Source organism: Daucus carota, chromosome 8 (genome assembly GCF_001625215.2).
Source record: "Daucus carota subsp. sativus chromosome 8, DH1 v3.0, whole genome shotgun sequence".
NCBI lineage: Eukaryota > Viridiplantae > Streptophyta > Magnoliopsida > Apiales > Apiaceae > Daucus > Daucus carota.
In genome coordinates, this window is record NC_030388.2 from 758,051 (window position 1) to 891,011 (window position 132,961).

At 33.2% G+C, this 132,961-nt stretch overlaps 13 protein-coding genes and 2 long non-coding RNA genes across 28 annotated transcripts; 10 read left to right on the forward strand and 5 right to left on the reverse strand.

Moving 5' to 3' along the window:
* The first annotated feature begins 903 nt into the window (after positions 1 to 903).
* Positions 904 to 4,123, forward strand: LOC108197440 (ammonium transporter 2). Its single transcript, XM_017365062.2, has 4 exons — positions 904 to 1,644; positions 1,797 to 2,082; positions 2,855 to 2,958; positions 3,452 to 4,123. Exons 1-4 carry the CDS (start codon positions 1,003 to 1,005, stop codon positions 3,899 to 3,901), a joined length of 1,482 nt encoding a protein of 493 aa, XP_017220551.1. The 5' UTR covers positions 904 to 1,002; the 3' UTR covers positions 3,902 to 4,123.
* On the reverse strand, positions 3,988 to 8,423 carry LOC108197899 (BAG family molecular chaperone regulator 4). The gene is made up of 4 exons (XM_017365638.2): positions 8,225 to 8,423; positions 4,982 to 5,259; positions 4,752 to 4,898; positions 3,988 to 4,306 (listed from the first exon to the last, which is right to left on the reverse strand). Exons 1-4 carry the CDS (start codon positions 8,310 to 8,312, stop codon positions 4,172 to 4,174), a joined length of 648 nt encoding a protein of 215 aa, XP_017221127.2. The 5' UTR covers positions 8,313 to 8,423; the 3' UTR covers positions 3,988 to 4,171.
* A 6,149-nt stretch (positions 8,424 to 14,572) lies between these two features.
* Positions 14,573 to 15,790, forward strand: LOC135148318 (F-box/kelch-repeat protein At1g57790-like). The gene has a single exon (XM_064082963.1). It carries the CDS (start codon positions 14,573 to 14,575, stop codon positions 15,788 to 15,790), a length of 1,218 nt encoding a protein of 405 aa, XP_063939033.1.
* Positions 15,791 to 23,422: 7,632 nt separating this feature from the next.
* LOC135148321 (F-box/kelch-repeat protein At1g57790-like) lies at positions 23,423 to 25,041 on the forward strand. The gene is made up of 2 exons (XM_064082970.1): positions 23,423 to 24,375; positions 25,014 to 25,041. The coding sequence occupies exons 1-2, from the start codon at positions 23,423 to 23,425 to the stop codon at positions 25,039 to 25,041; spliced, it is 981 nt and encodes a 326-aa protein (XP_063939040.1).
* Positions 25,042 to 33,182: 8,141 nt separating this feature from the next.
* On the forward strand, positions 33,183 to 34,400 carry LOC108197900 (F-box/kelch-repeat protein At1g57790-like). The gene has a single exon (XM_017365640.2). It carries the CDS (start codon positions 33,183 to 33,185, stop codon positions 34,398 to 34,400), a length of 1,218 nt encoding a protein of 405 aa, XP_017221129.2.
* An 8,306-nt stretch (positions 34,401 to 42,706) lies between these two features.
* On the forward strand, positions 42,707 to 43,924 carry LOC108197901 (F-box/kelch-repeat protein At1g57790-like). Its single transcript, XM_017365641.1, has one exon. The coding sequence runs from the start codon at positions 42,707 to 42,709 to the stop codon at positions 43,922 to 43,924; it is 1,218 nt and encodes a 405-aa protein (XP_017221130.1).
* A 1,869-nt stretch (positions 43,925 to 45,793) lies between these two features.
* LOC135148412 (probable cleavage and polyadenylation specificity factor subunit 1) lies at positions 45,794 to 47,947 on the forward strand. Its single transcript, XM_064083587.1, has 2 exons — positions 45,794 to 47,224; positions 47,581 to 47,947. Exons 1-2 carry the CDS (start codon positions 46,788 to 46,790, stop codon positions 47,708 to 47,710), a joined length of 567 nt encoding a protein of 188 aa, XP_063939657.1. The 5' UTR covers positions 45,794 to 46,787; the 3' UTR covers positions 47,711 to 47,947.
* Positions 47,948 to 53,462: 5,515 nt separating this feature from the next.
* On the reverse strand, positions 53,463 to 66,314 carry LOC108199596 (protein argonaute 4-like). Of its 14 annotated transcripts, XM_064083135.1 has the most exons (14): positions 65,739 to 66,313; positions 64,766 to 65,176; positions 63,754 to 64,053; positions 63,398 to 63,596; positions 63,029 to 63,258; positions 61,015 to 61,569; positions 60,470 to 60,718; positions 59,655 to 59,878; positions 57,483 to 57,818; positions 57,301 to 57,382; positions 56,807 to 56,954; positions 55,925 to 56,230; positions 54,462 to 54,596; positions 53,463 to 53,740 (listed from the first exon to the last, which is right to left on the reverse strand). In XM_064083135.1, exons 2-5 carry the CDS (start codon positions 65,037 to 65,039, stop codon positions 63,189 to 63,191), a joined length of 843 nt encoding a protein of 280 aa, XP_063939205.1. In that variant the 5' UTR covers positions 65,040 to 65,176; positions 65,739 to 66,313; the 3' UTR covers positions 53,463 to 53,740; positions 54,462 to 54,596; positions 55,925 to 56,230; positions 56,807 to 56,954; positions 57,301 to 57,382; positions 57,483 to 57,818; positions 59,655 to 59,878; positions 60,470 to 60,718; positions 61,015 to 61,569; positions 63,029 to 63,188. The 14 variants fall into 14 exon arrangements, 13 of the variants coding, with proteins under 13 accessions (XP_063939205.1, XP_063939209.1, XP_063939211.1 ...); XR_001802453.2 differs by having other exon boundaries at positions 57,301 to 57,818; positions 63,754 to 63,974; XM_064083139.1 differs by having other exon boundaries at positions 57,301 to 57,818; positions 63,029 to 63,255; positions 65,739 to 66,314.
* Positions 66,315 to 66,343: 29 nt separating this feature from the next.
* Positions 66,344 to 69,713, forward strand: LOC108197902 (uncharacterized). Its single transcript, XM_017365642.2, has 4 exons — positions 66,344 to 66,904; positions 69,018 to 69,137; positions 69,232 to 69,456; positions 69,552 to 69,713. The coding sequence occupies exons 1-4, from the start codon at positions 66,770 to 66,772 to the stop codon at positions 69,636 to 69,638; spliced, it is 567 nt and encodes a 188-aa protein (XP_017221131.2). The 5' UTR covers positions 66,344 to 66,769; the 3' UTR covers positions 69,639 to 69,713.
* Positions 69,714 to 71,416: 1,703 nt separating this feature from the next.
* On the forward strand, positions 71,417 to 72,337 carry LOC135148548 (uncharacterized). Its single transcript, XR_010286617.1, has 3 exons — positions 71,417 to 71,697; positions 71,786 to 71,854; positions 72,065 to 72,337. It is a non-coding gene; the product is annotated as an uncharacterized LOC135148548 (long non-coding RNA).
* Positions 72,338 to 72,417: 80 nt separating this feature from the next.
* Positions 72,418 to 75,551, forward strand: LOC135148271 (uncharacterized). The gene is made up of 3 exons (XR_010286252.1): positions 72,418 to 73,153; positions 73,240 to 73,294; positions 75,148 to 75,551. It is a non-coding gene; the product is annotated as an uncharacterized LOC135148271 (long non-coding RNA).
* Positions 75,552 to 90,564: 15,013 nt separating this feature from the next.
* Positions 90,565 to 91,632, reverse strand: LOC108198833 (uncharacterized). Its single transcript, XM_017366611.2, has 2 exons — positions 91,145 to 91,632; positions 90,565 to 91,029 (listed from the first exon to the last, which is right to left on the reverse strand). The coding sequence occupies exons 1-2, from the start codon at positions 91,574 to 91,576 to the stop codon at positions 90,955 to 90,957; spliced, it is 507 nt and encodes a 168-aa protein (XP_017222100.1). The 5' UTR covers positions 91,577 to 91,632; the 3' UTR covers positions 90,565 to 90,954.
* Positions 91,633 to 92,633: 1,001 nt separating this feature from the next.
* LOC108199919 (ERBB-3 BINDING PROTEIN 1) lies at positions 92,634 to 97,600 on the reverse strand. Its single transcript, XM_017367942.2, has 10 exons — positions 97,375 to 97,600; positions 97,107 to 97,220; positions 96,305 to 96,389; positions 96,081 to 96,230; positions 95,828 to 95,981; positions 93,697 to 93,912; positions 93,480 to 93,616; positions 93,306 to 93,397; positions 93,034 to 93,213; positions 92,634 to 92,931 (listed from the first exon to the last, which is right to left on the reverse strand). Exons 2-10 carry the CDS (start codon positions 97,195 to 97,197, stop codon positions 92,861 to 92,863), a joined length of 1,176 nt encoding a protein of 391 aa, XP_017223431.1. The 5' UTR covers positions 97,198 to 97,220; positions 97,375 to 97,600; the 3' UTR covers positions 92,634 to 92,860.
* A 2,185-nt stretch (positions 97,601 to 99,785) lies between these two features.
* Positions 99,786 to 109,821, reverse strand: LOC108197566 (mitochondrial succinate-fumarate transporter 1). Its single transcript, XM_017365218.2, has 3 exons — positions 109,266 to 109,821; positions 101,023 to 101,698; positions 99,786 to 100,099 (listed from the first exon to the last, which is right to left on the reverse strand). Exons 1-2 carry the CDS (start codon positions 109,662 to 109,664, stop codon positions 101,162 to 101,164), a joined length of 936 nt encoding a protein of 311 aa, XP_017220707.1. The 5' UTR covers positions 109,665 to 109,821; the 3' UTR covers positions 99,786 to 100,099; positions 101,023 to 101,161.
* A 3,326-nt stretch (positions 109,822 to 113,147) lies between these two features.
* LOC108199414 (protein TIC110, chloroplastic) lies at positions 113,148 to 125,217 on the forward strand. Its single transcript, XM_017367217.2, has 15 exons — positions 113,148 to 113,814; positions 115,554 to 115,613; positions 115,808 to 115,931; positions 116,022 to 116,090; positions 116,172 to 116,270; positions 116,492 to 116,558; positions 117,149 to 117,213; positions 117,288 to 117,382; positions 117,631 to 117,755; positions 117,852 to 117,952; positions 118,712 to 118,928; positions 120,870 to 121,024; positions 123,229 to 123,354; positions 123,724 to 124,695; positions 124,805 to 125,217. Exons 1-15 carry the CDS (start codon positions 113,252 to 113,254, stop codon positions 125,048 to 125,050), a joined length of 3,084 nt encoding a protein of 1,027 aa, XP_017222706.1. The 5' UTR covers positions 113,148 to 113,251; the 3' UTR covers positions 125,051 to 125,217.
* Positions 125,218 to 132,961: the final 7,744 nt, after the last annotated feature.

Here is a 132,961-nt window from a genome sequence, read left to right on the forward strand (position 1 = left end):
AGTCATTGTCATCACTTGGGAATAACTTTATAAACAGGAAATTGCTGAAGTCATTGTCACCAAGCGCAGCAAGATATACAGTTATCATGATATATCATTGATTTATAATGAAGAAGACAAATGTGTACACAAGGCATTCCCTATAGACAAAAGACATAGAGAAACAAGTGGTGAACAAGTTGTGGCCAACTTCTCGTAGTAATTTCTCGAGTTTTTAGTTTGCAAACACATAGAGAGTTTCAGAATTGGGCCAGGTTAACTATTTCCAACTAAAAATCATGGTTCTCGAGCCCAGTAAGCAACTGAGCCCAATCTATGTCTCAACAGTACCAAGTCTTGGAAAAAATATCAGATACTCGATGATAAACAAGATAATTTCTGGCAGCCTTCCAGTTCAGAAAATAAATTGTTGCAGAAGTAACGAGGCAAATTATCAAGACAATAGTTTATTCTAATTTTCATATATGAGTGAGTCAAACAGATGAACTCAATTTTAGATTCATTAATCATGCCAAATAAAAATATTTAATAATTATTAAATGAATAAGTCTGTATATTTCTTCAGTCAACTGATAACAACCATCTGCATCAAAATCTTGAATATCTTTGAAATGCTGCTTTTTCTAGTCTGGGATACTAATGGTATGGAAAATGGAAATTCAGTCATAATTTCATTCAGCATATCTATCTTTTTATTCATTTATCACCTAAAGATACGTTCCTATTTATTTAATTCTCATTTTATATTATCCGTATAGTTCTCTGAAATTTGAACACTCGACTTCGGGAAAATTACCGGTCAATAGCTGCATATTCATTATTGTTCTCCACGTACCCCTCCCTGACTTTCGTCTACTTCGAAGAACCATTTTCCTCCCTTAAACCCCACCACTCCACCAGGCCAACCCATTATAATTCTCCTTTACTCCTACTTTATAATGAAAAAAGTTTACCAATTCAAAGCCAAAAACACAACTACTTTGCTAGCAAAAGGACTCAAAAATGGCAACTCCAGGAGCATACCAAGCACATCTACCAGCAGTACCTTCATGGCTAAACAAAGGTGACAATGCATGGCAATTAACCGCAGCAACGCTCGTCGGACTTCAAAGCATGCCTGGCTTAGTCATCCTTTACGCGAGCATTGTCAAGAAAAAATGGGCTGTGAACTCTGCTTTCATGGCCCTCTACGCCTTTGCTGCGGTCCTCCTCTGTTGGGTCCTGCTCTGCTACAGAATGGCATTCGGTGACAAACTTTTGCCTTTCTGGGGCAAAGGGGCGCCTGCTTTAGGCCAAAAGTACCTTCTTGGCCAAGCTAAAGTCCCCGAAAGCACTCAGTATTATAAGAATGGCACGGTGGAGACCCCGACCATCGAGCCATTCTATCCTATGGCCTCTCTGGTTTATTTCCAGTTTCAGTTTGCTGCAATCACTATGATTTTGTTAGCGGGATCAGTACTTGCCCGTATGAACATCCGTGCCTGGATGGCTTTTGTACCGCTTTGGCTCATTTTTTCCTACACGGTTGGTGCATTTAGTCTATGGGGAGGTGGCTTTCTTTTTCATTGGGGAGTCATTGACTACTCTGGTGGCTATGTCATTCATCTTTCTTCAGGAATCGCAGGCTTAGTAGCCGCTTATTGGGTACATTCCTCTAGCCTTTTTGGTATAAGATCCTGTTAGGGTCTTCCTCTGATACCTTAATGTTTTAGATGAACTGTTCACTTAACAGTGAACGGCTCACTTAACAGAGTCAAGTAATTGGTCTAATACGAATGAATTATCAATTTTTGTAGGTCGGGCCGAGGAGCAAGAGTGACAGGGAAAGATTTCCACCGAACAATGTGTTACTAATGCTCTGCGGAGCAGGGTTACTATGGATGGGTTGGTCAGGTTTCAACGGAGGAGCGCCTTATGCTGCTAACAATGCCTCATCTATGGCTGTACTAAACACCAACATCTGTGCTGCAACGAGCCTTCTTGTGTGGACATGCCTCGATGTCTTCTACTTCGGAAAACCATCGGTTGTTGGAGCTGTCCAAGGCATGATGACCGGCCTCGTCTGCATCACTCCCGCAGCAGGTACACATTCTATAACGTCGTAAAATTTACTGCTTAACGTCATAAAATTTACTGCTTCTAAGTTTTCATCGTAGTTTGTCAAATAGGTTGGATTAGTCATCATCCATTATCGATCTTCTGGTTCAAGAGACTGTTCAAGAGACTGACGACTATTCAAATTATTCATGCCTTGAATCATTTGAACAAGTCTTCGTAGGGTCAAGTTAGGTTGAGTGTTATTACACTATAGGTAGTTGTGTGCCATGAATAGAGCCGTATTTAGATTCGAGCTTAAACATTTCTCTACGGTATTTGAGCTTACATAACGAGTCGAGTCGAGTCCAACTTGCTAAACACACAAATTCTGATACTGAGTTCAGAGTTTAAACTCGAATCTTTAACAAAAAAAATTGAGCAGGAATAGGTTGATTTCATCGAATTATCACTTGCAACTTCAACAATTAAACAACGATTTATATTCAAGCTTGAACAATAACAAAGTCAAATCGAATATCAACCTAAATTCTAATTTATTGAGTCGAGTTCGAGTCATTTTCGAACCGAAGCCCTGCAAATCAGGTTTCCTGAAGTTAAACAGAGGGCAATAAGTATTTCTCATTAATACCACTTGTCTGTGTTCTAGGTGATGGCAATACAAGTTGCCGTACGTGTACAACACTGTGATGCATTTAAATTTTGTCCTAACAATTTTGGAAAATTTATAACAATTTTTGGATTCAATTTAATAAAAGATATATAACTAATGAATGTCCTAATTATTTGATTAAAACAGGGTTGGTTCAGGCTTGGGCGGCAATAGTGATGGGGATACTTTCTGGTAGTGTTCCATGGTACACAATGATGATTCTTCATAAGAAGTCAATTTTGCTACAAAAGGTGATTATCTGCTCTAATTATTGATTAACAAAGCTAACCACTATTTGCCTACTTGATTAAGAGTCTCGATCCTTTCGATTAGTCCAAATACACATGTGAATTTGTTCTTTCTACCCCAAGTTGTTGGCTCCTGTTTGTGAATTCTTCTGTCTGCCATTAGTTGCAGATTCATGTTTGCCTCTTGGTGCTTTTCACACCAGAGGCCTAGTCGCTGTCGCTTGTTTTCAAGATCTTAGAAACAAATCTATTTTCCGCAATTCAAAAAGCATCTAACAACTACGCAACTTCAATTCATGCTGAAGAAAAAATCTCTAGGCTAAACATCGTAATCTAGTTGATAAAAGGAACATATTTCACAATCACAGAAAGACGCTTGATTTCAAAAAAAACAGAAACAGATTTGGACATTAAGCAAAGAGTTATCAACATAACTGGTTTCATACACTATGCATGTCACAACTTAACTAATGGGATTTGTGTATCGTGTTATTAGGTGGATGACACACTAGGAGTGTTTCATACACACGCGGTTGCTGGCCTGCTGGGGGGACTTCTAACTGGTTTACTAGCTGAGCCAGATCTTTGCAGGCTCACATTACCTGTCACAGACTCGAGGGGTGCATTTTATGGTGGAAAGGGGGGAGTACAGTTTCTAAAACAATTAGTAGCAGCATTGTTTGTGATTGGTTGGAACATCATATCGACAACCATAATTCTTTTGGTCATAAAGGTGTTCATACCTTTAAGAATGCCTGATGAGGAACTCAATATCGGCGATGATGCAGCTCACGGGGAAGAAGCATATGCTCTCTGGGGTGATGGAGAAAGGTATGACCCCGGAAAACATGGAAACTGGAATGGATCATTATTTACAGAACAAACCACACCTACAGCATATGGTAATGGTATAGCTGCTGCTAGAGGAATAACTATTGACTTGTAACCTATGAGTTTGTCCTATTTAGGTTTACGCATTTAGGGAGCTCTAGATGTGTGTGTTATTCATTTTTGTATGTAACATCTCAAACAGACAACAATTGTTTTAGCTCAAAATTCTTGAGTTACTTTACTCAACAAAAAGACGTATAGGTGCATGTAAGTTCGACCTATTTGATATACATATATATATGCAACAAAATTATGAGTTCTCAAAAAATTACTTATAGTTGAACTGTATGAGTATCTCCAGAAAAGTTTTTATCACCATATTCTGCTATCTGAACTTCGGCCAAAACATTGGCATGCACTTTGTTGTGTCTGCTACAGATTCAGTGCTCCTGGCAATAAGAACCGAGTTCCTCCTCTTGAGATCATCAGCTGTTTCCAAGAGACCTTGGACACGGCGCACCTGGAATCAAAATTATATAGTGAAGTTGAATCATGTAGTATTATCGATATGCAATCGAGATGTTAATCATGAAATGTAATAATAGCGGACCATTGTGACATTATTCGCAACCCTCCAAGGCACCTCTTTTAGGAAATAAATGGTTAAATGAGAACTTCAAGATATAATTTAAGTAAGAGATTATCGCGATTGGCACCCCACTGGTTTTGGCCAAAATCACTTTATTACCTATACTTTCTATAATTGCACTATGCATCCCTTTACTATAGTAAAGGGATGCATAGTGCAATTATAGAAAGTATAGGTAATAAAGTAATTTTGGCCAAAACCAGTAGTGTGCAAATCGCAATAAACTCTTTTAAGTAATTGAAAAGTAGAATGCAGTTTCTAGAATATAAATAATCTATAAAACACAAACAGAAAAGGAAAAGTTTATTATAGTCACCTCCATCTTCCTCTGAAGTTTCCCTTCTCCTTCGGCCTTGATGCCATCTAATTTCAGCAACTGTCTTTCGAGCATCTCCACCAAAATGTTAAGATCTTTATGAAAAACCTTGTGCCCTTCACATATTACCTTTCTTAGTGCACCAACCTGCACAAAACAAAATGAAATAAGCCTCACTAGACATCAAAAGTTCATGATAATATTTTGGAAAACAAAACATATATATACACCTGGGCTGCTAGCTTATCATTATCTACTTTGACTTCAGCAACAAGCTCAGAACCTTTGGATTTTTGTGTCACCTTCACCACTTCAATCTCATCATCGCTAGCTGGAACCTCCTCAACCCTATCATTTCTAGCTGATTTCCTGAGTAACAGCTTTGAATTGTTCTTCAATCCTGCTATTTCCAAACATTCTTGATCTCTTTCCTCAATACCTTTAAAGAACAGCCTTTGGACATTAGGTGCCATCCCAATTTGTTCGGCAATAATCGCTTTCAAATCCCCTGTAGTCAAAAAGGCCAATTTGGTAACATCAACTGTGGAATATATGAGTTAAAACTAGGCGAGAAAAAAAAGGACTCCTCTATAGTATCAGTATGAATATCTCAGTAGTCACTACATACTCAGAAAATACAGAAAGTGGAACATCAATATCTGGTGTTGAGTTATGCTTCAATATTTATGGAGGCTGATTTGGTGGCAAGAACCGGTACAAGAATAAATGTTAGTAATTGTTATTTACTAATTATGTTAGGACAATTATGTTTGCATTTATCTCTATATTTCAGTTTTTATATTGTAAGGCTATATAAAGGCCATGATCCTTAAAGAATAGAGGTATCAAACCCCATCAAGCATCTACAAAATATATCACATCTTCTTGCTTGTCTTGTTGTGCTATACCTCTCCTTTTACTTATCTATAAACCAAAAAAACCAACAGGAAGTAACAACGAGAAAACAAAGCAAGCACTCCCCAGACAGAAAAAGAGCAATAGTTATTCTAAAGGAGAAATACGAATTACCTGTCAGAAAATAGTGAAACTAAAACACAAAAAATGTTAGACGGTGGTCACTAACAAACAGTAAGAAGTAACCTGGAATGTTGCATCTGTAGTCCGGATCAATAATTATTTTTGCCACTACAGTTACTAGCATAATCCAACATGATGTAGAAACGTCATATACCTTTACTAAAATCAGTAAAGGCCAACTCTAAACAGCAAACTTAAATCACTGAAACCATTTACACATTATCACTGCGCACGACATATAGATTATGTGCTTTAAGACAAGGACAGCTTAGTGCATGTACATAGAAGAAAAGGTCAAAAGATGAACTATCATGATTATCATCTTATGTACATGAGTAAATAGAAAAGGAAAAGATAATTCATTATTATTAACAAGATAGTTCATTATTATTATCACTTCATGCCTATATATACATACTGCATAAGAATCAAGAGCACTTAAAATAACAACATACAGATTGTCCACTATTTTACAACTCAGCCATATTAAAATTTTAAGAAGGTAAGAACGCAGGCATGGTTTAAAAAAAAATCTAAATAGAAAAAATAAAAGCTCATGGTTTTGAATTCTGTTAATCATTTAGAAATGCATTGCAAATATCATACAGCACTGAACCTTTGGAAGGTCTTGGGCCTAACTTTTAACAAAGCCAAATTAAAATATTGTTGATAAAGAAAACGGGGGAGGGAAAATGACAACGGACAAAATAGCCTATTGCTATATATTCACTATTCATTATTAATTATTCCTAAAAGTGGAAAAACTCGCAACGTATTCCCCCAACAAAAAATGTTAATTGACCCTACAGAAACTGAGAACTCTATACCAGTTAAATTGTGCTACTAAACATGAAGAAATTTTACTGACAACAAGGTTCTGAAGTATATGTCTCTTGATTAAGAAAATATCACAATATTCTAGCATGAGTACAGTAACTTTTAGCAGTAACTTCAAGATATTATTCTTTTCTCTTATTTGAAAGTATATTCTTTTGCAAGGCAAAGATCAAATGAACGCTATTGCTGCTATTATACAGTCCTGGGGATTGCATTGAGTGACTCTAATATTTGAGAACCTCCCAACAGTGTCCTCCCCAAAGTTACTAGTTTCTCAACTCTCTTAAGCAACTCAACAATCTGGGGCAAACTGTCCCACGTCCTTACTCTCTTTTATTTTTCTCTCAATTCATTACAGAAAGTCAAAAAGACTTCAATCAGCTAAAGAAACAGAAAAACAGGGTCTTTGTTATTCATGGAAACTCTTGAATTAGGTTATCGGCTGTACCAAATTGCAAAGAAACTGAACATCACAGAAGATGTTTATGCATGGACAGCAACAAAAAGCATCACAGATCTGTTTCATTCCATTGGACCAAACAATGCAGGGAAGTATTACAACTAAAACAAACTTTTCGCAAAACTTGAAGAAATTTTCAGATTTTCAGGTTTGAAAAAATTATTACCAGTCAAACTTTTGGGATATCCTTCGTAATGAAGAATATGACCAGCCTGGCATATATGCTTTACAGGCCATCATAGATTTACAATACAAATTAGATATTACAAATGAGTACCAAAATTTTCAGCTGCAGATTTTATTGCAGAAAATCATTTGTCAAGAATTAGCTCCCCACTTGAGTGGCATAAATTGTTGTGTCAGAATGGGTATTAGATAAAGGGACATGGATTTTAAGGAACTATAGATAGCAAGATTTTTACAGCAGTTCTATAGATATTTTGAAAGGCGTCTTCTGGGCTGCGTCAGGGCCTAATAGGGTGGCTGGGTGGGTGTGCCAGACAAGTCTCTTTCCAGACCATTTGTAAAGGTCGAGACTGATTCCAAAACAATGTCCATGAAGAGTTCGCCGATATCAATTCTCAGTTTTAAAGATATTTAACCATAAAAAATATTCCTTCAGGAAAACCTTTGAAATTAAAATAGAACTGGCTATTAGTCAACAAGGTAAAGTGTTCATAGATATAATGATGTTGATTAAAATTGATGCTACACGCCACACTGCCGCATCCCCCAAAGTCCCATAACAATAACCTCTATTGATTTCAATTTAGCAGAACAACATTACAAATTTCAAGTCTTAACCTCTACAATTACTAATTAAACTCAAATCGAAACAAGAATGCAGGTTATACCTATGATATCACAAACAAAACATAAAAGTTTTGATTAAAAAATACGAAAGCTCTAACAAATAAAGAAAACGTTAGCCATATTGATCACACTTCACATAAGCTGCATAGCCTCATATCATGATACAAACCAACTACACCAAGAAAAAAACAACTTATATACTATCACCACACATATATAGGATTAAATTCTACTGCTACGCAAATTTATAAAATTAAAAAACTCGTAAAACAAACTGTTCTCGCTTGAGCAGAGCGTACGTAGAGTAGAGAGAAAGAATGAGTACCAAAAGTGGTGTTAGGAGGGACAGAGAAGTCCAACCAATTAATCCCATGAAGCACCTTAATCTTCATTATGCTATCTCTGGAACTCATGTCTGTAATAAGATTATGTGATCTTCGCAATAACCAGAACCTTATGGCACAAGGGTTTTGGTAAAGTTATTACTCGTTATGGAGAATATGGAATACTACTACTGTGCTTTTGAATTTAGCTAATTTTTATTTTAAGATTTTATAAGCGTGGGCTTGTTTGGAACTCGTACATGGGCCTGTTTCGCGTTATGATAATTGATAGTCATACACTCATACTACTATACTTACTATACTTACTAGTAATAATCTATTAAATCGAAAAAGCGCTTATGAGGTGCAAAGTGTAAATTACTCGTGAAACAAACACGCGTTAAGGCCCCATTTGATAACAGGTGAATGAGAGAGTTACTGTTCTCGTACGTTTGGTAGTTTTCCATTACTAGACGACAGATGCTAACTTTTTCCTCTCAATCGTCCAGATGAACTAACGGACGAACTAACTTGTTCATCATTCAATAATAGTAATATATCTGATCTCTTTAAATTATTTTTTATATTTATATATAATTGTTTTATAAATTGGAAATATTGAAGATTTTGACATTTAAGAATACTTATTTTTAAATATATGTTTGAGCCCAATTATCAAAAATATTTAATATTTATAATTTAAAATTAAATATTTAAAAATGTATTACATTATTGAAAAATATTAAATATTAAAATAAATAAATCTACCAGGCACAAGTATATGGGTGACAAAAAATAGTTTATTTTTAAATATTATCCGGCTAAAATTAATTTAATAATATGAATTTTAAAATTAAAAATACATTAAAAATTCCAACAATCATATTATATTATATTTTAAAATTATTTAAAAAATATAAAATACATAATAGTAACAATTATTTAATAAAATAATATATTTAATAATAATTTATGCTATAAACTAGTCATCCAGATTATAAATTAGAAAAAAAAAAAAGACAAACAAGAGCTTTCATTCTCATCCAGATTAATCAATCATTCAGAAATTCAACTCATCCAGATATTACGGTTCAGATTTAACAAATGACCCCTAAATAAGTTAAAAATAACTAATTCAAGAAGGTTTACACATACATATACATATGAGAAAACTTTTATAATCAAGTTGGATGTTTATATTGAAGAGTTTTGAGTGTTGAGCGACTTCAATCTTGTAATGTATTCATGGATTTATCGTTTTATCCTTTTTAACAGGTTTTCATGTTAATTATTTGTGTTTTTTACTTTTTTAGTTCTTGTTATGTTTGATTAATGTCAAAGTATAATGGATGTGATTCTAAATAATTCATTTATGAGTAATACTACACCCAAGTATTTCAAAATTTTATTAAATGATGTCATGCGTTAAATCTTAATTTTGAATGTTCTAATATTTTCCTTTACTTGTTAGCGGTATTGTTATGAAGAAAACAATTGTTATGAAAATATGATATTGTTAACTTGTCAAAATTTAAAGTGAAGATCGTTAAAATAAAGTACACGTAATTTTTATTACAATTTATATACTTGAAATTATGATCAATTTTATGTGTCATGTGTAATACTGGATAAATGGAATGTTACAAGTAGTTTTTGATCGCAATGGTATTTTTCACATTAAAATTTAATGTATTTTACTTATTTGTAAAATGGCTTGAGGTTTTTCTTTTGTCGAAAAATGTGAAATTCATTAAATCAATCATTTCTTGATACATGGTGGAATTCACGGTAAACACAATTCCCATTACACAAACAATCAGCCACTGAACTATTGTGTCTCGCTAAAAAAATGAGCTATACTTTGTTCGCTAAACATTTGACAAAATTCAACGTCACAAGACGATTTTTAAGATCGCTAAGTAAAGCCTTATAATCTTCTACTACTCTCCCGAAGTATGATAGTTGCACAATTTAACATCTGATCGCCTAAATCACATGTAATCAATCTGTTTCAACTATAACTGAAGACGTACTCTTGTTTTTTATCCAAATCAATGTTTACGTGATTCTCAATGCTTCAACTAGTTCTGGAGCCATTCGACCGTACCTGCAGCTTGTACAAGCAGTTATCAATACGCCTTCATGATTTCGAGCTACCATAACTAGACAATATAACTTAAAAGACTCAAAAATTGTTGCATCAACATTGATCTTAACCATTCCTTATTGCGGATGTTCTCAACACTCTTTGTCATTTTCCGGATTCATAAAATCAAGAAAATTATTAAACGACTTATTCTGAACAAATTATCAAATGACTTGGGTTTAATTTCAGAAAGATCAGAACAATGGAGAAGTAAAAAGATCAGAACAATGGAGAAGTAAAATATTCCTTACATCCAGAATATATATATTCTTCTCTCATAAATAAAGAATTTTTGAGTTTTTTTAAAAAAAAGAATGTGATTTCAAAATAGTTAGATCATGTTTTAGTCCATAGACTAACTAGTAACTCGCAATCGGTCGTCTAACTTAAAAAAAATCAATCAATTCACTTCACTGTTAAAAGCATTCGACCATTCAATCGAAGTATATATCAAACATGATTTTATAAGAAAGTATGTCATTAGTGACAAATAAGCTTTCACGCCAGCATTTTAACAATCCACTTGATTAATATCCCTGACTCACTTTCAACCCGCCTACTTTAACTTGATTTTTTTTATTCTGTAACGCTACGACCAGGTCATTCACCTATTTTAACACTCATGAACTCTAACCCTTTCGTACCCGGACACTAACCTCCAACTGACGATGGTTATACGCGATCTCACGTTGAGACTTGTTTAACTTCAAACTAAGAAAATTTCCGATCATTAAAGATGCAATATATATTGAATTTGTTTATCTAGATATATCGTGTTTTTAAATAATCTCGTAATTTTTGTTATTAATTCAAATTAATGACTAATTACTTCACTACAAGTATTATCATCACTCTGAAACGAGGAAAGAATCAATTATCATTGAAAATATCTCCCAATGATATCTTGTAATTTCAATTTTATCATTTTGTGAAATCCAAAAAAATTCATCAGCTTTTGAATACCATCAGATTTTATTGGATTTTAAACAATCACAATTGAATACCATCAGATTTTAAAGTATGATTTAAAATCTTAATTGAATACCGCCAGATTTTGTAGTATAATTTAAAATACCAATTGAATACCTCTAAATTTTGATGGATTTCAAACAATCTCAATTGAATACCCTCGGATTTCATGGATGCAAAAATGTCTTTTAAAATCGCAATTCAATATACCCCGTAAGTTTTTTAAAATCCCACCAAAATTCATGAAATTTTGAAACATTATGCTAAAATCCTAAAGAATTTATATCAACTCTGCCACATTTTATCATAAATCTGTTGTAAATCAAAATTACTTACTATCTAATAATATACGTAGATAAAAACAATTAATTAAAATCTTAATTGAATCCCTGAAATATAGTTAGAGTAGGAATCATATAGATACAATTAGAGTAAATCACACTGTGCACCTGTAACTTTGGGGCGTTTTGCGATTTGGTCTCATTGTTTAAAATTTTGCAGGTTGCCCTCATAAGTTTTTAATTTGTAACGCTTTGCATCCACTTAACACTTTCCATCCAAACCATCGTTAATTCTAACAGAAGGGAGGGGTTAGGGCTGTCAAGAAAATTCGAAAAATCCGATATCCGTCCGAAAAATCCGCATTCGTATCCGAGATAAAGCGTATATGATCCGTATCCGAGACAAAGCGGATATTATCCGCATCTCACTCCGACAATTCCGGATACGGATACGGATATAGGCATATTTGTGTTCGATAATATCCGAATCCGAAATTAAATATATATGATATTAAATATTATATATATTATTATTATTATTCAATAACTATATAATGTGCGTATATATATGTATACATAAAATAATATATTTGTATAAATTTTGTATAATTTTAAAATATTATAGACATATATCATAATTTTATTTGAGTTTAATATTTTAAAGATAACAAATTTATATTGAAAGATAAATAAGAATTAATTTTTGAATTAATATAAATCTTATTTAATGATTTTAATTTTTTTACACAGTTTTTAAAAATTAATTTTTAATTTTTACTATTTTTTATGATTTTTTAGAAATTTTAATATAAAAATAAAAATTCTGATTAAAAATCAGATTCGGATCTGGATATTATCCGAATCCGGATAGTATCCGTCGGATCCAGATTCAGATATCATCCTTTAAAAAATTTCGGATCTGGATACGAATATGGATTTTCGGATCCAGATCCGGATACATGCAGATCTGTATCCGAATTATCCGTTTGACACCCCTACGAGGGGTAGTTTGGGAGAAATCTGCATGGGTTTAATTAAAAGCAGGTTTAACGAAAAAATAATCTGATTTAACGAAAAATAAAATAAATATTAAAACATATTTTATAAAATAACAAATAAATATTATAAATCAATGCAAAGGATTTTAAGAATTTTATAAAATATATTTTAATATTTATTTTATTTTGAATATAGAGATATGTAAGAATAATATGTGTTTTTTCATTAAAATAGACTTTGAACATGTAATAAATTTGTTTGGTTTTATATATTATTGTTAAATATATGTATTTAATATATTTTAAATATAGGCATATTTAAGAATAAAATAAATATTAAAATATATTTTATAAAATTCTTATAATCCTTTGCAGTAATTTAGATATGTAAGAATAATATGTGTTTTTTTCGTTAAAATAGACTTTGAACATTTAATAAATTTGTTTGGTTTTATATATTATTGTTAAATATATGTATTTAATATATTTAAATATAGAGATATGTAAGAATAAAATAAATATTAAAATATATTTTATAAAATTGTTAAAATTCTTTGCAGTGATTTATAATATTTAAAATTCTTTTCGTTAAAATCCTTTGTTGGAGCACCTATTTCCTCCCCAGTTGCAGTAACTCACAACGAGCTTTTTTAGCTGCCAAACTCCTCTCCGCGGCATATGATCCATCCAATAAAAACCACAGTTCCGATTCAGCTCAGGCACATATTAACATACGCAAAAAACAACAAAAACACTTACCACATCAGGTAGACAAGTAGTCTAAAACTAATTTAATCAAACAATACATAATAATAACAAAAACGACAATGATACTAAAACACTAAAACACGCAATTAATTCGTGAACCATTTCATGACAAAAACACAATACATCGACCCAATACACTTGAACACCTATTTTTTGATACATTACCTAAATGTGTGTCTATAAGAAGGTCGCAATTATTTCTTGTATAGTTTTATAATGCGTGGTTCGACATCTTCACCTTTATTACATGTTCAAAATCTATTTTAACGAAAAAAATACATATTATTTTTACATATCTGTATATTCAAAATAAAATAAATATTAAAATATATTTTATAAAATTCTTATGATCCTTTGCAGTGATTTATAATATTTATCTGTTATTTTATAAAATATATTTTAATATTTATTTTATTTTTCGTTAAAATAGATTATTTTTTTCATTAAACCTGCTTTTAATTAAACCCCATGCAGATTTTTCCCAAACTACCCCTCCCTTCTGTTAGACTTAACGGTTGTTTGGATGGAAAGTGTTAAGTGGGTGCAAAGCGTTACAGATTAAAAAATTATGAGTGCAACCTGCAAAGTTTTAAACAATGAGACCAAGTCGCAAAATGCCCTAAAGTTAGAGGTGCAAAGTGTGATTTAGAGCCCGTTTGGGTGAGCTTATGACTTATGACTTAACCTGATTTATTTGATAAGCTGGGAGTTTAAAATGTCTGTTTGGGTAATTTTTGAATTGTAGATTACTTTTTTTTTTTTTTTTGAAAACTGAATTGTAGATTACTTATGAGTTATTATATACTCCTATATAATAAATAATAATAATAATAAAATTAATTTATGAGTAAATTATAACTTATAAATAGTTTTTATCAAAAAAAAAGTTTAAAAAAATAAGTCATTGAAAAGAGTACCTAAAACTAACTTCTCGTTTTAAATCAGTTTCTGACTTATTCCTTACTTTAAGCTGAGTTCTGACTTATTACACAGAAATACATTTTTTAACTTTTAGGTTTGAAACACCTTAAAGTCCAAGCTTGGCTCTTACTCATACAGTTAATTAAAATCCTAATCTAATACGGTGATAGAGTTGGACTAGGAATACCTCAGTTCGACCAAAAGACCCTTGCAACAACAGTATATAAGATACAAACGGGGGACGTCAACAAACACCAAACAGAAAAGATGAAAAGGTGCAACCAAGATGAAGAGAAGCAGAAGATTGTATGTAAAAAGCAGTGTTCAACAAAATCATGGGCAGATCTTGATTTGGATTTGTTGGGTGAAGTAAAGAAGAAGCTTTATTGGGGGGATCATGCTCGATTCAGCGTTGTGTGCAAGACTTGGCTGGCGGCAGAGCATGAAAAAAGGGCCGGTGATGTATTGCCCTGGTGGTTGATGATGTATCATGAGGATTCTGAGGATTGGATGATCACATACCACCTGTATCAACCCCTGAATCTGGACCAACCAGAAATTACTCGAAGTATTAATTTGAATGACTTTTTTGACTCATCCACTGTTCATGAGGCTACGCCACTGGTTTATTTTGATGGATGTTTGTGTTTGTCTATGTATCACATTGATTTTACTCGCACCCATTTTTTGATTGTCTCGATTCTAGATAATTCATCCTTTACACTCCCTCAGTTTCACCATCCTAATGTCCGTCCGGATTGGAATATGAATCGCTTGATAGCTGTCTCCACCTGCCCTGCTTCTTCAGATTGTGTCTTTTTAGCTATTTTTGTTGTTAATTCTAGCCAGTGGACCGTGGGTATTTTTCGTCATGGTGATGCACACTGGACGACGACTCAATTTGATTTTCAACAACCTTTGTTCTGTCCTCGTGGCAGAGATGTTGTGTTCATTCGAGGACTTTTCTATTTTCTCTGTCACGGCCGACGACTTGCATCCTATGACATTGCTTCCGGGGATTTAAATTTAAACTCCTATTCAATGCCAGCTAATTGTGAGGGAGGAGAGCACAATATGAGATTCTTTGCGTTAGATGGGGAGCTCATGCTTATGTATTATGACCCAAAAGTTCGCAGAAATGTTCTTACAACCTATGATTCATCTAGTAAACTTTGGGTTCCTTTAAAATGTTTAGGGGACCGTTCTTTGTTCATCAGCAGGTATTCTGTTTATGTAGATTATATGAATTATTATAGAGCATCTCCCAACAAGATATATTACCAACAACATGGGACCTGCTACGTTTATAACGTTGAGAATGGTCTCTTGGAATCTACTTCATCCGGACTTAAAAACTGGGATGGTCTAGATTATGGTGCATCATTTTCCATGTGGGTTGAACCTCCTGCTCTTTTGTCGAAAAAAATAAAAGTCAACATAACAGAATATGACATTGGGATGATAGAAAGGTCCTCGGCAAATTGAAGAGGTCTCTTACGAGAGATGCAAGTGATCCCAAGTTCATCTTGATATCTTTTCTTTATCTTAAAGCCTACTATTTTGTAATATTGACTATGTAGTTTTAATGCTTTCTTTTTCTAACATTGGCATTTATCTTGTAGTTTTAAAGTTCCGCCTTTGTATTCCTAATGAATTTGCTGCATGTTCTTTTTATGTTTCTACAATTTTAGTAAGATTCAGGAACTAGTGAAGTGTAAATTTCGATATTAGACTGCAGCTATAGTTTTAGTAGGATTTAGGAACTAGTGACGTGTATATTTTTCTTTTATTCCTTCTTAAATTATCTTTCTACCAAACGCAGCTATAGTGTTACTTAAATTTCTCCTTTTGATATTCTGAATGTCATGCTACAATGTGTCAAGAATTAGCTCCCCACTTAAGTGGCAGAAATTGTTGTGTCAGAATGGGTATTGGATAAAGCGACATGGATTTTAAGGAACTATAGATAGAAAGCTTTCTACAGCAGTTCTATAGATATTTTGAAAGGCGTCTTGTGGGCTGCATCAGGGCCTAATAGGGTGGCTGGGTGGGTGTGCCAGACAAGTCTCTTTCCAGACAATTTGTAAAGGTTGAAACTGATCCCAAAACAATGTCCATGAAGAGTTCAACGATATCAATTCTCAGTTTTAAAGATATTTAACCATAAAAAATATTCCTTCAGGAAAACCTTTGAAATTAAAATAGAATTGCCTATTGGTCAACAGGGTAAGTGTTCATAGACATAATGATGTTGGTTTAAATAGATGCTACACGCCTAACTGCCACATTCCCCAAAGTCCCATAACAATAACCTCTATTGGTTTCAATTTAGCAGAACAACATTACAAATTCCAAGTCTTAACCTCTACAATTTCTAATTAAACTCAAATCGAAACAAGAATGCAGGTTATACCCATGATATCACAAACAAAACATAAAAGTCTCGATTAAAAAATACGAAAGCTCTAACAAATAAAGAAAACGTTAGCCATATTGATCACACTTCACATAAGCTGCATAGCCTCATATCATGATACAAACCAAACACACCAATAAAAAACAACTTATTTACTATTACCACAGATATATAGGATTAGATTCTACTGCTACGCAAATTTATAAAATTAAAAAACTCGCCAAACAAACTGTTCTCACTTGAGCACGAGCCTACGTAGAGTAGAGAGAAAGAATGAGTACCAAAAGTGGTGTTAGGAGGGACAGAGAAGTCCAACCAATTAATCCAGCACCTTAATCTTCATTATGCTATCTCTGGAACTCATGTCTGTAATAAGATTATGTGATCTTCGCAATAACCAGAACCTTATGGCACAACTCACAAGGGTTTTGGTAAAGTTATTACTCAGTTATGGAGAATATGGAATACTACTACTTTTGAATTTAGCTAATTTTTTTTATTTTGAGATTTTATAAGCGTGGGCTTGTTTGGAACTCGTACATGGGCCTTTTCCGCGTTATGACAGTCGTCCTACTAAATTTGTAGGGAAAAAATTAGTAAGTCAACTTGATATGGAACATGGTCAAACAACTTGATGGAATAAGGTTAAATAAGTGCATATCAAAGTGTTTTTTAAATATTAGGATGCGTATTGACAAAAAAATTATTTTGAGATCGAACTAAAAAAGAGGCTTAAATTTATGAGGTGCAAAATGTAAATTACTCGTGAAACAAACACGCACTAAATAAGTTAAAAATACCTAATACAAGAAGGTTTACACATACATACATATGAGAAAACTTTTATAATCAAGTTGGGATGTTTATATTGAAGAGTTTTGAGTGTTGAGCGACTTCAATCTTGTAATATATTCATGAATTTATCGTTTTATCCTTTTTAACAGGTTTTCATGTTAATTATTTGTGTTTTTTACTTTTTTAGTTCTTGTTATGTTTGATTAATGTCAAACTATAATGGATGTGATTCTAACAAATTCATTTATGAGTAATACTACATCCAAGTATTTCAAAATTTTATTAAATGATGTCACGCGTTAAATCTTAATTTTGAATGTTCTAATATTTTCCTTTACTTGTTAGCGGTATTGTTATGAAGAAAACAATTGTTATGAAAATATGATATTGTTAACTTGTCAAAATTTAAAGTGAAGATCGTTAAAATAAAGTACACGTAATTTTTATTACAATTTATATACTTGAAATTATGATCAATTTTATGTGTCATGTGTAATACTAGATAAAGGGAATGTTACAAGTAGTTTTTGATCGCAATGGTATTTTTCACATTAAAATTTAATGTATTTTACTTATTTGTAAAATGGCTCGAGGTTTTTCTTTTGTCGAAAAATGTGAAATTCATTAAAGCAATCATTTCTTGATACATGGTGGAATTCACGGTAAACACAATTTCGGCCACTGAACTATTGTGTCTCGCTAAAAAAAATGAGCTACTTTGTTCACTGAACATTTGACAAAATTCAACGTCACAAGACGATTTTTAAGATCGCTAAGTAAAGCATTACAATCTTCTACTACTCTCCCGAAGTATGATAGTTGCACAATTTAACATCTGATCGCCTAAATCACCTGTAATCAATCTGTTTTAACTATAACTGAAGATGTACTCTTGTTTTTTTTATCCAAATCAATGTTTACGTGAAGCTCAATGCTTCAACTAGATCTAGAGCCATTCGACCATACCTGCAGCTTGTACCAGCACTTATCAATACACCTTCATGATTTCGAGCTACCATGGATAGACAATATAACTTAAAAGACTCAAAAACTGTTGCATCAACATTGATCTTAACCATTCCTTCTTGCGGATGTTCTCAACACTCCTTTTCATTTTCCGGATTTATAAAATCAAGAAAATTATTAAACGACTTATTCTGAACATATTATCGAATGACTTGGGTTTAATTTCAGAAAAGATCAGAACAATAGAGAAGTAAAAAAGATCAGAACAATAGAGAAGTAAAATATTCCTTACCTCCAGAAGAATATATATTCTTCTCTCATAAATAAAGAATTTTTAAGTTTTTTAAAAGAAAAGAATGTGATTTTAAAATAGTTAGATCATGTTTTAGTCCATAGACTAACTAGTAACTCGCAATCGGGTCGTCTAACTTACTGTTAAAAGCATTCGACCATTCAATCGAAGTATATATCAAACATGATTTTATAAGAAAGTATGTCATTAGTGACAAATAAGCTTTCACGCCAGCATTTTAACAATCCACTTGATTAATATCCCTGACTCACTTTTCAACCCGCCTACTTTAACTTGATTTTTTTTTATTCCGTAACGCTACGACCAGGTCATTCACCTATTTTAACACTCATGAACTCTAACCCTTTCGTACCCAGACACTAACCTCCAACTGATGATGGTTATACGCGATCTCACGTTGAGACTTGTTTAACTTCAAACTAGAAAATTTGCGATCATTAAAGATGCAACATATATTGAATTTGTTTATCTAGATATATCGTGTTCTTAAATAATCTCGTAATTTTTGTTATTAATTCAAATTAATGACTAATTACTTCACAACAAGTATTATCATCACTCTGAAACGAGGAAAGAATCAATTATCATAGAAAATATCTCCCAATGATATCTTGTAGTTTCAATTTCATCATTTTGTGAAATCCAAAAAAATCCATCAGTAACATCAGATTTTATTGGATTTTAAACAATCCCAATTGAATACCATCAGATTTTAAAAGTATAATTTAAAATCCTAATTGAATACCACCAGAATTTGTAGCATAATTTAAAATACCAATTGAATACCTCTAAATTTTGATGGATTTCAAACAATCCCAATTGAATACCCTCAGATTTCATTAATGTAAAAATGTCTTTTAAAATCGCAATTCAATACACCCCGTAAGTTTTTTGAAATCCCACCAAAATTCATGAAATTTTGAAACATTATGCTAAAATCCTAAAGAATTTATATCAACTCTGCCACATTTTATCATAAATCTGTAATAAATCAAAATTACTTACTATCATTAATATACGTAGATAAAAATAATTAATTAAAATCTTAATTGAATCCCTGAAATACAGTCAGAGTAGGAATCATATAGATACAATTAGAGTAAATCACACTGTGCGCCTGTAACTTTGGGGCGTTTTGCGATTTGGTCTCATTGTTTAAAACTTTGCAGGTTGCCCTCGTAAGATTTTAATATGTAACGCTTTGCACCCACTTAACACTTTCCATCCAAACCATCGTTAATTCTATCAGAAGAGAGGGGTTAGGGCTGTCAAGAAAGTTCGAAAAATCCGATATCTGTCCGAAAAATCCGCATTCGTATCCGAGATAAAGCGGATATTATCCGTATCCGAGACAAAGCGGATATTATCCGCATCCGAATCCGACAATTCCGGATACAGATACGGATATAGGCATATTCGTGTCCGATAATTTCCGAATCCGAAATTAAATATATATGATATTAAATATTATATGTATTATTATTATTATTCAATAACTAGTATATATATGTATACATAAAATAATATATTTATATAAATTTTGTATAATTTTAAAATATTATAGACATATATCATAATTTTATTTGTTTAATATTTTAAAGATAACAAATTTATATTGAAAGATAAATAAGAATTAATTTTTGAATTAATATAAATCTTCTTTAATGATTTTAATTTTTTTACTCAGTTTTTAAAAATTAATTTTTAATATTTACTATTTCTTATGATTTTTTAGAAATTTTAATAGAAAAATCAAAATTTTGATTAAAAATCAGATTCGGATCCGGATATTATCCGAATCCCGATAGTATCCGTCGGATCCGAATTCAGATATCATCCCTTAAAAAATTTTGAACTCGGATCCGGATACGGATATGGATTTTCGGATCCGGATACAGGCCTATCCGTATCCGAATTATCCGTTTGACACCTCTAGGAGGGGTAGTTTGGGAGAAATCTGCATGGGTTTAATTAAAAGCATGTTTAACGAAAAACAAATCTGTTTTAACGAAAAATTAAAATAAATATTAAAACATATTTTATAAAATAAGAAATAAATATTATAAATCAATGCAAAGGATTTTAAGAATTTTATAAAATATATTTTAATATTTATTTTATTTTGAATATAGAGATATGTAAGAATCAAATGTGTTTTTTTCGTTAAAATAGACTTTGAACATTTAATAAATTTGTTTGGTTTTATATATTATTGTTAAATAAATGTATTTAATATATTTTAAATATAGGGATATTTAAGAATAAAATAAATACTAAAATATATTTTATAAAATTTTTAAAATCCTTTGCAGTAATTTAGATATGTAAGAATAATATGTGTTTTTTTCGTTAAAATAGACTTTGAACATTTAATAAATTTGTTTGGTTTTATATATTATTGTTAAATATATGTATTTAATATATTTAAATATAGAGATATGTAAGAATAAAATAAATATTAAAATATATTTTATAAAATTCTTAAAATTCTTTGCAGTGATTTATAATATTTTAAATTCTTTTCGTTAAAATCCTTTGCTGGAGCACCTATTTCCTCCCCAGTTGCAGTAACTCACAACGAGCTTTTTTAGCTGCCAAACTCCTCTCCGCGGCATCTGATCCATCCAATAAAAACCACAGTTCCGATTCAGCTCAGGCACATATTAACATACGCAAAAAACAATAAAAACACTTACCACATCAAGTAGTCTAAAACTAATTTAATCAAACAATACATAATAATAACAAAAACGACAATGATACTAAAACACGCAATTAATTCGTGAACCATTTCATGACAAAAACACAATACATCGGCCCAATACACTTTAACACTTATTTTTTGATACATTACCTAAATGTGTGTCTATAAGAGGGTCGCAATTATTTCTTGTATAGTTTTATAATGCGTGGTTCGACATCTTCACCTTTATTACATGTTCAAAATCTATTTTAACGAAAAAAATACATATTTTTTTTACATATCTGTATATTCAAAATAAAATAAATATTAAAATAAATATTTTATAAAATTCTTATGATCCTTTGCAGTGATTTATAATATTTATCTGTTATTTTATAAAATATATTTTAATATTTATTTTATTTTTCGTTAAAAGAGATTATTTTTTTCATTAAACCTGCTTTTAATTAAACCCCATGCAGATTTTTCCCAAACTACCCCTCCCTTCTGTTAGACTTAACGATTGTTTGGATGGAAAGTGTTAAGTGGGTGCAAAGCGTTACAGATTAAAAAATTATGAGTGCAACCTGCAAAGTTTTAAACAATGAGACCAAGTCGCAAAATGCCCTAAATTTAGAGGTGCAAAGTGTGATTTAGAGTCCGTTTGGGTGAGCTTATGACTTATGACTTAACGTGACTTATTTGATAAGCTGGGAGTTTAAAATGTCTGTTTGGGTAATTTTTGAATTGTAGATTACTTATGAGTTATTATATATATATAATAAATAATAATAATAAAAAAATTAATTTATGAGTAAATTATAACTTATAAATAGTTTTTATCAAAAAGAAAGTTTAAAAAAATAAGTCATTGAAAAGAGTACCTAAAACTAACTTCTGGCTAGGGCTGTAAAATGATCCGGGTGATCCCGGGTACCCCTCTGCTCAAGTACCGGATCATATTATTTTTAGCTTGTCCAGATTAGGGTCCGGGATCGTTTTATTCGGATATAAAATGATCCCGGGTATTTGAGATCCAGATCGGAACCGAATATGATCCAGTATCGTATTTTCTATTTTTTAACCGGGTAGTTTATGATCCATCGAATATGGGCCGGACGTGATCCAGTAACATTAAAAATCATATTATTTTAGTTATTCAAATAATTATCATTTAGTCTAAGTAAACATAATATTATAAAATATAATAATTTTAAATTAAAACTTATAGTTATATGTTGGTATATATCATTTATTAAATATATATGAAAATAATAAGCATGATCACATTAAATAAATCATATTTTATGAAGATATAAACTTAAATAAGATATTAAAATTTTATAAAATGATGACTATTTACTTGCAAATATGATGGATTTAAAATATAATATGTATATGAGTTTGAATCGAATATGAATCGGGGATCATATTCGGGTATTCGGGTAGGATTATATTATGAAAAATTATATGAGCCCGAATCTGAGCGGGTATAGGTGTGCTCGTATCCGGGATCATATATTATACGGGATTAATTTTTCCGCCAGATTTGGATCGTTTTCAAAACGGATATGAGACATGTATCATATTTTCGAGCCGGATATGAGCCGAGACACTGGATAGTCCGTATCGATTTACAGTCCTACTTCTGGCTTTAAGTCAGTCTCTGACTTATTCCTTACTTTAAGCTGAGTTCTGACTTATTACACAGAAATACATTTTTTAACTTTTAGGTTTTTTTTTTTTTTTTTTGAAATTCTTTAACTTTTAGGTTTGAAACACCTTAAAGTCCAAGCTTGGCTCTTACTCATACAGTGAATTAAAATCCTAATCTAATACGGTGATAGAGTTGGACTAGGAATACCTCAGTTCGACCAAAAGACCCTTGCAACAACAGTATATAAGATACAAACGGGGGACGTCAACAAACACCAAACAGAAAAGATGAAAAGGTGCAACCAAGATGAAGAGAAGCAGAAGATTGTATGTAAAAAGCAGTGTTCAACAAAATCATGGGCAGATCTTGATTTGGATTTGTTGGGTGAAGTAAAGAAGAAGCTTTATTGGGGGGATCATGCTCGATTCAGCGTTGTGTGCAAGACTTGGCTGGCGGCAGAGCATGAAAAAAGGGCCGGTGATGTATTGCCCTGGTGGTTGATGATGTATCATGAGGATTCTGAGGATTGGATGATCACATACCACCTGTATCAACCCCTGAATCTGGACCAACCAGAAATTACTCGAAGTATTAATTTGAATGACTTTTTTGACTCATCCACTGTTCATGAGGCTACGCCACTGGTTTATTTTGATGGATGTTTGTGTTTGTCTATGTATCACATTGATTTTACTCGCACCCATTTTTTGATTGTCTCGATTCTAGATAATTCATCCTTTACACTCCCTCAGTTTCACCATCCTAATGTCCGTCCGGATTGGAATATGAATCGCTTGATAGCTGTCTCCACCTGCCCTGCTTCTTCAGATTGTGTCTTTTTAGCTATTTTTGTTGTTAATTCTAGCCAGTGGACCGTGGGTATTTTTCGTCATGGTGATGCACACTGGACGACGACTCAATTTGATTTTCAACAACCTTTGTTCTGTCCTCGTGGCAGAGATGTTGTGTTCATTCGAGGACTTTTCTATTTTCTCTGTCACGGCCGACGACTTGCATCCTATGACATTGCTTCCGGGGATTTAAATATAAACTCCTATTCAATGCCAGCTAATTGTGAGGGAGGAGAGCACAATATGAGATTCTTTGCGTTAGATGGGGAGCTCATGCTTATGTATTATGACCCAAAAGTTCGCAGAGATGTTCTTACAACCTATGATTCATCTAGTAAACTTTGGGTTCCTCTAAAAAGTTTAGGGGACCGTTCTTTGTTCATCAGCAGGTATTCTGTTTATGTAGATTATATGAATTACTCCCTCCGTTTCAAAATGTATGACGTTTTGACTTTTTGCACGTAGTTTAAAGTCCTTTGACCACGTACTTATATTTACTATTTTTTAAATTTTATTTTTTTAAATAAAAGTATATAGTCAAAATTTTAAAGTATAATTTTTTTTTAAAAAAATGATGATTTTAGGTGCTTGGTCAAAACACTTTGAAATGTGTGTAAAAAGTCAAAACGTCATACTTTTTGAAACGGAGGGAGTATTATAGAGCATCTCCCAACAAGATATATTACCAAGAACATGGGACCTGCTACGTTTATAACGTTGAGAATGGTCTCTTGGAATCTACTTCATCCGGACTTAAAAACTGGGATGGTCTAGATTACGGTGCATCATTTTCCATGTGGATTGAACCTCCTGCTCTTTTGTCGAAAAAAATAAAAGTCAACATAACAGAATATGACATTGGGATGATAGAAAGGTCCTCGGCAAATTGAAGAGGTCTCTTACGAGAGATGCAAGTGATCCCAAGTTCATCTTGATATCTTTTCTTTATCTTAAAGCCTACTATTTTGTAATATTGACTATGTAGTTTTAATGCTTTCTTTTTCTAACATTGGCATTTATCTTGTAGTTTTAAAGTTCCGCCTTTGTATTCCTAATGAATTTGCTGCATGTTCTTTTTATGTTTCTACAATTTTAGTAAGATTCAGGAACTAGTGAAGTGTAAATTTCGATATTAGACTGCAGCTATAGTTTTAGTAGGATTTAGGAACTAGTGACGTGTATATTTTTCTTTTATTCCTTCTTAAATTATCTTTCTACCAAACGCAGCTATAGTGTTACTTAAATTTCTCCTTTTGATATTCTGAATGTCATGCTACAATGTGTCAAGAATTAGCTCCCCACTTAAGTGGCAGAAATTGTTGTGTCAGAATGGGTATTGGATAAAGCGACATGGATTTTAAGGAACTATAGATAGAAAGCTTTCTACAGCAGTTCTATAGATATTTTGAAAGGCGTCTTGTGGGCTGCATCAGGGCCTAATAGGGTGGCTGGGTGGGTGTGCCAGACAAGTCTCTTTCCAGACAATTTGTAAAGGTTGAAACTGATCCCAAAACAATGTCCATGAAGAGTTCAACGATATCAATTCTCAGTTTTAAAGATATTTAACCATAAAAAATATTCCTTCAGGAAAACCTTTGAAATTAAAATAGAATTGCCTATTGGTCAACAGGGTAAGTGTTCATAGACATAATGATGTTGGTTTAAATAGATGCTACACGCCTAACTGCCACATTCCCCAAAGTCCCATAACAATAACCTCTATTGATTTCAATTTAGCAGAACAACATTACAAATTTCAAGTCTTAACCTCTACAATTACTAATTAAACTCAAATCGAAACAAGAATGCAGGTTATACCTATGATATCACAAAAAAAAAAATAAAAGTCCCGATTAAAAAATACAAAATTTCTAACAAATAAAGAAAATGTTAGCCATATTGATCACACTTCACATAAGCTGCATAGCCTCATATCATGATACAAACCAACCACACCAAGAAAAAAACAACTTATATACTATCACCACACATATATAGGATTAAATTCTACTGCTACGCAAATTTATAAAATTAAAAAACTCGTAAAACAAACTGTTCTCGCTTGAGCAACGTAGAGTATATAGAAAGAATGAGTACCAAAAGTGGTGTTAGGAGGGACAGAGAAGTCCAACCAATTAATCCCATGAAGCACCTTAATCTTCATTATGCTATCTCTGGAACTCATGTCTGTAATAAGATTATGTGATCTTCGCAATAACCAGAACCTTATGGCACAACTCACAAGGGTTTTGGTAAAGTTATTACTCAGTTATGGAGAATATGGAATACTACTACTTTTGAATTTAGCTAATTTTTTATTTTAAGATTTTATAAGCGTGGGCTTGTTTGGAACTCGTACATGGGCCTTTTTCGCTAGGGCTGTTCACGAACCGAGCCGAGCCGAGTTTTGACCGAGTCGAGCCGAGCTTTAAATTTTTTCCTATCGAACCGAGCCGAGCCGAGCTTTCTTATCGAACAAAAAAGTGTGTTCGAGCTCGAGCTCGTTAACTAACGAGCCGAACACGAGCTTGTTCACGAACAAATACGAGCCGAGTCGAGTCGAGCCGAGCCGAGCCAGAGAAAAATAAGGCCAAAATGCTACTTTACTCTTAAAATAGCAAGCCAAATAAAATTTTTAGTGTGTTTTGATGGCACCATATTATAGTTAATATTCTCATGATCGATTTGATATATTATATGTTGAATTCGGCTTTCAATAACATATATATATTACGAAATTATCATGAAAATATTGCTTTTTTTTCGAGCTTTAACGAGCCGAGATCGAGCCGAACGAGTTCGAGCCGAGCTCTAGCCGAGCTCGAGCCGAACACACTAAAAGCTCGGCTCGAGCTCGTTTTCTTAACGAACACATTATGTGTTCGAGCTCGAGCTCGAGTTCTTAACGAACCGAGCAGAACCGAGCTTTTATCGAGCCGAGCTCGAGCTTGTTCGCGAACAGCTCGGTTCGCAAACAGCTCTATTTTTCGCGTTATGACAATCGTCCTACTAAATTTGTACGGAAAAGTTCAGTTGGCCCTCGCCGTAACTTTAACAGTCAAATATGGTCAAACAAATTGATGGAATATGGTCAAAGAGGTGTATATAAAAGCGTTTTTTAAACATTAGGATACGTATTGACAAGAAATTTTGTTTGAGACCAAACCGAAAAGGCGCTTAAACTTATGAGGTGCAAAGTGTAAATTACTCGTGAAACAAACACGCACTAAATAAGTTAAAAATACCTAATACAAGAAGGTTTACACATACATACATATGAGAAAACTTTTATAATCAAGTTGGGATGTTTATATTGAAGAGTTTTGAGTGTTGAGCGACTTCAATCTTGTAATATATTCATGAATTTATCGTTTTATCCTTTTTAACAAGTTTTCATGTTAATTATTTGTGTTTTTTACTTTTTAATTCTTGTTATGTTTGATTAATGTCAAACTATAATGTATGTGATTCTAACAAATTCATTTATGAGTAATACTACACCCAAGTATTTCAAAATTTTATTAAATGATGTCACGCGTTAAATCTTAATTTTGAATGTTCTAATATTTTCCTTTACTTGTTAGAGGTATTGTTATGAAGAAAACAATTGTTATGAAAATATGTTATTGTTAACTTGTCAAAATTTAAAATGAAGATCGTTAAAATAAAGTACACGTAATTTTTATTACAATTTATATACTTGAAATTATGATCAATTTTATGTGTCATGTGTAATACTAGATAAAGGGAATTTTACAAGTAGTTTTTGATCGCAATGGTATTTTTCACATTAATATTTAATGTATTTTACTTATTTGTAAAATGGCTCGAGGTTTTTATTTTGTCGAAAAATGTGAAATTCATTAAAGCAATCATTTCTTGATACATGGTGGAATTCACGGTAAACACAATTCCCATTCCACAAACGATCTGCCACTGAACTATTGTGTCTCGTTAAAAAAATGAGCTACTTTGTTCGCTGAACATTTGACAAAATTCAACGTCACAAGACGATTTTTAAGATCGCTAAGTAAAGCATTACAATCTTCTACTACTCTCCCGAAGTATGATAGTTGCACAATTTAACATCTGATCGCCTAAATCACCTGTAATCAATCTGTTTTAACTGTAACTGAAGATGTACTCTTGTTTTTTTATCCAAATCAATGTTTACGTGATGCTCAATGCTTCAACTAGTTCTAGAGCCATTCGACCATACCTGCAGCTTGTACCAGCACTTATCAATACGCCTTCATGATTTCGAGCTACCATGGATAGACAATATAACTTAACAGACTCAAAAACTGTTGCATCAACATTGATCTTAACCATTCCTTCTTGCGGATGTTCTCAACACTCTTTTTCATTTTCCGGATTCATAAAATCAAGAAAATTATTAAATGACTTATTCTGAACAAATTATCAAATGACTTGGGTTTAATTTCAGAAAAGATCAGAACAATAGAGAAGTAAAAAAGATCAGAACAATAGAGAAGTAAAATATTCCTTACCTCCAGAAGAATATATATTCTTCTCTCATAAATAAAGAATTTTTAAGTTTTTTAAAAGAAAAGAATGTGATTTTAAAATAGTTAGATCATGTTTTAGTCCATAGACTAACTAGTAACTCGCAATCGGGTCGTCTAACTTAAAAAAATTCAATCAATTTACTTCACTGTTAAAAGCATTCGACCATTCAATCGAAGTATATATCAAACATGATTTTATAAGAAAGTATATCATTAGTGACAAATAAGCTTTCACGCCAGCATTTTAACAATCCACTTGATTAAAATCCCTGACTCACTTTCAACCCGCCTATTTTAACTTGATTTTTTTATTCCGTAACGCTACGACCAGGTCATTCACTTATTTTAACACTCATGAACTCTAACCCTTTCGTACCCAGACACTAACCTCAAACTGATGATGGTTATACGCGATCTCACATTGAGACTTATTTAACTTCAAACTAGAAAATTTCCGATCATTAAAGATGCAACATATATTGAATTTGTTTATCTAGATATATCGTGTTCTTAAATAATCTCGTAATTTTTGTTATTAATTCAAATTAATGACTAATTACTTCACAACAAGTATTATCATCACTCTGAAACGAGGAAAGAATCAATTATCATAAAAAATATCTTCCAATGATATCTTGTAATTTCAATTTCATCATTTTGTGAAATCCAAAAAAATCCATCAGCGTTTGAATACCATCAGATTTTATTGGATTTTAAACAATCCCAATTGAATACCATCAGATTTTAAAAGTATAATTTAAAATCCTAATTGAATACCACCAGATTTTGTAGCATAATTTAAAATACCAATTGAATACCTCTAAATTTTGATGGATTTCAAACAATCCCAATTGAATACCCTCAGATTTCATGAATGTAAAAATATCTTTTAAAATCGCAATTCAATACACCCCGTAAGTTTTTTGAAATACCACCAAAATTCATGAAATTTTGAAACATTATGGTAAAATCCTAAAGAATTTATATCAACTCTGCCACATTTTATCATAAATCTGTAGTAAATCAAAATTACTTACTATCTATTAATATACGTAGATAAAAACAATTAATTAAAATCTTAATTGAATCCCTGAAATACAGTCAGAGTAGGAATCATATAGATACAATTAGAGTAAATCACACTGTGTGCCTGTAACTTTGAGGCGTTTCGCGATTTGGTCTCGTTGTTTAAAACTTTGCAAGTTGCCCTCGTAAGTTTTTAATCTGTAACGTTTTGCACCCACTTAACACTTTCCATCCAAACCATTGTTAATTCTAACAGAAGGGAGGGGTTAGGGCTGTCAAGAAAGTTCAAAAAATCCGATATCCGTCCGAAAATCCGCATTCGTATCCGAGATAAAACGGATATTATCCGTATCCGAGACAAAGAGGATATTATCCGCATCCGAATCCGACAATTCCGGATACGAATACGGATATAGGCATATTCGTGTCCGATAATTTCCGAATCCGAAATTAAATATACATGATATTAAATATTATATATATAATTATTATTCAATAACTATATAATGTGTGTATATATATATGTATACATAAAATAATATATTTATATAAATTTTGTATAATTTTAAAATATTATAGACATATATCATAATTTTATTTGTTTAATATTTTAAAGATAACAAATTTATATTGAAAGATAAATAAGAATTAATTTTTGAATTAATATAAATCTTCTTTAATGATTTTAATTTTTTTACTCAGTTTTTAAAAATTAATTTTTAATATTTACTATTTCTTATGATTTTTTAGAAATTTTAATAGAAAAATCAAAATTTTGATTAAAAATCAGATTCGGATCCGGATATTATCCGAATCCCGATAGTATCCGTCGGATCCGAATTCAGATATCATCCTTTAAAAAATTTTGAACTCGGATCCGGATACGGATATGGATTTTCGGATCCGGATACAGGCCTATCCGTATCCGAATTATCCGTTTGACACCTCTAGGAGGGGTAGTTTGGGAGAAATCTGCATGGGTTTAATTAAAAGCATGTTTAACGAAAAACAAATCTGTTTTAACGAAAAATTAAAATAAATATTAAAACATATTTTATAAAATAAGAAATAAATATTATAAATCAATGCAAAGGATTTTAAGAATTTTATAAAATATATTTTAATATTTATTTTATTTTGAATATAGAGATATGTAAGAATCAAATGTGTTTTTTTCGTTAAAATAGACTTTGAACATTTAATAAATTTGTTTGGTTTTATATATTATTGTTAAATAAATGTATTTAATATATTTTAAATATAGGGATATTTAAGAATAAAATAAATACTAAAATATATTTTATAAAATTTTTAAAATCCTTTGCAGTAATTTAGATATGTAAGAATAATATGTGTTTTTTTCGTTAAAATAGACTTTGAACATTTAATAAATTTGTTTGGTTTTATATATTATTGTTAAATATATGTATTTAATATATTTAAATATAGAGATATGTAAGAATAAAATAAATATTAAAATATATTTTATAAAATTCTTAAAATTCTTTGCAGTGATTTATAATATTTTAAATTCTTTTCGTTAAAATCCTTTGCTGGAGCACCTATTTCCTCCCCAGTTGCAGTAACTCACAACGAGCTTTTTTAGCTGCCAAACTCCTCTCCGCGGCATCTGATCCATCCAATAAAAACCACAGTTCCGATTCAGCTCAGGCACATATTAACATACGCAAAAAACAATAAAAACACTTACCACATCAAGTAGTCTAAAACTAATTTAATCAAACAATACATAATAATAACAAAAACGACAATGATACTAAAACACGCAATTAATTCGTGAACCATTTCATGACAAAAACACAATACATCGGCCCAATACACTTTAACACTTATTTTTTGATACATTACCTAAATGTGTGTCTATAAGAGGGTCGCAATTATTTCTTGTATAGTTTTATAATGCGTGGTTCGACATCTTCACCTTTATTACATGTTCAAAATCTATTTTAACGAAAAAAATACATATTTTTTTACATATCTGTATATTCAAAATAAAATAAATATTAAAATAAATATTTTATAAAATTCTTATGATCCTTTGCAGTGATTTATAATATTTATCTGTTATTTTATAAAATATATTTTAATATTTATTTTATTTTTCGTTAAAAGAGATTATTTTTTTCATTAAACCTGCTTTTAATTAAACCCCATGCAGATTTTTCCCAAACTACCCCTCCCTTCTGTTAGACTTAACGATTGTTTGGATGGAAAGTGTTAAGTGGGTGCAAAGCGTTACAGATTAAAAAATTATGAGTGCAACCTGCAAAGTTTTAAACAATGAGACCAAGTCGCAAAATGCCCTAAATTTAGAGGTGCAAAGTGTGATTTAGAGTCCGTTTGGGTGAGCTTATGACTTATGACTTAACGTGACTTATTTGATAAGCTGGGAGTTTAAAATGTCTGTTTGGGTAATTTTTGAATTGTAGATTACTTATGAGTTATTATATATATATAATAAATAATAATAATAAAAAAATTAATTTATGAGTAAATTATAACTTATAAATAGTTTTTATCAAAAAGAAAGTTTAAAAAAATAAGTCATTGAAAAGAGTACCTAAAACTAACTTCTGGCTAGGGCTGTAAAATGATCCGGGTGATCCCGGGTACCCCTCTGCTCAAGTACCGGATCATATTATTTTTAGCTTGTCCAGATTAGGGTCCGGGATCGTTTTATTCGGATATAAAATGATCCCCGGTATTTGAGATCCAGATCGGAACCGAATATGATCCAGTATCGTATTTTCTATTTTTTAACCGGGTAGTTTATGATCCATCGAATATGGGCCGGACGTGATCCAGTAACATTAAAAATCATATTATTTTAGTTATTCAAATAATTATCATTTAGTCTAAGTAAACATAATATTATAAAATATAATAATTTTAAATTAAAACTTATAGTTATATGTTGGTATATATCATTTATTAAATATATATGAAAATAATAAGCATGATCACATTAAATAAATCATATTTTATGAAGATATAAACTTAAATAAGATATTAAAATTTTATAAAATGATGACTATTTACTTGCAAATATGATGGATTTAAAATATAATATGTATATGAGTTTGAATCGAATATGAATCGGGGATCATATTCGGGTATTCGGGTAGGATTATATTATGAAAAATTATATGAGCCCGAATCTGAGCGGGTATAGGTGTGCTCGTATCCGGGATCATATATTATACGGGCTTAATTTTTCCGCCAGATTTGGATCGTTTTCAAAACGGATATGAGACATGTATCATATTTTCGAGCCGGATATGAGCCGAGACACTGGATAGTCCGTATCGATTTACAGTCCTACTTCTGGCTTTAAGTCAGTCTCTGACTTATTCCTTACTTTAAGCTGAGTTCTGACTTATTACACAGAAATACATTTTTTAATTTTTAGGTTTTTTTTTTTTTTTTTTGAAATTCTTTAACTTTTAGGTTTGAAACACCTTAAAGTCCAAGCTTGGCTCTTACTCATACAGTGAATTAAAATCCTAATCTAATACGGTGATAGAGTTGGACTAGGAATACCTCAGTTCGACCAAAAGACCCTTGCAACAACAGTATATAAGATACAAACGGGGGACGTCAACAAACACCAAACAGAAAAGATGAAAAGGTGCAACCAAGATGAAGAGAAGCAGAAGATTGTATGTAAAAAGCAGTGTTCAACAAAATCATGGGCAGATCTTGATTTGGATTTGTTGGGTGAAGTAAAGAAGAAGCTTTATTGGGGGGATCATGCTCGATTCAGCGTTGTGTGCAAGACTTGGCTGGCGGCAGAGCATGAAAAAAGGGCCGGTGATGTATTGCCCTGGTGGTTGATGATGTATCATGAGGATTCTGAGGATTGGATGATCACATACCACCTGTATCAACCCCTGAATCTGGACCAACCAGAAATTACTCGAAGTATTAATTTGAATGACTTTTTTGACTCATCCACTGTTCATGAGGCTACGCCACTGGTTTATTTTGATGGATGTTTGTGTTTGTCTATGTATCACATTGATTTTACTCGCACCCATTTTTTGATTGTCTCGATTCTAGATAATTCATCCTTTACACTCCCTCAGTTTCACCATCCTAATGTCCGTCCGGATTGGAATATGAATCGCTTGATAGCTGTCTCCACCTGCCCTGCTTCTTCAGATTGTGTCTTTTTAGCTATTTTTGTTGTTAATTCTAGCCAGTGGACCGTGGGTATTTTTCGTCATGGTGATGCACACTGGACGACGACTCAATTTGATTTTCAACAACCTTTGTTCTGTCCTCGTGGCAGAGATGTTGTGTTCATTCGAGGACTTTTCTATTTTCTCTGTCACGGCCGACGACTTGCATCCTATGACATTGCTTCCGGGGATTTAAATATAAACTCCTATTCAATGCCAGCTAATTGTGAGGGAGGAGAGCACAATATGAGATTCTTTGCGTTAGATGGGGAGCTCATGCTTATGTATTATGACCCAAAAGTTCGCAGAGATGTTCTTACAACCTATGATTCATCTAGTAAACTTTGGGTTCCTCTAAAAAGTTTAGGGGACCGTTCTTTGTTCATCAGCAGGTATTCTGTTTATGTAGATTATATGAATTATTATAGAGCATCTCCCAACAAGATATATTACCAAGAACATGGGACCTGCTACGTTTATAACGTTGAGAATGGTCTCTTGGAATCTACTTCATCCGGACTTAAAAACTGGGATGGTCTAGATTACGGTGCATCATTTTCCATGTGGATTGAACCTCCTGCTCTTTTGTCGAAAAAAATAAAAGTCAACATAACAGAATATGACATTGGGATGATAGAAAGGTCCTCGGCAAATTGAAGAGGTCTCTTACGAGAGATGCAAGTGATCCCAAGTTCATCTTGATATCTTTTCTTTATCTTAAAGCCTACTATTTTGTAATATTGACTATGTAGTTTTAATGCTTTCTTTTTCTAACATTGGCATTTATCTTGTAGTTTTAAAGTTCCGCCTTTGTATTCCTAATGAATTTGCTGCATGTTCTTTTTATGTTTCTACAATTTTAGTAAGATTCAGGAACTAGTGAAGTGTAAATTTCGATATTAGACTGCAGCTATAGTTTTAGTAGGATTTAGGAACTAGTGACGTGTATATTTTTCTTTTATTCCTTCTTAAATTATCTTTCTACCAAACGCAGCTATAGTGTTACTTAAATTTCTCCTTTTGATATTCTGAATGTCATGCTACAATGTGTCAAGAATTAGCTCCCCACTTAAGTGGCAGAAATTGTTGTGTCAGAATGGGTATTGGATAAAGCGACATGGATTTTAAGGAACTATAGATAGAAAGCTTTCTACAGCAGTTCTATAGATATTTTGAAAGGCGTCTTGTGGGCTGCATCAGGGCCTAATAGGGTGGCTGGGTGGGTGTGCCAGACAAGTCTCTTTCCAGACAATTTGTAAAGGTTGAAACTGATCCCAAAACAATGTCCATGAAGAGTTCAACGATATCAATTCTCAGTTTTAAAGATATTTAACCATAAAAAATATTCCTTCAGGAAAACCTTTGAAATTAAAATAGAATTGCCTATTGGTCAACAGGGTAAGTGTTCATAGACATAATGATGTTGGTTTAAATAGATGCTACACGCCTAACTGCCACATTCCCCAAAGTCCCATAACAATAACCTCTATTGATTTCAATTTAGCAGAACAACATTACAAATTTCAAGTCTTAACCTCTACAATTACTAATTAAACTCAAATCGAAACAAGAATGCAGGTTATACCTATGATATCACAAAAAAAAAAATAAAAGTCCCGATTAAAAAATACAAAATTTCTAACAAATAAAGAAAATGTTAGCCATATTGATCACACTTCACATAAGCTGCATAGCCTCATATCATGATACAAACCAACCACACCAAGAAAAAAACAACTTATATACTATCACCACACATATATAGGATTAAATTCTACTGCTACGCAAATTTATAAAATTAAAAAACTCGTAAAACAAACTGTTCTCGCTTGAGCAACGTAGAGTATATAGAAAGAATGAGTACCAAAAGTGGTGTTAGGAGGGACAGAGAAGTCCAACCAATTAATCCCATGAAGCACCTTAATCTTCATTATGCTATCTCTGGAACTCATGTCTGTAATAAGATTATGTGATCTTCGCAATAACCAGAACCTTATGGCACAACTCACAAGGGTTTTGGTAAAGTTATTACTCAGTTATGGAGAATATGGAATACTACTACTTTTGAATTTAGCTAATTTTTTATTTTAAGATTTTATAAGCGTGGGCTTGTTTGGAACTCGTACATGGGCCTTTTTCGCTAGGGCTGTTCACGAACCGAGCCGAGCCGAGTTTTGACCGAGTCGAGCCGAGCTTTAAATTTTTTCCTATCGAACCGAGCCGAGCCGAGCTTTCTTATCGAACAAAAAAGTGTGTTCGAGCTCGAGCTCGTTAACTAACGAGCCGAACACGAGCTTGTTCACGAACAAATACGAGCCGAGTCGAGTCGAGCCGAGCCGAGCCAGAGAAAAATAAGGCCAAAATGCTACTTTACTCTTAAAATAGCAAGCCAAATAAAATTTTTAGTGTGTTTTGATGGCACCATATTATAGTTAATATTCTCATGATCGATTTGATATATTATATGTTGAATTCGGCTTTCAATAACATATATATATTACGAAATTATCATGAAAATATTGCTTTTTTTTCGAGCTTTAACGAGCCGAGATCGAGCCGAACGAGTTCGAGCCGAGCTCTAGCCGAGCTCGAGCCGAACACACTAAAAGCTCGGCTCGAGCTCGTTTTCTTAACGAACACATTATGTGTTCGAGCTCGAGCTCGAGTTCTTAACGAACCGAGCAGAACCGAGCTTTTATCGAGCCGAGCTCGAGCTTGTTCGCGAACAGCTCGGTTCGCAAACAGCTCTATTTTTCGCGTTATGACAATCGTCCTACTAAATTTGTACGGAAAAGTTCAGTTGGCCCTCGCCGTAACTTTAACAGTCAAATATGGTCAAACAAATTGATGGAATATGGTCAAAGAGGTGTATATAAAAGCGTTTTTTAAACATTAGGATACGTATTGACAAGAAATTTTGTTTGAGACCAAACCGAAAAGGCGCTTAAACTTATGAGGTGCAAAGTGTAAATTACTCGTGAAACAAACACGCACTAAATAAGTTAAAAATACCTAATACAAGAAGGTTTACACATACATACATATGAGAAAACTTTTATAATCAAGTTGGGATGTTTATATTGAAGAGTTTTGAGTGTTGAGCGACTTCAATCTTGTAATATATTCATGAATTTATCGTTTTATCCTTTTTAACAAGTTTTCATGTTAATTATTTGTGTTTTTTACTTTTTAATTCTTGTTATGTTTGATTAATGTCAAACTATAATGTATGTGATTCTAACAAATTCATTTATGAGTAATACTACACCCAAGTATTTCAAAATTTTATTAAATGATGTCACGCGTTAAATCTTAATTTTGAATGTTCTAATATTTTCCTTTACTTGTTAGAGGTATTGTTATGAAGAAAACAATTGTTATGAAAATATGTTATTGTTAACTTGTCAAAATTTAAAATGAAGATCGTTAAAATAAAGTACACGTAATTTTTATTACAATTTATATACTTGAAATTATGATCAATTTTATGTGTCATGTGTAATACTAGATAAAGGGAATTTTACAAGTAGTTTTTGATCGCAATGGTATTTTTCACATTAATATTTAATGTATTTTACTTATTTGTAAAATGGCTCGAGGTTTTTATTTTGTCGAAAAATGTGAAATTCATTAAAGCAATCATTTCTTGATACATGGTGGAATTCACGGTAAACACAATTCCCATTCCACAAACGATCTGCCACTGAACTATTGTGTCTCGTTAAAAAAATGAGCTACTTTGTTCGCTGAACATTTGACAAAATTCAACGTCACAAGACGATTTTTAAGATCGCTAAGTAAAGCATTACAATCTTCTACTACTCTCCCGAAGTATGATAGTTGCACAATTTAACATCTGATCGCCTAAATCACCTGTAATCAATCTGTTTTAACTGTAACTGAAGATGTACTCTTGTTTTTTTATCCAAATCAATGTTTACGTGATGCTCAATGCTTCAACTAGTTCTAGAGCCATTCGACCATACCTGCAGCTTGTACCAGCACTTATCAATACGCCTTCATGATTTCGAGCTACCATGGATAGACAATATAACTTAACAGACTCAAAAACTGTTGCATCAACATTGATCTTAACCATTCCTTCTTGCGGATGTTCTCAACACTCTTTTTCATTTTCCGGATTCATAAAATCAAGAAAATTATTAAATGACTTATTCTGAACAAATTATCAAATGACTTGGGTTTAATTTCAGAAAAGATCAGAACAATAGAGAAGTAAAAAAGATCAGAACAATAGAGAAGTAAAATATTCCTTACCTCCAGAAGAATATATATTCTTCTCTCATAAATAAAGAATTTTTAAGTTTTTTAAAAGAAAAGAATGTGATTTTAAAATAGTTAGATCATGTTTTAGTCCATAGACTAACTAGTAACTCGCAATCGGGTCGTCTAACTTAAAAAAATTCAATCAATTTACTTCACTGTTAAAAGCATTCGACCATTCAATCGAAGTATATATCAAACATGATTTTATAAGAAAGTATATCATTAGTGACAAATAAGCTTTCACGCCAGCATTTTAACAATCCACTTGATTAAAATCCCTGACTCACTTTCAACCCGCCTATTTTAACTTGATTTTTTTATTCCGTAACGCTACGACCAGGTCATTCACTTATTTTAACACTCATGAACTCTAACCCTTTCGTACCCAGACACTAACCTCAAACTGATGATGGTTATACGCGATCTCACATTGAGACTTATTTAACTTCAAACTAGAAAATTTCCGATCATTAAAGATGCAACATATATTGAATTTGTTTATCTAGATATATCGTGTTCTTAAATAATCTCGTAATTTTTGTTATTAATTCAAATTAATGACTAATTACTTCACAACAAGTATTATCATCACTCTGAAACGAGGAAAGAATCAATTATCATAAAAAATATCTTCCAATGATATCTTGTAATTTCAATTTCATCATTTTGTGAAATCCAAAAAAATCCATCAGCGTTTGAATACCATCAGATTTTATTGGATTTTAAACAATCCCAATTGAATACCATCAGATTTTAAAAGTATAATTTAAAATCCTAATTGAATACCACCAGATTTTGTAGCATAATTTAAAATACCAATTGAATACCTCTAAATTTTGATGGATTTCAAACAATCCCAATTGAATACCCTCAGATTTCATGAATGTAAAAATATCTTTTAAAATCGCAATTCAATACACCCCGTAAGTTTTTTGAAATACCACCAAAATTCATGAAATTTTGAAACATTATGGTAAAATCCTAAAGAATTTATATCAACTCTGCCACATTTTATCATAAATCTGTAGTAAATCAAAATTACTTACTATCTATTAATATACGTAGATAAAAACAATTAATTAAAATCTTAATTGAATCCCTGAAATACAGTCAGAGTAGGAATCATATAGATACAATTAGAGTAAATCACACTGTGTGCCTGTAACTTTGAGGCGTTTCGCGATTTGGTCTCGTTGTTTAAAACTTTGCAAGTTGCCCTCGTAAGTTTTTAATCTGTAACGTTTTGCACCCACTTAACACTTTCCATCCAAACCATTGTTAATTCTAACAGAAGGGAGGGGTTAGGGCTGTCAAGAAAGTTCAAAAAATCCGATATCCGTCCGAAAATCCGCATTCGTATCCGAGATAAAACAGATATTATCCGTATCCGAGACAAAGAGGATATTATCCGCATCCGAATCCGACAATTCCGGATACGGATACGGATATAGGCATATTCGTGTCCGATAATTTCCGAATCCGAAATTAAATATACATGATATTAAATATTATATATATAATTATTATTCAATAACTATATAATGTGTGTATATATATGTATACATAAAATAATATATTTATATAAATTTTGTATAATTTTAAAATATTATAGACATATATCATAATTTTATTTGTTTAATATTTTAAAGATAACAAATTTATATTGAAAGATAAATAAGAATTAATTTTTGAATTAATATAAATCTTCTTTAATGATTTTAATTTTTTTACTCAGTTTTTAAAAATTAATTTTTAATATTTACTATTTCTTATGATTTTTTAGAAATTTTAATAGAAAAATCAAAATTTTGATTAAAAATCAGATTCGGATCCGGATATTATCTGAATCCCGATAGTATCCGTCGGATCCGAATTCAGATATCATCCTTTAAAAAATTTTGAACTCGGATCCGGATACGGATATGGATTTTCGGATCCGGATACAGGCCTATCCGTATCCGAATTATCCGTTTGACACCTCTAGGAGGGGTAGTTTGGGAGAAATCTGCATGGGTTTAATTAAAAGCATGTTTAACGAAAAACAAATCTGTTTTAACGAAAAATTAAAATAAATATTAAAACATATTTTATAAAATAAGAAATAAATATTATAAATCAATGCAAAGGATTTTAAGAATTTTATAAAATATATTTTAATATTTATTTTATTTTGAATATAGAGATATGTAAGAATCAAATGTGTTTTTTTCGTTAAAATAGACTTTGAACATTTAATAAATTTGTTTGGTTTTATATATTATTGTTAAATAAATGTATTTAATATATTTTAAATATAGGGATATTTAAGAATAAAATAAATACTAAAATATATTTTATAAAATTTTTAAAATCCTTTGCAGTAATTTAGATATGTAAGAATAATATGTGTTTTTTTCGTTAAAATAGACTTTGAACATTTAATAAATTTGTTTGGTTTTATATATTATTGTTAAATATATGTATTTAATATATTTAAATATAGAGATATGTAAGAATAAAATAAATATTAAAATATATTTTATAAAATTCTTAAAATTCTTTGCAGTGATTTATAATATTTTAAATTCTTTTCGTTAAAATCCTTTGCTGGAGCACCTATTTCCTCCCCAGTTGCAGTAACTCACAACGAGCTTTTTTAGCTGCCAAACTCCTCTCCGCGGCATCTGATCCATCCAATAAAAACCACAGTTCCGATTCAGCTCAGGCACATATTAACATACGCAAAAAACAATAAAAACACTTACCACATCAAGTAGTCTAAAACTAATTTAATCAAACAATACATAATAATAACAAAAACGACAATGATACTAAAACACGCAATTAATTCGTGAACCATTTCATGACAAAAACACAATACATCGGCCCAATACACTTTAACACTTATTTTTTGATACATTACCTAAATGTGTGTCTATAAGAGGGTCGCAATTATTTCTTGTATAGTTTTATAATGCGTGGTTCGACATCTTCACCTTTATTACATGTTCAAAATCTATTTTAACGAAAAAAATACATATTTTTTTTACATATCTGTATATTCAAAATAAAATAAATATTAAAATAAATATTTTATAAAATTCTTATGATCCTTTGCAGTGATTTATAATATTTATCTGTTATTTTATAAAATATATTTTAATATTTATTTTATTTTTCGTTAAAAGAGATTATTTTTTTCATTAAACCTGCTTTTAATTAAACCCCATGCAGATTTTTCCCAAACTACCCCTCCCTTCTGTTAGACTTAACGATTGTTTGGATGGAAAGTGTTAAGTGGGTGCAAAGCGTTACAGATTAAAAAATTATGAGTGCAACCTGCAAAGTTTTAAACAATGAGACCAAGTCGCAAAATGCCCTAAATTTAGAGGTGCAAAGTGTGATTTAGAGTCCGTTTGGATGAGCTTATGACTTATGACTTAACGTGACTTATTTGATAAGCTGGGAGTTTAAAATGTCTGTTTGGGTAATTTTTGAATTGTAGATTACTTATGAGTTATTATATATATATAATAAATAATAAAAATAAAAAAATTAATTTATGAGTAAATTATAACTTATAAATAGTTTTTATCAAAAAGAAAGTTTAAAAAAATAAGTCATTGAAAAGAGTACCTAAAACTAACTTCTGGCTAGGGCTGTAAAATGATCCGGGTGATCCCGGGTACCCCTCTGCTCAAGTACCGGATCATATTATTTTTAGCTTGTCCAGATTAGGGTCCGGGATCGTTTTATTCGGATATAAAATGATCCCGGGTATTTGAGATCCAGATCGGAACCGAATATGATCCAGTATCGTATTTTCTATTTTTTAACCGGGTAGTTTATGATCCATCGAATATGGGCCGGACGTGATCCAGTAACATTAAAAATCATATTATTTTAGTTATTCAAATAATTATCATTTAGTCTAAGTAAACATAATATTATAAAATATAATAATTTTAAATTAAAACTTATAGTTATATGTTGGTATATATCATTTATTAAATATATATGAAAATAATAAGCATGATCACATTAAATAAATCATATTTTATGAAGATATAAACTTAAATAAGATATTAAAATTTTATAAAATGATGACTATTTACTTGCAAATATGATGGATTTAAAATATAATATGTATATGAGTTTGAATCGAATATGAATCGGGGATCATATTCGGGTATTCGGGTAGGATTATATTATGAAAAATTATATGAGCCCGAATCTGAGCGGGTATAGGTGTGCTCGTATCCGGGATCATATATTATACGGGCTTAATTTTTCCGCCAGATTTGGATCGTTTTCAAAACGGATATGAGACATGTATCATATTTTCGAGCCGGATATGAGCCGAGACACTGGATAGTCCGTATCGATTTACAGTCCTACTTCTGGCTTTAAGTCAGTCTCTGACTTATTCCTTACTTTAAGCTGAGTTCTGACTTATTACACAGAAATACATTTTTTAACTTTTAGGTTTTTTTTTTTTTTTTTTTGAAATTCTTTAACTTTTAGGTTTGAAACACCTTAAAGTCCAAGCTTGGCTCTTACTCATACAGTGAATTAAAATCCTAATCTAATACGGTGATAGAGTTGGACTAGGAATACCTCAGTTCGACCAAAAGACCCTTGCAACAACAGTATATAAGATACAAACGGGGGACGTCAACAAACACCAAACAGAAAAGATGAAAAGGTGCAACCAAGATGAAGAGAAGCAGAAGATTGTATGTAAAAAGCAGTGTTCAACAAAATCATGGGCAGATCTTGATTTGGATTTGTTGGGTGAAGTAAAGAAGAAGCTTTATTGGGGGGATCATGCTCGATTCAGCGTTGTGTGCAAGACTTGGCTGGCGGCAGAGCATGAAAAAAGGGCCGGTGATGTATTGCCCTGGTGGTTGATGATGTATCATGAGGATTCTGAGGATTGGATGATCACATACCACCTGTATCAACCCCTGAATCTGGACCAACCAGAAATTACTCGAAGTATTAATTTGAATGACTTTTTTGACTCATCCACTGTTCATGAGGCTACGCCACTGGTTTATTTTGATGGATGTTTGTGTTTGTCTATGTATCACATTGATTTTACTCGCACCCATTTTTTGATTGTCTCGATTCTAGATAATTCATCCTTTACACTCCCTCAGTTTCACCATCCTAATGTCCGTCCGGATTGGAATATGAATCGCTTGATAGCTGTCTCCACCTGCCCTGCTTCTTCAGATTGTGTCTTTTTAGCTATTTTTGTTGTTAATTCTAGCCAGTGGACCGTGGGTATTTTTCGTCATGGTGATGCACACTGGACGACGACTCAATTTGATTTTCAACAACCTTTGTTCTGTCCTCGTGGCAGAGATGTTGTGTTCATTCGAGGACTTTTCTATTTTCTCTGTCACGGCCGACGACTTGCATCCTATGACATTGCTTCCGGGGATTTAAATATAAACTCCTATTCAATGCCAGCTAATTGTGAGGGAGGAGAGCACAATATGAGATTCTTTGCGTTAGATGGGGAGCTCATGCTTATGTATTATGACCCAAAAGTTCGCAGAGATGTTCTTACAACCTATGATTCATCTAGTAAACTTTGGGTTCCTCTAAAAAGTTTAGGGGACCGTTCTTTGTTCATCAGCAGGTATTCTGTTTATGTAGATTATATGAATTATTATAGAGCATCTCCCAACAAGATATATTACCAAGAACATGGGACCTGCTACGTTTATAACGTTGAGAATGGTCTCTTGGAATCTACTTCATCCGGACTTAAAAACTGGGATGGTCTAGATTACGGTGCATCATTTTCCATGTGGATTGAACCTCCTGCTCTTTTGTCGAAAAAAATAAAAGTCAACATAACAGAATATGACATTGGGATGATAGAAAGGTCCTCGGCAAATTGAAGAGGTCTCTTACGAGAGATGCAAGTGATCCCAAGTTCATCTTGATATCTTTTCTTTATCTTAAAGCCTACTATTTTGTAATATTGACTATGTAGTTTTAATGCTTTCTTTTTCTAACATTGGCATTTATCTTGTAGTTTTAAAGTTCCGCCTTTGTATTCCTAATGAATTTGCTGCATGTTCTTTTTATGTTTCTACAATTTTAGTAAGATTCAGGAACTAGTGAAGTGTAAATTTCGATATTAGACTGCAGCTATAGTTTTAGTAGGATTTAGGAACTAGTGACGTGTATATTTTTCTTTTATTCCTTCTTAAATTATCTACCAAACGCAGCTATAGTGTTGCTTAAATTTCTCCTTTTGATATTCTGAATGTCATGCTACAATGTGTTTTCCTGCAATGTAATATGAAGTAGGATATAATCATTTTAATTGTAATGTGTTTTTCCTTTTGATATTCTGAATGTGTTGTGTCCTCATATTCATATATGTATCTGATTTATTTAATTAATACACTTTCGGGAGAGTTTGACTTCTAACACTTTGCTCTCTGTACAGTCCTTTTTAGTTATGGTGGTGCTGTTCGTGCATACAGATTGAATGCTTCACGTTGATTTTGTAAAGAATATGCTAGCAGTGTGCTAAAGTTTTTAATGGTCATTGATAACTTGTAATATTCTGGGACTTAATTGTTAATATGGAATAGCTGGCAGCTTTTGCTAATTTTTTTTGGCGATGAAATGGTTTTTTTCAGTGTTTGCTGGATGCTGAGGCTTTTGAATAACAATTATGTGATTCATAGGTACTGCAAACAGTCAACAATCTAGAGGAGGTTACTGAAAGTGTCGATTATTATGTGCAAGGAAGTACTGTTGCTGCTGGAAATCTTTTCGGACGGTAATTTTACTTTTTTATTTTTGTCCTTGTTAATAACCTATGATAATAAAGGGCTTAGTGCTCTTAAGTATATACTCGCCTAATATAGGAGAGATAGGAAGGATTTATGTTTAGGGAATATATGTATTTTTTCTTGTGTAGTTCAAGAGGTGATTCTAGACTTCTACTTGAGCTTTGAACAGGCTTTTAGAGTAATACAAATCTATGCTCGTGGTGCTCGAATTCTTGATGATGCTTTTATGACTCAGGAGCTGACCTTTAAGACTCCAAACTCTGAATCTGGTTAGGGGTCTGAGAGTGCAACAGTATCATCGGTTATTATAGCCGATGCTTTTAAGAATGAATGATGGAAGCATTCAGCTTATTGTTGGAGGTATCCGACTGCCTTGTCATACTTAGTTTATACTCCCTCCGTCCCCTTTTACATGTCCCTTTTGAAAAAAAAAATTGTCCCAAATTACTTGTCCACTTCTCTTTTCAAAGCAACTTTTTGTATGTTTTTTCAAAATGTAACAACTTCCAATGTTTGACTAGCATATATATATACACAACTCTATCTAATTCATTACATTTATTAGGGATATGTATGAAAACAAGATATCCACCTAACATTTTCTTAATATGCGTTATTTTTTCAAAAGGGACAAGTAAAAAGGGACGGAGGGAGTAGTAGTAAAGAATGCATAAATATTATCTTGGACAAATACAATATGATGGTGTTGCACAACAATTTAATGCTATCATGTTTTCTTTATTTTCCTCACAGGAGCCTAGCCATCTTGGACCCCCCACCCCCTATTATGTTTTCTTAGTGTGCAGTTCTTATATTTCCCTCACAGAAGCCCCCCCCCCCCTCCGGCGATGGGGGTCATCCTAAATTCACTTTCTTATCTTAAAAAAAGACTTGCATTATACATAAGTTTGTAGTCTATATTTTCTGCTAATATGATGTTCAAAAAGTTGTGGAAGTATTTCATATATTCCTTTGAAATTCAGACACCTTTTCCTCCTTTAAAGTCGCCAAGGCCCAAGGAAAAGGTTTGGCCCACATTATACCAGAAAGAAAATGAATATTCGTGTTTGACATTCAACTCCCATCATATTAGAATCCATTTCTTATTTTAGGAGAACAATTTCATTTGTCTTGGGGATATTCACAAGAGCATTTACTTTCTCAGTTGGAAGGAACTGGGAACTCAACTTACTTTGTTGGCCAAAGATTTTGGTCCACTTGATTGTTTCGCAACAGAATTTCTAATCGACGGGAGTACTCTTAACTTAGCAGTTTCAGATGATCAAAAGAATGTACAGGTTAGCACGTGTAACTATGTGAGTACTTGTGATGTTATAGGTACTTTACAATGACAAGCAATAATAATAATAATAATAATTTGACCTCCTAATTTGCATTGCCTTCACACTTGTCCTCTTTTTCATCTTCACACACACTGGATCCTTGTATAGAACATTAGAACCACATGACACATGCCGGTATCTGTGTTTTTTATGGTCAATAATCAAAAGATATCCTAGTTAATTACCATGTTTAAGTCTAGGGTTGGGCCAGGAGGGTCTCTCAACGCCTTCTTTTCTTCTCATCGGAGTTCTTTCACAAAGACTTGCCATGGTAGGAAGCAGGGGGGAACAAGCACACTTAGAGAGCGCAGTACAAAGGAGAGTTGTATGTATTTGGATTTCTTGAATGTATTAAAACAGTTACTCCCTCCGTCCCCCTCAATTGTTTACATTGGAGGGGGACACGGAGACCAAGACATGTGTGAAAATTGAGTAAAGTTAGATGAAAAGTGGGTAAAGTGGTGGGACCTATCAATATTTAATAATAGATTTGAGATAGTGGAGGGAAGTAGTGGGTGTAATAGTAGTTTTTATTGTTAAATATGAGATAGTGGGGGAAGATAGTGGGTGTAATGATGGGAAAAACTTACTATTTATAGTAACGTAAAGAAATGAGAGGGACATCCCAAAATAGTAACTGTAAAGAAATGAGAGGGACAGAGGGAGTATTCTATTATGCACCCAAGATGTCAGAGAGTTGGAAAGGACAAAAATTTCTTTCTCGAGCTGAGTTTCATTTTAGTGCTCATGTGACCAAGTTTCAGAGGTTGCAGATGCTTCCTACACCTGATCAAACCAATGCTGCTCCTATCCCTGACAAGACAAATCTTTTTGCTCTTTTATGTGGGACTCTGGATGGCAGTGTGGGATGTATTGCACCTCTAGATGTATTAGCATTTTGTAGACTTCAGTCTTTGCAAAAGAAACTTGTTGAATCTGTGCCACATGTTGCTGGATTGAATCCAAGATCTTTTTGTCAATTCCATTCGAAAGGAAAGGTTCACCGGCCTGGTCCAGACAGCATAGTCGACTGTGAACTTCTTTGTCCGTAAGTACTTGCATTTCCTGCACTTTGATTTTCAGTTGGAGAACAAAAATCTATTTAGTATACTATTGTGGGTGGTTTTGTGCGTTACATTTTTTTAAGTGAATATTTTTATTGGTGCAAGGTCAAATGTTCTTTTATGTCATTTTGGGTTGGTGGGTTGTTTTCTTTTTATTTTTGGTTTTGTCTCTGTAAATGGTATTGATGATCAAGTTGGGCTTGGCTGTGTTTCGGATGCTGTTATAGACTGCCACACCTAGTAAAACCAGACATATGGGGTCAATTTTATGTTTAAAAGTTTGTTACCGATAAAAAAAACTTCCAACTGATTTAAGAAATCCGTCTTCTCTATTTTGCAGGTTTGAAATGCTTGTATTGGAGCAGCAGCATGAGATTGCTAATCAGATGGGAACAACACGATCACAGATTGTGTCAAATTTAAATGATCTTGCTCTTGGTACAAGTTTCTTACGGGGAACAGCCTGTTAAATGACAAACTGCGGGAAATAGCGTGACAAATCAGATAGACCACTGAAGGGCTATACACCCTAGCTTCTTGTTTGTAAATTGTGATGAAATCTCCATAGAACTGTAATTGGTTGGCCTTCACACTTCTCAGTCATCTAGCTGGCTAATAGCATTTGTTTTAAAACTTATTGTGATTATTCTTCATTATACAATTAGATTTTTAGAGGTAGTGCTAGACCTGGAATTAGAGCGAAAACTTGTGCCTTTAGATATCTTGTGTAAGTTTGCTGTTGAATCATAGTAAAGACTCATCTCGTTACTTGTATTTTTTTCATGATGAGTCTAGAATAAAATAACAATATTTTAAATATATTATCATTATAGCTAATACCGGTGAAGCACAAAGATTATAATTATGTGCCTTGGAGATGCTCTTATAGCATCATACGTGTTAAGTAAAACTAGAACCTACATGTATAATTTAAGATAATATAATTATACATAAAATCACCTCTTAGCTACAATTTTAGATGATTATCCATATATTATGTTATAGCTAACAAGTTTACTTATTATTTTTAAATCCGAACATGTTTACTTATTATTTATAAATCTATTTTCTATTGAAAACATATTTTAGTATGACATAATTTTATCTTCTTCAAAGTTACATTTTAAAATATATTCGGTTGACAACATATTAAACCCTAAGTTTTTCTCAGTTCGAGAGAAACAAACACCACCCTTGATGTGAATATGAGGAGTTAAATACATTGTGTGTATTTAAAGTATGCACTTTGTGCAACAGATCGTGTACTTGAACTATTCTAATGCAAAGGTGGTGGTTTGCACATATTCAATATCAGCAAAAAATTCCACAAAGACTTGCATTCATTTATCAATAACAGATCGTGTACTTGAACTATTCTAATGCAAAGGAGGTGGTTTGCACAGATTCAATATCAGCAAAAAATTCCACAAAGGTTTACCGTTAACTCATCCTCTAGTACTAGTCCCCAACTTTGATGTTGCAACACTGCTTCATGATCAGGTTGCTATCCAGTTTGTACCCTCCCAAATAAATGATATTACAGTACGTTTTTTATGGTGTGCATACACTAAGCACCAAATTTATGAAATTGGATGGATTGTATTAGCTTACCCTCTATAATAATGATGAACTTTCTTGCATTTACAACAACCATATCAATCAAAACCCTCCAATTTTATAAATGTTAGTGTTTAGCATGTGTATATGAGCACACACTAGATAAACCCTATTAGTTATAGTAATGTAGTGTTTGTGCTGGTTATCTTTTCATGTTGTGTTGCCTACAATGCAAAATTTTCCTTGTTTTGCCCTTCCTTTTACTGGGCTCCTGTTATCATGTAAGACATTTCTAGATTTTAATGCAATGCTTTGCTTATCAAAAATTGAAAAAAATAAATGCAATGTGTGTATTACTGTTAAAATAACATAACTTCCGTTAGCTGCTTCATTTTTAAATATATAGCTTTCTTGGGATTCTTTCTATAACTTCCCCATTCTTTGCTCATATGATCCAAAACCTGATTGTCTCTCAGAAAAGTATTTGATGAAAAACATGTGTCCTCACGAATTTTTCCATGGTGATGATTTTAATGCTCAAATACAATATATTTTTTTTATTAAACACATCCACGTCACTTCTGAAATATAAGTCACTAGAAGAGTTGTTTGACAGTTAAAATTTTTCTTTTCTAAATTATAATATTAATCATATATTTTTATTTTAAAAAAAATTTTAAGAAAATAATATTAACTATACAATAGGTCGAGAAATCAAACGATTTATATTTAAAAAATAGATGGAGCATGTTTATCTACCGGTGTTTGAGTATATATCAAAAAATAGTATATGAAAATGCTGCATCTTGTACCGAAAAAACAGTTTGGAGGTAAGGAGTAGTATATATTTAAAGATAATAATACCAAGAACATCATTTCTTTATTTTAATTGCTATTTGAATTTATATTTTTTTAAATTTTATTAACTTACTTTACAATATACTAGTTTATATCTGGTAAAAAGAACCGGTGATTTTTAATATATATTTCAAATTTTATATTTTTATATTTATTTTTTTAATATATTATTTGTAACAATAGGGAGTAACTCATACGATTCTAGAACTAATTTAATTTAATATTCGTACAATTAAAATAGAGAAATTTAGTTTCGCCCTTGACCAACCATGTAAATTGTCTAAAGCTAATAATATAAATCAGTGATTGTCTGAATATTTTTTGGAAACGCATATATTTATTTAGTAATTGGTGTTGTGCAGATATTAAAAAAAATAGATTTTTAGTAGTATATGTAATATTTTATATTATTATTTGATTTACTTTATGACTTATATTACTAATATTTTATAAAATGATTTCGCGATGATTTTACAATTATATTAATTCAATAAGAACAGAAATAAGAAATGGAAAAATAATTATTAATTTATTATTTATAATAGGATTATATTCTACTACAAAAGTTCCTTTAATTTTGTTGAATATAAAAAAATAGAAGTCATATTCTTATTAGCGACCCTACTTTCATCTGAATTTTACCAAATCATTTTTTTACTTTGATTTAAACATAAAAAAAAATGAGAGGCATTTAATTTACAAAAATAAATCTAATTGATTTAGAACGTAAAAATATGAAATATATTTCTGCAAGCATTTTATTATTATTTTTCTGCAAATTTTATTTCATTTGAATTTAACCAAATCTTTTATTATTATTTTTCTGCAAATTTTATTTTATTATTGAAACCTCCGGACTATTAATGCCGTTAAATTAGTTAGTCTAACAGATGTCAGTTAGTCTAACAGAGTAACAGACGTCTACACGTCGCACTATTTTGTGAAATTTAGATACACAAAGATATTGCATGTGTTCTTTTCTTTATCATATTTGCATGTGTTTGCCTACTCTATATATACTATTCACAACACACTTCAACCCATTCATCAATCTCTCTTTCTCTCGATCTCTCTCTCTTCTCTCTCACTCTCTCTTTCTCTCAATCTCTCTCTTCTCTCTCACTCTCTCTTTCTCTCAATCTCTCTCTCTCTTACTGTCTTCATTTACCCCACAATGGCTAGGGCTTGTGTTTGCCTACTCTATATATACGGTTAACAACACACTTCAACCCATTCATCAATCTCTCTTTCTCTCGATCTCTCTCTCTTCTCTCTCACTCTCTCTTTCTCTCAATCTCTCTCTCTTTCTCTCAATCTCTCTCTTCTCTCTCACTCTCTCTTTCTCTCAATCTCTCTCTCTCTTACTGTCTTCATTTACCCCACAATGGCTAGGGCCATTGCCTCCTATACACATGAACTTGAAGAGGAGGGCGAGGAAGTTCAAACGCCTGGGATGAGGGCTGCTGATGGGCCCTCCATCCCTTTCCATCACACCACTCCCCCTGCAGGTATGATTATCAATAGTCTTTCGTTTTCTTGAAATCTTGATAGTATCTTCTTGATGACTTGTTGGTTTTCTCTTTCGTTCGTTTCTTGAAATCTTGATAGTATTTTCTTGATAGACTTGTTGGTTTTCTTGGGTGTACAAGTTCGTGATAGTCTTGGTTTTCTTGATTTTCTGATCATTGAATTTTTCCAAGTTGCAGTTAAGCAGAAGTCTCTCCTCTCAGTTTGGGCGGCTGATTATCGTGCTGAAAAATCTCGAAAAGATGCCATAGTTTCAAAAGTGGACTCCTCTGCAATGACTGCTCCCCTCATCAAACCCAAGAAAGAAGCTCCCCTGAAAGACACTCTGGTTGCCTCGAGGGACGCCGAAGAAGTGATATTCATTAAGGCAGCCCAAGGGAAAAAGGCAAAGAAAGTTTTTAAGCTGTGGAAAGACAGTAGCGCACGACGCACCATCATCTCTTGCATATTTGGCGTAGACGTGGACACTGTGGCTGATTACTTTTACAAGAAGAGTAATATTTCGGTTTATAAGGCCCACCACAATCAACCCAAGCCCATTAATGTTTATAAGGCCCACAGCAAGCAATCCAAGCCCATTAATAAGGCCGCTGAAGATAATTTTAGACAAAATGGAGGAGTGCTTGTGGTTACAGTTGACCTTCTGTTGAGGATGGATTTTGGAATTCCATTTGAGTTGATTAACTATGATCTGCCTATTAGTATCACGGAATTCAAAAGTCTTGCAAAGAAAGCCTCCATAGTCACGACACTAATCGATAAGAAATCATCTGCCCTCTGTTTGATGAAACTCGAAGGTGAAGGTTACAAGGTCCCAGCATTCATGCAAGCAATGATTGACCAGCTTATCCGCGAAACGAAATAATTTGACGCGTAGGATTACTATTCTTGTAAAAGCATATTATCAGTGGCAACTGTCAAGTACAATAGTTTGATTTTTTTTTTTAGCGTTCGTCATCATTCTATCAGATCAACAGTTTAGGGCTGTATATTGCCTAACCTGGTCATGTATGATCCTCTGTAAGAATTAGTTACTTAAATCATCTCAATATAGAATCTCTTCAAGTTTGTCACACTTAAGAATTCGTTTTTTTGTCACATTCAAAGATAACATGGGAGTTTTTATTCCGAAATTTGTTGAGTTCTCCAGGACTCAAAACGCCTTGCGGCATGGTGAAGCAGAAAGTCACAAAAACAGAGAAAACCCACATACAAATCTGACACTTTGGAGTGTTGCCATTTTTATTGTGGTTATCCAGTTTAATGTTTTTGCCTGATGAATCCATCAGCTTCAGCATCAATACTACCTCCGCTAGTTTATCCTTGTTCGACGAAATGAACCTTCATCCTTCTTTTGACCATGCGGAGCTTGATTCCTGACATGAGGCTCACTAGTGATCAGACTGGCATTCCCTCTCTCTGTGTAGTAGCCTGATTATAATTGTTATGCATCATAGAGATACTTGGATAGCTAATGAAAACATCCTGTCGATATGATCAATTTTCATATCCATATTACTATAACTAATGACAACACAGCCTCCAATCCCCCCCCCCCCCCCCCCCCCCCCCCCCCCCCCCCGAATTGCCAAGCCCAAATTGCTAGTTGACATTCCCAGAATAGATATAAGCTAAACCAAAAGATTGGTAGGCTATCAATCGCCGCTTGAAGAAAAACTACCCTCCTTGCTAGAGATTTTTTGCCCGCATCATACGATTCAATTCTAGTCTTTATTCTATCCAACAAAGGAGCCCAGAAAGCAAGCTTTGTGGGAGAAGCACCTACCATAGCCCCCACATTTGTAGAAATTATATGTTTGGACTCAGGAAATGTATGGTACCATCAGATGCATGACTTTAGATAATGATCGTATCAGTACAACTTAAGTAACTATGGATATCTGAAATCATGTTCTAGTTTGGTTTAGCATTAGTTTACTTATCGTGGAACTCAGACATCCTAGCAACTTACTATTCTATTGCACTTCTTATGAATGAAAAATTGTACTAATAGAATTTCACTTTGTAAAGGAATGAAGAATTGTGTGAATATAAATGATGGATACTTTAGATCTCGATTGCTCTCTGATTAGAAACCCAGCCTTCACAGCACTAAGGTAAACTCTCAGGGCTCATCAAGCACAAATGGGAATATATGTTTGTTGGTCTTGATGTCTATTTCTCCGCTAGTACAACATGTTACTAATAGTTTTTCACAGTAATAACATGGCATAGTGAACATTTAAGTTCTGGTAATCTTGTCAAATAAAATACAAGGACTTCTATCTCAAATCAACAATATAATGCTCCTTGCGCAATACTAAGATATCGATTATACAGGACAGTAAAATTTATTTTTATACATAAGTCGGAACATTCTTACGCTGAGTATAAATTGCTATTATTTACTATAATCTACCTCAATCGTATCGTATTCTAAGAACATATTAGTTGTGAAACACTATAGGAGCGATTGATGCGAGTTCAACAGGGCCAGAAAAATCATATGTATCCAATGAGCAGTGAGTACCTTCCATAAGCATGCATGGCACAAACACCTGCCAACATTATCAGAACTAACAAGACTGGACCTACATCTCTACACTTAATTCTTTATGAGTAAATAATGTATGGGAGAATATAGTAAAATCTTTAAACGTGTCATGTACTTGTGAAGACCTTTCTTCTACATTTATGATTCTAGTAACATCTTCTCTAAAACAATTAAAAAGAATTACTAACATATAGGTTTCATATGGCCACCAATTTAGATAGATTGTCATAATCATAATCAATTAAAAGGCCAACAAACTCTACCAAAATAATCACTTGACCCCATAATTACCTCCACAATATCAAGTGCAAGCAACCGCTATCTATCTTCTCATCCACATCATAGCTACCTCTATCTTTTTCACTGATTGTTTCTTAATATCTTCTTACCGAATATTACGAGAAAATGAAATGAGGTAAGAAATTCTGGATCATGCATTGATGCATATGTGTATCACAAGGGCTCCTGAAGACGAAAACTCATCCTTACAATATATCGACAAAAGACGTAGATAAGATAAAGATCATCTTCTTCTGATCTCATTGGCCAAACACACCTCAGCTAAATGGAAAATAATCACAGTTGTTTTCTTCTATAGCATTACGTTTCCATTCTGGTAACAAGTTATGCACCAAACAATATCTAATTATCATGTTTTTATCAACTAATTTAATTATAATTTTCCAGCAACTAAACAGAATTCAACAGAATTGAGATGATAATACCTGTATACCATTAGGTGAGGTGTCCGCAGCTAAAACTCGGACCTTTGAACATGCTCCTTTTTAAAAATCTTCACCGCAGCAATTCTCGGCGCGTCTTTCAAAATCAACAGCTTATACGAATTCTGATCCAACGGACTGTGCAAAAAGAGATGGATACAATCAGCTTAAATTAGTGCATAACTTACTAAATCACCACTAATACAAACATATTCCAAACAAAATTTAAAATATTATAGCACCTCATAAAACAAGCTTCAATAACAATAACAGGTGAATGTGGACAGCATCACAGTGTAGAGATGCATAAATTGAAGTCGGAGTACAAGAATGCCGAAAGCCCAGCATACGAGAGGCACACAACAAATATTATCAAAAACAATTTACCCATGTCTTCCTTTTTTATGCACAAAAATTTGTAAAAATCAAACTAGTTCAGTAATTTCATCAAACACATAGCAAAGCTGTATCTTTGACATACTTGACGCTGATGTTTGATAAGATTATTGGAAACAGAGGGAAGGGAGATATTAGAACAGCAGAAAAGGTTGATCGGTTGAGGAAGGAGTTGGAGTGATAAATAGGTCATAGGTGAAGGCATCGCAGAGGATAGCTGTTGAGTTGCAGACTTGCAGCCTGCAGGAACGTATGCAGACACAATAATGATATGTTGTTATTTAAGTACATCTGACGTGGACGTCTATGTGGCTGTGACGTGGCCGTACAAGTGGAATAAAATGGATATATACTTAGTATTTTATTATTTATAATTTAAATTTTAACATCCTATTGTGCAAAGCACGGGCCTGGTATGAAGCTGATATTATTTTCATCGCACACAAATATAGTCAATAGAAACATGCTCATCAACGGTGTTGTATAAAGTGGGATAGAATATATAAAATGCAATCGGAAAAAATCATGGTTATTCTGCCGGAGATGATCTAGGAACTAAGTCATGCACCTTTTTATAAACTCTCCTAGAACTCTAAAATTAACACTTTCTTTACTACCATGAATCAAATATGCACAGTAATTGAGGATCAGTGGGCAACGCTCAAGGTCGTAGTCTTACTCCTCATATACTATAAATTTTAATGCCTTGAAAGCTACAACTCGGGAGTGATTGAATAGAATCTTTTTTTTTGCAAGAAGAATCAAACATGTACTTGTAAATTTGCTCAAAGAAAAGAAAATAAGTTCAAGATGTGTGTCTGAGAGATTAAACACCAATAAACATGTATGATAAATCAAACAGGAAACATGATATGATAGCAAGCAAAATGATGCATATTTGCTTTGAACAATGGATAGAAGAGACTAATTACAAACAAAGCATGATCACTTAAAAGTAAAAAAAGGGAAATAAAATAACAGTAGAAGAGTGAACACACATTCTTAAATAATACACATGTATGTGTTCAGAGAGGCAACAACCTGTAGCCAGACGGTATTTATTCACCTACCTCCATTACAATTTCAAGTTTTCGAACGTAATCACATCAACGTCTGCTTCCCCCACCTTCTCCATGGTTCTCACTACTTGTTCTGGTGTTTCGCCACATCCCAGCATCGCTGATGTTTTAGTCAGAGTCCCAGCAGGAGCATTTCTTTGTCTTTCATTAGGACATCAATAAATTGCTTAAAATTGGCATGGTGGTCTCGGACCGTACTTTGTTGCTCTTCAACTGTTTCAATAGTATGAGCTAAGACTTTGAATTCGGATTTTACAGCTTTCTCTACACAGCTCGGGTCTCCATGAAAATCAGAAACTGCACAATTTTAACAGTCCAGTTATTATCAATGAGAAATTTTTTTCAATTAAACTGTCCATCTCTCGACTAAACCTCAAGTACATTAACTCTTTATTTCCTTAATTTTGGCAAGCCTGTAGCCCCTTCTATAATTGAAATTCTAGTTAACTGCCAACGAGATAGAAATAAGAAAAGGGCCCAATTTCTTCTCTTTTAGACAAGAAAAGTGTTCCCTTTCCTCATTTTATATTTCTTTAACATAATATTATACACATACATGTGAGGGAGGCCCATGGAGACCAGGGTATGCCATGGCTAACCATGAGATTTTATAGATTTTCTATATTCTATGCTTTGAAATTTCATCTAGGTGAGTTGTCCAAGACCATATAGCAGCAACAGATTTATGTTTTTTTTCATTCAAATCCTAACAATAGCAATGCTTTTTCTTAGTTACTGTACTTTTTTAGTTGAGTAGCATCATGTTTTATCGGCACACCCTAAATTTTGTGGCTCGCTCAACCACTGTATATATAATATATTACATGCATACCGGGTCACAAAGAATAATAAGTTCACTTGCAGACAACTTGCCTGTATTAAGTAGTCTCCAAAATACAGACTGCGCTGTTCCAGCAAATACAGGGGGGATTTTTAGCCAAAACAAGGAGTGCATTCTTGTCAGTTGTCAGAGCCAATTCTTTCTTGTGATGTTCCACTTCCAGTAATTGTAATGCAACATCTACACAATGATTGAAGCTGTTATAACAAGTTAAATGAACCTAATATTAAAAGCAACAGTCATAAAGATCCAGCATTGCAGTTAAGATATATGTAAAGCACAATATTTATATATATAAAGAGAAGAAACAAACGCAGAGAAGATATAATTAGCTGTTACAATATTTTTCCATTCAGAAAGTATTCTTTGCAGGAAAGTCCATATGCATATTTTTTGTGCCACTTAATATGTAATATGACATTCAATTTTAATAGTTAGATTCAGAATGGTGTAAAAGCATATAAAATGGATAAAACAACTTGATTTTGAATTTACCCAGTATGCTGCTAAGCAAGAGAAAGCTTACCGTATAAATTTTCACTGACCCAAGCGTGCAGTAACGTTATTCTTTCCTTGCCAGTCCAATCTTTATCTGACATCTTAGAATACTGCCGAATCAAACTAAATATTTAGGAACAGTATTAATTTGACAATATGTATGGGTTCAATTCTAAATCTATAGCACCCAGTGGAAACTGCAAGCATTACCAATAAACGTTTTCATTATTTACATCAAAAAGTGCATTCCTTAGACCCTTGCTATGAAGATGCTTCCATAGCCTTTAGAACCAAAAAGGGTGGTCATACCTGCCTAGTAGAGTTATAATACTTCGACATTTGTTACTTATATATATAATATGAAAATCTGCTTGTTATATAAAATAAGAGCCACAGTCTTCATCATAGTGATAGTGATCATCTTCATACTCCACTGCTGCAATCTCATCATCCGAAGAATACTCTGGGATTGGGTCCAAATGAGCAGGAGCAGCAGTTTCGATCAAACAAACCGAGTGGCCAGCAAATGCTCCTTCATTTATGTTCCTGAAAAAATGATACAAATAGTCTTAATTGCCACATTCAACTTGTACGCTTCAACTAATGTTTCCAAGTTAAGCATACAACTTCATCAAAACAGGGTTACGTAACAGTAATACAACACGATTAGCACTGCAAAGAACAAACTATGGAACCTCGTGTAGGTATCAGGCATTTAGAATGTAGCAACATAATGCGTGTGAAATCAGGATCTCAGGCATTTAAAATGTAGCAACATAATGCGTGTGAAATCAGGATCTCAGGCATAATTAGGTTAACTTTAAAATAATTACGACAATCCAAAAAAAGAGAAGAGCTCACAGCACTAGCTGGCTAGTTATAACAATAGAATATATGGCAATATATCTTCACCAAAATTTATACCCAACAGTATGAAATATATATTTTTCTCAAGTACAAAGCTACTCCATATTTTGTTTAATTGACCTAAAGCCAACGCTATCAAAATACCAACTGCCAAGGAGAACAGAGTTAAAGAATTGATACCACCACACTCACAATTCACCTCCATAAGTGGAAAAAAAAGATGAAAAGAAGAGTAACTATTGTCAAAGTTTATAAGCTGCAAGAAAAAAGTTGGGCTCCACAAGCCAAACAGTCAGCAGTGAGAAAGATAGTAAGAATCTGGGGTTCATAAATAGAAATTAAAAGTTCTGTGTTAAGATGCTTGTAAATCTACCGAGGATAGGGGAGATAAGACAACTTGTTTAGAGCAAAGTAGTTTATTATAGGTAATTTCGGCTTCGTTATCAATGGGAATAACTACAAAAACTACTAGACAAACGGAAAACAAAATTCCAGTTTTGCATAATGCTTTTCATAAGTACATAATAGTTATAAAATTTGTCTAGCATAATAGTTATAATTACATAAATACTAACTCAACATGCTCTAAATATCAAATTTGCTATGGTATTTGGACCGATTTTTTTTATGAAAATTGGAAATCAACTTGTATGTTTTCCTCATGTTCACATTTCTCTTTAAAATACCCATCAAGAATTTTAGCTATAACTAAGAGCTTGCAAGTAAGATATATAAATTTAATTCATAAAAACTCCACACCCCTGTTAACAAGTAATGACCAGGTCACACATCTGGAATTATATACAAAAATAATTTATTGAGAGGAAGTGGTAGTGACATTATGACTTTGTAGATGAGAAACCAACTACAGCAAGATTAAAATCCCATTACATTTTCTTGATGCCATATACACATAGCAGGAAAAGGAAAGCCGGTAAAACAGAGTCTTGTTACACAAAAGAATGGTAAGAACTTAAAGACTCATACTACATTCTTAGTGCATATTTGAAGACAAAATAGGTAGTTTTATAGTAAGCAGTAAAAGGTGCATGGGAAAGGACAAACAGGAGGCATTACGTATCACATATTACATTTCCGATTCTGCATCGACACCAATCATTCTTCATGTTCACAAATTTAATTCCTTATATTACACTACTTGAACCCTAATTATCCTAATTCAGTAGCACAACAAATCCGAAAATTTAACATACACAAACACACAGTAAAAGCAGCACAACAGATGACGGTAAATAACAGTACAATCCTTTCAAAACAAATAACTTAAATCAAATTCTGGCGCAAAAATGTAACTAATATTCTTTAACATCAACTTAATTATCTCAAATATTCCATATAAATTGATTATTGCATACTTGTATATCCTACAATAGATTTCAACAATGTACAAATTCTATCGGAACTAAGATCAAACAGTGCGAGTGCTCGAGAAAGGCCTCGTAGTTTAAAAAGTTATGGAATCAAGAACAAAACATAATTAGATAAAGAAATCACCTGATTGTGCGTCTCAATCATCACCACATCACATAAGCCCTCGCCCAAAGACAGAAGGTCTGTTGATGCACCGAGCGCACCTCCGATCAAATACAATAAAATTGGCGTGGATTCAGACAGAAGTGAAAACCAGACTGAAGAAACGGGAGAAGGAAAGATAGTAGTGGCTGGTTCGGTCCAGACAATAGAGGATCGGAGAGGTATTACTGTCAATTCAATTGGAACTGAAATCATGAAAAGAGAAGTTTACAGGTTTGGAGGGGGTGTTTATGTCTTTTTAATAAGAATTAATTTGCTCAGGAGAAAGAGCTGTTCTGGTATAATAGATACTAGCATTAATGCCCGTGCAAGGCACGGGCCTAGTGTGAAGCTCATATCATTTTCTTCGTACACAAATATAGTTGATAGAAACATGCTCATCAGAAGTTTTCTATGAAACGGGAGAGAATATATACAATGCAACAGAAAAGTTTATAATTTAGAAAATTATATATAGTTATTCTCTCGGAGATGCTCTGTAACCTTAGTCATGCACCTTCCTATAAACTTTCCTAAAACCTTAAAATCAACATTTGCTTTACTATCAAGAATCAAATATGCATATGAATTGAGGATCAGTAAGTATGTATGTATGTATGTATGTATGTATGTATATGATGTAAATTCTATGATGGGAGAAGTAAAAACATTTAAGAGTTCCAATAAATCATTATGCCCTATTAAAAGAAGGAAATAATATGCCATGAGAGTATTTGTACAGTAATACTATGCTAGAAGATAAGACAACTAAAGGTCTTCACTAAGATAATCAAGACCTGGCTTGAAGGGGTCTTCTACTATATACACCAGATATAAGTCAGATCAATCACGCAATAGTTCAGGACATGAAAGATGGCTTTCTTTTCACCACAACAATCATCTCGATTTTTCTCAACATACTCTTTGGCCTCGGCTGCAAAGATATTTACAAAAGCAAGGCGGTTTTCCTCTGAAAGCACCAGTCTCTCTATATCCATTGCTATAATTTCTCCCCCTTCCCTTGTCTTCCTCACTTCCGATGAAGCCTATAATAGAGACGCAGCAAAAATGGCAGCACGAGAACGCCAAACCAACAGGAAGAGAACAGAATTAATTCTTGAATGTAGCAAACCCAACAGCAAATGCTCAGATCTTGTATAATTATGACTTGAATCAACATCAATGTAACTACTCTATTCATTCATGTACGTACAAGTCTATATATTATATTTGCTCATGAAAAATAAAAAACTCATGTCCATATTCTTTCTGCATTTGCCTTCACCAATATAACATACAGAGGAAAACATAAAGGAGAAGTTTCCGGAAGTGAATAGTATACCTAAATGACGGGCTTCCAGTAGGGAGAGCTCTAAAACACGCTTACTGCGGGGTGTAAATGGTATTTCTACAACATGATCTTCTCTACCTCTACACGTGCATTTTTTAAATTGATCCCGTCGACTTGAGCACTTTAGCAGTAATACTAGTGCCTTAACCAATAAGACCCAAAAAATTTGTTCTGTTCCAACAAAATTTATGGCCAAGGTGCCTTGCCTCTTCTTGTGCAAGCATAATGGCTTTAGATGCATTCTCTGTAAACCTCTCAAAAATAGCTTTTGGGACAGTTCAACAGGCTTTTCTTTGTCATATACAAGTTGCGGCGGCAATGGAAGTCCTGGCCAAAATTTACCATATTATCCAATGCATTGGCTTCTCGAGATCCTGAAAAAATTTGCCACTCCTAGTGGCACAGTTGTTAAAGTAGACATCTTCACTGATCCTCTGGTTTTTTCAGATTTTAGATTTTGAATATTTCTTTGAACAGCAACTGTACATGCAAAGCAGGTGATTGAACCAAAGTGCTCGTCAAACGTCATGATTGCCTCCAAGTAATCTGTGCATGATAACAGTAATAATTACACATCCATCAATAACAGGATAACAGTATCTTCTGTCTGAGCCAACTTCTTTCTTATTATGAATTATTCTGTACTTTCGGAGAACATGGATAATAGATTAAAAAAACCTAATATTAGCTCTTAATTTATATATAATATATAATTGATATTTTACTATTTTTTTATTAGATTGAGCATGCAGGTTTTGCTAAGGCGATGATATTCTCTAAATAAGCTTAAAATAAATTATATTGTTGATATTGGAGCATCATTCAATGGGTTTTGAAACCTCTACGAATGTGGGTAGTTCGTCTTGTTTAATGATTGACTTATCGACTTAACAGAGTTTAGGAGACAAGCATGAGTCCCAGATGAGCAAAATTTATACTACTTTGTAATTTGTAACTTATCTTATACAGTATATACAACCAAAACATATACTGTATTCTATAATTTAAGTCTCATTACCAATTTTGTATTCAGCAGGTTTTAAGAAAGAAGCCTTATTTTCACAGAACGCATGGCCAGCCATAAGTGATTGTACAATAGATTTTGTATAGAAATTGCTCATAAAGGAACCTCATGCATGATAAAGCTGCTCAGGCTCTCTGTAAGGTTTCACTCTCCTTTTGATACAATCTAACTTTGACTTTAAGTCTAAATATTTGCTTTGATTGATATGTATGCAGCTAAGCATATACAATATGTAGCAATTTGTTAAGTATGGCCCTTTACAGCAGTTTGTACTTCTGGTGTTTTTTTATTTTCTTTACACTCTTCTTTTACCAACTTCAGCCTGTCTATTTTGATTACTTATAGTGTTAATGGACAAAGGTCTAATTTCGATGTATTGGCTAGTATTCCTCGTGAAGAGCAGATAGCTGATCTAAAATATGGGTTCCTGAGGACAAGAAGTGGAAAATTTGTCTTTTGATCTTAGTATGTGCATGAGTGAAGTATGTGATGATGCAAAAGCAAACTTCTGTATGCTTTCCAAACTTCTAAGAAAGCAAGTATACTATTACAACAATAACACCTAGGTTTTTGAATCTCTATGTATAAATTGTACTTGAATTGTCAATGGAAGAGTTTTTTAAATTAACAACTTAATGGAAAGTTCTGTAATTTTAGTTTTGTACTCAAGCTAATTACTTTTAAATATGTATATTTATATTTTTGCATTTTTTTTGTATTTGTGATTTTTTTTTTTGGAATACTAAAGATAAAAAGATAAAAGGCAAAAGAAGTTAAAAAGAAATTCATTAGATTTATAAAAACCACTTGCATAATGTTATTATAACAGCTATAATTATGTGATTAGATATCACTTAATTGCATAGTAGCTAGAAAAAGCTATATAAGATCAAAACCTGCATAGCACATAAACGTAAATTTGACTTGCATAGCTCTAGACAATCAATTATGCATGATAAACCTAAACATGATATAACATACTGTTCAGCAGCATGCTGACGGAGGATGATGTCTAGAACCCTTAGGCCTTCTTGACAGTTCTTAGAGCCCTGACCACGTAAAGCTTGTGCAATGGCCTACATTGTGATCTTTGCGGCATAAGAAATCTCCATTTTGTGAGTCTTTGACTGGTATGGACACCTCATTCTTTTGTGATCACTCCCGTGGGGGCATCCATCAGTAGGAGTGCAGGACTGCAGTTCCGTTTGCTTCTGAAGATAACAACAATTATATGTAAAAGCAAAATTATAAGGACTTGGCCTACTAGACGAGATATTCTCAAGCACAAGAGCGAACTCTAGCAGCCACTATATGTAAACAATTGTAAAGTCAAAATTAAAAGGACTTTACTTATTAGACGACATATCCTGAAGCACAACAGTGAACTCAAGCTTGTTCCTCGAGAGAGCTCCAACAGTGAACAGACTCTTTCCCTCATCATAAGCAAAGTCTTTTCCTTCCAATTCCCCCTTGTAAGTGTCATGCACACGATCATGCACCTTTCTATCAATACCTTTTAAATCTACTGGACGTCCATCTTCATAACAACCTAATAGTGTTCACAGGATTAGCTACGACATACCAGCCTGACTTAATTCACAACAGCACAAGCATAAGACAGCTTAAAGTAAACACAAAAGGAAAACAGAAAGCAGGTACACCATGATATCACTTGACAATTTGGAATCATGGTAGAAAAAACTCACACTGCAGTGAAAAATGTCCATCAACATTTGTCACATTGACTTTGAAGTGATTAGTTAGAAACTGAACTTTGTTCCCTATTGATGCTAGGCCACGCCTCGCAATAGGCACACATGGAGGCTTCCTTACCAGTGGCTCAAGATCTCTGTCCACACGAACGGGAACAACATCTTCAGGTATGGGAGGAGGTGGTGGCAAAGGCTCCTCAACTGCACCATTTGTCCTGTTAACACCGTTAGTCCCATTAACACCATTTGTCTCATTAGCTCCATTAACTTCTGCATCAGATGCTTCCATTATCACTTCCCACATCCAAAATATACAAAATATTTCCATAAATAACATATATGATTGAAAACATCAAAGTTTAAAAGGTATTATAACATATCATAAACAGGTATAACAGAGCATTTATGGACTCTAAAAACTACACAACATTGCATATATTTCTTTCTCAAACATGAAAAGACAAAATCAGTGACGGACCCTAAAACAAGGTAAAAAACCACATAAGACACTATATATGAAAACAAAAACTAAAAAACTATGACATATTATATCCACGAACATAAAACTTCACCCACAAAGCCTTAAAAAGTCCACCAAAATCAACACAATAACCCCAAAAAAAGAGAATAAATTACATTGAAAAACAAATCCAAGCTTTGAAATCATACAAGGATGAAAAAACTTTTAAAGCAAAATCAATCAAGGCTAACTCTAGCTAAAATAAAATCCATTAAGACACCCCAGACAAGTATATGAACACCGTCGAAACAGAAGAAGACCAAAATTTTAGAGTGAAATGCAGATAGCTTCAAATCTAAATTGATAGCTAACTTGTCAGACATGAAAAAAATGTATCTGCAAAAATCTTAATGAAAGGGGATACATTAGTTATGCATACCAAAGATATGCCTATGATTGATCCTCGCTGACTAACAATATACACATAACAAAAGCCAAAAATAATTAAAGTAGACTATGATTGCATGAATATAAAATAATATGCACCTTTGCTTTCTCCGAAACCCGCTCCTTTCATCTCCGCTCTAAGTGATGCAATTCTTTCTTTTTCTACTACATCGTGATGGCTAAGTAGCCAAATTAAACCACGATATATATCCTCGTGTATCTCAAGCCCAAATGGCAAATGTCGACAAATTCTGATAAACAAATTCTGCTTGTTTAAGGTTATGTTTTGCAGAGTCTCCTGGATTGCTAACAAGAGCTCTGAAAAGAGAATTGTGCAAACTAAGTAGGGCTTGTATCGTCCCAACTGGATCATGCCATTGTAGGTGGTGCATGCCCGCTCTAGGCAACTTTGAGAAGATGAGCTAAGATAAGCACGTGTCAAAATGTAAATGAAGGTTCAACAGTCACCAATCAAATTGGAACCAATAATGTTGCCTCATCCATTTATACCTGTCATGTATGTGCAGGAAATCTTGTTAGTATAGTGGTGACACTACATTTAAAAAACAAAAAGAATAATCCGAGAAAGAATACTCACTTTAGTTTACACAATGAACACATTATTCTCTATGCATATTTTATTCCTCATACTCTAGTCTCAAAAGCCCAATTATGACATTGATTTAGCTCAACACCACAATGTTTTTATTCAAAGCTAGTTGTAATTACGCAAATTAATCACATGTGTAATATTAAAAAGAAGAAAAATTAATCTTCTACAAGAGTACTTCGATATGCACTTAGTTGCAGGAGTGTGAGTAGCATATAATTAAAATCATCAAACAAATCAATTATTTCACGAGGCAAGCACACCTCGCAACCTTCTATATTCCCCAGAATTACTCTATTGAATGTTACAACTCAATTCAATTTTATAATCATGCCACGTAAATCGAACAACCAAATTTCTTTGGTGTAAACATGTAACAGGACTACGGGATACCTACAAGTCTAATATAATATCACTACTTTTCAGGCTCTAAATACTAAATTGACGAGGCACGAAGAATACCTTAAAGGCAGTCTCATTCTCCGCTAACAATGAACAGTAAGATAAGTAGCATCTTCTTGCCTAGCCCACTCCCGAACAAGCACACCTTGCTTATGCGCGGGAAGCTTTTTACACAACCAAGCCAGCTTCGATCTCCTCCACTGTTCAGGAAGTTCCTCCAATTCCTTAACCTCAACCGGCAAAGCCCCGAACTCAAACCCGGCTTGTTCATCTCAGCCAAACCAAATCCCGAATCAAAATTGAACATATCCTTTAACCAGAGTTGGGAAAATCCCATATTTCTTCAGCCTAAGCATTGCAATCAAGGTGTTCGACAGAAGCCCTAGATGAAGATAATGAGGAAAAAGTGCGGAATCTGCGTGGTTTGGTGAGGGATCCTGAGAAAATGTTCGGTAGGGTTGATTGAAGGAGAGTGATGGAGCAGAGGACGAGACGGCGACGGTGGTGGTGTGCGGTGGTGACGAGAGGAGATGTCTGTGTGTTTGTATATGCGTATGGGTAATATACGTGTGAGCGTTAATTAGCAGGTTTGGAAAAAGGTTCGGAACACAAGGAATTAATTTGCTCGGGAGAACAACCTGTTCTCGTATCTATACTATCTATACTATACTATAATAAGCCAACATGGGTATAATTTGTAGTCCTACTTTTCCTTCACGTTTTTTGGTTTCGTCGTTTCTTTTTTCGTTACTGGACTATTACACGGTCCTCTTAGAGTTCTATTTCCGAGTGGACACTGGTTCTCCAAACTAAAGCAAGTACTATAGAAAACAGATACTTGAACCACCGCCCTCTTTCTTCCTCTCCGTCAGCCACATACGACCAAGTGACTCTTTCTCCCAGCAGAGATTAACTTTGCAGACAAGACCAAATACTACTCATAACACTTAACAGTCCGCTAATTAGCCCGCTGTAGATACAGAAAATATAACAAAAACCCATATACAAAAACTCTTTAAAACCCCAAGATTTTTGAAGAATTGAAGAGATGGGAGCTGATATACCCTTTTGTGGAACAGAGTTTGTGCTGTATGTGTTTGCAAGTTTGGGTTTGGTATTGCTTGCTGGGCTTATGGCTAGCCTTACTCCTGGCCTTATGTCTCTTGGTCTTGTGGACCTTAAGGTTCTTATCAAGTCTGGGCGGCCTCAAGATCGTAAGCATGCTGGTGAGTATCATCTGCTGTTAATTTCTTGAGAAATTTGTTTTTAGTTGCTTATAAGGATTTGATCTTTGTTTTTAGTTGCTTATAAGGATTGATTAAACTAAGAATGAATCATGCACGTAATGTGTTTGATCTGAGAGTTGTTTGAAAAATTAACTCGTTTTTAAAATCATTAGAATTGTGCAAGTTGCTTTAGTTATCTTTTCAACCAAGTGTATGAAATCAGTGTGATATATAATTATTTATCTGTTTGAGATGCAGCATTTTTTATACAAGTTTGTCATGCCCTGATTCAACTGCAATTTATTTGTAGCAGAACATTGTTAAAATGGTCTACATACCAACCACCTCTTTCTCTGGTGTATTTTTCGAATGAAAACCCCCAGTCCTATTTAGTGAAGTGAAGCAAAAATCATGCATTAACTTTTGAGCGATCTGTAATGTGCAACGCAGTTGCATTTGGAGTTGTTTTTGACAAACAAGTTCTCTATAACTCAGCAGCTTTATGCTTAAAAACATAGCAAGAAACAAGAACTATATGAATCTCTATATCGAACAAATCTTGGTGATTTAGAGCAAAAAGATTGGATTTTTAAGTGAAAAAATGAGGGATTGAATAGGAGATGGGTGAAAAAATGGAGAAGAAGAGGGAGAAAAGTATGAAAAATGGAATATTAAGAGAGAGAAAGGGAGGGTCAAACAACGTTTGGCTTATTTGTTAAGACAACGTACAAGTTGTATCTACTGCAAATGTACATGTTAATTAAGTGTAGATTATTAATGTGTGTTTGGTGTTTGCTTTGCTGTTAAATGGGGTAAGAACTCAAAACAAGAAAATTGGGCACTTCTAGTGCTAATTATGAGTAACTTTTTAATAAGATAGTATTAGTACTCGTTTTTAGTCGAAATTCTCACTGTCAAGAACTCTTTGTTTTCTAGAAGATGGACAGAGTTTGCTATGAAATGCTTCTGGTATATAAGCTTGTGACATTAGTGCTGATGTGTTAATTTTTTTGATAATTTAGAAATTATTGAAATTATATTTTCGTTAACTTGGTATAAATAATTGTATATATTCTGAATGAAAGATGGTTAGGGTTGCAAGAAAGAATGAGTGTTGATAGGGGTAAGGTTTATAATAAATGGCATGAAATAACAACTCATGACACCACTAAAATCAAACATGTTGTAACCGTCACAAGACTCGCCATTCACAAAGAGATCGCAATTTCAGTTATGAACAAGTAGGAACTGCTGTTGCTCAGTTACAAACAAATAAGTCAAAAGCTGAAGAACATGCACGTATAGGCCGTTCCGGTGGTCTTTTTCTGTCAAAATAAGATTCATTTCAAATAAAAATATATTATCTTCGTTCTACACGTGTGTGCTTTGCATAACAACCAATTTTACATAACAACCACAAAGTAACAACCAAATATTCTACTATTTCACATAACGACTTGGACCATATATATACTATCTATACTATACTATAATAAGCCAACATGGGTATAATTTGTAGTCCCATTTTTTGTTCACTTTTTTTCGTTTCGTTTGGTCACTTTTTTAAAATCACCATCTCAGTGCTATACTAAGTACTAACTGTCTCCTATTCCCCCTATGTATAAATACATCCTGCTGTATTCTGTTACTTTGATATGTGACTTGTGTAATTTTTTAAGCAATATTGATTAATATCATAGATTCATAGTTCATCCGAGTTTAAGATGGTACTTTTTGTTGATTTAGGCGGAGAATGATGTGGTTACTATAGTATATACTAGCAATCTGGCATTTGGTAGGGAGGATTATTTTTTATTTTTATATTTTTAAATGCGAGGGACTAGGGAGGATGGTAATAGGGATGTATTTACTACTATTGATTAATACCAATAGTAGTATAACAGAACTTACTTTCATGGGTCATTGACTCATTGTCACAATCAGTCGATCACAATAATTAATGGCCATTTCAAGATCCTTCCATTTAGGGCTGTTAATTGAAGTACTGGATTTGAAGTCATATCCATCAGAAATTTGGAATTGAATACAATGCAGGAGGTTGACTTGTATATAGTATAATCCTACATTGTTATACTTTGTATTTTTTGATCAGGACAGAGGAAAGGTTAATGCAAAAATCCAATCTGAAAGATGTGAAGACGAATGTGATGAAGCTGTTCTGCTCAAGTGTGGATTTAGGATGTTGGGTGCAGACTTGTTCAATGATACTAAGGTAATTTTGGCATGAACAGTCTTGTACTTTGAAATTTGGGGTACTTGGCTTATTTTGGTATATGACTGCTGTTTGTATACTGTTCTTTGCATAGATGCTGGAGATTAATAATGGTGCCAAAGAGCTTAACATCCCCACCAGCGATGCCAACAGGAAACTGGTTGCTTCGGACAATGGGGGCTTGCAGAACCCATCTTATTTGATATTTAATCCTGTGTGGGATTCTAAAGGAGCACCAAGTCCTAACAAAAGATTCAACTATCCATCAGTGCCAGGTGTGCAGAAGCCAATTTCTGATGAAGACATTGCTTTTATGACTGTAAGAGCTTTTTATGATGATTACATGATCAGTAGTTGATAATTTTAAGTCCTATTGTTCTCTGACGTGTAATATGCATGACATTCTGGTTGTAGGTTCTTGAACTGGGGCAACTCATTAAGACCAAACAAATTTCATCTGAGGAGCTTACAAAGATTTTCCTGAAGAGGCTGAAGAGGTAATAGCAATATGCCAGAGTCTCCGGGCCATATTGCTACTCAAGATTGCTTTCTAATACGTATTAGGATATTAACACAAGTATAATCCTGTTCTTGAAGCTCTAATCACTTTCACTGAGGAACTGGCATACAAGCAAGCCAAGGAGGCTGATCATCTGCTGTCCCAAGGAGTGTATTTAGGTATGCAAAATTTGTGTCCTCAAATTCATGCAGCATGGTTTAAATCAGATAAGGTTTCAAGTTATCAAGCACTATCATCTAGTGTTTTATTTTATTCGTAGGATGTCAGCTGCTTAGTTTCCTTGACTGCCTCTATTAAAACAACCTATACTTCCAAGAGATTTTCTTGTCCGTATGTTTTTGGTTTTGTGTAACTTGAATTTGAGAAGCTTTAAAATTTTACTTATGAGATAAAGTATTTATCTTTACGTCTGCTTATCTGTTCTTAAGATGGCATGTTAGAAATTAAGTGTAAAATCAACAAGTCTATATTTGCAGACAACCAAATACACCACGTAACAGCAGCACCACCGTGCAAGATCCTATCACCACCATAGCCCGCTGTCTCTCTCTTCATCTAGGCAAGCTCCTGTGCTACTTTTCATTCCATCTATCAAGAACACTACTTAATTCATCTCCCCTGAAGGTATGTTCTGGATACATATAGATGAATATGAGTTCCTATGTTCTAAATAACTAGGTTTCTTTGTTATCTAATTTAATTGCTTATAAGGATTGATAATTTCATCAAAGTTGTGTCAGAAATAGGTAGGCAGAATGGTAATTCGTCCAATAGTGTTGTTCCGGGGAAATTAACATACTTGAGTGAGCTTAGTTTGAATTTCGGGAGTTCAATTAGTTCTGGTGCGTTTGGATACTCTGGTTATGTTAGCTTAATATTCTACTTATAACAATGAGCCCCCTTGGATGCCTCCACACAAGAGAAATCTTTGCCAGAAACACTCCAAAATTCAACATGTTTTTGGTAATAGCAGAGAAACTTTGTAATTGTACCTGCTCCATTCGTTTTGTCTTGGAATGTATTTGCTTTAAAAGTTCAAGCAATTTTGCTTCATAAAGGCCCTGAACTGACTCAACCTCTTTCTTGGGTTGATGGACCATTTCCTCCAGATATTTATTCTCTAGACCAAATTCATCTGCTTCAGTAAGTGTTTATGTAGCTAGCTTATCATTCACATCTAAAGTGGATGAGATTTTCAAATAAATCCCCCTAAGTTCCTTTTGTAACCTTTCTATTGTATTTACATTCTGCTGCTGTGCTTTTCTCAGGTTTTCCCCTGGTTTTATGGCACATTCTGTTTCTAGTGTTTTATGTAGTATGACAATTTCAGTACTTGGGTAATATAACTATCCTTAAAATTCAGCATTCACATCAGATAATCAGAATTAGCATTGACACTTTTAATAAGCTTTGTGTTGTTGCCTTCTGCCTCTTAAAACCCATGTGCTCTTTGCGCCTGGCATCGTCAATGACTAAACATTTTATGCAATTGTAGATGCTCTATGAGAAAATTTGCTATATGGTATGGTCATATGTTCAAATTTAGGCAGCAGTATATTTCGACTGAATTGTAGTTTGTCTAATGATTAGAAATGAGTGAAAGTTTGTTTACGAAGATTAATGTGCAAGTAATTTGCGTTCTTTCTATTTTAATTTATAATTTAATCAAAGTATAAGGCAGATGTCATATTCACAAAGAACCCTCGTGAAGGTGCATTTGAGTTGTGTAAAAAGGAAAACTTCATGTAAATTGCAAAGGAAAGAAGTAAAATTATTTATCTCGAACTGATCCAGACTTGTCAAGAAATATACTTGGGGGATTTTTGTTTTATTAATCTGTAGAGTATCTTGCAGACTTTAACTAGTGGTACCCTGTTTTAGCAAGTGAACAAGGTTGTTTTATTCCTTTGAATGCCTCCAGATCCAGTATATACATATCTACCAGTTTAATGTATTAATCTTTGTTGCCTTCGTAGATATCATTCCAGTACTGAAGCATGCGCAGCAATTCTCTAGAAGACTGCCAAAGCATCTCCGAAGGTTGTAGAAACTTTATTTTTAACTTTGAGATCTTGGCTTGCTGGTTTAATTTGCTGAAGCTTTTTTTTTTTACTTCTTTTATTTGCAGGCGGCTGAGAAGCTTAAAATAACTGCTACTGAACTGACTAAGCTGCGAATTTCAGATGGCATTATCCCTGTATTGTTCTACTTAAAATGATATTCTATCTAGCAATTTATTATCCTCCCCTCCCTCATTAACACACACATACACACAGGCAGAACCCCCATGTGCAGTACTGAAGTTAACTATCAGATGTCCATATTATGTTTTTTCTATCCCCTCTAGGAAAAATCATAATATATTTCATGTTTTAACTATTGCTTATAATAATCTATTATCTTACAGAACCTGAGATGCCGAGGGGAGCTGGAAGTGTGAGAAATGCAACAATATCAATTATCCTTTTAGGACAAAGTGCAATAGACAAAATTGTGGGGCTGATAAGCCGTCCGACACCAAGAAGTCCCCTTTAGAACCTGTAGATGATAATGATCAGGTCTGTTTGATGATGTCTATATGTTCTATGTACACCCGTAGCTATTCTTTATCAATCTTTGTATGTATTGGAAAATTGAGAACAGCTCAAGTGCGCAATTATTATGTAAAGTATTATCTCTTGCCAAATTTGTTCACTGTTTATTTTCGGGTTTCTTTCCTATTTAAACTCAAGTATGATCTTGCTAAGATTTTCTTTCTTTTCAGTTATATGATTCTAGATTCATTAATTGATTTAAAGTTGTCTAGTGTTCCAGTGATTACTAGGCATGTCTTCTCAGTTTGTTCTGGTGAGTCTAGGGTTTCGTCATGTTATTGTAAGACTTTGTACTTTGACAGCTAATCTAATGTAGTAGGTGCTAGAAATGCATTTCTCGAATGCCACCAGTGTCAAAAACAACTCTATGTGTCGTCCAAAACAATTTGAAATGTGTCGCCCAAAACAAATCTTCCATTTTGCTAATAGACCAGAGGTTCTCTTGTTTTGCAGTCTCAATAACTCTAATTTTCAAACTACTGAGTATATAAGGCTACTAATTTCCATTGCAACAGCAATGCCCTCCCCGGAAATGATGAAAGCAGGCGCGATATCTGATCACCTCCTCACGGTTATAAACCCCTGAAAATATTTCTGCAAGCTAATGGCAGTCTCTATTATAACTACTTATTTTTGTTTTATGGTTGTTTCATTTGAATCAGACTATGTTTCATGTATCTCTTTCGTCGATTGGTATATAAGTTTTGGTTGTCTAGGACTTTTAATAGTGTAGTAAAATATTGTGTTGTATTTAAACTTGATTTGCATCATTTTCTTTTTATACAAATTGCTGGCAGTATTTTACTATTATGCCAGCAGTGTTTTTTGTACAGATTGTATTCTGACAGGCTAGAGATTGACAGTCTGCTTCCATAATGGAGAGCTATTGGCACTTGGCACAGGTTAATATGCTTTTCATTTGTAAATTGTTTTAGATACTGTTTCCAGATTACATTTCTGTAGTTAATTGCTTGCTATATTGTCATAGGAGCTTGGTATTAATTGAATTGCAAGTCCCTGTAGTTCTCTTCTTTTCTGCCACTGTAAGTCCTCTTTAAAATTTATTTTTTTTCATAATTTTGTTTTATCAAATTTACATAATCTTCTGATTATCAAATATTTATAGATATTACATCTTTAAGTGCTTATATTACATGGTTATTTAATATTTGTTCACTTATTTTCTATTTTTTAATATTTAACTTTATATTTGTATTTATTTGCTTTAAAAAGATGTGTTTGTATTAAAAGATTATGTGTCTTTTAATTTAATTAGTTTTTCTTTAAGAATTATGTTATTTAAAATGGTCTATATGAAGTAGGTCGATAGATGTGTTTAAACTTAATAAAGTTTTTATTAGGTTCATCGAAATAAGTTTTAAGAATTAGGTTGCTTATAAGGATTGATAATTTCATCTTTGTTGTGTTTGGTAATGCACGTAAAGTGTTTGATCCGAAAGTTGTTTGAAACATTAACTTATTCCGAAACCCGGCCATGATACTATTATATGAAGAGGCTTATAACCAAGTCCTTAAAATCCTAACAATAAACGCTTGGCAAATTTAGGAGTTAATTACCTTTGTCCCAAATGTATACTTCAACACCAGGAAGTAGTTTTTAGGAAGCAGAGCTTCTGGCCAGCTTTCTTGATATGAGTTTAGCACTAAAGCACAGAGAATAGCAGACTTCGTTTAGTATTAGCAAGATGAAGCTTATACATAAATGTTATGTTACCAAAAGCAACGTTTGTAACTAAAAGTAACATGTCAAATTGAAAAGAAAAAGGTGTCAAGTGAAAGAGCCAGTGGTTCAAAATGTAAAATATCTCCCTTGTGCTACAGATTCAAAGCAAGCACCTTTTTCTTTGTTTAGTTATTAAATAATATTATTCACTTAAATAAGCATCATTTAATAGCAGCTTTGCTGATTAGTACCTCAACAAAGTTGCACCATTCATCGAGGAGTCGAAACCTTCTAGCTAGGACCAATCTCCAGGCTGTAACTGCCCTGCTTACAGCTGATATAATTAATGGGCAGAGCTTCTGAGCAGCTTTCTTGATATGAGTTGAGCACTAGAGCACAGAGAATAGCAGACTTCGTTTAGTATTAGCAAGATGAAAGGGCACAAGGAGTGCCACTGCTGCAGGGATACACATGTGGTCACGTAATTAGACTACGGAGAGGACATTTAAAAAGAAACAGAACAATAAGTTTTATATTGGAAAGATTGTTGGCTGTTTGAGTATTCTGCAACAAGTACTAAAACATTATTGTTACTCTAAACTTAAATTACACTGATTTGCATTAATTTTTTTGTCTTAATGACAACAGAAAGTTCATTTGCTTAAAATATATAATATAATATATTATGCCATATATATTGATAAGTGTATTGTCCCTTTTTAATTTATTTGTCATTAGTCAACATATCCACATTCATTTCTCAATACTAATAATAATAACCTTTTATGTATCATCAGAGACAGGAATTATTAAATAAAATTATATTAATAAGGAATTTAAAGAAATTACGCGGTGATAGGGATCACTTGCTAACAATAAATCTCAATTGGTCTATTTAGGGCATCTTCAATGGGGTTAACTAAAATTGGACTTACAAAACTATGCAAAATCTGTTAATTTAGTAAGACATTGTGCTTCGATGATATTGATTGTATTATTTGGTTTGATTTTAAAAATAGTAAGTTATTAATATTTTAGGTTATTATAAATTCTTATAAATTCTTTTTTATGATTATGTAGAGGTTCGACAAATATAACTAATAATAAGAGGTTGGCTATATATATAAATAATGAAAATGTACTATTGGAATTGGATTCTTGCACATAATCTGTATATTTTATTTATTTATAATATATATTAATTATTTTCAGTAAAGGATTGCAGAAGATTGTTTTAAAGAACTACTATCCGAGCATTGATCACTACTCACCAGGTCGACTACTATCCACTCCCCGGTGCTCCATATATCTCTGAAGGGTCAAATTACGATAGGAATTTGGCCAAAAACAATCTCACTGGACTGATACAATTCTGTAATGGATCAGAGGTTTCAGATATTTTTACTGCTGTTATCCATTCAATTTTTTAGTATAGCATTGCAGGATGGTGAGTTCACTTGATCTTTATGTTCTTCGTAGTTTTTATGCCTTCTACTGTGGTTATGCATGTTTAATTTGTGTCTTTAGATTGCTAAGAAAGTTAAGCAAAATTTTGAATTGTATATACAGAAGGCTGACTATGCTTCTTTTTATGTGCTCCAGTTCCAAGCTTTACGTTCAATGTGTTAGGAATAATATACGAGATCAATCTTCTAATACAAAGCACACACACAAAATTATATGACGCAGAAAAATCCACGTCCCAACTTGTATTATTAATCAAAACCGTTATCAATAATACAATCCACCAAACTAGGATACTCAAGCCTACCAATACTCAAGCATGCCTATCAAACAATATGACTATGTATATATAGCCATCAAACTTAGACAAATCAGAATCTAACTCTAATATACCTAATCATAATCCTAATCCAATTCTAATTTCTAACTCAAATCAGAATCCTATTCCTATTGGGTTGATACCCAACAATCCCCCCCTTCAACCCAATACGGTTTCAAAAAATTTTTAACGATCACCATGAAGACGTTGACGTCCATCTGCCAATGCCTCCCCTTGAGTAACAACCTCTCCATCTAGCATAAAAAGATTTCTCTTATCCTTCCAACCTTTGAGTATCACCAATTCTTGTTTGGTGACCTCCAAACAACCGTTCTTCATCATGACAGTACATCCCAAATCAACTAATTTACCCAATGAAATTAGATTTCGATTTAGCTCCGGTACATACCTTACTTGAGCTAATTTTCGAATACGACCATTATGAAGTTTCATTGTTATCTCACCAACGCCGGTAACTTTTATCGTTTTACCATTTGGTAAAGCTATCATCTTTCCCTCACAATCCTTATAGGACGAGAACCACTCCCTCTTAGCACATATGTGATGAGAACATCCCGAGTCAAGTATCCATTCTTCTTTTGATCCCTTGTCTTCTTGAACCAAAAGAGCATCATCAACAGTCTCAACAAGCGAAGCACTACCCTTCTCTCGAATTTTCTTTAACTCCTTTAAGTCTTCTCTTGCTTTTGGACATATGAATTGATGGTGGCCCAATTCTTCACAATAAAAGCACTTGATATTAGGGTTATGTTTCTTATCAAACTTCTTTTTCCTATTATATGCATCCATCATAAGTGCACTTCCGTCCGATGTATCACCCGATCCTTGCTTCATCAATCTTTCAGCTTCAAGAATAACAACAGTAGTCTCATCCAAAGTTAACTTCGTTTTTCCAACCATTAAAGAGGTAATCACATTATTATACTTATTTGGTAGGGAAACAAGTAAAAGAATGGCTTTGTCCTCATCCTGTAATTTTTCATCCAAATTATTCAGCTGGTTGATCAACCCATTAAAACGATTTAGATGATCTCTCAAATCTCCGTTTTCTTCCATCTTAAGTCCGAACAAATCTTTTTTGAGAAACAACTTGTTGGCCAAAGACTTTGAGTGATATGTCTTTGTCAACTTCTCCCACAAATTTTTAGGGTTATTCTCCTCAAGAACATCATACTTGATTTCCGGTGCAAGAGCCAACCGGATAGTCGACGCAGCACGTAATTTCATATCTTCCCACTTTGTATTATCCACATCAGCGGGCTTCTTATCCTCGAGAGTTGCATATAATCCTCGTTGAATTAACAAATCTTTCACTGTGCTCTGCCATAAAGTAAAATTGTTTCTGCCATCAAACAATTCAATCTCGAATTTTCCTCCCATCTTATCCATCATGAACCTGAGCTCTTGATACCACTTGTTAGGAATAATATACGAGATCAATCTTCTAATACAAAGCACACACACAAAATTATATGACGCAGAAAAATCCACGTCCCAACTTGTATTATTAATCAAAACCGTTATCAATAATACAATCCACCAAACTAGGATACTCAAGCCTACCAATACTCAAGCATGCCTATCAAACAATATGACTATGTATATATAGCCATCAAACTTAGACAAATCAGAATCTAACTCTAATATACCTAATCATAATCCTAATCCAATTCTAATTTCTAACTCAAATCAGAATCCTATTCCTATTGGGTTGATACCCAACACAATGGTGCATACAAATCCTGAACTGTCTCAGCCTGTTGTGAATTCCTCAACATTGTCTCAGCCGTATGTTCTCTGCTTATGAATATAATTCTAAGTGAAGTTGCCATTTCTAATCTTTCATAACAAGCTCCAGTACATCGAAATAAACCCTATTGTCCCCTGAATTCACATATATCCCCAGTTTACAGCTTATAGGATTTTAGTGGCTATCTTTGTCCTTTTGATATTTGCTTCTTTCCTTCCCCTCTGTGCCTTTCAATTCCCCTCTATGTTACCCAAGTTAATATATTTATAACTTGACACCAACTGCAAGTAAGAATCAAAATGCTTACATTTTTTCATGCTTCAACACTTTCCTGCAAAAATTTGTAATATTCCTCCTGCAGAGACTGTAGATGCTCCACGAGTCCGAAGGTACTGCAGCTAAAGAATGTATTCAACAACTCGAGTACTCGGGTTCGAGGACTGATGAGGGAAGATTTGAGGAACAAAAAATGGGTGAAGTTCAAATTTGTACAACTCGGATGAGGGTGAAAGAAAATGAGAATGCTGATTTGAAGATTTTCAAAATTGCTGGAACTAAAGATAGTAATAAAAATTCATTTGATCAAAGCGCAGTTGTGGAGAACTGTTCTGTCATTGGCCAAAAGGTTACCGGTGCTCAAGAGTGTAATGTAAATATATCTCATTCTGTTCATAACAATAGTGATGATATACATGACGCAAGAAGGTCCGGCAACCAGGTCATCCCAAAAGTAGATAGTAGTAAAGAGCGTCTCAGTGCAACACCTGGGCATGTGATGAAATATGAAGATGAGGATAGTCGATTTGCAGCTACAAAATTGTTGAAATGCTTGATGTGAATATACCTTAAGGTTTAGATGATAAGAATAATGAGGACAAGCGGAGTAAGTACCTCTACTATGACCCACCACCTTTTGAAGAAACATGGATTTTTGCTGAAAAATATAAATATTGATTGTTCGTACTTATATTTTATAATATAGAAAAATATTGTACAAGACAAAATTTCAAAAATGGATATAACCAATCAGTTAATATAATTTAATACCATCATATTAAAGTAATAATAAAATACTAATAAAATGATATTAAGCTTAGAAATAATAAAATATAAATAATATGGTCGCCGTGCTTCGCACATGTTATTTTATAGTTTTAAATACTAAAAGCACTCATAATAATATATTATCATATAAAATTTTATATAAAAACTATAATGTTGTTAAAAAATAAAATTATAAATATCCAATCTTGAAGATATCTTTTTTCATACATATGAAGATATATAAAATATATGAAAAATGTAAAAATATATGAAATATTTTTTTCCATACATATGAACATATACGAAACATGAAAAAACTGATTTGAAATTAATTGAATAATAAATTATCACATATTAATAATATAAAAATATTTATAATTAGATAATAAATTGTAAAAGCAAAATTTTTAAGAGTATAATCAGTTGGTTGATATAATTTAATTAAAAATCAACTCATTAATATTAAAATATTAATAAAATAATATTAAAATTTAAATAATAAATTGTGAATTATATACCCGCCCGTGCTTCGCACGGGTTATAGGCTAGTAATAGATAGAAGAGTAGATGAACTGAATTTTAAATAAATTATATTAACCAACTGAGTATATTTTTTCACAAAATTTGGCTTTTACAATATAATATATACTTATAAATATTTTTCTGTTATTAATATGTGATAATTTATAATTTAAATTAGATTTTTCATGGTTCGTATATCTTTATACTCCCTCTGTCCCTTTCATTTCTTAATATTTCTTTTTCGCTGCTTGACACGCACTTTAATGCGCCTATAAAACATAGTTTTATAACTTTTTTCTAAAATTTTCTTTTTCTGAATTAAAATTTAAACATCGAACTTTTATTCGGAAAAGAAATTTTTCTAAAAAAAGTTATGGAACTATATTTTATAGGAGCATCACAGTGCGTGCTACGCCCCCGTCCCCCAATGTTAAGAGTTGAGGGGTACGGAGGGAGTATATATGAAAAAAAAAAATAAAAAATCGTGTAACAGATTAGAGTTAGAAGGGGTTACGTAATGAAACTGTTTAACAATGTAAGAGAAATTGACCTCCACATGTTGTAGAATTGTAGTTGCGAAAAAAGAGTACCAATCTAAAAAAATATAACTAAAAGTTTGGACTACAAATTATACCCATGTTGGATTATTGTAGTATATTATGGATACTAGCGTGGAAGCCCGTGCGAGGCACGGGTTCGTTATTTATAAAAAAATATATTAATATGTATTATAAATTATAATTAATAACTAATTTATTTGTTTTTTATTAAATTTTTAAGTATAATGTTCTTTCGAAAAATAACTAATAATATTAATTATATCTAATTTAGGATATTAAATATATTTTTATTTAACTCAAACTAACACAATATAATTCATATATGAGAGATTTAGACAATCAATAGAATCTAGAAGACTATTCAATCGAATTATAACGGAACCTTTTTATAAGAGGTAGAATTTTTAAACGTGAAATCCAACTTATGAAATAAGTGGATAGTTAAAATTAATTTAATATGTTCATGAGCTATGATACTCATAGTGATATGATCGAATTCAAAAACATGTACATATAAAAGATTGCTTAGAGCATCTCCGATGGCGTTGGCTGTAATCGTTGGCTATATTGGATCTGTAAGACATTATATAAAATTTGCTGGACCTGTAAGACATTTTGCTTCAATGTTATTGGCTATATTGGTTGATTATAATTTAAAAATAGTATGTTATTAATATTTAGATTGTTATAAATAGAATATATCAGTTTAATATGGTAATAATTTATATGTAATCAGCGAGAAAGAGGATAATAAATTGCGGGAAATGACGTGGAATTCACTACAGATCTGTAGTGGTTCGACAAATATAGCCATCCATGGGGGAATGGCTATAATTATAGACAATGGCTTGCTATGGTTGGAGTGGTGTTTTTTGTGGGCATTGGCTAAATTTTTTAATTTCGGAAAGCCACTTAGACTTTTAGCTAAGGGTTTCTCATGGTTGGAGATGCTCTTATATGAGTCGATCAGAGTTCGGATACACATAATAATTGTTAACTTGTTATCTTCCATCATCTCTCTTTTCATCCCTCCTGGCGTGGCCTCCTGGTTTTCTTATAATCAATATATACATATTTATATATTTTGCTAATTGACATGTTTCAAGAATCTATGGATTATCAGTTGAATGATATTATAATCATCACTCCGTCGATCGATCGATCATGCCTCATTATTATCATATCGTAGAAGTTTATTAATACTAATAATAAAGTGTACTTTTTGTACTCGCACTTTACTCAAGACACCACTTGCAATACTATAATTCAAAATCGAGCACTTGCAATATCAATTTTTCTATTTTGCTACATTTTGTTGCATTCTGTTAATTTGGGTTAACTCCGTTAATAATTTAGAGAGTAAAGTGCAGTTTGTGTACTCGCACTTTACTTAAAGTGCATTTTGTGTACTCGCACTTTATTATAAATTTTCAACTAGAGTATTGCAAGTGTTATTTTTGAGTAAAGTACAAGTACACGAAGTACACTTTACTTCTTAAATTACTGACGGAGTTAACCCAAATTAACGGAATACAACAAAGTGTAATGAACCACAAAGATTGATATTGCAAGTGCTCGATTTTGAACTATAATATTACAAATGATGTTTTGAGTAAAGTAGAACTACACAAAGTGCACTTTACTCTAATATTAACAAGCTAATTTATTTTTACATAAATGTGATTATTTGTTTAATAATCTGGTGTCTAAAAATCAATTGATTTGACTTGTAAATCAGAGTACCTACAATCTCTAATTTTATATTATTTGGATGATAATTTCATTTTGAGTCTTATTCGGATAAAGTTCGATACAACTCGAAGCAAACCCAGACTAACTTGGATCATATATTAAGAAATCTAATAATTGAAAAAAGGTTGGAAACCGAAAAGATCAAACATAATGACATAATTATCTAAGACTTATAAAATTTGATATAATATTATAACAAATAATATACATATATTATTAATTTAATTTTCAAAATAAATTTATAAGTACGTCCAATTGTTTCTAAGTACTTTTCTATTGACCCGAGTACTCATTACTCGATACACTCATCGAGTTAAATCACACTTTGACTTTTGAACAGTAATTAAAGAATTTAAATTAACTTGTCAGTTGAGTATCATTGTTCCATCAAATATCATCACCGATGATAATCCTGATGATAAAAATTAAAGATTTTTGTGCTACTGTCACCCTCTCAACACACATCATAGTAAACTTTGACATCTACAAATTTTTATAAAATTCAGATGCTAAAAATTAATATAAATATAATTCAAAATAAGATTAGTATACAAAAATCACTCTATAAAAATTATTTGAGATAATTAATTATTTCGTTAAAACTAACATGAATTGAATCAAATATAATATGTGATATCTGCACATGTAAATATTTTTTTGCTTTTTAATAAAATGAGAATCACGAATAGGGCTGTAAAATGATCTAGGCGACACCGGATACCCCTCTGCTCAACTATCAGATCATATTATTTTTAACTTATCCAGGTTTGGGTCTGGGATCAATTTATTTCGATATAAACCGATCCTGGGTATTTGAGATCCTGATTTGAACCGAATATGATTCCGTATCGTATTTTCTATTTTTTAACCGGGTAGTTTATGATCTGTCGAATATGAGCCGGATATGATCCACTAACATTAAATATTATTTTTTTAAAGTTTTTAAATATTTATCATTTAGTCTGAGTAAACATAATATTATAAAATATAATAATTTTAAATTAAAGCTTATAATTATATGTTGGTATATATCATTTATTATATATATATATATATATATATATGAAAATAATAAGCATTATCAAAATTAAATAAATCATATTTTATGAAGATATAAACTTAAATAAGACATTAAAATTTTATAAAATGATGACGATTTAATAAAAAAAATATGATGGATATAATATAATATGTATATTCGTTCGAATCAAATATGAATCGTGGATCATATTCGGGAATGGGTAGAATCATTTTATGAAAAAATTATATGAGATCGAATCTGAGCGGGTATAGGTGTGCTCTTATCCAAGATCATATATTATACGTGCTTAATTTTGCAGCCAGATTTGGATCGTTTTCAAAACGGATATGAGACATGTATCATAATTTCGAGCCGGATATAAGCCGAGACACCATATAGTCCGTATCAATTTACAGCCCTAATCACGATACCTTAATTTAATAATTATAATTGTATAATCAAAATAATAGTTTGAATATATATCCCAAAATCAGTTCACAAAAATATATTTTATATTTATTTAATATTTTCGTATAAGTGAATTAATAAAAAATAGTAAATGAGGGGTTATAAATAAGTGAAAAGTGTAATTAACATGGATATTGATGTGTAAATAACTCAATTAATGATATTTAATGTTTCAAAATATAATAAATGCACCAAATTGGTATTCTTGTAATTGTAGATTAAGTGAGGGTATAATGGATATTTCACACCCATTTTTTTGCTCTTTTTGCCCTTGGTTGCCATTTAATATATTCAAGTAGAGAAAAGTTCAGTGGAATCCCCATTTTTGTTGGAGTATTGGAGTACGAAATCTACACCGTTCATTTCAATCTAATCTAAGGGTTAGTGTTTAACATATCTAATATGTAGAGAAAAGTTCAGTGGAATCCCCATTTTTGTTAGTGTTTTGAAGAAAAATATAGTTTTGTGCTGTGTCATAACATCTCATCACCCTTAAGCATACATTGTTCTGTAAAATTTATAGATTGTATCAGTTATTATTTGCTTAACCGTCGCCTATTTTAACAATATATATTTGATCTGCAAGTCTTTTCAACATGGATGTTTTTCATATAATGAATGGTGCAGAACAATCGTATAATGTTCTGCATTGATGTCTCTCAAACCCTATTGAGATAACAACATATGTTCTTCAAAACTCAGTTGACGATACTTTCTCTCTTTAAAAGAATTGTTCATCTGTTCATCAGTACTGAAAAATGGATATGTTTGTAACCGTCGAATATGAGCAGTTAAGTGCAGGATTTTATATAAACTTGAAACACATGGATATAAAACTTATATTTAAAAGTATAAAACTTAATTAATCTATAACTATGGGATGTGATAGAATATGAATGATGATATATGTGGTCTTAGGAGACTCCAATTATATTGGGTCTCCACTGAACCCATCTCATAGAAGTAGAGAAGTATATAATAGATAGATAACACGTTTTTAAAAAATAAAAAATAAAAATGTTCTTATATTATGGGCAGTGTAAAACAAAGGCAAGAAACCTATCGGTGATTAACTAGATTATTAATTGAAGTTAATTTAATATATACTGTTTTTATGTAATATAAGTTTATAGTCTTATAAAATTAAAATAATCATAAAGTCTTCATTTTGTTTCTTCAGTGAAGTCTTCGAGTCCTCATTATTTAGGTGAAGTCTTCGAGTCCTCATTCTTCAAAATTGGATAAAATATAATCTAGTAATTTCAAATTTTATTTTTTTTTTGTTCCACAATATTTTTAAATATCCGACAAGTTAAAGATTATGTTCTACAACGTAGTCAACATGCATAACAATTGCTTTTATAAATCGCAGAACATCATGTTCTACAATATGTCCTGCGATTTATAAAAAATAATTATTGTGCATATTGATTACGTTGTGGAACATAATCTTTAGCGTGTTGGATGTTGAAAATTATTGTAGAATCAAAAAAATTAAAATTGAAACTATTAGATTATATTTTATCCAATTTTGATAATTGGACTCCAAGACTTTGACTTTAATTGTTGTAACTTTGTCTTTCTAACTCGTAGGAAGAGATTTAAAAACTCGTCGATTCTTTTCATTTTGCGTGTAGTTCTTCCCGAGTTGAGCTAGTACATCGACAATACGAGTGAATCGTGTTTTCATGTCGATGATATTTTCTCCTTCTTGGAGTTGAAAGTTCACGTACTCCACTCCATGATTAGAGTATCCATTCGAGAATTCTTAATATCAGTGGTTCCTTTGGTAAGTGATCACAAGTTTGTTCCACATTTCTTGTGCTGACTTGCAATTGTTCACACGCTTGTATTCTTTTTCAGCAAGTGCACTTGTGAGAACCACTTCAGCTTTGGCAGCGATGTTCATTCTATCTTCCTCTTCGTGAGTATATTCACTTACTTTCTTTTCATAGATGATATCATCAATAATTTTGGTTGGAATGATAATGTCATCCTCTATAGCCATCCAAACTTTAGCGCCTTGAGATCTAGCATAGATGCGAAATCTCGTTTTCCATGTTGCAAAGTTGGTGCCATCAAATAGAGGAGGTCGAGAGCTAGATAGAACTTCACCGCAACTGATGGTATTTAGATACGCCATTTAGGCACACTGTTTGTTGTGCCTGTAGATCTGAAAATTACTTAACAAACACGTTAAACACACTGCTCTGATACCAATTGTTAGGTCCGGAGAAAGGCGTAATTAAGCTAGAAGGGGGGTTGAATAGCTTAAGTCCAATTTAAAAAATATAAATGCCTTTTAAAAATATTTTTCAAGTTCTAAATATTTTTACCGAGTTGTTAAGCAGTTATATGTGCGGAAGAATAAAGCAAGGCAAGTAAATACCACAAGTTCGATTTTATCCTGGTTCGTGGTGGCGCAATATCTAATAAATTCGCTTACCCCTAGTCCAGTCCCCGAGCTCCTCTCCGGACTCGAGATTTTTCACTAAAAGTAAGATGTACTCCTTATAGCTGGCGGAGAAGCCTTGACAATCTAAACTTACAAATATTTATCTTAGTTCGCAACTACCCGTTACAACCTCACACTAAATGTAAAAACCTCTACGTGACTTATCTTAGAACGTAACTTCCCGTTCCTTCTCCAAAGTCGGTGTAGATACTTGGTGTAGCCTTTGTACTTCTAAGCTATTGTCAGTCTTGGATCTTAGGTCTTAGGTCTTAGATTTTTTCTTGTCTTCACGGTGCAAAGATAACTAACTCCCCATTAGTTCGTCTACGACTTGGGTCTTAGAACAAGAATCACCTCACTTCACTGTCACCTCACTGGCAAGAGTTAGAACACAGTATCTATGAAATACAAACAGTTGTAGAGAATATGGTTTTGGACTAGTATGTTACAGTACTAGGCCGAGTATGACAATAATATTCAAACAAGAAATATTAAGGTCACGAAGGTGTATACTTTCTTTTAGATCTAATAAAGATTATCAAGTATACTGTTAATTACACCAAGTGGTTTGATTGGGAGTAATTCAAGAAGTCTTTCTTTTCAAGCTATAAAACTTAAGACTTCAAAAGTATTCTTATCTTTTGATTTAAAGAGATAACAAAAGAATACTTGTATTACAAGAGCTCCTTATTTAGGATAAAGATAAGATTATCGGAGATTGTAACAATGAATCCTTCTTTTAGCCTTGTTTACAAACTTATGGTATAGCCAATAAAAATTAAACTACAAACAATATAAGGTTGGCTAATCTCGTTAAGTTGTGACCTTTGAAGACTAAGGATATAGAAAGCTTTTACGAACTTAGTCCATAAACTCGATATTTTTCCAGAGACAAATAAAGTTAAGTTAGATGGGAAATCGAATATGATTTCTTCAACTTCTTTTAAAGTTTAGCCAAGATAGTAATAACAATAAATAAAGGGCAAAACTTCCTTTTAGAAGTTGTAGTGAATAAAAGTTCGTTTGTCTTATATATTTCTCCCACACAACGCTAAGGCGAGATGGAAGAACGACGATACTTTTATCACAAATTTAACTCGCTTCAAATATATCTCTTAAGAGAGATGAAGTACTCATTTGATTATAGTTCAAACTTTTTAGTCCCCTATTAGAGATAGTGAGTACTTCTACAAACTTAGTTCAAGTCTTTGCCTCCTTAAAAGTAGGAGACCCGTATGATGATGATGTCTTGAACTTGTTCGAATCTTTTGGACTCTTAAAGAGATCCGAGTTAAAGAACTTGTAAATATGAAGAGAGTTTAGGCACAAAGTTCTATAACAAATATGATCGGTAAGACACAAATAAGAAGCTTAAAATAACCACTTAAAGAAAATATCCGGAAAAGTTTGTCGGAAAAAATTTGCCGGATGTTCGGTCGGATTTTGGCACTTGAACGAATTTGGGCAGCCCTTATGAAGGCTTAGAAGTGGTGGTGGATGAGCTTGGTTAGTGTGTGAGAGCTTGTGTATGAAAACCTTGTGTATATAACAATATATCTTATGAAGGAAGGTTTTGGAGATGGAGTATTCAGAGAGAAAGTGTATGAACTTGATAATTTGAATACTTCTAAAAATTCTCAGTACCTTAGTAGAAATGGGTTTGGGGAGGGTTGTATTTATAGGCAAAGCTGGTGTGTAAAAGGATTTACGAAATAAAGGAAAATTTGAATAATAATTCAAATTAAAGTCGATTAATCATCGTTACAAATATTATATATGACCCCCCTTACGGAGCTGGATCCGCCACTGAGTGCTTGTATTTTTATCAACTTTAGCTATTTGGATTACGAAATATTGGTGAAAACTAATTTGGGACAGAATACCAAATACAAGAAGATTATCTGTTATAAAAAGAGAATTTGAAAGTTTTTATAATGATTGTGGAATCTTCTCATCTGATATTATTATGCATAGATTTTTCTTATTAATTTAATTTAGATTTTAGTTCTGATATTATTGTGATAATATGAATTATGTTATATTTCTAATTATTATTTATATCATTTCTATTTGTCAATATTTTTTTATTTCTAAAGTTACATTCTAATACAAAAACATATGAATGCGGATTAATAACGACAACTCCTCTCCCATTGGGCTTCCTTTTCAGTTCCGGTAGGTTGAGGTTGCTTTTTTAATGTAGTTACCCTTAGGGGCTTGACTGCTACTGTTTGCTACAATAGCGGTCGTGAATTTTACCTGCGGCCAAAATTTGCTTTAAATAATCACTGTACTTCATGCCATGTCAAATAATGTCTAAACTATGTTTCTTTTGTATCTTGACGTATTCTTTTGGGATTTGTGCTTACTTTTTGTCCAGTTTATTCTGTGATTCATAATAATGGATACTAGGACCATGTTGTTGTGTTGTTCGGGGCACCTGCAGTGGTTTAATGTAGCGGGTGCGAACACCGTAACAGGGTACTATATCGTTGCCCCTACACCTTCTATTTGCTTTAGTGGATGGGAGGAGTAATTATCGGTCCGCTTTGGTCACAATGTTGCTAAAGATTCTCCAAATAAAGTCATTTACCTCTCAAGTAGTGGACGCAGTCAATAATAGAGTAAATTTTGAAAAAATTACAATTGTGGCCCCTAGGATTGGACGCGGCAATACTAAAATAAAATTGAAAAAATTAAAACTGTACCCCCATAAGCTAATATCGATCTTCCTCCATAAGTTAATATCGGTCTGTTTGACGAGAATCGAGATACGCAACAGCCTCTTTTCCTCTCTAAGTTGTAACCCTAATTTTCTAGCGAGGCGGCTAAACTCTAAAGTAAAATGTTTGTGCATGAGATTGTTTATTTTGGGGTTAAATCTCAAATTGGTCACTAAAGTGAAGGCTATATTTCACTTTAGTGACTCGACTTATCGGGGACTCAGATGTATCACTATAGTAACGAATTATTACAGAAACGTTAGTTTGACCCGTTGACCTGACGGAAACCGTCTTAAAACTAACGTCTGTTTCTAATTTAAAAAGGTGGCATCTACGTGGAGTCCAAGTCAGTTAAAACATAAAAACAGATAGATATATACGGTACATACTCAAGAAAGGCGCTGATGATACGGCGAAGTGATTGTCTGTTTCTGTACATTCTACATTCTGTTTCTAGCAGTGCCCTTCATTTTTTATAAATAAAATAGTAACTTTAATAATTCAATTATTCGTAAAAATTGTCATGCACGAAAAATTCATAATTGTGAAAAAAATAAAATTTTAATAATCTATAATTTATGTGATGTATATGAAATATATGGTTAGATATTTCAAATTTTTAAATAAATAAAATACTAGTTCAAAGAAATTTCTCCGACATGTCCCAAGCTTCTCGTTTTCTCTAATCTTGTACTTTAAAATTTAAGATCTAAATATAAAAAGATCAATTAATTCAAAAACACTTTTATTTTTATATAAATTTAAGAATTAATTATTCAGACATAATCTATACAATTTTATTAAATAAATTTAGATATAAATTTTTAATATATATATATGATTTTATTAAAAAATAATAATAATCCTCCATGTTTTCTAAATTATCTGTAAATCTACCCATTATTATGTTAAACAAAATATATAGTCAAATATATGATTTTTTCCGATCAAATATTATGTGTAGTAACTTTTATTTTATATCCGGAAGCTGGAACCGTTATTGAGTTATCGGGTGACCATGCCTGCTGAATTTTCAAATCCAAGAAAATCATAAATAAAAATATAAATAAGATAAACCGACACATAAATTTAATCTTAATTTGTGTTTTCAGAAAAATGGTCAAATATAAAGAATAATTAAGTATATGTAATTGTTTACGTTATTTGATATAAAATTAATTTACAAACAAATACTAAATTATAAATTTAAAAAAAAATCTACATAAGTTAAATTTTGATGCCTATAAACGTTAAATTCTTATTAGATATTTATATATTTTTTTATACAAAAATTAAAAAATTGAAGATAAATAAACAAACAAACAATTTATTTAATCAAATTAAGTACTATATAAAATACAAATATATATTTTTATTAATAAGAAAATATATTTTTATTATTCATATAAGTAGATTTTTTTTTCTTCGTCCATGAATTATATATTGGATTTGGTATCAGAAATCGGAAGAATGGAGATAGAAGATGATATACACACACAAGGAAGTAACTGTTGTTTGTCGCCACGTAGGACAGTCCAACAGTCATAATCTTATATGTTCAAGTCATGTATGCCACGTTTTGCATTCCGTCTGTACAATTAAAAAAATTAACATTTTTGTAATAATCTGTTACTATAGTGGTGCATGTGAGTCCCCGATAAGTCGAGTCACTAAAGTGAGATATAGCCCTCACTTTAGTGACCAAGTTGAGATTTAACCCGTTTATTTTGTGAGTGTATGAGGCTAAGTCTTTTGACCTTTTGACTATTTTATATTTTTTGGTCATACCGTACAAGTATGGATATACAATTTACTTGAATACAAAATTTATATTTGTTAAAAAAATAATATATTAAATTTTAAATGATATATATATATATATATATATATATTTTGTGTATGGGTCTATTCCACTACAAACCAAGTTAGCATACAAACCTAAAATCACTAAATACACTCCCATATTTGCTATGAGCACTCCATAATTGCTAACCGCACTCCATTTTTTTTATTTTTTTTATTTTCTGGAGGACCCACTGTTGACGTGTCAGGTGCCGCCACTTGATGACGTGTCAGCGTGACGACCCCCAGTGCTGACGTGGCAGGGTGACGTGGACCCAGTGCTGACGTGGCAGGGGTAGAAAATGTAAGTTTTGGAACATTGATGGCAAAACCAAGGGGATATTATTAGTTTTTAAAAGTTTGAGGAGATATTTTATCATTTTGAAACTAATTTTAATATTTTTATGCTAAATATGATTTGTATTTGAACAAGTGCCTATATATATATTTAAATATTTTCTGTATCTCGTCTCAACACGACTTCTCGGTCGTGTATTTCGTGTTTGTGTATTTTCGTGTCGTGTACTTAAAATGCAAACACAAACACTAAATTTTCGTCTCACGTGAAAATTTGTCTGAGTCTTAGTCACGCATAGTCCTGCGCCAGCCCACTATTGGTAAACCGCTACAGTACCGAACAACACATAGTGTGATCCCGGCAATCATCATTACGAGGTAGTCAAGCCCCTACATAAAAATAAAAATAAAAATTACCCAACACACGTTACACGTAAGCGAATTCTAACTCAAAAAAACTACCACCCTCAACAAATACATAAACTAAGAGTCTTGGCTCTCTTATACCCATCCTTGTAAGCAGCCCGATCACTGATTAACACGTGGGAGGCGCTTTACGGAACACACCCAGTGTTGTTTTGCAGATTAACAAAACAACCTCAACCTAACCTAAGTGAAAAAAAAACCTACCAGCCACGACGAGGAAAGCAATTATCAAATAACAACAGTGAAAAATGGATACAAGACAAGAAAATGTTATAAAGAGTTGCAAGCTAACAATCCAAATATCATATCGCAGTACTTAAAAACACATCCATTAAATACATAATCCCTGCATAACTCAAAATATGGCAGTCAAACGAGCTTCGCCAAGAACATGTCCACCTATTGCCTCCAGCACCTTGTCTTTCGTCACCTACAAAATAATATTATAATATTAATTAGACACTAATTAGTTTACAAATCCCTTTTAATTAATGATTCTTTTTAAAATTCTCCAAGAAAAAATTAAACATTACAACAATATTCACCTTGTTTCCAAGACGAAGCTCATCATCCAAAGCATAGAGCTTAAACTCGAAGCGGTGGCCCGGAGACGGAACCTTCGGGCCACCCCACCCCGGAACCTTGAGATCATTATTTCCCTCCTTAATATTAACATAATCACCACCCTTCTCCTCCTCCTTGCCGGAAAATCCTTCCGGCAAGCCCTTCAACGTAGGCGGTATATTCACCACCACCCAACACGTCCATGGCACCATCGGGCCACTGGGGTCAGGTGCATCGATATCTTCAACAATCAGAGCCAACGTCTTGGTCTCGGCCGGCACGTTGTACCATTCCACCGGCGGAGATATATTTTTCTTGGCGCCTTGGCCGTCGCCGGTGTACTTTCTGGGGAGTCGTCCTTCATGGTCTATGCCGGAAGATGCTAGCCGGAACTCATCGCTTGCATTAGCCATTTGCAATGTTGTGGTGTTTTTTTCTTGTGACAAATGTTTGGTTCGGACACTGAAGTTATGTACCGGGCTTATTGAGCGGATAGGATGACACGTGTTGGAAGAGGGAGTTGTGGTGCATGAAATAGTGACACGTAGGGTGTACGTGGAGGGACTGGAAAAGTGTAGAATAAAGGCGCGATAGGTGTAATTGTTTTTTATTTTACTAGTCTGCTATTCTTTCTATCCCTCTCATTTTTTTTACGTTACTTTTTATCACGTTGTTTCACATTTATTTTAAGTATAATTTCATAATATATTTTTAATATTTTTTTACTCTGTATAAAAGTTTGATATTTAAATTTTTATTCAAAAAATGAAAATTTTGAAAAAAGTTATAAAACTATACTTTATAGAAGTCTCAAAATTCGTGCAAACAGCGAACGTAAACTAGTTAGAAGGACGGAGGGAGAACTTTGCTTGACGTAACGGAACTTGATTACTACTGGCTAGTCCTCGATGAGATGAGACCCATATTTTGAAACAAATGGAGGTAAGCCGCGTATTATCGGACTCGACGCGAGTCTATCTATTTTGAAATAAATTGGGTTGAACAAGTTTTTCGGCCGAAAGAAAATTGAAACTAACATTCTTTTACACTAGAGTTCCTTGTGGCTATCTATAAAAAACAAAAACTCATTTATATTTCGAAAGCTTTGGTAAAAAGTAAAAGGGGAAAAAGAGATATTAAAAGAACGGACAAGTAAAACATTTTCAAACTTTAAAGCTGGAAAAGTAGTTTTCAAATTTCAACACAGAAACAAGGCGTTAAATAGGAGTTCAAAGAAATATAATCCCTCCATTCCAAAATAAAAATACGTATTTTGAGGTGCATAAAAAACATATTTCTAAATATTATTTTTCAAATTTTCTTTTTTTAATAAAAATAGGGATGTTAAATTTTTATTCAGAAAAAAAAATTCAAATATAATGTATAAAAGCATGTTTTTTTACACCTTAAACTACGTGCACAAAATCAAAGCAACTATTATTTTGGAATGGAGGGAGTACACGTCAAAAATTGAACTTCGTAAAGAAAATTTAATTTAAGCACCAGGCTATTTTGGGTTGGAAAACACGGCATAGTTAAGTTACTTCCACAGAGCATTCAGATTTAAGCACTTGGTAATACTACATAGTATCAACATTTTCATGTACCATTGAAGAACTAGTACACAGTACCACCAGAAGATACACAATCTATTTGCCAAAAATTGAGACCAAGACAATAACAGACATTAAATCTTCTCATTCTTGAGCACCTCCGTTTGTGACATCCATGGGCTCTTCTGCTGCACCCTCAACTTTGTCTTTCTTCCCTGTAAAAAAATGCAAGAATCAGAATTTTTAACAAAGTTATCCATTGACAATTTGCTGACTTTAAAAAAGTATCAAGTTCTGAAATATAAATGCGAGTTTACCTTTCTTTTTCTTCCCACCACCTTTTTTCTTTGTTTTCGTCCCCAGAGCTAACCATGCTTTGATTTCAGGGTCATCTATGGTTTTGGTTGGTTCCAATTCCTGTACTGGATGAGATGTGACCCGGTCTGATCCATTCGGCATCAGCAGAACAGTGAACTTAATATGAGCGACAATAGTACCTGTGCACCCACAATCAAATTTCAACATATAGAGCAAATACAGAAAGATCACCCTTGATAACATCGTCTCACTGGTTCACTTATATTCTTACCAGGTTTTTCATGAAGAACAGGATATGGCTGTAAAAGGTCATGATTGACACATTCAACCAATCCAAAGCGAGCTCTCTTCTCTTCCAAAGCCCTGGTTAGTCATCAAGGGATGTCAACAGAAAAACGAGAGATTCAGAAAGGAGGACATAACAAAAATAGGGAGAATCACAAACCTTGCTGTGAATGGCATAATTGGGAACTTCTGACTTATCTCGCTGAAGATGAACCTGGACGCTTTCATTTTCAAGTGATAGTTCTGATCAACAGCTCTTTTGTATACTGTTGTCTGCTTCTCATCAAGCATCTTTGGCTGCAAATATAAGTAAGCAATGTAAACACGATACATTGCAAAATTTAACAGCCTTCAGCTCTATTAAGCACCAAGCTTACCTTTCCATCACCAGAACTGGCAACAATATCAACAGCATAGACTTCATTCTCCTCAAACTCAGCTTCATCAACTCTTGTATCGGCATTTGGAACACTCAGGACAACTTTGTTCCCATCAATCACAAATTGCTTGAGTTGATGACTAAGAACACCTTCAACAACTTTGCAGTCGTAAGCAGCTGCAACCTTCTGAATTGCTTCAGTTACATCTTTGTTCTGCCATAAAGAAAAAATCAAATAATTAGATCCAATACAAGTAAACACATGGTCTAAATAAATACAGAACTGAAAAGTCTTTCGCAGAACAGATAAAACAAACCAGGTTCATCAATGGCATACATCTAACTTCCTAAACATGAAATAAGCCATCTATCAGAGTAACTATGACAAAAAGCATCATTTGGAATTTCTTCCATAGCTTTAGATAAGTATTCCTCATGTAGAAGGGCATTCCATATCATAGGATCAAAAATGCCATGACAGGGCAGGAAACACAAAGACACAAGCTTGCCTGAAAAATTACTTCTTAAAGTATAAGCTATATTTTTTCTTTTAAATTATTCTGACCAGGTCAAATTTGACTTCTAAGACTGCTGACACAACAAAATTGCAATAAAGATATGAACACAAGTATTACACCTTTAATGGAAAAGACTCACTACAAGAGTTTTAGCATACAAAACTGACAAGGAAATAATTTTATCAGGAAGATAAACAAAACCGGAAGGCATGATGGTCTATCAGTGTAACTATGACATAAAATAGCTTCACAGAAGTTAAACTTCATAGCCAAATAGTATCTCATCACATAGACAACATCCCCCACCGGAAAATAACTTCAAAAATGATTTGTTTTCAAGCTTCAGAAGAGTCATGAAACAACACATCTAATACATCGCAAGAAGCAACATAGAAAGTGCAAAAAATAGATAATCACATCTAATCTAAAAGTTGATTTATACAATCTACAAGTACCATGCAGTACAACATATTGGAACCAAAAGATAGTTTAAGGAACCCCCCCCCCCCCCAACACACACAGAAAACAGGTGTGCGCCTTAAAGAAACAATTTTAAAAAAGATATTGGCCTTCAAAAAGTAAGTTATCAAACACTAAGTTTGCAACATTGAGAATTCAAGTATGGGCCATCGTTTTTCATATAGGCAACAGGGAAAAAGAGGAGATCAGAAAGCAACCAATCCCCTCGGCAAAGTTGCCATTAATATAAGACTACTGATTGGTCTTAATCACATATAAAAAAGTAAATATGAAGTTCTACCAGGCAATATCCCATAAACATAAAATAATAAAGATGTTGGCCTCCCAAAAATTTATACCAACCATTGAGATTGGAACATATAGCATCTTGAGCATGGACCATAAATTTTTATATATGCAACAGGGAAAAAGAGGAGATTAGAAAGGAACCAATCTCCTCGGCAAAGTTGCAATTAGGGAGTACTGAAATTCAAATATGCTAGTTAGCTTATTAGTCAAAATAAAATAAGATTTACATGAAGGCTTTTGTAGTAAAGATTTAAATGCACTGCTCACAATTGTGGATTTGCACAAGCATTAAACAATTAGAGCCTTAACATGTGTATCTTGCAAGCAAGATATATCGGCCTGCCACGGAGGATTGTTACCAAAAAATGAATTATTGATATCATTGAGAATCCAAAGCACTGGCCATTTCTATGTAGGCAACAGGGAAAAAGAGAGGATTAGAATGAAACCAATCCCCTCGGCAAAGTTGCCAGAACTAGAATAATTCAAAAGAAAAAACTCCATTTAAAAGTAAACAAAAAACAGAAAATTTGTTTAGGCAACCAAATCAGTTTCTGATTAACATTCACCGTTAGAGTAAATACGAAATAAGATTAATTAACTGAACTTTATTTTTTACCTTGAACATATAGTACAAATTAGGAAAACAATCAATCAAAATTAAAAAAATTGAGGAACTGTAATTTTTATGTGAACAAAAAGTTTCTCGAAAGAATACTCTAGCTATAAGATTAATTTCAAAAATTTTAAAAATATTACCAAATATAAGTGTGTTCGTAAGACATAAAGATTGAGACATATATTCAAGTAGTATTATACAACAACCAAACAGACAATTTTTACCTTCTTTCCTGGCCTGACAAGCCTCAAGGCAACTTCAGCTGCAGTATTTGCTGCAGCAAGAACATCAGCAACTCTTCCTGTCACTTTCCCTTGCTGAAGTACATGAGTGTGTGCAACTACAGCAATGAATCCATCTATATGACATCCCATATCACTACATTCATCAAGCACCATCATAGTTAATTTGCTACCAACAAGTTATACACAACAAAAGAAATGAAAGCTAAATAAACAATAAAAAATAGTGGCTTACATTTTCAAAACATCACCCTCTTCCAAAACAGTCTCGTCACTTGCCAGAGGTGAGAAATGACAAACTGTGTTGTTAACAGATAAACAAGTCGGAAATGCTATACCCTTTTCAACCTTTTTCTTCACATTCTTGTACATATTACTGGTCTGCCTGCAAAAAAATATTAACATCATCAATATCTATACTCGAACAGAAACATTTAACGTACAAATCAAAATACTTACGTTCTAATATATGAATCCCCTTTCTCGCAAATATCAACAATCTTTGCATTGGGCCTGCATTCCGACAACACTAACTGTAAAGCCTCTGCAAGTTTCCAAGAAATAGATAAATTAGTTCTATAAACATACCACAAAATACAATTCACAAGGTTAAAACAGAACCACAACAAAAACCGACAAACCAAACTCAGATAACACATAATCATAAAGACCACATAATATAACCTTGCAGAAACTGTCAAAAATCTATAATGATTTTACTTCAAATAGCTCCAATAAATACATAATCACATATCACACTTTCACAAACAAATACATTTATGCGAGTAACGTATTAATAAATGCCTGGTCATCACCGCGGCCAAAATCAAAAATATTATGCATCAATGACTGTAAAATATATTATATTTTCACTTCCCATACTCGGATGAAAACATGAATTACAAATCACATATCCAAACTATAACTTCCACAAGCTCTGATAAATTCATGATTTTCACACAGAAATAAACACATTTAAATGAGTAACACACTATTAAAGGTCCAAACAAAACCACAACTAAATTGACAAACATAACAAAATCTAAAACCAACAAAATCTGTTATGATTTCACTTCCACAAGCTCGGACAAAAATGAATCCCATTTTCACACAAACAATTACAATAACACATAATAAGGTCGAGCGCAAATACAATTCAAATTCAATAAAACCAACCAATTACACAATCAATCATATCAGTTATTTGCACATATAAACAAGTAATACATAAAAAGTGTAGAAAAAGAGATAAGGAACAAACTGTTAACAGTCTCGGCTGCAAGCTTGTATTTGGTAACAACTTCAGGAGAGGATAGATCCAGCTCCACCTCTTCCCTTTCTTCATCCGACATCGTTTTGCAGCTTAATTATCCACCTGTAATAAAACAATTTAACAAACAAATTAGCAAGCAAGAGAAATGTAATTGACACGTACAGACAGACAGAGAGAGAGAGAGAGAGAGAGATGAGAGGGAGATAGAGAGAGGGAGAGAGATGCAGAGAGAGGGAGAGAGACAGAGAGAGATTACCACAAATTCAGCTGCTAAATTGAATGGAAATTAGAGTTTGTGAAGATAATGAGAGATTTTTTATGAAAGAGGGATAGAGTGAGGTGACGAGGAGGTGGCGACAGTGTGTTAGGGTTTGAGGAACGGCAGGGTCTTGCCTCTTGTATATATAGACTGTGCACACAACTCACCTCCCCCTCTCTGCTTTTTACATTAGGGTTTTCAGTTTCTCATCCATCCCCTCTTTATCTTTTTCTATTCTTAAGTGATTTTAATATTTTATTATAAATTACTAAATTAGTGGATTTTAATTTTCCTTTTTTTTTAAACTTCATTTTCCTTTTCTTGAAACATGATTAATTTTTGTATAACAAGGTTTTGGTTACCATAAAGCTATGATCAATGTTTTGATAAATATATAATATATATAATATATAATTTATTGAATAACAAAACTGGATGATATAAAATAAAAAAATATTTTCAAGAATATTTATTTATCATGCCTCATCAGTTATCGGAAATGATAAAATATAAAATCTAAGTAATCTACATAATGCAAACATAATGTAGTACATAATTGCAAGTGTATATTCAATTTTTTTACTAATTTATAATTATCTATCATGGGTCCAGGTCTCTGGCAGCCGTATGCCAGGACTGGTTATACAACTCACTGTTTCCCGGCCGTTGGATGCATATCCAGTGGCCAGGATCGTATTAAATTTTTAGTATGTCCAGCGCTTTTTTAGCGCTGGACAGAGATTCCCATGTCCAGCGCTAAAAAAACGCTGGACATGGGAATCCCCGTCCAGCGCTAAAAAAAAACGCTGGACATACTAAAAATTTAATACGATCCTGGCCGCTGGATATGCATCCAACGACCAGGAAACTGTGAGTTGTTTAACTCGTCCACAACAATCGATGGCTGTGGACCAACTCCCATTTATTATTAGTTGAAAGTTTCATCGTCAACATGAGACTCCCTCCATTTCAAAATAATAATAATCGTTTTGCTTTTTTGCACGTATTTCAAGGTGCAAAAAAACGTATTTCAATCATTATTTTTCAAATTTTTTATCTTTGAATAAAAATATAGATATTAAATTATTATTTTGAAAAAGAAAATTTGAAAAATAATACGTGGAAGTATGTTTTTTTACACCTCACCCTCACACTAAGTGTACAAAATCAAATCGACTATTATTTTAGAATATAGCGAGTAAAATATTATTACAACATTCAAGACATTTAATCCAGTTAATTGTTAAGTGTTACGTTGATAAATGCATTGAAATAATACCAAAATTAAATGTCACTTTGACTTTTCTCACGTAATTCGAGGTGTAAAAAAAATACTTCTATATATTATTTGCCAATTTTTTTCCCTGAATAAAAGTTCAACATCTATATTTTAATTCAAAAAAAGAATTTTTGAAAAATAATATGTAGACATGTTTTTACACCTATAATTAAGTGTAAAAAGTCAAAACGACACTTATTTTATATATGTTTAAGTTTCAAAAACGCTATCATTCCCACTAAAAACACAATTAAATATTATCAATATATTTAACAAAGACAATAAAATATTTTCGGTTTTTTATATTTTCCTCCGGTCAGCACATTCTCATTTCTCACTAAAAAGCTGAGAAGCCCTCGATAAAAATGTCAGCTACTTATGCTTATGACTTAACGTGGTTTATAACTTGACGTGACTTATTTGATAAGCTTACATTTTAAAATGTTTGTTTGGGTAATTTTGATTTATGAATGACTTATGAGTTATTAAAAATATAATAATAAAAACAAAAGTGATTTATAAGTAACTTATGATTTAGGAGTAATTTTGATAAGAAAAAAGTTCAAAAAATTTAGCTATTGAAAAAAATAACTCAAACTAAGTTCCGGCTTAAAACAAATTTCTGATTTTTTTCTGACTTTAACCTGTCTTCTGACTTATTACACAAAACATTTTTCAGCTTGAAGTCAGAGAGGCTTAAAGCCCGGCAAACACCCTCCGAGAAGCCCAGCCCAACTTCGATAAATATGTAAACAGGCCTATATTCGCAAGCTTATCTCTCGCAACAAAATTTAATTGAAATGTAGTCCATCCCATTGACAGACAATGAAGTACTGGTATTAAACATAGCCTGCTTAAAAGAAGTTATCAAGTGAAATTTATCTACCAGTTATTACTTATTAGTACATCATTCATCCCTTAAGAGCCCATAACAATCTTCTCACATGTTTTAGGTTGGGAACTTGGGATAGTTACTAAGAAACTCCTTTTACCTCGTCTCCTGCTAATGATTTACTACTATTTGCTTGCCAACTGTGAGCAAAACAGATCCCTATTGCCAACAATAAACGAATACTCAACTCGAATCTATTTGCGCACAGACCAAACATTCATTTTACATGGATTGGGATAAAAAAAATGGCATTTCCCATACTAATCCGAATGTAACAGTAAGCATTAATAGGATGAAGTATTAGCAAATATCACTGGCTATCTTGCAAAATCAATACATAACATATAACATAATAATAAATGTCATTTCTATAAGATGTTCATTAACACCTGACATACAACTACGCATAAAGAAATTGACAGTTCTTTTCGTCATCAAATAATCCTAGTAATGTTACCATCCCTCTTCGTCAGCAAGAATGGGTGGCCTTGTAACACTAAGCATTGGTTAGACTAAGCAGATTCTTCTGGAGACCCAGTCAGCTTCCTACACTGCTCATCCAAGGAAACATACATTACAGAATTAGAATTAAAACAATGATCAAGTACAAATCTAAGTACATTAACACAATCATAACATTGTGCGTTCATGTCCGTTATGCAATTACGGAAACAAATACGGACATTCTTGAAGATATAATTCATTTCTAGTTTCTGCAGCACAAGATCTCAACAATGAGAAGAAAGAGGCAGAAAGAAAGAAATTGACAAGCATATAATCATCCTACATTATCAATTTACCAATTTTCGCGAGCCATATAAACATATATTATGAATGTGCAAATAACTAGACTAAAGTAACTTACTTGCATAAGTACATGTCAAAACTCTCCTAAATTATGCATATAATAATCAGATTATTGTTATTCGAAATCATTCTTCACCCTGCAGTCATTTCGTCTTTTCAACTTTAAACTGATTACAAATTGAATGTGTGAGATTAATCAGAGTAGGCACTGTATCACAAGAATATAATACACACGATGCTTGGAAAAACCCTGTGAATGGTAAATATGCCTAGGGAAGAATTAAACCCGAGTGGTGTAGACAACTAAAAAGGAACAAAAATTGAACGCCAAAAGCTTAAGGTCTTAATTATAAAGTATTTATAAGTTAAAATCTAGATAAACCAGAAAAGCACCCGCAATTTAGACAACTAGAGAGGACCACTAGAGAGAAGTGTGAAGCTTCATAAGGTGGATATAAAAGGTAGGCTGTATATTTAGATCACTATTAGTTTTGTGTTCGAGTTCTCTCCTTTAACATGTCCTTTGTCTCTCAAAATTTAAACAAATAGATGCAAATATTATCAGACAACATTTTAGCTCAGAAGAAAGAAAGACAACAGGAGATGCATATAATCCCCTAGATATCTATACATGAAGGTAAGAAGAGCAAAGGGAGCTGAAACATACAGTTGCATGGACCTGGGCCTGATTGAAGATGGGCAGTCCGACCAGAATACTTGCAGGAAAGAGTGATGTATACTAAAGAAAGTCATAGGCCTTCATGCTTGCAATGGAATTAAGATCTCGATAATGTAACAAACAATAGCTATAGAGGTGCTTTATTAATGTAAGTTTTCTCGTAGAATCCAATAACTTGATCAGCTACACCCCACATGATCGCCTGTCCGGGCGGTATCCTCATAAGCCGGGGCAAAAGTCCCTTCCATAAGGCAAGTAAACCTTCCTCTGCATAAATTGTTTTTATAGCGTGAAACATGCCCGTATACTTCATATCCCCTGCAGATCGACTCTGAGCCATTAACCTTGTTTTTACAACATCAAATGGACCTGTGCAGACTGGACCAGCAATCCCGGCAAGAAATCCTGAAATCATAGACTGCCATGGCAGCAGAACTCTTCCATCACCTTCATGCTTCTTCCACAAGATCTTGTCAAAAGCATTCTTAGCGGTGAACATGGCAGCCTGGTTTGTTCCATTCCGCATGACAGTTGGGGAAGCTCCTGCCCAAAGCCCACGAAGGCCATCTTCACGTAGAATTACACCAGCAGAGTGTATAGGCCCTTTGTACTTTAAAAGTTCAGGGCTTAGCCCTTTTTGCTGCTGCAGTCTGATTTTCACCACCTGTAACACATAGATGTCGTAACAAATTAACAACTACATGATTTAAAGACCAAGCAACATTAGCAGTAAATACCAAAACACGTGAAAGTGCAAAACTCTGAGTAAATTTTCAAGAGAGCATAACCAACAAAACAAGGTTATTAACTGTGAAATGTTTGAGGCCTGTGTTCTCTCTCCCTGTAAAATTTTCTAGCAGCATGAGGCGCAAGCTTTCCACTGCATACTGAATCTCAACTATCGCCTCACTACACAACCTTGAATATATTATCAGGATTCAGGACAGTAGAGTTCGATGACTGTAGTGTGTGTACATTGCCTGCTAAATACTACTCCCTCTGTCCCTTCGAATTCTTAACATTGAGGGACGGGGGCGTTGCACGCACTTTAATGCTCCTATAAAGTATGTGGGTGTTTGGCCCCCCTTATAAGCCAGATTTCTCGACTTATAAGTTAGAAGCACTTATTTCGTACCGTTTGTGTAAGAAGTCAAGAAGCACTTAAAAAAAGTTAGGAATACTAACTTTTGTTTCAGGGCTTCCACTTCTTTCCCAAACACTTTAATCACTTATAAGTCATATCTTGCTTCTAACTTCTACTCCACTTATTTATTTTAAGCAATAAGCACTTATTTTAAGCTCACCCAAACGGCCCCTATATTTCTATAACTTTTTTTAAAATTTTAGTTTTCTAAAAAAAAATTAATGTTTAAATTATTATTCAGAAAAAGAAAATTCAAAAAAAAATTTATAGGACTATGTTTAATAGGTGCATTAAAGTGCGTGTCGAGCAGTGGAAAAAAATGTTAAGAAATGAGAGGGACAGAGGGAGTATTTATTAACCAGTACGAGTGGACATCGTTCCTCCTAGAGATGTGCATGGTGCAGTTTGGTGCGGTTTGTACCTAAAACCGCAACCGGAACCATAAGGGTGCGGTTTCTAAAATTGAAAACCGAAACCAAACCAAACATTCATGATGCGGTTCGGCTAATAATATGACCGGTTCCGGGTTTATATGGTGCGGTTCGGTTTTCAAACCGTGAAAAATTCGAGAGAATATATATCATGATATCAACATTTGAGGGCGGAAATAAAATACTCCCTCCGTCCCCTTTTACATGTCCAGTTTGACTGTTGACTAGTCAAATTGACTATATTTTGACTGAAATTTACATATATCATATAATCGTGAAAAATAATAAAAATTATACCACTCGAAAGTATATTTGGTCTATTTTAATATGCAACTTTCAGATTTTAAAAATAATGAATGGATAATTTATAATGTTTAGTCAAAAAATAGTCAATTTGACTTCTCGAAAAGCAAAATGGACATGTAAAAGGGGACGGAGGGAGTAAATATTAATTTAGTTAAGTTATACTTGCAGTCTTGTAGTGAGTACATGAAAAGTCATAGAGCTTTGTTAACAATAGATCAATAGCATCACCCTTAATCAGTTAAGGCCCTGGTAATCATCATCTGTTAACACTGTAATATTGCAAATTTGCAACACCTGCATGTTCTGAGCATATATGAAAGTAAGGAGAATCTCCACCATGACTGGCAGTGTATATTGGGATAAAAACATAAGTATATATTTTATAATAGACTTAATTTATATATGTTGAAGTTTAGTCAACCTGTGTAGTTAAGACTTGATTTAGTTTCCTTTATTATGAGAATGATGTCAGGGAAGTGATTACAATTACTTCCAGATTTAGTGTTGATCTGATTGCCAGTTTATAAGGATTCTTGTCTGTCCAGAATAAGGCTATATATTCTGAGGCTTGTCTTGTACTTTGCAAAGAAAAATAATACAGTCTATCAAGTTTTTCCCTTCTATTCTTTCTCACATGGTATCAGAGCCAAAATTTCTTTCATAGAAAAAAACCATGGCAAGCTACAAACTTGCCCTTACCGGAGCAAGGATGGAAGGGATGGAGCTGCTGTGGATTCATCTCAGTTGCCCAAACAAACCATTAATCCCACCGACAACTCTTCCCTATCTCTTCAGATTACTCCCTACAAACTAAATGGAAAAAATTATCTTCAATGGTCAAGATCTGTCCAAATGGTGATACGAGGAAAGGGAAAAATTGGGTTTCTTGATGGTTCGTTAAAGAAACCAAGTTCAACTGATCCTTCATATAGTACGTGGGACACTCAAAATGCTTTGGTGATGTCTTGGCTTATCAACTCTATGGAAGAAATTATTGGGTCATTGTATTTGGTCCATTCCAATTTCCACGGCCAAAGTCATTTGGGACAAGGTAAAAGTTGCATATTCTGATTTGGATAATTCAGCACAGTTATGTGAATTAAGAGACAAAGCCAGGGATCTCAAACAAGGAAGCATGGACGTCACAGAGTACTACACCACCCTTACCAAGTTATGGCAGGATTTGGATCTGTTTGAGCCCAACGATTGGTGCAGTGAGTGCATAGTCAAATATGCAAAACTTGTAGAAAAGACCCGTACGTATGACTTTCTTGTTGGATTGAACAAGGATCTAGATGACGTTAGGGGGAGAATGATTGGAATCCGACCATTGCCTCAAATTGAAGAAGTTTTCGCTGAAGTTCGAAGGGAGGAAAGTAGGCGGAAGATTATGCTTGGTGATCCTAGATCACCTATCCAATCAGAGGTCTCAGCACTAGTCTTTAGAAGTTATCAACGAAATCAAAAACCAGATTTCTCAGTTGAATCAAAATGTTCCAGAAAAGGGAATCTCTGGTGTGAATATTGTAAGAAAACAAATCACACTAAAGAAACTTGTTGGAAATTGAATGGGAAGCCTCCAAATCAATATCATCGTGATAATTAAAGGCAGCCGCGACACTTTCAGAAGGATAGAGGTGCCTACTATACCAATGCTGAACCAAAATCTGGTGAAGATATAGGTGGCATCAACCTCAATAAGGAGCAAATTGAGCGTCTTTATAAGCTACTCTCTCCTGATAAAACAGCCGGTACTTCTTTAATTGCTCAACAAGGTAATTTTCTTTCTATTGGTACTACTGCCCATAAACGTCATATTCATTCGGCTCTAAATTGCTTTGAAGAAAAAGTAAGCTCTTGGATTATAGATTCCGGTGCTTCAGATCATATGACCGGTTGTACTCAATTATTTTCCTCATATATTCCGAATCATGAGCATACTAAAGTAAAGATTGCCGATGGGTCATTGTCTCCTATAGCTGGAATTGGAACTATTAAAATTACTCAACTCTTATTCACAAGTCTGTGTTACATGTTCCAAAGCTATCATGTAATCTATTGTCTGTGAGCAAAATTTCCAAGGACTGTAACTGTAGAGTTGTATTCTCACACATTGGTTGTGAATTTCAAGAATTGAATTCGGGGAAGAGGATTGGCAGTGCTAGGGAGCGGGAAGGTCTATATTACTTTGATGGGGACAACGGCGAGAATAAAAAAGTTCCTACTGTTAGTTGGGAACCCTCTTCGAGACAAAATCAAGTAATGTTGTCGCATTTCAGATTAGGACATCCCAGTTTTACATATTTAAAGCATCTATTTCCTTCTCTGTTTAGAAATAATGATAATTTTCAATGTGAAATTTGCTAACTGTCCAAACATCAAAGATCTGCCTTTAAACCAAAACCTTATAATGCTACCAAACCTTTTGCCCTGGTTCATAGTGATATATGGGGTCCTTCTCAGTCTCACAACATCTACTCGAAACGTTGGTTTATTACTTTTATCGATGATCATACTCGTGTGTGTAGGTTGTACTTGCTCAAAGACAAATCTGATGCCAAATAGACTTTCATAAACTTTCATAAATCTTACACACTGATAATGGTAAAGAGTATTTTAACCATATTTTAGGAAGATATCTTAGTGACCATGGGATTATTCATCAAAGTTCTTGCACCTACACACCCCAACAAAATGGCATCGCTGAAAGAAAAAACAAACACCTTTTAGAAGTTGCCAGGTCCATCATGTTTACATCAAATACTCCTAAACAATTTTGGGGGGATGCTGTTCTTACTGTGTGCTATCTTATAAATAGAATGCCCTCAAAGGTTCTCCAATTTCAAACTCCGTTAAGTGTCTTCTCTAAATCTTTTCCAGAGAACCGGACTATTAGTAGTCTTCCATTAAAAGTATTTGGATGTATGGTGTTTGCTCATAACAATGAACCTGATCGAAACAAACTTGACAAAAAAGCCTTCAAAAGTATCTTTCTTGGATATGCTGCAAACCAGAAGGGGTACAAATGTTATATCCCTGAAAAGAGAAAATTGATTGTAACCATGGATCTTACTTTTTTTGAAAATACTCCATTCTTTCCCAAAAATTCTCTTCAGGGGGAGAAACATAGTGAAGAAATTCTTTGGGACAATTCTCCAGAATCCTTTGACGCATGTCTTTATCCCTCACACTCTGATCATTTAGATTTCCCAGTACCAGAGACTTGTGGTGAGACTGATGAAAACAAAAATCAGGGGGAGAATCCTGATGCAAAAAATAAAGGAAAAACAAAGGTGCCTGCTTTGGATGTTCAACAACAAGAAACTCAACAGAATACAGAACTTCGTGTTTATTCTCGTCGTAAGAACCAACAGACTGCTCCTGCTCCTGAGACTTGTCATGAATCAAACCCGGAATCAGGTAATTCGCATACTCTTTCAATGGATAATTCTGATGATTTACCTATTGCTTTACGGAAAGGTGTTCGCTCATGTACTCAACATCCCATTGCACATGTTGCAAAATATGATCATTTAACACCTTCTGTAATAGCACTTGTATCTAATCTTGAAAATGAAGAAATTCCAAAGAATATTCAGGAAGCGCTCAAACGACCGGAGTGGAAAAAGGCAGTTGAAGAGGAGATGAAAGCTTTAGAAAAGAATGGTACTTAGGAAGTGGTAGAAAGACCCAAAGATATTGTTCCTGTAGGCTGTAAATGGGTATTCACGGTGGTGAAGTATAAATCTGATGGGTCCATTGAAAGGCACAAAGCTCACTTGGTAGCTAAGGGGTTTACTCAAACATATGGAATAGATTATCAAGAGACATTTGCTCCGGTTCCCAAGCTAAATACAATCCATGTACTTCTTTCTCTTGCAGCAAATCTAGATTGGCCACTTCATCAGCTTGACATCAAGAATGCATTTATAAACGGGAACTTGAATGAAGAAATTTATATGGAGCTTCCCCCTGGTTTCAAGAGTACAAGACAAACAAGGCTTGTTTGTAAGCTGAAAAAAACTATTTATGGACTGAGACAGTCACCGAGAGGCTGGTTTGAAAGGTTCACAAAGGTTGTCCGCAAACAAAAGTATAAACAAGCTCACACTGATCATACATTATTCTACAAACATGAAGGCGGCAAGTCGACTATACTACTAGTATACGTTGATGATATTATCATAACGGGTGATAATATTCCAGAAATAAATAGTTTAAAAAGAGGCCTGACAGATGAATTTGAGATAAAAGATATGGGAATGCTAAGGTATATTTTGGGTATGGAAATTGCTCGAAATAGGTCAGGTATCTTTGTTTCTCAAAGGAAGTACGTCCTCGATCTTCTGAAGGAGACTGGTCTACTTGGATGCAAGCCTGTTGATACTCCAGTTGATCCAAACTTAAAACTTGGAAATCAGTATTCTAGTTCACATGTAGACAAAGGCAGATATCAACGCCTTGTCGGGAAACTCATATATTTAGCCCACACGAGGCCTGATATAGCTTTCGCTGTTAGCATGGCAAGTCAGTTTATGCATGATCCTTATAAAGAACATTTAGATGCTGTCATCTGAATATTAAGATATTTAAAAGGAAGCCCTGGAAAAGGTTTGTTCTTTAAGAAAGGAGAATCTCGTGAAGTTGAAGCATACACTGATGCAGATTGGGCTGGTTCTGTAGTAGACAGAAGATCTACCTCTGGTTATTGTACTTATGTTTGGGGAAATCTGGTCACATGGAGGAGCAAAAAACAGAACGTTCTAGCCAGAAGTAGTGTCGAGGCTGAATTTAGGTCCTTGGCAAATGGCATTAGTGAACTGATTTGGCTAAAGGTTTTACTCAAAGAACTCCAAGTTGCAACAAAGAGTCCTATGAAATTGTACAGTGACAACAAGGCTGCCATCAGCATAGCTCATAATCCTGTGCATCATGATCGTACAAAGCACGTGGAGGTTGATCGACATTTCATTAAAGAAAAGATTGAAGAAGGGAGTATCTGCATTCCGTATGTAGCTTCAAAGATCAAAATGCAGACATCTTAACTAAAGGACTACCTAGACCTTTATTTGAGAAAATGATCAACGAGCTAGGATTGTGTGATTTGTACAATCTAGCTTGAGGGAGAGTGTTGAAGTTTAGTCAACCTGTGCAGTTAAGACTTGATTTAATTTCCTTTATTATGAGAATGATGTCAGGGAAGTGATTACAATTACTTCCAGACTTAGTGCTGATCTGATTGCTAGTTTATAGGGATTCTTGTCTGTCCAGAATAAGGCTATATATTCTGAGGCTTGTCCTGTACTTTGCAAAGAAAAATAATACAGTCTATCATGTTTTTCCCTTCTATTCTTTCTCACTATATATTATATTTAAATCCATAAAATAAATAAATAAACATATTATCGGTGCGGTTTTTATTCGGTGCGGTTTTCGTTTGGTGCGGTTTTATTTGGTGCAGTTTTATTTGGTGTGGTTTTATGCGGTTCTTGCGGTTTTTGGTTCGGTTTCGGTTTTTGCTCATCCCTAGTTCCTCCTATTAAACACTGACTACTAGTTCAATGATTTTGCTGGTTCACCAACACAGTATGACTAGTTCAGTTCCATAATAAGGTGCCTCTGCTCATCACTTAGTCAAGAATCCACTCCACCATGTGAACTCCACTACTCCAGTCATCAACTTACTACCTCTTACAACCAGTTTGTCTTTGCCACATCAAGTACACCTAAACCTACTCATTTTACGAAAGTTGTTCATCATGACTCCAGCTAGTTTTAAGCTAGGCAACTTAAACTTTTAATTTAAATATTAGTTTAACACCTAATTATTAATATCTGCCTTGTCATTCTAAGAGGATGGACATTTTTGAGGAAAAGAAATATTGTGTCCATCAAAACACCTACATAAATTTCATATACTAGTTGGCAATTATATAAAGCATCTCCAACACTCCTCTCCATCTCTTCAGTTATCCATTTTCCCGAGTGAACTAGATAAGAAATCCTAGACAAATGTAACCAGCTTCTCTCCCTAGCTATACAAATATTTTTCACTATCCTATCTCTATTTCCTAACTTTCATATTTTCAAACAAAATAAGATAGTAGCTCGCAAATTAGCTATCATAGGTAGAACAAAACAAGCATTTAGTTAACAGAATCCTAATTAGTCAATACATTACATTATTTCAACTAACCATTTAGCAAGTGAGTTCAAAAATCCTCTTAGCTTAGTCAGCATTGTCGTTATAATACATTAATCGCAAGACATATAGCATCTTAATTCTTCGAGCTTACTTAATAATCTAAATCAAACTGAATTAAACAACTAGGAGCAAAAATATAGCTAACCTCGAAAGGAGTAACAATCACAAGCGCCTCGAGCACTCCCGCACCGAAGCCCGACAAAAACCTCCCCTGATTACTAATATACCCCGTCTTCTCATCCTTAAACGCGCTCTGCAGCACCGCATTGGAGCCCATCCTCAACGCATACTTGAGCGTCAAATGAGTCGCAAAAGGCGTCAAGCCTTTCCACAAAGCTCTCACCCCTTCACTCTTCACAACAGTGCTCCCACAGTGCACAATGCCCTTGTACGAACCGGAGCGGTCCAGCTGCAACCGCGTCTTGATCACATCAATGGGCTGCAAGCACGAGGCTTCGACAATTCCGCCGATTGAACCGGAGATGGCTTTCATGTAAGGTGGGATTGGAATGGGCTTGGGGGAATCGTTAGGTGGTTGTGACATTGGGAAATGTGCTAGCCTGTTCAGGTTGTTGAGATTTGTTTTGATTCGGTGGAATGGGGAAATATGAAGGTATGGAAAAGAAGAGCAGATGGAATTGTACGACACTTTAAAAGATATTTTGGGTTTTCGAGTTTTGGGTTTGTCTTTTTGAAGTTTGCAAAGAGGAATACGCCAATACATTTGTATTTTGTAGACTGTCACTGTACTCTTTTTTGGTATTTTGTACTCCCTCTCCCCATTTTAACTGACTTTTTTAACACGTATATTGATGTGTAAAAAAATAGTATCTACACTCAATAAAAATATTTAATTCTTATATCAAATTAAAGTTTGGATTCTAAACTTTTATTTGATATAAATTTTATAAAGATTAATTATGTCTATATGTGATTTTTTTAACACCTTAAAATACGTGTAAAAAAGTCAAAATCAGTTAAAATGGGATGGAGAAAGTAGGGTTTATGTGTTTGAAACTTTCAACCACGCCGACTCTATTATTCTCCGGTGATAGAATATAGGGAAATCTACAAAACTACCTACCTTTTCTTTTATTGTTTTCAAAAATACTACCTTCCAGAATTATTTTTAAAAATACCTTTTCATAAATTTTTTTTTTCAAAAATACTGTTTGCAACTTTTGCAACCTCATTTGCAACTACAGGCGGCGCCAGCCGTATTGCAACCTGATTTCAAGTTCCAGTTTTCAAATGTCATTTTCGACCTCATTTTCCGAATCGATATATATATATATATATATATATATATATATATATATATATATATATATATATATATATATATATATATATATATCGATTCCGAAAATGAGGTCGAAAATGACATTTGAAAACTGGAACTTGAAATCAGGATTTGTAATTGCATATATGGTTGCATATGGTTGTATTCAGTTGCATATGGTTGCATTCAGTTGATTCTATTGTAATCTAATGGCCCCGCCAGGGGCACACCAAACATCTGTTGTTACTTACAGTTTTCAGTTGCATTTAGTTGCAACTGAGGTTGCAAAAGTTGCAACTGCAGTTGCAACCTCATTTGCAACTTTTGCAACCTCATTTACAACTATATATAGTTTTCAGTTGCATTTAGTTGCAACTGAGGTTGCAAATGAAGTTGCAACTGCAGTTGCAAAAGTTGCAACTGCAGTTGCAACTTCATTTGCAACCTCATTTGCAACTTTTGCAACCTCATTTGCAACTTTTGCAACTTACAGTTTTCAGTTGAACTAGTTGCAATTGCAGTTGCAACAGTTGCAACTTCCCATTTTTATTTGCAACTTTTGCAACCTCATTTGCAACTTTTACGGCTGCGCCGCCCAAGGTTGCAAATGAGGTTGCAAAGGTTGCAAATCGTATTTTTGAAAAAAAAATTTTATGAAAAGGTATTTTTAAAAACAATGAAAAAGATGGTAGTATTTTTAAAAAAATAATTTTACAGATGGGTATTTTTAAAAAGATCCCTAGAATATATTTTTACCAGTATTTAAGCCCGCGGTCGTTTAAAGTTTGTAAGTTGTCTATAAAAATAAATTATTATTTTATATTTGGATGATACTTTTAATAATAAAGCTAAATAGTTAATTTATATATATATAATATTTTTTTGTGTATTTTTCCTATATAAGAAGTCATTTTTTATCAAATTTCTCCGGCTATGCAAAGCGGCGACCCCACGCCCTTTAATCGAATATTTTATGATCAAAATAATTTATATAGTTAAGCAACGCTTTGTATTTCAATCAAATAACTTATATTTGAATAATTTATGATCAATAGTGATTTACATATATTTTGTAGTTTCAAGAAAACAATAATGTAATAGAAGTCCATTAAAAACAAAAATCAAATTTAAATTATTGTATAATTCAAATTTTTATAAAGGTTGGTTATTAAATAAAATTCATTTATGTTCGAAATTATATAATTATCTTTTAGTATATAAAAATCCTTTTTATCAAGTACTCATCGACCTCGTCGAGCGGCGTCTCACACTTTAGTCGAAACGTAAAAAAAAATTTATAAAATATAATGTAATCATTTATATTTTATTATATAAAGTATAATATCTTTTTAGTATATAAAAAGGCTTTATTCCTCTTCGGGTCGTCGAGCGGCGGCGCTCGTATTTTAGTCAAATAATTTAAATTTAAAAAACTTATAAGTAATAATAAATTATATATTCATAGTTTCAAGAAAAAAGGTATAATGTAATAAGATTTCATTGATAAAATAAAAATCACATTCAGCAAAAAATTATTGTGTAATTTCAATATTTGTAAACTTTGATTTTTAAATAAAATTCATTCAAGTTTGACAATTGCACTAAAATTTTGAGCTTGCTTTAAAGCAACAGTCATAGGTTTCCGGTCGTTGTGCAAGGCTTTTAGGAACTTGACATTTAATTATTAACAAGATAGATTCTTCCATAATTTTAATCAATTTAACATTTTTTGAAATTCGTTAAACAACTCATTTACAGATTCACCGACTCGGAGTGAAAACTTTCATATTGTTGTACAAACAACTGCATTTTATTTTCTCTCACTTGGTCTGTGCATTCACATAGAGTCTGAATACTGTGTCTCACACTTCTTTAGCAGTGGTGCAGTTGATAACACTATCAAACATATCATCATCAATACCATTTTAACAGTATGTTCATGGCTTTGTTGTCTTTGCGCAACTATAAATACCCTATAGATTGTAGGGTTTTGGATAATCTAAACACAATCTCCTCTCTCTCAATACCACAACCATATCTTTCTCTGGTGATAGTTCTCTTACTCGATTTCTAACTCGGTGGTGCCGTTCTTCTGCAACGATAAGTGAAGGCTGTTTATACAGTATTAAAAAAATAAAGGTTGTTGCAAGCAAAGGTAGTTATAGACCGCTATGTTGGAGTCGACAAATCCAAACACGGAAAAAGAATATAGTCTTGACATGATATTTATGGATGATATCAATAAATTAACTGTCAGTGATGTATATTTGTTGGTTATTATTTTATAATGGAGTATTTGTTTTGTTTTCAGACATGTTTGTTGTTGTTAATTTTTATATGATTTATTTTGTATACATGGAAAAAAAATTATTCATGCATTATCCGTTTGCTCTGTTCAAGTAGGGTAGTTATAGACCGCTACCTTACGGATTTAAGTTAGATGTTTTTGACATTTTGTGCACAATTAATCCAAAAATATTGGAGTAAGGTGACAATTTAAGAACATGATTAATTTTCAAAAAAATAAAACAAATAAAATTAAGATTCGTCGTGCTTTAAATTGTTAATTACGTGTATAAATTTATTTTCTTTTTTTCACCATGAATTATAATCCAATTTTGCAATTTTGGGGATTTTTTTTTACCAAAGTGTCGAAGAACAAATACCGGTTTAAACACGTTGAAGAACCGGTTTACATACCGGTTTGAATACATTGAACAATTGAAAAGAACAAATTAGCCGCACCTAAAACAAGCAGTCAATCATTCTATCTCTTTCTCCGCCCCCTTTCTTCACATTCTTCAACACCCCTATCCACCCTCTCTCTCTCTCTCTCTCTCTCTCTCGCAATGAACTCATCAATTCTACTAACACACACCTCCCCTCACCTCGTCTTCTCTCCATTTCTAAACCCTAGAATCCCCCTCCGCTTCAAACCCCCACTTTCTCTCTCTACTAAACCCTCCTCACTTTCTCTCTCTACAACTCCCCGCTCCTACAAGCTCAAACTCAAGTTAATCTCCACCGTCCGATGCTCCGCGTCGTCATCATCATCATCAACACCTCAATCTCCACCTCCACCACTTCCCGCCAATGTATTCGGCGAGAAAAGGGAGCTCACGGGACTCCAATCGGTTGTCGACTCGATGTCGGCTTCGGTCAGGTTGATTGCGTCGGTTATTGTGTTTGGTGCTGCGGTGGCGGCTGGCTATGGATTAGGCTTACGGGTTGGAGGAACACGGAATGCTAGTATTGCTGGTGCTGTTGCGGTTGGAGCGGTGGGGGCGGGGGTTGTGTATGCGTTGAATTCATCAGTTCCGGAAGTTGCTGCGGTGAATTTGCATAATTATGCTGCGGATTGTCGTGATCCACTGGCATTGCGGAAGGAAGATGTTCAAGCTATTGCTGATAAGTGAGTGTGCATTTTTGTTTTAATCATCTTGCTATGTTTAATTAAATGCTAATTGTCGGGTTTTGTATTGTATTTAGCTTGTCATATTTAGTTAGCAAAGTGAATTATTATGTGTTCAGTATGCTTGTTATGTTTGATCAAGTGCTAGTACTTTCGTTTTGCATTAAACTGAAGTTTAATTTGTCTAGAGCTATATATTATTGAGCATTCCAGTCACTGAGGAGGGTTAATTGTGTGGTTCCTTTAAAAAATGAAATGGATCACTTGGCTCTGAATTTTGTTTCTATATCAGCTTCCTAGTATGGATTAGGAATACATATGTTGTGAAATTTTATGTTGAGGAAGGACTGTAGTTGGATTAATATTATTGGTACATGAAACTATGTGAGTCCCCCTTTTACGTGCTTAACTTTACTCCAGCATATGTGAGTGAAAGAGGAGGTGCTTTTATAACCTTTTTCTTCTATGGGAATCAGTGAGCCTGCTAGTGTAAAAACTGACTTATGTCGTGTACTAACATATTTCCGCTTTCATTGTTAGTTTTAAACTGGGAACACTACCGAAGGGCTTAGAGCCGCTTTAGTCTGCTAAGGGTAATAGAGTATGTTTGAGCATTACATAGTTGTACTTCTTCACTCCTGAAACATGTACCACCAGTAGCCTAAAACATTATACCCTAGGCAGACGCTGAAACCGCCATTCCAAGTTGCTAACACTTTTTTTATCAGTGTATTGCTGAGTACAAGATCCATGAATGTAACTAGGAAGTTCAGGGGATGGCAAAACAGTAAGTTGCTTGGCTGCTGTCCCTTGGCAAATCCAAGTTACAATTATTATTTCTAGGTAAGTTGGCCTACATCGTAATAACCAGACACTCTTTAGTTCCTAGCACATGAACAGCCTAGACCAATTTTTGTACTATTACAAGTCACAACAAACCATGCAGAAACTGAAAATGCTGATTTATATCACCCCATACACCCATTCCGGAACTACCCTGAAAATCAGCATCTTAGTGGTATATATTAACATGTTGCTTCACCGGTTGGGTGCTTGTGGGGCAAGGCCGCCCGGCCCCCCCTGCATATAAGGGCATAACATTGGATGCTCCATTTCAAAACCCAAGCTTGCCAATCTATCAGCAATTTGAGAGATGACTTGAAGCTTTTGTCCATCCAAAATACAACTTGCAAATTCTTTCTAATTTTGCTGCTAGCTTGATCCCCCATTTAATTCTGGATGTCATCTATCAGTTACCGTGAAATGTTTCATTTCAGCACCCTTTTATTTCAGGATCTGATAATTACCACTACTCTGCCTCTGTTTCAAAAAATCATGACCCTGGATTAGTGCTGTATCTAGAGAAACTATGATATAACAATTCAATGTGGTTGGCTTTGTTATCAATTTATTGTTGACCAGAGCCTCTATACATGTTTTAAAAGTGCACAAGTTTCCTCTTTAGTCCATTACTATATCCACAAGTGTATCTTAAATTTATGAAAGAGATTGGTAGTCATGTTAGCTCAAGTAAGAAACTGTTAGTCCATTGATCCATTTGTGTTACTGTATTTTTAGTGCTTGCTCTCATGAGCTTATTTTGAGATCTTCTGTATATTTATGTAATAATAATAATATGTTTGTATTTCCTCACCTTAATCTTTTTTAATTCTCTTACTTACGCGCACATGCAATATAATTATGCTTATTCCTTCTTTACTTTGTGCTCAATCTGCCAGATATGGTATTAGCAAACAGGATGAGGCATTTACTGCAGAGTTATCCGACATATATTGCCGGTAAGTTGATGTTTCTGTGAAGCATATGAATTTGATATGCAAGTTTGATATATTTTGATTATGCCCTTGTTATGATGTTTCAGAAATGTGTACATGCCAGTGACTTTATTTCTTAACTTTTGGGCTCTACTATTGCTTTAATACGTGAATATTTATATGATTTCTATTAAATACTATAAGCATTGATTTGCAAGGTATGTTTCTTCTGTGATTCCTCCCGGGGGTGAAGAACTTAAAGGGAATGAGGCTGAAACTATTATTAAATTCAAAAATGCTTTAGGCATTGATGACCCAGATGCTGCATCCATGCATATGGAGGTATTATTCCTTGTTCCCTCGTGCTGAACACATTTAGTAGTGGTCTCAGAATGTAATTCTTAGTTACTCTCTTGATTGTTGGCTGCTTAGATTGGTAGGCGAATTTTCAGACAAAGGCTAGAAACTGGTGACCGTGATGGTGATTTGGAACAGCGTAGGGTAGGTTTCTTTGTTTCTTTTCTTGATTTTTGTGACAATTTTTGTATCTGTAGTGCTTGTCCTGAAAGTTGTCTCGTACAGGCATTTCAAAAGCTGATATATGTCTCAACTCTGGTATTTGGTGAAGCATCAAGCTTTCTTCTACCATGGAAGCGCGTCTTTAAGGTTACCGACGCTCAGGTATATGAATGTCTTTAGACAATAGATATTAAGCTTTAAAATCTATTGCTTCTCATACATCATACAAAGCTATAAGATGTTGACAATCATCATATGCATTTATGTTATATATATTGAAATTGACACGGAACAAAGTGATAATCGTTATGGTTCATCATTAATCCATTATATCTCTGTTCTGTTATTGTATTTTTTGTGACTAATTTCTCCTTTTCTTGCAGGTGGAGGTTGCCGTTCGTGATAATGCACAGCGGTTATATGCTTCTAGTCTGAGATCAGTTGGGAGAGGTATTTGCATATTAACTCTTTGCTTTATCATCTGGCTTAGTATTTTTACCATCTGTTCTTTAATGTATATTGAACTAACCTAGTTTAGTGTTGAACACTGTATTAGAAAGGTTGAGAGCAAGAGAGCTTTCAACTTTTACCGAAATTAGACAGATAGACTGACCTGTGTAAACAATAGAGAGCCTCTATATCTTAACACATTTTTACTTGCATATTAATGATTTTTTAAGTCAAAGTATTTTATTTATATATTTATTTATTTTAAGTCGAAGTATTTCTTTAGTGCTACATATAGAGCGTCAATTCATTGTGATTATATGCTCAGTAGGATTTGACTTGACCACCCGGACTTGGCTGGTGGCTTAGGCTAGTGGCTTGCATATTTATTCTACATATGTGGAAATGCTTTGTCTAGTGGCTTGCATATTTATTTTTCAACAAGTGGGGCCTCCAGAAACCCTGCTTCCAAGTCAGATATAATGTTTGAAGATACTTGTTTTATTTTCTTTTTGACAAAACTTGTTACTTGTTTCACCCATCTTCTTTGATTCACTGCTTCTTTCCTAACAAAGAGGTTCATTTATGGCTAGATGTTGATGTGGAAACGCTTATTAGCCTGAGAGAGAAGCAGAAGCTCTATAAACTTTCCGATGAGGTAATTTTTGAAGCTATGTTACATTTGTATAGATCTTTTCTAGCTGTCTAAAACAATTTGTTCAATTTTTGCAGCTTGCTGAAGAACTATTTCGAGATCATGCACGAAAGCTTGTTGAGGAAAACATATCAGCAGCACTAAGTACACTCAAGTCCAGGACAAGAGCAGTGTAAGACTACTAATATACCCCCTAATGGAAGCCTCTAGATCATTGAACAAATGCGATCATCGCGAAAAAATTATCTGTTGACTGAATTTAATCATCACTACCTACATATTAGTTTTGTATACTACCCAATTTTTAGTGACTTTCCAGAATTATTAATAATCCACTTCAAATAGTTTTTCCCCTGTCTCTTGTTTCCTCATTCCAGCCATATGATGTTTCTTGAGAGCTAAAATCTGGCTTTTCATCAGGCAAACCAGACAACCCATTGAGGAGCTTGATAAGATATTGGGGTTTAATTCTCTGTTGATCACACTGAAGAATCACCCTGATGCTAGCAGTTTTGCACGAGGTCTTGGACCAGTTTCTCTTCTAGGTTAGAGTGCTGACATATTGTCGTCATACATTCTTCGTACTTTCTAGTTTAACATAGCAAATCAACCTTGATTATAGAATCTTAAATTTTGATCAGGTGGTGAATATGACGGTGACAGAAAGATGGATGACTTGAAGCTTTTGTACAGAACATATGTAACAGATTCCTTGTCAAGTGGCCGAATGGAAGAAGACAAGGTACAAATTTATTTTCTCAAGTGATTTTGATTTTTTATTAAGTGTGTTGTTTTTTGCCTGTCCTTTGTGAATATATTTTTATCTCTATTTCTTTAATATGTCCTTTTTAATATCTCCCTATACTTGAATGTTCCCTTCATATGTAATTTGGTCTACTGAATTTAAGGATATGAATTGCATGATTTGCTAGACGTAAATCAATCGTTACATCTTTCTAGAATTTGTATATTCTTTTCAGCTGTTTGTGGGATTATAATTTGTAACTTCTCTTTTCATTTCTAAATTATCTTTATCTTCCTAGTGGGAATGTAGAATTGTAACCTATTACGTGACTTTTAGATGATCAGAAAACCTTATCTGCATTGTAAGCAGTCTAATTTTGGGGATTCAATTATGCGTTTAAATGAATTACCAAAGATAGACACACATTAAATTTGAAATTCCGGCCACCCCCATTCCCTCCCCGCACACACGCAGAACAAAGAGAAACATAGAGAGTTTCATTCTGCCAGTATTCATAAGTTTGTATCTTTGATATATTGTTTACGTAAATCTGTTTTCCAATTGATAAATCTCAGAGTGGATTCTATGTATAACATCATTCGCCTTTTTGTTTGGTAACTTCAGTGAAACTCGTTAAAATTTATAAGAATATCTTTCAGGTCTATAAAATTCCAATTAATAATGTGGTACACTTATTGTGAGTTATTGCTTTTGTACTAGCTTTTTTAATTTTAATTTTTGTTGTTTTAATTCTAGCTGGCTGCATTGAGCCAACTGAGGAACATATTTGGCTTAGGTAAAAGAGAGGCAGAATCCATCACGTTGGACGTTACCTCCAAAGTATATCGTAAACGACTTGCTCAGTCTGTAAGTGCCGGTCATTTAGAAGCTGCTGAAAGTAAAGCAGCCTTCCTTCAGAACCTCTGCGAAGAATTGTACTTCGATGCTCAGAAGGCTGTTGAAATCCATGAAGGTATGCAACAGTCAAAATAGTGTTAGAGCTAAAAATTTGTAATCTGGGTTAATGTTTATTTATTTTTTAAACTGATCTATCCATATTTTTATGAGGTTTTAGGCCCTTTGTTATTTGTGAAAAAAAAATAAAAACATAGAGATATATTTAATTGTTTCCAAAGGGGAAGTCTGTAAAAAAAATATAGATATATTTTTTCTAGTCAAATGAACCAACTTTTGACTGAAGTTTGCATATACTATATAATTGAAAATATTACAAGAATTATATCAATAATAAGTATATATTATTTTTTCTAAAATGTATATTTTCAGTTTCTTCAAATTATAAAGGGATCTTTTTAAAAATACCCATATGTAAAATTAGTTTTTTAAAAATACTACCATCTTTTTCATTGTTTTTAAAAATACCTTTTCATAAATTTTTTTTTTCAAAAATACGATTTGCAACTTTTGCAACCTCATTTGCAACCTTGGACGGCGCAGCCGTAAAAGTTGCAAATGAGGTTGCAAAAGTTGCAAATAAAAATGGAAAGTTGCAACTGTTGCAACCTTGGGCGGCGCAGCCGTAAAAGTTGCAAATGAGGTTGCAAAAGTTGCAAATAAAAATGGAAAGTTGCAACTGTTGCAACTGTTGCAACTGCAATTGCAACTAGTTCAACTGAAAACTGTAAGTTGCAAATGAGGTTGCAAAAGTTGCAAATGAGGTTGCAAATGAAGTTGCAACTGCAGTTGCAACTTTTGCAACTGCAGTTGCAACTTCATTTGCAACCTCAGTTGCAACTAAATGCAACTATATATAGTTGCAAATGAGGTTGCAAAAGTTGCAAATGAGGTTGCAACTGCAGTTGCAACTTTTGCAACCTCAGTTGCAACTAAATGCAACTGAAAACTGTAAGTAACAACAGATGTATGGTGTGCCCCTGGCGGGGCCATTAGATTACAATAGAATCAACTAAATGCAACCATATGCAACTGAATACAACCATATGCAACCATATATGCAATTACAAATCCTATATATATATATATATATATCGATTCCGAAAATGAGGTCGAAAATGACATTTGAAAACTGGAACTTGAAATCAGGTTGCAACACGGCTGGCGCCGCCTGTAGTTGCAAATGAGGTTGCAAAAGTTGCAAACAGTATTTTTGAAATTTTTTTTTTATGAAAAGGTATTTTTAAAAATAATTCTGGAAGGTAGTATTTTTGAAAACAATAAAAGAAAAGGTAGGTAGTTTTGTAGATTTCCCAATTATAAAAGAGCAATTTGTAATATTGAGTTAAGAATTGGTCAATTTGACCACAAAAAGTCAAAACTGCACTACTAATTTAAAACGGAGGGAGTAACGAGTTTTTTGTTACAGGTGACACTTCTTGTGTTCTTGTATAGTTAACCATCTGTATATATATTTTAAACTGAAATTAGATTAGCATTTAAATAATATATTAAATATATATGGTCATGAGCTTCAAATTTGTGAACTACAATGACCATTTGTAAAAGTTAGGGGAACCTTTCTACCTGTTTCCCTTCGTCCATACTTAAGGTCTAGTATATATGCTATCTCTGCTGTTTTGCTTTGGATACACTTAATTCTTATGAAGTCATAGTACTTTTTTCATTGTGAAATGTAACCTCAAATCAAAAATTGCCTCAAAGCTTCGCAGTTTTATCATCTGTATGAATATTTAAACTTCAATCAAGTTGCATCATGCCTCGGACACTTACATTATTTACGTATAAAAGGTACACGTGACTTTTATGTATTATATATAGGACCTAGAGTGTTAATTTTGAAACATTTATGTACTTTGTATGTCATGAACTGTGGACATATTGGTGTGTTTATATCTTTTGGAATTTTGTTGTGATTTATCTTGTTCCCCAATAAATTAAGATGAATCTCACTGCTGCGTGCTTTAATGTTTTTTAGAAATATATCGACATAAATTAAAGCAGTCTGTATCTAATGGAGAGCTCTCTGACGAGGATGTCAAGTCATTGGAGCGGACTCAGATTATGCTCTGTATTCCCAAACAAACTGTGGAAACCGCACATGCTGATATATGCGGCAGTTTATTTGAAAAGGTAACTATTCGTCTACCTGCTCCCTTTCTTGGGGTAAATTTTTCTCAACCAATTTATGTATTTCATTGTATTTCTAACTCAACAATGAAGTGTTAGATACAGAAGAATTATTCTATAATTATATTTACTAAGCACCTGACTTTCAAACAGACGCACTTGACTACCTTTGGTTTTTTCATTTTTGCGTTTTCATAGTCTTATCTGTTCCTATGATGTTCATAAACTTATTCATCTGTATGCTGGCCATGTGAAAACTGAGAAATGGTTGGAGGGTTATCTGGAGTCCAGTCTAAAGTAAAGAGGGGATAAAATTATAAAGGCAGTTATTCATATATAAATAAAAAATAAAGTATATGTGATTGAACAAAGTTTTAATTAAATTTTCGCCATTGCTTTACAAAATTTAATTTTGTTGGTATATATTGGATGATTAATTAAGTAACTTCTGAACAATATTGTGATACCAAAATCTGTTTACTATATATACAAGCTTTTAACCCTTTGCACGCGCTAACATATAAATTTATATATATTTTATATATTATTATCAATATATATATATATATATATATATATATTATATACTTAAATTTTGTTTTGTCTAGTTTTATATCTGTCACTTAATTTACTGATATCAATGGTTACTAATTTATCAATATCAATTTGTGTAATATTAGTTGTGGGTAGTTATGATCTAGAGGTTAGTAAAGAACTATTGCACCACTTTATTCATAAATATTTGGAAAAAAATTGGTAAATAATTACATGCCTATGTTAGAATTATTTTCGTAAATTGTTTTAGTTTATATAATTTTATATTTATTATAAATAATGTATGTATAATTTTTCAAATCAATACTAAATATGTGCTAGATTTTACTAAAATCTTGGAGAATTATAAGATCAGTTCAAATTTCTAGCAAGAATTTTAGAAATTATCAACATATATGCATGATTTTAATAGTTTAAATAAATACTTATATATTTAGAATTAATTAGTGTGAGAACTCGTTGTAGAGATGGAGTGTTAGTTGATATTTTATTTATAAAAAAAAATACTTATATGTTTAGAATTAATTGGTATAAGAAACTGTTGTAGAGCTAGAGTGTGAGTGTCTGTAAAGGACAATTATTGATAGAAATACTGATATGTTTAGAATTAATTGGTGTAAGAAATTGTTGTAGAGTTGGAGTGTGGGTTGAAGCGGGTGTTTGTAGCAGTTAAGGACAATTCAACTAATTAAATAATTTTAAATAGTTCAAAGAAATGCTTATATGTTTAGTATTAATTGGTGTAAAAATCGTTATAGATTTGGAGTGCGAGTTGAAGTGAGTTCAACTAATTAATTAATTTCAAATAGATTAAAGAAATGCTTATATGTTTAAAAATCAATTGGTGTAAAAATCGTTGTGGAGTTGAAGTTTGAGTTGGAGTGAGTGTTTGTAGCAGTTCAGAACAATTTAACTGGTTGATTAAATTAATTAATTTTAAATAGTGTTTGATTGATCATGAACATCGTGTTAAGCAAACTACTATACCAACCAATTGTACCCCATTCCGGTTAATAGTATAGTATAGATATGAATGAATGAAATGTCAAGTGACCTGATTGAAATCGAAAACCTGGCTCTCCGGTATAGCTCTGCCACTGTCTCATAGATCTGTGATACATTTGAGATTAAAGTGTGTGTATCGAAGGTAAAGGTTATGCAAGAATGGTGAATCTGGTGATTAAGTGTATACATGTATCATGTATATGATTGCTGAATGGTCGAGGAATACCTGCTTGGTATCTGTGATTTCTTCTTGACTGTTCGTTTTATCCTCTCATTTAATGCAAGTTCACATCTCTAGACGAATTGAGGTAGCATTGGGTTCACTTCTGTTGTGGTGGATAGAAAGAACAGGCCAGAAGTTAATAAAGATTATTACTTGAGATTTTGTGATAATTGTATGCACTTTCCAAAAATAAATAGATTGTATTGTATCTAATATATTAACAAGAAGACATGATGGTCTGTGGTCTCCCAATATAGGTAGAATTGTACAATTGCTCTGCAGTAATGTAATTATATTCAGTTGCGGTCATCAGTTGTACATTTATGTCCACCACTTTTAATATATAAGCATACACTAAGAAAGATGTCTATCAAGTTGGCAGAATTTGACAATATGAACTAAACAAAAATTAATGTTTTTTCAGGTTGTGAAGGATGCAATTGCTTCAGGAGTGGATGGATATGATGCTGATGTCAAGCAAGCTGTGAGGAAGGCTGCTTATGGTTTACGTTTAACGAGGGATGTTGCTATGTCTATTGCCAGTAAGGCGGTGAGTGACTGGGTCCAGCTTGATCAATTTTTAGGTTAAATTCATTTGATCATAAGCTAGCAAGTCACATTGCACCAACCTAATTTATAGGCTGCTTGATATTTCATTTATCGGTTTTTCTAGGGTGTGCCCATAGGCACACATTAAGCGCGGAATTTTACAAGTTTGGGAGAATTTGATTGGCTCTCTTATCTTAAAAATGGTGGACCCCCCTGCAAATACAACAACCACACCAATCAAAATCTCCCAAACATATCAATTTCCGCGCTTAGCATGTGCCCATGGGCACACACTAGACAAACCGTTCATTTATATATCCGAAATCGACACTGACTTTGTTCAATGTGAATTTCTTCTTGGTGGATACAGGTCCGTAAAATTTTCATTAGCTACATACAAAGATCACGAGCCTCTGGGAGTCGTATTGAGGCTGCCAAAGAACTTAAGAAAATGATAGCTTTCAATAACTTGGTTGTTACTTCGTTAGTAGCAGATATTAAAGGAGAGTCAACTGATTTAGATACTACGAAACCAGAAGATACTGTAACGGAGGAAGGAAGAACTGAAGAAGAAGAAGAAGAATGGGAGTCCATACAGTCGCTGAGAAAAGTAAGACCAAACAAGGAAAATCTAGGGAAACGAAGCCAAACTGATATTACTCTTGAACAGGACCTCCCAGAAAGAGACAGAACTGACCTTTACAAGACATACTTACTGTATTGTCTCACTGGAGAGGTGACCAGAATTCCATTCGGTGCACAAATCACCACAAAGAAAGACGATTCAGAATATGTTTTCCTAAACCAGCTGGGAGGGATCCTAGGTTTGACCGACAAAGAGATCGTGGAAGTACATAGAAGCTTAGCTGAGCAGGCTTTCAGGCAAGAAGCTGAGGTGATCTTAGCCGATGGGCAACTGACGAAAAACAAGATTGAGCAGCTCAATGAGTTGCAGACCAAAGTGGGTTTGCCTTCTGAGTATTCCCAAAAGATAATAAAGAGCATAACAACTACTAAAATGTCAGCTGCACTGGAGACTGCTGTCAGTCGTGGAAGGCTCAGTATAAAGGAGATAAGAGAACTAAAGGAAGCTGGAGTTGAATTAGATACAATGGTATCTGTGAGTTTGAGAGAGAACCTTTTCAAGAAAACTGTAGATGACATTTTTTCATCCGGAACCGGGGAGTTCGATGAAGAAGAAGTCTTCAACAAAATACCACAGGATCTCAGCATCAACCCTGATAAGGCAAGAAGTGTTGTTCATGAGCTTGCAAGAAGTAGGTTGTCAAACTCACTAATTCAGGCTGTTTCACTATTGAGGCAGAGAAACCATTCTGGGGTGGTAAGACCATATTTTTAGCTTAAAAATTTGCTTATTTTACTTTCAAAATGAAACCTTTCATTTATACATGGCCATGTAGTTCTAAGCTTTTATATTCATTTTTGAACAGGTTTCCTCTCTCAATGATATGTTAGCCTGTGACAAGGCTGTACCATCTAAACCGTTGTCATGGGAGGTGCCAGAGGAGCTTGCTGATCTCTTCCTCGTGTACCTAAAAAGCGATGCATTGTCTGAAAAGTTATCGCGGCTGCAATATCTGCTAGACATAAGTGATTCAACAGCAGAATCTTTGCGAGTAATGAGGGATAGAGCACTTCCAGATGGAGTAGCAGGGGAAGAAGAATTTGTATTCTAAGCTGTGTTAGATAGATATATTAGTTTTTAGAACATCAAATGTATTCCAAATAAGAGTTATTTAAAATCTTGCATATTTGCCTTTTCCCTGTAAGGAGGGCAAAACTATTGAAAATTTTGATATAGAGATGATTCGAGGGAATCAATCCATTTATTTAATTTTAGAAAGTTCAGTTGTGAAGGGAAATGGGGTAGCTTGTTTGGGTGTGAAGAGAAAAACACGGGGTAGCTTGTTTGGGATTGATTTAAATTTTGGACTATTTGAGTGTGTCAACTGAACTTTCTAGTTAGAGTGATCCCGATCTTTCTTCACGGAAAATAAATTGATTTTAAAACTTTTAAAAAATAATTTGTAGAAAATATTTTTTTTAAAATATGTTTTTTCAGTGAAATATATTTCACATAAATGTGTCCAGAAAGTAACTACTCAAACTTTTTTATTGAAATAAAGTTCTAGAAAAATATATTTTTAATCTAAGTTTCAGAAAATACTTTTTGAAAAAAAATTGTGGGTAATTTTTTTTGAAAAACTTTCGCGAAAAGAAGCATTTAGAATTTTAGATACCAGTGTCCGGAAACAAACGGACCTTTCTAAATAAAATGCTTAATTGTGGAGGCACAAGACACCATGAATTCTTGATAAAGCATGAGCCACGGTTATCAGCTCTCGTGAACAACCACTTTAAACTTTTTGGATCAGTTTTGATAATAAAGTGGTTACGAGTTAGATACTCTCCTATTTCTGCACAGCAAAAATTATTACAAGCAACTTCTTTTCATAGACATAAAAGATATTTCTATCTCGGACCCAAACCTTTGCTAATAAAGACAAGTGAATGATTTGTTTGCCTGAGAACTTTCTCAACTCCCAGTTGAGAAACATCAGTTTTAACAGTAAAAACCTGTGCAAAGTCTGGTAATGTTAATACTGATGTCGAAACTAGTGCCGCCTTTATTTTCTCAAATGCAGACCGAGCATTTTTACTCACCTTTTTTCAGTAAATCTGTCAATGGCTTGCACACAATTGCATAATTTCTAAAAAAAGATCTGTAATATCCAGCCTACCATAACAACAAACTGTTTGATATTTTGAGGTCATGGCTATTCTGCAACATCTTTGATTTTGTTGGGGTTTGTAGATATCCTTTTGGTTGGTATAAAATGTCATAAAGAAAAATCAATATTGATTTCTTGAGTAAAAGCTTGAATACGATATTCATCCATTTGTTAGTCCAAATGGCATAACTAGAAATTCATAATGGTCTATGTGTGTTTTAAATGCAATTTTAAACACATCATATGGATATAACCTTATCTGATGATCCGATCTTATATTTAGTTTATTATAGACAATTAATCCAGCATCCATCAGCTCTTCTATTATAGGTATGGGAAATTTATCTTTGACTTTTCTTTCACTGAGTTCTCTATGATCAATACAAAGTTTACATGTTCCAACCTTCTTTCTTACCAGCACAACAAGAGGTAGAAATAGACTAACATTATCTTATATTATTCCCTTATCCATCATCTCTTGCACTAAATGTTCTATTACATTCTTCTGTTTCAGTGTACCCCTGTGAGGTCTGGCATTTATAGGAATAGAAACAGGTGTGTGTTACTCCCAAAGTACTTGTAGAAGCAAGGTTGAATACAAATACTCTAATCTATGTATGTTTCTTGATTATTAAAACAAATATTCAAGAAACGAATAACTAATAAACTTAATGATGAAAACAATCATTTGTATTAACTTGAGTGTGTACAAACTTTCTGTGCCAAGATGTACAAATACCTTAGCAGTTGCGCTTACGAAGCTTGCATTTACAAACTCAATACACAAATTCTCTCTTTGTAAAAATACAACGCTTCACGTTTCATGTATATTCGTTCACACAAATTACTATGACATTCAAGAGTTTATATACTAAGCTACCTATTAATTAATACAAATTTGATCTTTTCAATGTAAACATGAGCTACATTCATTCTTGTTGATTGATAGTAATCATTAGTACCAACCTTTACATCCTCTAGCATATCTTTCCTTCCAAATAACAAATTCAACTTTATTTCCAAGACTTTTCATTTTTAGATTCTCTGATCAGCAAACTCTTGTGGCTTTGATTAACTTTTTTGTTGAAATATGCTAAGTACAAAATTCACTACATAGACTATTCTTCACCATAGACTCTGATTGATTCCACACAACTTCTATGGTAGACATTGTATTTGTATTTTGTTCATATCACTATTATTTCCAACCGTGTGAGAGGAATTTTATGATCCAATATCCCTCTTAATGGAGGTAATTGTGTAGGTTCTTTAAAACCTCTAAATATTGTTGTTTAAGATTTACTAATTTTGAATACTCAACTGAAGACTCCTCACATTTGACTGTTCCAATACGATCACCAGTATTAGATACCAATTATAATAAACAAAATTGTGCAACATTCTTGAGAAGTTTATGAGAAGGTTTCTTTTCGAGGACCTTGAGTTTGTTTGATGGAATCTATTTTAAGGAAACTGGTTGATCATTAATGACAACAATTGTTATGAGTTTTTTTTTAAATTCCCAGTATACAGAACCTGAAGTGCTTCTGTTGAAAATTTGTTATCAGCCATTCCCCGTTTAAAGTCCTTGCAAATTTTTTTACAATAAACATGGTTAACACTATATAAAGCCAGATTTGTAAACTAAAATTTCCATAAAAAAGATGATAGGCATTGTTGAAATCATATGATCATGATTGTAATGGCTCAAAGAAAGACAACTTTAATACCATCGTCAACGTTGACATTATTATCATTTTTATCATTTCGCCTTAAAACTGCTAAATTGCTATACAATAAGTGCTAAATAATTGAAACAGAGAGAAAAGAGATGAAAAGAACAATAGAACATGAGATAAGAAGAATCAGAATATTGTTATTGATTTTCAATAGATAGCTCACTCTATTACAGTTTTTCTTATTATTGTTACATTTGTGAAATGGAAGGAATGGACAAATTTAGAAAATATTGGCAATTGTTTTCCCGCTAAAAGCTTTTAATATGTGTTTTGTCTAAGAAGAAAAATAATTTAGTTGAAAATAGCTGAAAATAGGAATGTTACATTAGATACTATAATGTGATGGTGGTAATATGGTTGAAAATCATGCATTAAACCAATCTAAACCGAACCAAAATTATGAATTTGGATCAATATGAAATCACATTTAGAAAAATAGATTTGGTTTGGTTTCTAGTCTCACATTTCTCACAAAATATGGATCTAACTACATTTGTGTCTCTCTTTTAAGATTTTTTATAAACTATTATGTTCTTTGTTTCCTTTTTGCTAGTTACAAAGTGACTCGAACTCATAACTTTCTTAGAGAAGCCAAGAGCTCGAACTACTACATCAACTCACACACCCACACACACTATTCTTGTATTTATCATTCATTATATTGTCACTTCAGTGTATTAATTTTTATTCATTATATAATACTTGTTTTTACTTGTTAAACTAGTTTACCCATAATTTAAACTAAAATCATAACCACATTTATTAATATATGGTTTGGAAATGATTTTGGTTCATTTGTCCAAACTAAATCCATTTTATGAGAACCAAAAATAAACAAATCACACATTTTGCCACCTCTAACATGATACTTGTTATGTTATGTCCATAGATGAAGAATACCAGACTTTATATATGAAAAATCCTGAAAAATTATCACAATCAAGATTTTGAGTTTCCATTGATATATCATACTTACTCAACGTTAAAAAATAAGTTGGTGTTAAATGATCACAAATTCATCTGAGAATGTCGTCATTAATTGAAGCAATCAAGTTTCTATATTCGAGAAATATATCAAAAGACCTTACAACCACATTTTTACATATACTGTATTTGACCTTCATAATCTTTTGTAATCACATTGGAGGAATGATCAGGTGCAACACGTAGCACTCCAGGAAGTTTGGTAAAAAGAATTTGATATATTTTATATAGTGTGTCAACCAAAACTAAAGTTTAAACATAAACAAATATTTAAATATTGGTCTATCACATTCGAATTTCTTTGCATTGCCAACAGATGCCGCTATCTGAAAGTCATGTTATGTTGTCAGTGGCGGATCGAGCTCTGAAATAAGGGGGGTCGTATATAATATTTTCTAATGATGATTAATATGAATAAACACAAGAAAAAAATAATATTCATATTATATAATTTTTTACTGTTTCACAACATAAATAAGTCATGTCCACTTTGATTAGAATGGTGAATACCAAAATGATAACAAAGAAAACAAAAAATTGATATTCAAATTATGTAAATTTTTAACATTTCACGACAATAAGTAATTATGTAAAATTAAGGACAAAAATTTAAGGAGGTCGACTGACCCCTCTTATCCGCCTCTGTATGTTGTTGTACGACAAGCATATATATGATCTTTTGTCATCTCAGCGGGCATCAACATTTGCTCAAGAATCAAATAATTAAAATACTACAATACAATTCGAAAGATATATAATTTACGATATTATGAGCACTCTTATTGAATAATAAATTTTCATTTTAAAGTGAGGTACCCATCGATCGAGAGCCAACAAAATCAATTCAAAAACATTGCAGTAATGAAGATTTTTAAATAAATCAATTAAACTCGAGAAAGAGGTTGCCCTCATTTTCATACATGTGACATATTAAAATTTAAAATTTTACCTTTATGAGTAATGAATAATTTATAATTATGAGAATATATAATTAAAATATATAAGTTATACATGCCAATGATTATATTAATTTTTATCAATTGTCTTTTAAATAGTTTTAGCTTTTAACTCAACTTTTGAACTTATAACAAAAACACACATTACCAAAATTCAAGTCAAATTACTTGTTTGAAACTCATAAATTAAAAAGCATTAAATAGATTGATCTTTCTAAGACAGTGACAGCAGTTTGTACGTAGTTCACAGATAGTTGGTCGCATCTAGGAGGCTCCATTTCAACTATCCAATGATTATAGTCATGCACGGGATAATCCTTACTAAGTGAAGCACTGACAAAATGCCTTACTTGATCCGAGTCTCAAGGAAGAGAAATCCACCTCTGACTTGGCATTTGCTTTGCGAAATAAATCTGCAATTCTAAGATTTGATTTCTAAATTATCTAGTACATTACTAATTACTATTAAACCATGCAATAGTTTTAAAAGCATGAAAAGCTATTTAATTCTTGTCATGATATTTGCATAACTCTAAGAACACAGCTGGACATATGAATTTAGGACAGCAAAACAGTTGTAATTCACAAAATACTACAAAACTAAAACATTATAAAACTACATATCCAAAATATGTATATTGTTTTATCTTGCAAAGTGTCAATAAGAATAGAAGTAAATTAAATCGTAAATGACTTGGAGACAATGTTTTAAAAATATTTAAAGAGAATCACACTAATACACTAATGTCAAATCGGTAACCCTTTTACATAGGTTTCCATTAATTTCGATAACCAATTAGAACTATATAAATATGATGAGGTAATTAATTATAATTCTGTTGATTTTTATTATTTTATATATCTATTTTGAAAAAGAATCTCACTTGCTAGAGAAAAATTCTTTCTTCTAAAGCTATATACAGTTTGAGTATCTCATTTTGTTTACCGATTTATCAAGCTATATATGTTTTGAGTATCTCAATTTGTTTACCGATGCATCAAAAACTAGTTATTTCATTTTTTGACAATCTTTTTCTTTCATAAGCTTAAACTTAAACCAAGAAATTTTAGAAGACAAAAAAGAAAAGCCCATTTTCCAATTTATTAGTTATTCTTACTTTGTATCTACTTGTATCAATGATAGTATAGAAGAAGCTGCAAAATAGATTCAAAAACTGAAACAAAAAGGTACCGAGACTTCCACATTCACATGTCCGAAGATCAAGCTAGAAGGGTTTCTCGTAAGTGTTTTATTTGATGAAGGAAGAAAAAGTTATATAACTATTTTGTAATATCAGGGTAATGGACTTAGTTTATATTTATATTTGTTGAACAAGAAAGACTTAGTTTTTAAATAAAGATTTTGTTGTTAAATGTTATGTACTTATGGTTTATTCTTATTTGAATTTTAAGAGATACCGGGCGTTGCTAAAGTACTATTAGACTCATTCAAGCGTGAAATGCTTGCATTTCAAATTTCTAAGTAGAAAAAGGTATTTTGTAATTAATAAATTGTAGTTTTATTTCTAGTTATATGCATTTTGATACTAGTAATGTTATTATCTATAATGGCTATTTTCAACTTTGCAATTGATCAAAAAAAAAAAAAAAATTCAAATGTGCTTTTGAATAAAATATAATATATTTATCTGGGTTCGGTTTTATTAAATTTCCACCCGATATAAAATGAACTGAACCATTTGGGAACAAGACCATGATGGGCCCATGAAAAAAACCATGATGGATTGACAACTTCGAAATTAGACCAGGCTCCAAGTGACCACGTCGGAAATGTGGACGCACCTTATTTTCAAGGCGCATAAAGTTGCTGAAGACTTTCTAATTTCGAACAAGATCAATGATTAAAGAGCAGATGGAGACATATTATATCTAGGGACGCCCTTAAGTGTATATGAGTCGTCTAAAATTTAATTATATTTAAAGAATGAAACTATTAAAAATTATCAACAATTTGTCTTTTATGTATAACCTTTTTAATTAAAAAATTGTGATTGTCGAAGAAACGGTTAAATTATACTCATGTATGGCTGTGAGCTTGTTTGCCTGGGCCTAAAGCCCGGGCTTTAAGTCCTCCATGACTTTAAACTGAAAAATGTCTGTTTGTGTCATAAGTCAGAAGTCGGTTTAAAGTCAAAAATATAAGTCTGACTTAAAGTCATAAGTTATTTAAGGTACTTTTTTCAGTGACTATTTCTTTTTAAACTTTATGATAAAAATTATTTACAAGTCATAAATTTCTCATAAATCGCATTTATTATTATTATTATTATATTTTTAATATCTGGGGGACGCCCTTAGGTGTATATGGGTTCTACTGTTAACTTGTCGAAGACTCTACCTTGTAGTTTGAGGAGTTGCCCTCCTTGGAAGATAGAGAATGAAGATTAGAGGAGGCCTTGCTCTGTAGTCTGACGAGCTGTCCTTGTCGGGGAGCTTGTGGAACCTTCTCGAAGATATGCCCTGGAAGGCTCTATATCTATAGTCTGGCGGTTGTCCCTGTCGAAGGGTAGAGAAGCGTCCTTACTTTTGAGGAAAGCCTTGGGTGCTCGAGAGTCTTCAAGGCCCAAGTCAAGGCCTCATCGTAGGGGTACGTGGGCACATCGTAGGCATGGGCAATTCTTGAGAACCGGTGAATGGACCCCTAGTTTTCTTCGCGATCTTGAACTCTATGTCTATGATCTCAGCCACACCCTAATACACCACCACCACCACTCCCCGTCGTGAGTTTCAAGAAGCGGCCACCGTCACAGATATTGATTCCGGTTACAACCTCCACTTTTGTTAACAACCAAATTCCGCCGTTAACAGTTATCACAAGTTTGACCTCCAGTATTCTTAGTGGTATCCATGCCTAATATTCTTAGTAATATCTATGCTTAGTTTTACTTTAAAGTTTAAATAGTTTGTGTTTGTTTTAAAATAGAACACATTAGAGTTAAAGAGAGTTACTACGGTTTATTTTAGCGTAGAATATGTTGTAATTACAAACGGACATGTTACGTCTTTCATTATTTATATAGTTGTTTATATTTGTTTTTCAGAAAAGATGACCGGTGTGAAGTACATTTTGAGTATATAATTCAAAATTTCATATTTATAATTTACTTTTAGTGTCTATATTTTTTATATGAAAAATTATATGATAATGTATTGAA

Bases quoted from the DNA above. Each gene is read 5' to 3' on its own strand.
- LOC108198833 (XM_017366611.2), bottom strand. From the start codon at position 91,576: ATGGCTAATGCAAGCGATGAGTTCCGGCTAGCATCTTCCGGCATAGAC. The intron at 91,030-91,144 runs GTGAATATTGTT...ATTATTTTGTAG, and splicing joins AGCTTCGTCTTGGAAACAAG to GTGACGAAAGACAAGGTGCT.
- LOC135148412 (XM_064083587.1), top strand. From the start codon at position 46,788: ATGAGAGGGACATCCCAAAATAGTAACTGTAAAGAAATGAGAGGGACA. The intron at 47,225-47,580 runs GTAAGTACTTGC...TCTATTTTGCAG, and splicing joins GACTGTGAACTTCTTTGTCC to GTTTGAAATGCTTGTATTGG.
- LOC108197440 (XM_017365062.2), top strand. From the start codon at position 1,003: ATGGCAACTCCAGGAGCATACCAAGCACATCTACCAGCAGTACCTTCA. The intron at 2,083-2,854 runs GTACACATTCTA...TGATTAAAACAG, and splicing joins CTGCATCACTCCCGCAGCAG to GGTTGGTTCAGGCTTGGGCG. The intron at 2,959-3,451 runs GTGATTATCTGC...TCGTGTTATTAG, and splicing joins AGTCAATTTTGCTACAAAAG to GTGGATGACACACTAGGAGT.
- LOC135148321 (XM_064082970.1), top strand. From the start codon at position 23,423: ATGAAAAGGTGCAACCAAGATGAAGAGAAGCAGAAGATTGTATGTAAA. The intron at 24,376-25,013 runs GTATTCTGTTTA...TTTATCTTGTAG, and splicing joins CGTTCTTTGTTCATCAGCAG to TTTTAAAGTTCCGCCTTTGT.
- LOC108199919 (XM_017367942.2), bottom strand. From the start codon at position 97,197: ATGTCGGATGAAGAAAGGGAAGAGGTGGAGCTGGATCTATCCTCTCCT. The intron at 95,982-96,080 runs GTAAGCCACTAT...TGATGAATGTAG, and splicing joins GAGGGTGATGTTTTGAAAAT to TGATATGGGATGTCATATAG. The intron at 93,617-93,696 runs GTAAGCTTGGTG...TTATATTTGCAG, and splicing joins CCAGTTCTGGTGATGGAAAG to CCAAAGATGCTTGATGAGAA.
- LOC108197902 (XM_017365642.2), top strand. From the start codon at position 66,770: ATGTGTTTGCAAGTTTGGGTTTGGTATTGCTTGCTGGGCTTATGGCTA. The intron at 66,905-69,017 runs GTGAGTATCATC...TTTTTTGATCAG, and splicing joins TCAAGATCGTAAGCATGCTG to GACAGAGGAAAGGTTAATGC. The intron at 69,457-69,551 runs GTAAGAGCTTTT...TTCTGGTTGTAG, and splicing joins AAGACATTGCTTTTATGACT to GTTCTTGAACTGGGGCAACT.
- LOC108199596 (XM_064083138.1), bottom strand. From the start codon at position 65,039: ATGATCCAGTTGGGACGATACAAGCCCTACTTAGTTTGCACAATTCTC. The intron at 64,054-64,765 runs GTGCATATTATT...GGATGTGGGAAG, and splicing joins GGGTTTCGGAGAAAGCAAAG to TGATAATGGAAGCATCTGAT. The intron at 63,597-63,753 runs GTGAGTTTTTTC...GAACACTATTAG, and splicing joins TGGACATTTTTCACTGCAGT to GTTGTTATGAAGATGGACGT.
- LOC135148318 (XM_064082963.1), top strand. From the start codon at position 14,573: ATGAAAAGGTGCAACCAAGATGAAGAGAAGCAGAAGATTGTATGTAAA.
- LOC108197899 (XM_017365638.2), bottom strand. From the start codon at position 8,312: ATGAGTTCCAGAGATAGCATAATGAAGATTAAGGTGCTTCATGGGATT. The intron at 4,899-4,981 runs GTGTATATATAT...TGTTTTGTGCAG, and splicing joins ATGATAAGCTAGCAGCCCAG to GTTGGTGCACTAAGAAAGGT. The intron at 4,307-4,751 runs GTGACTATAATA...TTTTGATTCCAG, and splicing joins AACTTCAGAGGAAGATGGAG to GTGCGCCGTGTCCAAGGTCT.
- LOC108197566 (XM_017365218.2), bottom strand. From the start codon at position 109,664: ATGTCACAACCACCTAACGATTCCCCCAAGCCCATTCCAATCCCACCT. The intron at 101,699-109,265 runs GTTAGCTATATT...TATGTGTTACAG, and splicing joins TGATTGTTACTCCTTTCGAG to GTGGTGAAAATCAGACTGCA.
- LOC108197901 (XM_017365641.1), top strand. From the start codon at position 42,707: ATGAAAAGGTGCAACCAAGATGAAGAGAAGCAGAAGATTGTATGTAAA.
- LOC108197900 (XM_017365640.2), top strand. From the start codon at position 33,183: ATGAAAAGGTGCAACCAAGATGAAGAGAAGCAGAAGATTGTATGTAAA.
- LOC108199414 (XM_017367217.2), top strand. From the start codon at position 113,252: ATGAACTCATCAATTCTACTAACACACACCTCCCCTCACCTCGTCTTC. The intron at 117,214-117,287 runs GTAATTTTTGAA...CAATTTTTGCAG, and splicing joins TCTATAAACTTTCCGATGAG to CTTGCTGAAGAACTATTTCG. The intron at 117,953-118,711 runs GTACAAATTTAT...TTTTAATTCTAG, and splicing joins GCCGAATGGAAGAAGACAAG to CTGGCTGCATTGAGCCAACT.